The sequence below is a fragment of the Schistocerca serialis genome, chromosome 11, assembly GCF_023864345.2.
Source record: "Schistocerca serialis cubense isolate TAMUIC-IGC-003099 chromosome 11, iqSchSeri2.2, whole genome shotgun sequence".
Classification (NCBI taxonomy): Eukaryota; Metazoa; Arthropoda; class Insecta; order Orthoptera; family Acrididae; genus Schistocerca; species Schistocerca serialis.
The window spans coordinates 82,695,692-82,823,190 of NC_064648.1; the positions used below are offsets into that span (position 1 = coordinate 82,695,692).

General features: G+C 43.7%; 1 protein-coding gene across 2 annotated transcripts; it reads right to left on the reverse strand.

Moving 5' to 3' along the window:
• Positions 1–30,251: 30,251 nt before the first annotated feature.
• Positions 30,252–120,877, reverse strand: LOC126427155 (ankyrin-1-like). 2 transcript variants are annotated; one of them, XM_050089381.1, is made up of 4 exons: positions 120,783–120,877; positions 57,097–57,670; positions 53,048–53,194; positions 30,252–30,654 (listed from the first exon to the last, which is right to left on the reverse strand). In XM_050089381.1, exons 2-4 carry the CDS (start codon positions 57,657–57,659, stop codon positions 30,261–30,263), a joined length of 1,104 nt encoding a protein of 367 aa, XP_049945338.1. In that variant the 5' UTR covers positions 57,660–57,670; positions 120,783–120,877; the 3' UTR covers positions 30,252–30,260. The 2 variants fall into 2 exon arrangements, with proteins under 2 accessions (XP_049945338.1, XP_049945337.1); XM_050089380.1 differs by lacking the exon at positions 120,783–120,877 and adding an exon at positions 64,781–64,895.
• Positions 120,878–127,499: the final 6,622 nt, after the last annotated feature.

Consider the following 127,499-nt stretch of genomic DNA (forward strand, 5'->3'; position numbering starts at 1 on the left):
TCCATTTATTGTTTATTCAATCAATATGAAGAAGACGAACAAGGCTGAGACATACACGAGCACTGTAAGCAGACAGCCCTGCCTGACAGACCTGCGAGTTGCCACAGCACCTGTTTTTCTACAGTTGATATGTATTGTAGTACTTGCATTGCTCAGTAAATCGATCGCCAAATCTAAGTTGTGCACGAGTTGCCGTAGCTGTTTGTATCTGACACTCAGTAAACGTGTGGAAGTGGAGCGGAAGAACCGCGGCTGGGTCACGCGCTGCTACTGTGCGTGGCATCACGCGTGTGTACGCACAGACGGCTTGGGGGCTGCTCCCCCGTGCAGGTCCGCATTGACGGTGATGGCTAACAGATTCACGAATCGCTGGTTTTAATTTCGATACTAGGATTTTTACAACGAGTTTGTAATCGGCATTTAGGAGAGTTGCTGGGCGAAGATCTCCCACTCTATGACTACGTGTTTGCGTTGGTAGGAAAATAATCATTTTCTCCAAGAAATTCTGAATTTTGGTGGCAACAACAAATTCATTCATATTCTCTGTAAAATGGTTCCAATAACGTCCAAATACGTTTGATAAAATTGATTTGGGCACACGCCTACATCTACATCTACATGGATACTCTGCAAATCACACTTCAGTGCTTGGCAGAGGGTTCATCGAACCAACTTCACAATAGTTCCCTATTATTCCATCTCGAAAGCACAGCGGAGAAAACAAAGACGTATATCTTTCCGTGCGAATCCTGATGTCCCATATTTTATTGCAGTTATCATTTCTCCCTCTGTAGGAGAACAAAGTATTTCCGCAATCGGAGGAGAAAGTTGCCAACTGAAATTTCGTGAAAACATCCCGCCGCAATGAGAAACGCCTTTGCTTCAGTGATGTCCACCGCAAACCCTGTACCGTGTCAGTGACACCGTCTGCTGTATTTGTCGATAAGACAAAACGCGATGCCCTTCTTTGAGCTTTTTCGATGTACTCCTCCAATCCTATCTGGTATGGATGCCACACCGCGAGCCGGACTCCAAAAGAGGGCGGCCAAGCGTAGTGTAGACAATCTCTTTCCTACATGTGCTGTGTCTCCTGAGTTTTCCGCCAATAAATTGCAGTCTTTGTTGGCTTTCGTCACAATATTTCCTCTGTGTTCTTTCCAATTTCAGTTATTCGTAATTGTAATTCCTTGGTATTTAGTTCGGTTTACGGCTTTCAGCTTTGTTTGATTTATCGTGTAATCGAAGTGTAAGGGCGTCCTTTTACCACTCGTGTGGATGATATCACACTTTTCATTATGTAGCGTCAATTGCCAATTTTCGCACCATACACATGTCTTTTCTAAATCGTTTTCATCTTCTGATGTCTTTACTAGACGATAAACGACAGCATCACCTGCAAACAACCCAAGACAGCTGCTCCACCTGCCTTCTAAATCGTTGGTATAGATAAGCAACAACAGGGGGTCTGTGACACTAGTTTGCGGATCAGCATAAATAAGTTCTGTTTTACTCGATGACTTTCCGTCAGTTAGTACGAACTGTGACCTATCTGACCGAAAATAAGAAAATACAGTCGCATATCTGAGACGATATTCCATAATCACGCAAATTGATTTCAAGTTGCTTGTGAAGTAAAGCGTCAAAAGACTTTTGTAAATTTAGAAATACAGAATCAGTTTGAAATCACGTGACAATAGCACTCAACTCTTCGTGTGAGTAAAGGGATAGTTGTGTTTCACAAGAATGATGATATCTAAATCCATGTTGACTGTATGTCAATAGACCTGCTGATTAATTTTTGGATATTGTTTTATAAATTGTCTGAAGTCATCACTGTCAACTCGGATCTACGGGCATTCCATGTGTTTCGAGCTGAGTGAGGTTTGAGCCTGCAGTGACGGGGAAGACACTGCAGAAGGGTCAGTCGGGCTGTGAGCGAAAAGAAGAGTGGGCGTGTTCAGTTATGGCGGTCTCCGTTGTTAAGCGGTCGCCATTCTCATGCTCAATGCATGGGGATCTCTTTTCCATTCTGTGTTTTCCGTTTTCAAAGAGCTTCAGTGCGATATTTTCATCTGGAAATTTCCCTGCAGGCCTTGCCTAGCAACTCACCCTCTCTTGTGTTGTGTTTTGAAGCGCATTAGTTCTGCCTTGATCTGTTTACGTTGACAGTGTGGGTCGCTATCAGGAGCAGCAGAAGGCCTAGCGACACCTGAAGCAGTGTCTGTGAAGTTCGGCTGCAGTTTCTCATCACAAAGCTGCGTCACAACAGCAGCCGGTGAGGACCTTCCGTACAGCAGGCCTGGCGCAACTCGCCTCTGCACTGTGACTGGGTTTAAACTTTGCCGCTTGTGTTGACAAATTTCCGTGGTACCAGCGATTTCGGAACAGAGGTCCTGAAGAGGAAGAAACTAGTATTGAATTCCTAAAGAGAACGAGGTCCGTTTGTGAAGCTAATCTTAATTTTAGGCTCATTTCAAAGCCACAATCGTCCGTATACTCAGCAGGCAAAATTTCAGCTTGCGTTAGATAACCGGTTAGACTTCCTGAAACGTACTTTTCATCTATTCTACTCGCCACATTTTCAAAAATGTGCAAAATCATTTTGATCTTAACGTAGAATGTGCCATACGTCAGTTAAGCTAAAACAACTAATTAGTTGCTGTAGTTCTGCATATTTATTAAGTGTTATAATTTCGTCTGCAGATCCAGCAAATAATTAAAATCCCTACCACATATTATGCTACTATTTGAATTTGGAGGAGATTTGAGATATGCTGACCAAAATCATCCGATCGTGCACGTGTAAAGTTAGCCCCGATGGCGCGTCAATATTTATAATGAATGCCTCTCCGACAGAACATGCAATTGCTCCTTCGCTGGGCTAGAGTTGGAAATTTTTAACAGTAAGATTATGCTTTAAAAGAATAGCCGTTCCTCAGTTGATTACTGGGTCGATATTAATCATAGCTTCCAAGTCATGCAATGTTCCCATTCCTGTCGTTGAGACTTGCTGCAGAAATATGACGTCAAACGTGCCGTGTTGTATTAAATCATCTAGCGCACCATTTGTAACAGAGGTTGTTTTCGGATTAGTATATAGTGTTAGCACACGGTAGAGTGACATTACACAGGAGTAAAGTCCTGTGACAGAATTGCGAAATTGCTGGGAGAACGGGAGAAAGTATCTTTGTAATATTGTGACGTTAACTGACAGCTGGGTGCTGATGTCTTCGATCACGAGTAAATTTTAAACTCTTGAATAGAACTGGAACTCGAATCGCTAAACAGTATTACAGATTTTGTATGAGAAGTGGTCATCCTGATTTAGTTTAGGCTTGGCGCAAACTGCGACGCGACGCGACTGGGACGCGACACGCGCCTGCGCCAGGTCGCGCGGCATTGTGGTTGCGGCACAGTTTCTCGCGCCGCGCGTCGCGCTTGCCAAGCTAGCAGCGTGGGAAATTTTTGGCGGGGAGCGGAAAAGTAGCCCGGCCATGTGCTCACATCGGAGCGGCTCATATGAGCAGTGGTAGCACTGCCCATACGATAAATTTTGTCTTACTGTGTACTAAATTTTATTGCCATTGGGTAGCGTTTCGTTTTACGCCATTTAAACGATCCAGCTTTCTTTGTTAGTACGTTATACTTTTATGATATTTATATCTGCATAGTTCTGTTTCGTTTTGTTGTTTTGTTTTTCTTCTGTAAAGAAAAATGCATACTTCAGTAACTAATGAGCCATTGGCCGCTGCTGCCTGCATCTCGTGGTCGTGCGGCAGAGTTCTCGCTTCCCACGCCCGGGTTCCCGGGTTCGATTCCCGGCGGGGTCAGGGAATTTTTCTCTGCCTCGTGATGGCTGGGTGTTGTGTGCTGTCCTTAGGTTAGTTAGGTTTACGTAGTTCCAAGTTCTAGGGGACTGATGACCATAGATGTTAAGTCCCATAGTGCTCAGAGCCATTTGAACCATTTTGAACCATTGGCCGCTGGAATTGTATCATATGCTTCCGCGATGATTTCAGATCGCAAGAAGAGACAGAGAGTAGTGAATAAGGAAGCAAGGAATATTATAAAATCATGTGATTAGGAAGCAAGGCAGGAAAGTAAAACAAGGTAACCTTCTCACTGCCTAGTATGCTCGTGTATCTGTACGATCTGCTACAAAAATTTAGAAAGAGAGAATTTCCACAGGTGTGATCCGTTTGTGCTCCTGGTAAAAAGCGTCCAAGATCTGAAGCATAAAAGTCTCTCTGTGATTACTTAGATATGGATGTAATAATGTAATAGGACACACTGTACTACATGCATGTGAACAACATATTTCCACTGCAAGCTAGAAACAGTCGAAAAGCAGTCGCAAATAACAATGTTTTAATTGGTTCGCCGTGATGAGAAAAAGTATTTCAATTGTTGCATGCACATTATCAGCATTAATAAAAAAATTATACGACAGGCTACACATAGAAGAAAATGGTCGGTATTATTACGATAGTAGGAATGTTATGATTAGATATATTTAATTTGTTGAACTGTACTGTTGACAAAGGCAGATCTACTTTCATGACTGTTTTTCGAAGCCCAACTCACAAGGCACACATGGCTAGCTTGTGCATTCCTGTCGCGCGCATTATCCTCCGCTGCTGACAATACACTGACCATTGCGTTGTGCGACAGATCAATTGTTTATTTTTCTGAATAACGACTATTTTATTCGCGATCACGCATTGTCAGTTTGGCAAGCCGTAGGTGAGTAACCAGTATCTGGCATGTGCCTATCATTCCGCCTGAAGGATCGCTCGTCATTATCTTAATACTACTCCGATGAAGAGAAGCAATAAAATCCTTTGGTAAGTTTCCATTCCAGTGGCTCAGTGTTAAAAATACGATGGGTTACTAAAATTCCAACAGAATTGGCAATCTATTTTTCTGTCAATTGTTAACCTTTTCTCATTCGAAGAAGCATTACCGTTTGTGAGTAACGGCCACATTTCTCTTAGTGACTGGTTTAATTGTACGTCCTTTGTCACAGTGTAATTTGCCAAACTCATCTCACAGCAGCTATTGCGACAGAATTCCGAAACGGAGTGCCTCATTAAACAAGTAATTGGCAATCACAGAACAACAATAGCTTACGAAAAACCTCATAGTGTCGGTTTGCAGTAACATACAAGAAGTAATTTCATGTTTATTTTCATACTAGGAAGCTCTTGTTTCGCTAGCTGTCGATAACTCTTAAAAAATTAGTCACTGGAGTGAAATAAATAGAAAGGGAAGTATAAGTACTGATATATCGCCATAGATAAGAAAGTTCCGTGTGCTTAAGAGTTGACAAAACACTCTCCTCCTTGTGTGCTATCATTCGCCAAACTTTCGTTTCGATGTCTCGAGCTGTTTAGGAGATATGAGAGATGTTGCGAGTATTTCAATCTCGCGGGCGTGAGATCGGAAGTGAGCACGCTACATAGGTTCCATTTCCTCGAGATCGGAGGCAGATAGAGTCCTCCTCCCAAGTCTAAACAAAAATTCAGCATGTTAGCTAAATTTCATACGCAGCAACAAATGGTGTAATACTCACCAAACGCAAAATCATAGCGACCCTTAATTTTCGTTGGAAACTTTTTGAGTTTTGCGTAGTGTCTTACTAAAACGTGTACATCACAAATGGTTCAAATGGCTCTGAGCACTATGGGACTTAACATCTTAGGCCATCAGTCCCCTAGAACTTAGAACTACTTAAACCTAACTAACCTAAGGACATCACACACATCCATGCCCGAGGCAGGATTCGAACCTGCGACCGTAGCTTTCACGCGGTTCCAAACTGAAGCGCGTAGAACCGCACGGCCACACCGGCCGGCCGTGTACATCACAATAAGAATGGTCATTAGCGAGATGATGGACACTTCGCCACGAAGCTGATACATAACGATTTTGAGGAAGATAACAGGTTGCGCGCGCTTCGGTTCTGTCAGCGCAGAGCGTCGCCAGCCGGCGGGTGCGAGGTGTGGTGTGCGCGTCGCAATACGCGCTGCACCCGCGCGACCCGTGCGTGTCGCGCTGTAGTGTCGTGTCACGTGACACGCGCTGTACGCGTCTCACCTTGCCTAACGCTGCCACTCACGGCGCATTTATTGCTGCGCCGTCACGTATGCGACTTTAGTCGACTCGCATCGGCCATGCATTGCTCTACTGTAACACAATACATTCTGTGCAACCGCTATCTACATGTCTGAGGAGACTGTGCAGCCCTGATTCGTGCCCAAGTAATGATGAATTATCGTAGAGTACAGCACAGAACACGAAAAACATAAAGATACAGGAAACAGGGCGACAGCCTTCAAAAATTCCTCAACTTTGGAATCTGACTTGAGTCTGTGTGTTTATAAGCCACATCTGATAGTAACTACTGTGTTCAAAATGTATAAAGGAACATGGCTTAAAGGCTTCGTGTACTCATGACAAACTACTGTGGCTGTTCTTATAGCGTTCTGCTCATGTGTTCCAACAATACGTTTTTGTTTCTTTCTTTATTTCTTTTCTTGGTACTGTCACTACTCTCCAACACAATACTTGGAGTCATTTTACATTTCACAACACTTCTGCAGAAATAGCAACGGTTCAACTACGGAAAGAGAAACGTAAAGATATAGTGCATGAAGTATTCGGTAGATGGCATGCCAGTATGATCACCATTGAAAGGGCACTATTCCAGGAGTAAAGCCCTTTCATAAATGATGCCGCTGTAACGATTCGCAGTAACACATTTCAGGTATAAAGGCAATAAAGCTCTTCTCATACCAAAAAAAAAAAAAAAAAAAACTGTATCTATGTGTGTTGGATCCGTTACCGCTCTTAACTCATTTTGTCAAAATTTGGACTAAGGCTCTTTCAAAAATGATTCTTCAGTCAACTGTATCCCCTTACAGTAAACAAGACAAATCGTGACGTGACGCAGTTGTCAACAATACACGGCTCTCGTCATCGGCCCACGCCGTATCCCAGCAACGGTTTTGATCCGAAAGGCGAGCAAGGCGGCTGTTGCTGTCCCCGTCGCCAGCAGTCTCTCAAGAAACAGAGAAATGCGGCAACAGCACGGAGCAGCGGCAGCGGTCTGTGCCGAGTCACCGACCAGCGTCTGCTGTCTGCCAAAGCACGGCCACCGAAATGACTGCACCTTCCTGCGCATGCGTAACATTAATTCTCGACTCCTGCATGTCTAATAAATATGATCTTAGACGCAGCACATATATATTAAGAATAATATAATTTTACAAATCAGTCGAGCGGATTATTCGTACGAATCTATCTAAGGCAGTCACTGTAGGAAAAAGATTAATTTTATGTATCTTTTAACTACAGGAAGATCGGGCGTCTGCAGATTATAAATATTCCTACAAAGCTACCATGCCAAGTGCTTTCTTCGTTCGATCTATTGGATAATGCTCGACAACGTTAGCACATCGCCATGGTTTCTTGAGACACGCGTCCTCCATGGGCCTATCGTAAGGCATAATTTATTTTTACAAGATTTTCCACCAGCCTAGATATGAATTTCAGGCATTAAGTACTACTTTGGTTCAATTCTAGTGTCCTATCCCACCCGTCAACTTTGACTAGCGACGTCGTGACATCAGCGGTCTACGATGCGAAAGATGAAAGTGTCCCGTCATTAAATGTTATCTGCAGTTGTCTCAGTGCCTGAAGTAAACTGTAAATATGTCGCGAATTCCGAGGGTACGGTTAGGCAGCACCGCAACCTCAGCGCGCAACTTACACTGATGCCAGTGAATCAAGCAGCAATCGTATTTTTCATACTTGGTTCTCACAAAATATTTAGCTATTTATTTCCCAATAAGATATGATTTCCGAATGTGAGGTCGGGCAGGAATCGAAAGAACAGCATAATTGGTGCGAATGGAACGGTTAGCTCGCATATTTATAATCTTGATTCCCACGAATATTTGGCTGTATTTTTCCTCAAACTGCACGATTTATGAGGGTGAGGTTAGGCAGGAGACTATAAGAGGACAGCCAGGCCTATACAGGTAAATTGTAGGTCTCTACTGCACGGTGCGTTATTTTTGCTGACATTTCATTAAGTATCTACTGTTATTACATTTTAGGATTTTTTTGTTTTGTTTTTGTCTTTGTACTTGAGTTGTCTAGATCAAGTTTAGTTATGGATTCCAGAATTTCTTATTTTTCGGAGTACTACAGAATGCGACAGTAGCAACAGAAATACAGTGGCACAGAACAGCACTAACCAATTGCAAAAACGCTGAAAATAATGAAACTTGGACTCGATATGTTGAACTGAAATATGTAACTCCATTCTCGTGACCGGTTCGAACATTTGTCACTTTTGTGAATTTTCCTTATCCCTGCAGTGCTTCTTTTTGTAATTCTGTGCTTATTTCTCCTTATTTCCTGCTTATCACCTCTTTAAGTTTTCTATTTTTTTATAATTGAATTTGATCAACTATAGACAGCTTAGAACCTAAGACAATGGTACGTCGTTTCTCTTCTTCCCAGAATCTCTTTATGCATTGGCTGGTGGCCTGGCTCTGTTCATTTGACATCAGCCTCCTAGGTTGTGAGTTTTGTTGTCGGACAAGAAATTTTGCACTACTGACCTGTAGCCTGAAATTTTCTCTGTCTTGTCTGGTGTCTTCTGTGACGTTCGGTTTTGTCATATCCTTTCTTGGCTGTTCCAGCCACCTCGTGATGTTTTTTAATTTGGAAATACGAGATTAAAATTTTTCTCCAATAGCCTGTAGTCATTCGTACAATGACCGTAAAACTTTCATCTCCTCTTTCTTATTGTGTCTGCGACTGTTCCTGTATTTCCCTATAGCTCTTCATTTCTCCTCTTCGTCAAGCTATTAGTTTAGTTCTTTTGTGGCCCTGAAGTATTTCTGCATTTCCAGTTCTTCTCCTTCACCTCTTGTACTCGGTGTTAGGCATGTAGATCTGCATGGTGCATTCGGTGTAATTACTGTTGCGTGGTGTTAAATTTTTGCCTGGAATGATACTGATTTTTTATTATATCGGTTTCGGGTGAGTTTGTTTGCTAATTCAATTTTCCTCGATCTTTCTTTACTTGTGATGTTGTCTAACCATTTGATTGTATCCATTCTCCCACATAAGCTTATCAACTCTTTTGACGTTTCCATTTTGTGTTTGTATATATTTTTCTCTATTGTGTATATGTTCAACGTATTCCGTTTTCGCTTCCGACATTTGTAATCAGGTTGTAGCTCCAATTTTGTACAGTGTTTCTATCATTACCTTTTCATCTGTTTTGTCCTTAGAAATCACAGAAATATTGTCAGATATTTCAAGTCAGATCATGCTCTTTCTTGTTCTAGATGGATTCCTTCGACGTTTTCCTCTTGTAGTTCTCTGTCCCTCCCTGTCATGTCCTTGTCTGATGTCAGACTGAAGAGAATCGGTGAGAGCCCATGGCGCTGCCCAACCCTGTGTCAGTTGTGAAGGCTTCAAAAACTTCTCCTACGAATTCAACTTTTGAACTTGCGTCTGTAAGTGCCTGTTTGACTAATTGTCTGCTGATTTTCTCAGCGCCTACTTCTTCCTCTGTGAAGGACACTGTCTGACCGTTTACACAACCGTAGGCTTTTTTTGAACTCATTGAATATAACGACTGTGTTGTGGTTCTATATTGTTCTGATCCTGATGATTCTTTTCAAGTTAGAAATTTCCTCTGGGCAAAAACTATTTTTCCTCAATCCCGCTTGGTAAACGCCAGTTGTGCGTTCTGATTGGTCTTCTGTCTTACCCAATAGAGGTCCTACAATTAAGTTGGATACATGTGTGTGTCCGTCCTGTCTCCCTTCTTATGTGGCGGATGGATTATGGCTTCCTTCCAGTCGTCCCGTACTCCTCCTTTCTCCCAGCAACATTTCATAACCTCGTAAAAGGTTTCAGCTGCCCGCTCCCTCCTAGTTTTCACATCTCAGCCAATACCCCGTCTTCTCCTGGCGCCCTGTTGTTTTTCGGCTGGCCACTGTTTTGTTGAGTCTAATGCAGTTATATGGCTCTCAAGGCGGGATTTCCTTTAGAGGCTGTCTGAAAGACTGTCTTTGTGTTGGTTCCTCGCAGTTTAGAAGGTTGTTGAAGCATTTTGCTAGTAATACAGAGTTGTGTTGGTTGTTGGTAGTCAGTTTGCCTTTTGAATCTTTGAAGTACAACTGCTTGTACCCTGTTATTTCTGCTTTGAAAACATTTCAGAATTCCCTTGCGTTGTTCTGTCTGAATTCTGTATCTATCCGTTTCCCATATGTTCCTAATTATGTCATTTTGCCATTGTTGTGTTTGATTTTAAATTGTCCCTGCCAGAAACACCCACTTTCCCATAATAACGAGCACCAAAACATATACTGAGATTAGTGAACACAGGATTGTCGTAGCGAAACTGAGTGTTGTAACTCCCTGACGAAAGATTCGTAACCCAAAGACTGGAAACTTGCACAGGTCACACCAATACTTACGAAACGCAGTAGGAGTAATCCATCAGTTTACAGGGCCATATTACCAACGTCTATTTGCAGCAGGATTTTGGAACATATATCGTGTTCGAACATTATGAATTATCTCTAAGAGAACGGTCTATTAACACACAGTCAACACAACTGGCTTTTATTCACACGAGGTATTGAGTGGTGTTGACAAGGGATTTCCGATTGATTTCGTCTTTCTAGAGTTCCAGAAGACATCTGACACTGTATGTCACAAGCGGATTGTAGTCAAATTGCGTGGTTATGGAATATCGTCACAGGCTGGCCAGTGACTTGATTCGTGATTTCCTGTCACAGAGTTCACAATTCGTATTAATTGGCAATTGATCCTAAATAATGAAAACTGTGAGGTCATCCACATGAGTGCTAAACGGAATCGGTTAGACTTCGGTTAGACGATAAATCAGTCAAATCTAAAGGCCGGGCCGGCCGAAGTGGCCGTGCGGTTAAAGGCGCTGCAGTCTGGAACCGCAAGACCGCTACGGTCGCAGGTTCGAATCCTGCCTCGGGCATGGATGTTTGTGATGTCCTTAGGTTAGTTAGGTTTAACTAGTTCTAAGTTCTAGGGGACTAATGACCTCAGCAGTTGAATCCCATAGTGCTCAGAGCCATTTGAACCAAGCCATCTAAAGGCCGGAAATTGAACTAAATACCTAGAAATCACCGTTACGAACAACATAAATTGGAAAGAACGCATAGGAAATATTGTGGGGGAGGAGAACCAAAGACTGCGTTTTATTGGCTGAAGATGCAACAGATCTACTAGAGAGACTGCCTACACTACGGTCGTCCATCCTCTTCTAGAATACTGCTGTGCAGTGTGGGATCATTACCAGGTAGAATTAATGGACTTCATCGAGGATGTTCAGGGAAAAGCAGCACATTTTGTATTATCGAGAAATAGGGGAGGGAGTGTCACTGACATGATACACGATTTGGGGCGGCCATATTTAAAACAAAGGCATGTTTCGTTGCGGCAGAACCTTACAACGAAATTTCGAACACTAACTTTCTCCTCCAAATGCGAAAGTATTTTTTTTTCGCCGACATCCACAGGGAGAAACGATCATCATCATAAAATAAGGAAATCAGGTCTCGCTCGGAAAGATACATCTGTTTGTTTCTTCCGCATTCTGTTTCAGACTGGACTAATAGAGGATTATTGTGAAAAATGGTTCGGTGAACACTTTGCCAAGCACGTAAGTGTGATTTGCAAACTGTCCATGTAGATGTAAATTGCGAGTTTTCTACGAGTGATATTGTAGTGGACTGTAAAGGACATGCATGGTGCTTTCACTTGCACACGTGAACTGTGATAATTTGTTTGATGCATGTATGGTTCTTTATGTTGTTACTTTCTCTTTTGTTAGCTCAATTTATTTGCAATATAGCTTATAGCTGTGTAATTAATCGCATGAGCTGCAATCGAATTTTATTGTATGTATGTATATTATCTGTCTTTTTTGTGATACATTCATTGGTTTAGGATTGAATCTCATTGCCTTTAGATGTCGCCTCTAAGTAGCATCTGTGAGTCAGATATGGCGTCTATCAAAGCCATAGAGTAGAAAAATCTCTGTTGTGAGCATTGCGTGATGTGCATGTTGTCAACATTAAGGTGAAATTGTCGCATGATCTCGGGATGACTCGTTTTAAGACCAGTTCACAATGGCCGTCAGGTCTCGTCATGTGAAAACATCCCACAATGCATTTCAAGTGGCGGCATTCAGACAAGTCGTCAACAGACCGCCACGTCACGTCACGTCACGGCAGGTCAAGGTTTCCAGGGAATGAAGTGTCGACGGTATCATCATCTGCTATCAGCGTAAGTTAACTCGTTGTATAGTAGTGGAAATTGTGCTTTTGTAACTTTTTACTCTTCATTTTCTTATTGTGCTTTGATTTCGTGGCAAACTGTAAATGTTCGATGCCGACTTGGAGGTTTTTTGCACTGGATGTTCTCACACAAGCGATGTGAGATATCTGAAAGCGAAACATTATTTAGGTTTGGCAATAACAGAAGAGACGCGCACTCACCCATAACATAGAAATGTCGACGTTTTGAGGTGTTGCTTCACGTCTCAGCACTTCAGCAAACAAGACTGATCAAGAACATAAGTTATGAGGTTTGCTTTGGCCATTAATAACCTTAGTTCCTCAATTGAAATACTATACTCTGACACGGACTAAGCGAATTGACGTTACATGACGTGACAGACAGTGTGAATACACGCTGACGTGATGGTGCTGTGACGTGATGTCTGCTCATTTTGCTCGTCAATCCTGAGAGAACAATTTATTCCAGGTATCAAATGCAAGTTGTTATGGTGTCTGCAAAACGCCTGTACCTAATACACAGCACATACGATTGGAATCTGTCTGAACTAACGATTTGGCGACATTCAAAATTTATAGGACGTTTTACGCACAAACCTATGCCACCCCAAGAATACACAACCAATGTGACAACGTGTGTCGACAACAGAAAATAAATTCTGTGCATGTGAATCCTCACTCTATGGTCAAAGCGGAAGGTGAAATCGAGCACTAGAATATGTTCATTGTTTTTTTCTGTTTATATATCATTAAATGACGCGTCCTTGTGCCAATGCAACTCGCATCCTTAACACCAGTGCAGTACTGCCACGTTACCTTGGCTTCTCATCTCCCTAGAACAGAATTAGTAGAGACTGCGCGAATTCGATCTCCTGATATGTTGATCCGTTTCGCTGTTAACTTTGGCGTTCAGGCCATAGGCCTGACACTATAGTGGTCTGCAACATACTGGTTACAACGCAAAATATTTTAATTACAAACTTTAGCAATTTTCTGTACCGTGCTTATGTATGACACATGGACATGCTTCTCATTTAAACCAGTATATGATGTGGGTATTTCCTTCGCCATGATGTCATATTTTTGTGCTATAGCCATAATGTTTACACCTTGTGGTCACAGATAACTTTTCTTCCAAACATGTATTTATTTATAAATGTATTCACAGATAACATAGTTCTTCCAAAGATGTTTGATTTTATGTACCTACGATCTTCCTGTGAACATGGATTGTCCAACATAGACATGTTATTCATCTTTGGCCATGTCAACCAGTATCTTCCATAGTATAATTTCAGATCAGATTCATTACACATGTAACTACTGTACTGATGTTCATTCTGTGGCTCGACTGTTTAATGACTGGATAATATACTTGCTACCTGTCTGTCGTTGACTTAGACCATTAAGCACTTTCTTGATGCTGGAACATCCATTTTAGATCTTGACGATGCCTTCACATACACTATGTGGTCAAAAGTATCGCGATACCTGCCTGAAAATGACTTACAAGTTCGTGGCGCCCCCCATCAGCAATGCTGGAATGCAATGTGGTGTTCGATTTGTTATCATCCACAACTTTAAATGGATTAGACGCTTTCTCTTTAAAGTACTTTAATCACCACATGGGGTCGCAGTAACCTTGAAAATTAAATTTCAAATGGTCTTGGGAAATCGTAAATTAAAAAAACAGGAGAAAAGTTGTGCATAATTCGGGCTAAGCTTGCCAGCACTTAGTCAGTCGTATTCCACGCTAAACTGCAGCAGCGACAGAGATGTCCCTCAGACGCCGACTTCAGTTCTCCAGGCTGGAGTGAGAGCGGCACTGTTGCAGGGACGTCGCTGCTGAGGAAAGTGGAAGAGGAAAAGGGGTTCATCTCGGAATCCCAAAGTGGGAGGAGAGAAGATTAAAGAGAAAGGAAACAGAAATAAACGCGGAAACACTATCTAATACAACGTTTCTGGCGATTGGCAACCCAATTTGGCCCGACCCGATTCTGCCGAAAACCCGCAGAAATTGACAGGTATGTGGTATTAACGTCGGAGAAAAACGGTACATTGCCTCCTGTGCGGTAAACATTCGTCACAAGTAGTATTGCTGTGTTTGGGACAGAATTGAACATTTGGATTTGCAGCTTCAGATTGAATAACGTAACAGTTTCTGAGACAACCTGCTGGACGCCCAGTACTTGCCGCCTACCAGAGTGAAAACTTTCTGAGCCGAATTACCTCAATGAGTGTGCCGAATTACCTCTCTAAGTGTGCGTCATCATGGTTTGGTGCAACTTACAGAATCGCGACCTTCGGTTGTATGAATGAAACGGAGAATGTACTTTATACTCGAAATTGTGGAGAACATTCCCAGGTTCGCGCGAATGAAGCGAATCGGAAAATATACTTCACCGGAGAAATTTCTCAGCTTGAGTAAATGAGTGGAAGAAGCCGCTAAAAACAAAGAAAATGCTCCTATTTCGTATGAATAAAACTAGAGGGGCGAATCACGAACCGAGAACATTCTCCGTTTTTTGAAGTGTGCTCTGTAGCATACATCGAACTGATTAAGTTTTGATGACGTTAGCTTTTGCACACTTTTTGGTATTAAAGGCAGAGTTTATATTGCCTGGAAGGCAAGAAGGTATACGTACCCGAAGAAATACAGAAGAGAGGAACCGTAGAAACTTCTACGAGTTTTACAATAAAAACATTATTTGCATGGCGAATTTCCTTCGAAAAAATCATGAAAGAAGAGATGAGCGACCTTTCAAAAGAAGTGAAAATTAAAATGTTTTTGTTGCTATTTAGCAGACGCAAGTTTTCACACTGATGTACGAGAAGACTTTGGTATACACACAGCACCTGTGCCGCTGACGTTTCCGGATATTCATGTCTTCTCACACCGTAAATCTTACACTTCGTTAAGTTCGAAATATAGACGAATCAGAAAAATTAACAGCTGGTTGATTACAAAGCTAGCGATCGGTTTCTCGTAACGAACCCCACGGGCGATCGCTTGCATCCTTGACGCGCAAGCACACCATTCTGCGTCGTATTTAAACAAAATTATCTCTTCTTAGAGAACTCGGCCATAGTTCCGGTTTGGAGTCGATGAAAAATGATGTAATTTTAAGATTTCATTCACATAATGTGTTGACCTAACTTCAGTAACAGAAAAGCTTCCCACATGTCGTAAATTCAGTACGATCGCAGAAAATGCATTTTTCTAAATTGTCTTCAATCGTCTTAACAATTTGCTGCCGCACATAAAAGTGAAATCTAAACGTAGTGCAACTCTTCCCAAACACACTGACGCCAGTTTCATCTTTGTACACTGAACGCTTTGCCTGTTTGAGCGAGCTGAATGAAGTCTGACGTTATGCGTGCGTTCTGTGCGTTCTGTGCATACGACACACACAGAGAACCTTCTCAGGGAGGTGGGGAGGAAGTGGGAAGGAAACTCTCTCGCCACAGAATACGCTTCCGATTTTTCATTCATGCGAAACTGAAAACTTTCTGAGAGAATATTCTTTTGCTCTGATAATCTTCTCCGGAGAAGGATGTCTATATGTATACGACTCCTAATCCTCATGATTTCTCCCCATGAATGCGAAATCGAAGGGCGTACCCACGACATAAACTAGAGAAACTGTGGCGGGAGGGGGCAGTTCATGCTATTCGCAAAGAATTGGGAGTAGGCAAACCAGGCATCATTTCTTGATAGAGAAAACAGAAAATTGGTGACAAACTGCTTTCAATAAACATTTTCAACATAAGAATGCACTCCCGAAAGAATACAATAATTTAAGTTCTTGGATTGGACTCAGATGTTTCTGATACTTCCTTTTCTTAAATCTCGCCGTATTCTTTCACGCAGTTTCGGTGTTCGCTCAGCAGGAACAACGCAGCCAGTCTCCCTCGTCTGTCTCCATTCGGTTCTAAGCCAAGTCTTTGCTGTTCGTATGGTATTGAAGGACCGTTCCATAGTCACCGTTCCCGTGGAACTGTACTCAAAATATTTACTGCTTCTATAATGCTAGAGAAAAGGTTCTTGCCCTAGTGAAACAGAGCAGCGACCTATAAACCACTTAATTTAGAGTCAGAGACACACTTTCTCCTCAATCAGTTGTACTGCGGGTGCAGCTGAATGGCAATGGCAATAAAACCGTTAAGCTTTTAAAACAACTCGGTGTTTTTATGGAAGTTCACTGCGCTACTTTTGCCCATATTCAGGGGATGTAGCTTGTTCAGAGCAAACGCTGGAATACTTTCAGGGGAAACTGAATACTTAACGGAGACGCGAGTGATTCGATATACGGTAATACGGCCGAACGTCTTCAGCACTTCCTCTCATTTTACGTCGAACATTTTCTTTCGAATTTTTGCTTACAAGCGGAAGGTCAAAATTTAATTTCCACCTCCGGTCCCCCTGTAGGAACAGCCTGTGCTTCTACAAGTAATTCCACACTCATCGTGTCTCCTTCACTTAGGTCTGCACTCAGATGGTCGAGAACCCACGGCGTGTGTTCACCCACCGACTTACACTGCTGGACATCCACAACGGGTACCACAACTCTAGAGACCTCGCCACTACTATTCTGCGAAGATAAACTACACCAACGTTCCCTTTGAAAGGTGGATGACGGAATACCACTTTTTGTGACTTGGTAGATAATTACATCTGGCAAATTTTTTTAGAAATTAAATGCCATTATCTCACACACTCATTACAGATTCATACACGCCACGTAGTAATACGCTTATCTCCTGTTCTTCATCAGCAGCATAACGAGTACGGCCTGCCTGACACCATCAACTCTGCAGTCGACTGCCTTTCATCTGCAAACAGAACATCCCCTGCTCGAGAGCTGCCTTTCAGATGTAGGGATGTGTCTTTATTTCTTTAATTTGATAAAAATGATATCTACAAATTCCTGTACGGCATGTAGTTCATCTACACATATGGGTTACTGCTGCTACGATGGCAGCTTATCAACATTTAAGAGAGTCTGAACGTGGTGTTATAGTCGGCGCACCAGCGATGGGACACAGCAACTCCGAGGTAGCGATGAAGTGGGGATTTTCCTGGACGACCATTTCAATCGTGTACCTACAATATCAGGATACAGGAAAACATCAAATCTCCGACATCGCTGCGGACTAAAAAACATCCTGCAAGAACAGGAGCATCAACGACTGAAGAGAATCGTTCAACATGACAGAAGTGCAACCCTTCCACAAATTTCTGCAGATTGCAATGCTGGGCCATCAGCAGGTGTCGGCGTGCCAACCACTCACCGAAAAATCGTCGAAAAGGGGTTTCGGATCCGAAGGCCCACTCGTGTATCCTTGATGACTGCACAACACAAAGCTTTACGCCCGTCAACACCATCACTGGACTGTTGATGATTGGAAACACGTTGCCTGGTCGGACGAATCTCCTTCCACATTGTATTTAGTGGATGGACGTGTACGGATGTGGGTACAACCTCATGAATCTATGGACCCTGCATTTCAGCAGGGGACTGTTCAAGCTGGTGGAGGCGCTGTAATGGTGTAGCTGGCGTGATATGGGACCCGTGACACGTCTAGATACGACCCTGACAGGTGACAAGTACGTAACCATCCTGTCTGATCACCTGCGTCCATTCACGTCCGTTGTGCATAACGACGGACTTGGGCAATTCCAGCAGGACAATGCGACATCCCGCACGTCCAGAACTGCTACAGAGTGGCTCCAGGAACACACTTCTGATTTTAAACACTTCCACCGGCTGTCAAACTTGCAGCATACTGTTCAGAGGAGATCTCCACCCCCTCGTACTCTTACGGATTTATGGACAGCCCTGCAGGATTCATGGTGTCAGTTCCCTCCAGCACTACTTCAGATATTAGGCGAGTCCATACCACGCCGTGTTGTGGTACTTGTGCATAAAATATGTGGACTTGAACAGCAAATTTTAAGTGCGTCTTTAGGGTTACATCTACTCCTTTTCCAGAAACTGCTCCTCTAGCTTTAGACTTATCTAATACGACTGTAGGGCAAGAATTATTCGGATTGCGTTTATTACATGCTGCGTGACTAATCAATGTAACTGGAGATCCATAGTCAGTCACCGCGGTGAAATTACGTGAGTCAACTGATATGTTGATAATCGCACGATACACATTCTCTTGTGGCTGTTCTTTTCCCTGCAATAGCGTGTCTATTATGTCTTCCAGTGCGATAATACGTTCTGTTACTGTGTTCATATTGTAAAAATGTGCAAACTGATAAAATCCTGAACTTAAGTATTGATCTCCTTAACAAAATCAAAGTGGTCTGCGTGTGTTAATAGTCTGGAAATAATCCTGTTCGTGAAATGATCCCTGTCCGTTGATAATTTTCGTAGCAACTGATCCTGAAATGAAAATATCTCACCGCGTAATGTAATTGATTGGTAAGTACTAGCGCCTACTCGCTCATAAATTATTTTGCAGAAAGCTTCGTCCATTTCGTGCTCAGGTGAACGCCACGTCGAGTTACAAATGTTGTTTACATTGGTGCTCAGGTGTACTCAGAATATGTTACATTTCGTTTGAAAGAATTGTGCACAAGTTAAGAAAATGGTCCACTCCAGTATTGTGCACTAGCTATAAAGTCAACAATTGAGGCAAAAAAATTACATTCATGGCATTATCTTTTATCGTTATTCTGCTCAAAATCTCATGAGACTAATTGTGATTATATTGTCTTTTAGTCGCAGCAAGTATGTATCGAAGCAATGTCTTTTCGTGGTTTTCACACACGCAGCTGTTGGCCTGAGAGTACACAGCACGCTATGCAGCACATGTTGGAGTGTCTTCCGGCATTCGTGACGTAACAGCTCACCAGGTGAAAGCGTCGTATCGTGACTGTGTGGGGGGGGCGGCTGAGAGCAGACTTGGTGCACTCCGTACGTGTCAGCAACAAACCGAGTGACAACTCAGAGCGACACCGCTCACAGAAGGTACCTCCATGTCACTTTAACAAAATGTCTGTGAAGTCACCTAAAATCATGATAATCGATGCGGCATGTCGTGGTGTAGAAAACGTTAATAATACCTCCAACTTTCTCACAGTCCAGACAATAACTATACTTGAGTCCACGAATGTGCCGCTTTCACAAAGTACGTATATTCTGTTACGATACAGTGAAAGAAAATAAAGCTGAGACGTTTATACTGTGTGAGAGAAAAGGAACATTAAAATATAGTAATAATTACATGTACAATGCATTGTGAAAATATCGATAGGCAAACATTGTTATCAGTCTTCTTACATTTTACACGTGCATGAGTCGACCACTCGTGTTGTTATGCAAGAGTACAATGCTGATTTCTACACAGTGTATGTTTTTATATACTTGAGTACACTCGTCGAAGGATACAGCCTAAAGGGAAGGACAGGAAAGAAATGTGAACAATATTTTACTGCTGTAGAGGAAAAAAAGAAATTATCACATTTGTCTGTCATCTGTCAGTCGTAAAACATAAAGCAAATGAAAATGTATTCCGAAAACTTTAACTTATGCACACGCCAATTACTTATAATTACCCCAAATGCAAAATTTAAGTAGTATCAAGGCGAGTACTTAATGTCTGTCAACAAGTAAAGTCACCGTGCAGAATGAAAATAAATAGGAAATTCTCTCTTTCCGATGAAGTCGATTAGCTATAGGCGAAAAACAATGACAAATGATATTATCCTGTGAATGAGACGAAAATCGATTAGCTCAAGCCAAGTCACAAATCGATCAAAGCAAGTACATGGCATGGCTATAAGGGTCTTCAATCCTTCACGTTGCCGTTCACAAAATGATGAATTCTGCTAAATGACAGTGTTTATCTTCCTGTAACTTCATAGCCTTGTATTATCGTTTTGCAACGCCTTGTCACAGGCCGTTAGAAATAGCACTCGTCAGAGAAACGCAGCAAAACACAATCAACAAATCACGCACCAAGGCTAAAAACATGTAATCCGCAACAACTTCTAGCATCAATACGCCAAACTTCATATCTTAAATCATAAACGCCTGCATAATAGTCATAAAAAGTTCGCTATCCTCACTTCCTACACTCCTGGAAATTGAAATAAGAACACCGTGAATTCATTGTCCCAGGAAGGGGAAACTTTATTGGCACATTCCTGGGGTCAGATACATCACATGATCACACTGACAGAACCACAGGCACATAGACACAGGCAACAGAGCATGCACAATGTCGGCACTAGTACAGTGTATATCCACCTTTCCCAGCAATGCAGGCTGCTATTCTCCCATGGAGACGATCGTAGAGATGCTGGATGTAGTCCTGTGGAACGGCTTGCCATGCCATTTCCACCTGGCGCCTCAGTTGGACCAGCGTTCGTGCTGGACGTGCAGACCGCGTGAGACGACGCTTCATCCAGTCCCAAACATGCTCAATGGGGGACAGATCCGGAGATCTTGCTGGCCAGGGTAGTTGACTTACACCTTCTAGAGCAAGTTGGGTGGCACGGGATACATGCGGACGTGCATTGTCCTGTTGGAACAGCAAGTTCCCTTGCCGGTCTAGGAATGATAGAACGATGGGTTCGAAGACGGTTTGGATGTACCGTGCACTATTCTGTGGCCCCTCGACGATCACCAGTGGTGTACGGCCAGTGTAGGAGATCGCTCCCCACACCATGACGCCGGGTGTTGGCCCTGTGTGCCTCGGTCGTATGCAGTCCTGATTGTGGCGCTCACCTGCACGGCGCCAAACACGCATACGACCATCATTGGCACCAAGGCAGAAGCGACTCTCATCGCTGAAGACGACACGTGTCCATTCGTCCCTCCATTCACGCCTGTCGCGACACCACTGGAGGCGGGCTGCACGATGTTGGGGCGTGAGCGGAAGACGGCCTAACGGTGTGCGGGACCGTAGCCCAGCTTCATGGAGACGGTTGCGAATGGTCCTCGCCGATACCCCAGGAGCAACAGAGTCCCTAATTTGCTGGGAAGTGGCGGTGCGGTCCCCTACGGCACTGCGTAGGATTCTACGGTCTTGGCGTGCATCCGAGCGTCGCTGCGGTCCGGTCCCAGGTCGACGGGCACGTGCACCTTCCGCCGACCACTCGACAACATCGATGTACTGTGGAGACCTCACGCCCCACGTGTTGAGCAATTCGGCGGTACGTCCACCCGGCCTCCCGCATGCCCACTATACGCCCTCGCTCAAAGTCCGTCAACTGCACATACGGTTCACGTCCACGCTGTCGCGGCATGCTACCAGTGTTAAAGACTGCGATGGAGCTCCGGATGCCACGGCAAACTGGCTGACACTGACGGCGGCGGTGCACAAATGCTGCGCAGCTAGCGCCATTCGACGGCCAACACCGCGGTTCCTGGTGTGTCCGCTGTGCCGTGCGTGTGATCATTGCTTGTACAGCCGTCTCGCAGTGTCCGGAGCAAGTATGGTGGGTCTGACACACCGGTGTCAATGTGTTCTTTTTTCCATTTCCAGGAGTGTATTATTTCATCACATCTTCAATATAAAATTCCATAATTCATTGCTACACATACTTCATCTATAATTAATCCTTGTCTTCACTTCACATACGACATCTATAGTAAATTTCTTACAGTCACTGAAGAAACCCTGATTGTACCACCGTGTTAGAGTATCTCAGTGGAAGACGCTGAAATTAAATATCTCCTCCGACTGTTGAGAGTACGTGTTATGCCTGTGCAAATAAATGTACTCTACCCGTTTTCTCAGTACTATCTGGAATCCGTTACTGCATACTTCTGTACGTTATCCTGTAAGAGAAAATGCATTACGACGACCAAAATTCGATGTTATTGTTTCTCATGTTGCTTTTATCTTCTGTGATGCCTTTTCTTCTTCGAAAAACTCATTGCTGTCTTCTTTTACCTAACCTTTGCTTGTAAAATGATGTATTCTAAAGATCTGGGTAAGTTATGTTAGAACATGACGTGGTATATCCTCTAACGATCATTGTATCTGTAACATAAAAGTCATAAGGCAGTGAAAATAGAGGTACGAAATGGCTTGTACTTATAGTACTGTAACAGGAAAAATATTATTTTCGTCATTTACGTGCGAATGAAAGAAAACCCATAGAAACAGCTTGACTACTGTGTACAAACGGTTGATGTCATAAGAAAATGAAATACGTGTTGTCAGAACGTAATTGTTATATGTCGGTATGGTGGTGTCATTAAGGAGTAGGAAGTCAACCAATTATTTAGTGAACGGTTTTATATTGGTGATGTGATGAAGACCTCTCGAAGCTTTCGTTGTGAATGTTTCAAGATGTCCTACATTCGGAAATGGGATTCGTCGAGTCCGAAATAGTCCGTTATAAAGTAATACAAATTTCTGACACCTGTTCTTTGCTTTACCAGATAATCGATGTGCTCGAACTAAAACTGTTTGTCGAACTTGAGATATTCCAGTGTGATTTACCTTCTTTTGTAGCATTTCCTCTTCTCAGCTGCCTCTTTTGTATTAGCCATTGCAATGTCAATGAGTTCACGATGACGTAGACGCCGTGACTTGGGGAAAGAAACAAGTTCTTTTATTTTGTCTGGCGGATTTTTATTCTTCAAAACTAAATGTGGCGAGAGCAAAGTTGAATCAGTAGGAAGTGTATTAACGGTGTGCTGAAAAATCTGTCCCATTCAGTGTGTTTTTGGGACCGTCTGTTGGTGCTTCAAAGCTGTCAACCTTGTCTTTGATTACTCATCTGCATTGTCGGTAGCAAAAGACGTGTCAGTGGAAAATTGTGTACACCATCGTGTATTGTTGTGCGCGAAAAAAGCTCTAGTCTGTTAATTTCTCGTTCGTCCATTGAAAAGCTCGGCTGAAACTGTAATGCCGGTTGCTGGTGAGTCATTATACCTGGTTAACATTTTTAATTTTACATTCTGCTACCTCAGATGCTATGTCCTGATTCCTATATGAAATTCAGGAATAGAGCTGTTCTTTATCAGCAGGTTAACGACCATATTGTGGCTGCCACCATGTACTCTGCCATCGAGTGCGTTTTATCTGCAACGGGAAGATGCAGTAGTCGAAAGCTGGACTTGAGATGACGGAAAATGAGAATCTGTTTCGTTTGATAAGGAATTGCATCTGGTTAACATTTTCAACATTACATTCTGCCGCTTCAAATTCTATCTAGACGTTCGTATGTAAACAATAGTAACAGAATCGTTATGCAGTTCTTTATCATGGGGTTAACGAGCATTTCCTCGCTGCCACCGTTTACTCTGATGTCGACTGCGTTTTATTTGCAAAGTGAAGACGCCCTGCCCGGAAGCACGCTTTTAAACGTACACAAATCAGTACCTCCGTCTTTCTTTTGGTAAGAAATTACATCTGGTTAATTTTTTTTTTCCTATCCCGATTGGAGGGCGGCGCGTGGGTCTGCTCCTGAAACTGAAAGGTTGGACGAATGAAGGAAGTGAGTAGGAGCAGGAAAAGGTAAAACTCGTCGGTACTGCAAATAAGTAAAAGTGGTTTACTGGTGCATGGATATATACAGAGGCATGCCTAACTCTGTACGTGGGTGCGAAGCCTTAGACGCGTCGTAAGCAGAGCAGAGCAGAGCAGAGCGCCGACATGGAGCGCAGTGCCCCGGCCTCCTGCCCTTTGATCAAATGGGCTGAACGCGCAGCGGAGCGGAGCTCGCAGAGCCGAGCAGCACAGCGCCGGCCGGCTAGAGGCCGCTGTCGTCCGTGTCCGGCGTGCCGCCACCTTGGGAACTTGCACGTACGCCGTGGCAGCGTAGCTATCGATACCACAATTTTTACTACATTAAAAGTGTTAAAATTTCGTGATTGTAACGGAAAAGAAAAAGGTTGTTATCTAATGTCGTATTATCAAGACCTTGGTGAGTGTCTCTGCTGTTTCTTTGCGATAGTCTACCGTTAACTGAAGACCACGGCATGCGCCTCTTGCTGACACACTGGTGACGTCATAACACCACCGCCACACACGTTGGCCCCGTAATCGAGTCAGCCTGACATTATTGCCTCTCACCGGAACAGCAAGTCAACACTTTGAAGTCTGGAAACAAACAAACTGAAAGGCATTTACTAAAAAATATCTTAATACACAACTAAATTAAACTACAATTCTTTTACGAATAATCTGTATACGTAATTGGCTTTCGTGTGAAATGGCTCAAAGCATTCTGGCATGCACAGCGCAACATCACACACTGGACAACAGTCTGTTGTTTCTTTCCTTTCCCACACTCCATTTTCTTTTTTAGCTTTGCCACCAGACACTTAACACCATCTCCACGGCCACGCTTTGCTGTCAGTTGGAGGAAATTTTCTTCCAGAATGTCGCCCCGTTAGTCTGTCGCCTGCAGTCGAAGGGTCCGCCCATACTTGTTCCTTTCCGGCCACCGTGGCCAGTGTTTCTCCAGTTAACACACATGAGTTTATGTGGAGGATGTGGTTACCTGTGCAGCATTTTATACGTAACTGTTTACTATTCCCCAAATCAAAATTCTGTAGATAAGTAAGTCAGATATAGGACTTGCCAACATGTTTTGTATTATTTACAGTCTGTTACGTCATGTGAACGAATTGTTTTATTTTTTTTAATTATGTAGTGCTAATTACTAATTATTCTTACAAGTTTCAAATAATTCAAAATGTATTTCATGCTTTACTTCAATCCTGTAGGCTACATTTGTAAATAATTTCCGAACACCGGATTTTGCAAGATTCAGCTGCCACTCACTCACGTTACGGAAGAAACGTTTGCGGTTAACCCACGATTTGCACCGAGCAATGAAATCTATATTCACCGATGTTATGTGGAGGAGGTTACAATTTAATTTCCGTTATCCTCTGCGAATTATTTTGGAACGAGGTAGACCTTTTTTTGCTTTCACAATTGCAGTGTCACGGTCGGTAAAGCTGACAGGGGCTTGCGTAGTAATCCTGCACAGTCACTCACACCCCGCTGTGGTGTGGAGTCTGTCAGGCCTCGAAGCCGACACTGGCGAGGCGTGCGTGCAGTGAGTGCGTGTGGCGGCGCGCCGCTCAGCTGCGGCTCCCGTGTCCAGACCTGCAGTCAGATTGTGCAGGGCGCCACAGAAGGGTGTCGCGCCTTTTGACTCTATCGCCCTTAAAATACAATTGAAATGTCCTGCGCTGACGAAGTCGCCTTTTGCCTGTCTCAGAAAATACGGGACTCGATCGCTGAAAAATCTTTCCCTTGGAGCTCTCTTGTTTGATGTGGAGGGAGTGCAGAGGTTTAGAGAGGTGACCACATTCACAACGCCTGTCACAGTTCGTGCTCCCGGCTCTTTTTCTACATCCTTTAGTTACTGTGTTCGTGAAGAGTTACTCACCGCAAAATCTGCATTACGAAACTCTGCACTTGGCCGGTGGCCACCCGAGCGAGAAGCAGAAGGCGTACTTCTGCGCATGCGCGGGCGTAGCGAATCCCTCTGCTGATTCTGTGATGCTGGCACCCTTTCTGCCTCCAGACGGCTGTCGCGCTGGACCTGCACCGTACGTTTTTGACAGTTCCGTCACTCTCTTAATAGTAACTGGTTACAGAACAGAGGAGCGTTCCGTTCACACAGCTAGGCCAACAAATTTAATTAGAATCAATGTTCATGTACACCGCATGGTACAGTAACTGTCACAATGTATCTGTGAAAATATATCATTTCAGAGGTTCCAAATACGTAAATGAAGTCTAAATACAAAGATTAACAATCTTCAGGGCCAACATTTTAATCAGAGTCATTTGTTTTGCAGACATATGACATATACAAATTAGACTGAAATCGGCCAGCTCTCTCGCAGGCGAATTGTTTGACGTACTGAGCAGCCCCTAATTCGCATCGTGTAGCGTGTGTTTCACATATACATATTTACCAAAAGATGTGGGAAATCCTGATTAAAAAAAATAGTCCGATCGTGCATATGTAACGTCAGTCCCGGATGGCGCGTAAATATTTAAGCGGAATGTCTCGGCGACAGAACATGCAATTGCACGTCTGCTGGGATAAAGTTGGACGTTTTCAGGTGTAAACCCATCCCTTAAAAGAACTGCCGTTGCGTTGTTTATTTCTGCATCGATAGTAATGACAGCTTGAAAGCCAGCTGATGTTCCTACAGCTGCCGTTGAGACTTGCTGCAAAAATAATACATCAGACGTGACATCTTGTATTAAATCATCTGGCGCACTAATTGTAACAGAGGTTGTTATCGAAATAATGTTTAGTGTTAGTACATCGTGGGCTGCCATTAGATAGATGTAGCGTGCTGTGACGTAACTGCGAAATTGCTACGAGAGTGGGAAAAAATATCTTTGTAATACTGGGACATTAAATGGCAGCTGGACGCTGGTGTCTGCGATCATCACCGACTTTGAAATTGTTGAGTACAACTGTAGCTCTAATCGCTAAACAGTATTACACATTTTATGCCGGAAGTGATCGTCCTGACTTAGTTTCGGCCCCCCTGTCGTGTGGCCGGTCTTTTCTCCGCCACCGTGGTCGGAACGCCCCTACCGCCTGCTCCCGCCCCGCTGCTGCTTCTGCGCATGCGCGGCCCTCTGCCGGATTCGCTGCCCGCATTCTGTGTCGCGCCCCCACCTGCGAGTTTCCCCTCGGCGACTGCGCCGGCCGTTTGCGCGGGCAGTCTGACGACGGGAATTCTGAAGCGCGAATGACGCCACCTGTTGCTGTTTGCAAGTGAATAGCAGTGTTGTAAGCGTTTTTGCCTAAGAGACGAGACCGAATGTTTACACAGGCTTTAGTTACGTAGAGAGTAATGCAACATGTTACAGTTATGTTGCTCTTTCCGGAAATAACTGTTTCTTTGGCGTCATTTTTATCGATGAAATTCGGATCTCGGAAATTCCTTTGTTATCTCGTGATCTGGCGTGCAAGACGCGTACTTAAATGAAAACAAGTGCCATGAAGTAGTCGCTGTGAAACCGGCCTTGAAACGCATTTGGTCGGTACACACCTGTCTGAAGCGTATTTAACAATGTTCTTCCACTCCTTCCACTAATACCCGCGCTGTTGGTGCTGCAGAGGAAAGGAAAGGAAAGCTGAAGCCTGTTTCTCGTCGCTCTTGCTGAGCACAATAATATTCTCAACTTATTTTCTATTTCTCTTTACGGACGTATTCAGTGACACTGTAACGCTCTTGTCATAGCTGATTCCCTGTTCTATCCTAACAGATTCGAAAAGTTCAGGTCTATTTGTCACTTGCAAGCCTAAGATGCTGTCTTCACGACCCGTTTCTCAGATTAATGGCCCGAGGTAGTTTTTGAGTGAAGCACTTGGATCAGTTTCTCACGTTTCCCTGGCCCTGCGAACAGTCTCAGCCACCTATGTCGCCCACTGCAGAGGTGGCAGGTTAAAGGTTCCACCTAAAACTATAACATGGCGAGGAAATGCACCCCAGATGTTCTCCTGGTTTCTTACTTTCCATTCAGAGCTCTTAATAGACGAGTAGTCCAAAGATATTTCTAGCATCGCGACTGCAACAGGAAAAGGCCGGAACAGCTGTGGCACTCAAACTGTCCTCCGCCACACACCAGAATGTATCTGAGAAATTATCATTTCAGACTTTCCAAATCGGTAAATTATTTCAGAAAGGCGTTATCTTGTGAAATTTGGAGCAGTTTTGACACAATGCGGGATGCGTTACATTTTATCTTCATTTGCGCAATAGACACGACAGCAGATCTGGTGCAGTTATTGTTTACAAGTTTGAAGATAAGGATTTACAGTATTCAGGACCAATATTTTAATTTCAGTTATCTGTTTTGCAAACAAATGGTATGTATAAATTACATTGAAAACCACCTGCTCTCTCGCAGGCGAATTGCTCACTGTACTGGCTAGCCTGGATTTCGCATCGTGTAGCATGTGCTTCGCATACTTCCGTTCAAAATTTAATTTTTACACATTTCTGTCGCACTGGACTGAGATTTACGTATTTCGATATCAAAATAAATTTTAGCAATTTCTCAGATACCAACCACACACTTACAAGCACTAGTTTAAGTAAATGCGAACACGTTTGAAAATATATGACGTCCGTTTCGACAGCGGATGTCTGCCGTGAGTGCTATTGTGTTTGACGATGCGAAAAACGCAGGTGGAGTTCTGGGCTGTTTTCCGTCTGCTGACGCGTGCCATACCGTTCCAAAGTGCCGTAATAGCAGAGTGCAACAGGTGAATGGCGTAAGGCGCGATCCGAATTTTGGGGAGTCACCGTTTTTTTAGGACGCTCTAGCGCGGTCACCACTCGCCGTCAGAAAATCACTGCTGATTGCTGCATGTTGTAGAAGAGTTTGTCCAATTTAATTTTGTGTTGGGTTTTCAACTTTGAGAAACACGTAGTCTTTGTGAAATAAATGAAAATCTGAGAAAAGTCGGAAAATTTTGAGCTATCGTTGTGAAGCCGACATACTACAGGGCAGGAAGGACGAAATTTGGATTTAGGAGCCCAAAACGTATGATTCTGGAATCGCTGAGAAAAGCTCCATCGCAGTTTGTTACCAATTGGTATTTTTGGTCATTGCACGCAGGGTGGCTCTGGATAGTTATTCCTAGGTATTTTACGGTAGGTAACTTACGGTTTCCACCAATTTGTGATCAGCAGTGTAATTGTACAGTAGTGGATTTCTTTCCCTGTGTATGCAGAGTATATTACATTTATTTATGTTGAGGATCAACTGGCAGAGCCTGAAATATTCATCAATGCCGTGGAGGTCACTCAGCAAGTCAATACTGTCTCCTGGCGCCGCTGCTTCCTCATAGAGAATGTTAAGGAGCTTCCGTGTGTAACGCCGCCACATGAGGGCCACAGAAGCTCTCGTTCAGAATGCAGTCTGCCACTTTGGTCACACATGCACGCACGGGGATGCCAAGTCTTAATTGTATCACAGCAGAGAATGGAATGAATGTTCCAAATGTGGTCTGCTTCCAACGCGTGTACAGAGACGCAAAACTGTACTTTGGGAAAGTGCCGTATAATTCCAGTGATGGCTGCATGTCCCACGTGATTGAGTATAATTCCCTGAGAGATGGTAGTTTGTTCTGTAAGAGCAGCAAGTGAGGTGTGTGGGAGAGGAATGATTTTAGGTGGTTCTCCAATTCCCTTTATTTGAAGGTGAGCTGGGAAGACTGTTGCAGATGGTGTGAGCATGATGTGGTGTGAGCACTGCTAAAAATGTGACATTACAGTTAAACATGAAAATTGCTTGTGCGGTGCACGCACTGAAGTGAATTCAGTGTGAAATCTGAAGTGAAGATACATTCTAACTAAACAGCTTATATGGTAGTAATTTGAGTAAGGTGCAGTTTCCGGGGATGTAATGTAGCAACATAGACACTGCTAGCAAATGGTTTGGAGTAATTATGTAATGTAGGAGACTGGTGCAAAGAACTAACATTAACGAACAACAACCGGTATTCTCGCATTTGTCTCTTGGGAGAGATTAGGTGTTTACATTTCGAAATACAGGCGGTTGTGAGAGACGTCGGCTGTATTCTTGTAAGCTGTTTGAATATTGTATGTGGGACGAGAAACGCAAGACAGAGAGGGAGAGAGAAGTGGAGTTTATGAATGATGGAGTATTTGTCAATTGTTCCTGAGCTTTTGCAGAAATTGCTTGTGAAATTTTTTACAGAGTGAATTCTGAAAAGGAAGCTTTGTCACGTTGGTTTACAGATATCTCCTGTTGTTGCAGTAGTTGTGGTGTTACTGGAGTAATTGTGTGGACTGCAAAAGGTAGAAATGAATAGAGAAAGCGATCTTTTTTTCAGTTTTTTATTTTAATATTATGTAGAATGAAGTAAGTACATGATGTCATTTCCTCTACTGACACGTATTAACGCTGTGTTAGCATCTCGACGAGCTGCTGATGGTCGCACAGCCTGGCCATGTCCAGGGGGGTGCTCCCGTCATCATCAGCCCTCGCCCCCCTGTCGGCTCCGGCCTGCAGCAACGCAGCCGCCGCTTCTGCGTGGCCATTCTGTGCCGCCCAGTGCAGCGGCGTCCACCCCCACTGATCCCTGCCGCTGGGGTCGGACGCCGCAGAGAGCAGCAGCCGCACCACAGCCGCGTCGCCCCTCTCTGCAGCGAAGTGCAGGGCGGTGAACCCGAACACCTCGTCCCTCGCCGCCACGTCCGCCCCAGCCGCGAGCAACAGCCGCACCTCCTCCACCGCCCCCACCTTAGCCGCCTTTATCAGCCTCCTGCCTCGCTCCTCCTCAGAAGGGCTCCTGCACAAAACATCGACACACTTACTCTCTACTATCGAGACACACACACACACACACACCAAATGAAAGAAACTGTCACGGCCGCAAAACTGCCAACAATTCTGAATACACTTCCACAAATCTAGAAATCTCGCTTCTGCGATACAGGTTAACCAGCGTATTACAGACAGATCCACAGCACTAGCCCATAATCAAAAACTTCAGCCATCTGCCATTAAAAATAGGTGCACTCCATCTCCTAACAAATTCATTTGGCACATTTCCTCAATTCACTCCACAGATCCGCCTCCTTTCACCTCGGCATGCAGTTGCTACCCAATCCTTCATCTACATTCAAACACACCCCTAAAACTACCTTCTCTGGGTACCAATTCCTTCTGTCACTTAGGAAGAAAACACTAGAAACCATACACATCTGTAAGTACTGAAATAATACTTCCTCACCAGACAGCTAAGTGATTCAGACCAATAACATGGAAATTTTCTGGCATACCGACAAAAAATATAAAAGTCACTGCTTCGTACACAATAAGTTGGTCGACATATTTGAAATACAACAAGGGCACCAGGTCGACTTTCCCTGACACACACACACACACACACACACACACACACACACACACACACACACACACACACTACCCGCTGCATAATAATCGTCACATGTGCTCATATAATCATGCATGCAACAAGAGATACATCCACTGGAACATTCATTTCCATCTACTTACACACTTTGCAAGCCACCATATGGTCTGTGGCAGAGGGTATCCTGCACAACTACTATACTCAGTAATGTTAACTTTGTGTAACTTTTTGCAATTTTTGAAAATTCTGCACAGAAACTAAGTTACACACCGCGTGAGGCAGTATAGTTAAAAAGGTCTTCGGAACTGAAAACGTATACCAACTATGTTGCTCTTGAATAAAATTTTTGTTTCAGTAGTAGTAGGAACACTTAAACCGTAACTTTAGACAAGTCTCAAAAAAGTACTATATTTCCTGTATCTAATGCTATGCATAAATTAGATCATGCCAGAAAGAAATCAGGTGTCTGTAAGAAATAGAAACAGACAGTGTTGATTCATTATCGCATGTTCACTTACAAATATCAAAATACTTGTACAGATCTGGCATTGCTGAACTTGAACCAATGTCGCGAGAACCTCTCCCCACAGCTGATGCAAGTTAAAGGCTAATCCCAAGCGAGAGGGCCAGTAAGAAGCTCCAAAGACAATTGAAATACTAACTAGAAACTACAGAGGTAATAAAACTGGTGCATTTAGTACAAAATAATCAATGTAGGTGGAGCAGCAACCGTATGAAACAAAAGTAATAACTGGTACATATAAAAAGTTCTCGACTGACTGCAGTCATCTGCTTTTTCCGTTCCGCTCCCAAACAGAGCGAGGAAGAAACGACTGCCTGTGTGCCTCTGTACGAGCAACAATGCCTCTCACCCTATGTTCGCGTCCATTGTGTCAAGTGTACATTTGCCAGAACTAGAACTGTTCTGCCATCAGCCTCAAAAAACAGTTCTCTAAATTTTCTCAACAGAGTTCGTCGAAAAGAACGTCGCCTCCCCTCCAGTGATTCCGATTTGAGTTCCTGAAGCTTCTGCACAATACCTCTGCGCCACTCGAAACTACCGGCAGCAAATCTAGCAGCCCAGCTGTCAGTCCTTTAGCTGTCTTCCGTTAATTCTACCTGTTGCCAATACCAAACACTCGAGCAGTACTCGAGAATAGGTCGCACCAGCGGCCTACGTGTAGCCTCATCTACAGGTCAACCACACTTTCCTAAAATTCTCCCAACAAACTAAAGTCGACCTCCCGCCTTCCCTACCACATTCCTCTCACGCTTGTTCCATTTCATTTCATATCGCTTTGCGAACTTTCGCTCAGACATTTAAGCGACGCCTCTGTGTCTAGCGGAACACCTCTACTGCTGTACTTCAACATTACGTGTCTGTTTTTCCTACTCACCTGCATCAACTTACGATTCTCTACATTTACAGATGGCTGCCATTCGTCACACCAACTAGAAATTTTGTCCAACTCGCCTTGTGACCTACGCTCACTCAACGACGACATCTTACTGCACACTAGGGGACAATCAGCAAACAGCTGCAGATACCTGTCCACCAGACCATTTATGTATACAGACAGTAACAGCGGCCCCACCACCTTTTTCTGGAGAACTCCTGCCTCTCGCGAACGCTCGCCACTGAGGACAACATACTGGGTTCTGTCACGTAAGAGCTGAGGTCCACTCACATACATGGGAACCTATTCCACATGTTTCTATACCCTGTTCTGTGGACATGTACGAATATGTTATTCAGAGGTGATCGATTAGCGCACCACATCACAGGAAAATCTGCACAATGCAAAGAATTGCGATCTTTGGGGTAAAAATTGCTCAGTCACCTCTATTGCAATCACGGATTGTATTAAACAGTCGGAAGAGAAAGAACTGGGTGCTAATGTTGCCTATCACAATAAAAGGATTGTAGTTTACACAAAAGACAGCCTTGCCGCTATTGGACGCATCAGAAAGGCACCCGAAAATAAACCACACGGTTTGCCAGAATCGCCCAGAAAGTGCACTAAGAAATTTGGGGAATAAATCCATCATTGCAAGCAGCTTCTCAAAATAGGTAATTTGATCAACCATAGGGACTTTTGTATGGCTGACATTACACAAATTAGTTGTTGCCGTAAAAACAGAAAAAATTATTTTCCTTCGAAGAAAGCTGTTTAGTGTAAGACACTGCATGAAATGCGATTTACTTGCAACAGACCTCTAAGTAAAGAAAAGGTCTCTAGAGAGAAGTCATTACTGACTGTCGATGCAAATACTTGATACAAGTCAGGAAATTAACAGAACTCTTTTATGTCGACGAAACTTGGGTGGTGAACCAACGACATTCCTCTTAGAAGACGATGACAGGGTCGTGACGTTGGCACCAAAATGGACGATATGATAGTGCAAGCAACAGCGGTGAATGTTGAATCCAATACTTGGTTTATTTATTGGTCTACATCAATGTCGTCTTCACCAAGATATTTCCCATTACATATTATACATTTATTCCAGTGCTTCTTCCAATGCTTAAAACTATTCTGGAACAATCCTTACAGTAGCATTTAGTTCTCTCAGAGGTGCAGTTTGAATCTCATCTCTTATGTAAAAGACAGCTCTTTAAGGTTTGTCTTTATTTTTGAGAACAAAATGTCACACATGGAGCGAACGTGTGGTCGAGGCCATCACTATAGTATTGTTTCTAGCCAAACATGCACAAGCACGCAACGAACTGTGAGCAGGTGCGTTATCGCAGTGCAGAAACGGTGAACTGTTCCGCCATAAAACCGGACTTCTTTCCGCGTTGCTTCATACCATCGGGGTTGAGCTGGTGAGAAGTACTGCATGCTGGCTGTTTCATCTTGGGACATGGAGTCGTGGTGCACTGTACTGTTAAAACCGAAGATTACTGTCAGAAACGTAACATTCACATTTCAGTGGTCTTGGCCATCTGTCACCGAGACGATCGAGTGTTGGTTTACGCATCGTTTGATTTAACTCTCAGCTCGTATTCTATTATGACCTTCTCGTCATTCTCATCTTCTTCGAAAGGTTTATACCAGTCGTAAACACGTATTTCACTCTTAGTATACTCACCAAAAGCAGTATATAATATTTCAAAAACCACGATGCATTTTAATCCGTTCTCATAGCAAATTTTAATACAAATGCGCTAATCCGTTTTACAGTAAACAAATAATCGTTGATACTCTTAAAATACCAGTAACCTTTCTAACACCTGACAACACACTAAATAACCGATACGCATAACGTTGTACACACAATGACAAAAAGGAAGTAGGAATCTGAGAAATAAAACGCGTGAAATGACAAGTTTCCCGTATCACAAGAATGGTTGCGTTTCAATCCACCCAATCAAGGGGAACTTTGACCTCTTAGAGCAAACACAATGGAAGAGCAAGTCTTCAATTTTCCAGTATAATTACACCACATTTCGTTTATAATCGCTTCGGAATATATCCATCCATTTTGGAGGAAATTGTAGACGAAGATGCATTTAGATGAACAGGCATTCGGTTCTGACATATATTTGTAATAGATGTAGCAATCCTGGCTTTTGATTTCTGTTCCTGTGTTGATGTAATTTACTCCACAATGTCGTGCTTCGGGTGAGGTCTATCGACTGTTGTCTCGCAGTGGTGCCAACTCATTTACCTAAAAATGAACGCTGCCCGGATGGGTCTGCACAGTGCGTCGCCACCGATTTAAGGCGCGCGCCGCGGAAACGCCGGCACGGCATTTCGGAACCGAGGCGCATAGGAAAAGCAGGCAGGCCATTCCGGCCCCAAGCGGGTAAAAAACTCGCAGACGCCCTCGCGCGCCTTGACGTCACGGAGAGGAGGCTGCAGCGCCGAGCATTCAGTTTCGAGACAGCCACGAGCAAGGCTCGCTGTAACTGCGCCGTGGCAACATTGCATCAATAGTGCTCGAACGACGACGGACGTTACGTATCACGTGTTTCCCAAGGATGAGCACTTGCGACGTGAATGGATGATTCGATGCAAACGCAAGGACAAAGTGAATGTGAAAACTGCACGTGTGTGGTCAGCTCACTATCGGCCACAAGATTATGAACGGGATTTGAGAAATGAGCTTCTAGGGTTACCTTCAAGAAAGACGTTATTACCAGCAGCAATCCTCTGCATAAACATTCCGAACTGGCGTGGACAAGAAATTGTGGAAAGCGGTGATGCAAACGAAAGGGTAAAACGTCTTCACATACATAACACTTACAATAATTGAAACTGAAAAATTACCATAATAAAAACGAATTCACATAAATGCAACGCTTTTTGACGCATTACTATATCGCTTTACGGGAGTGAATGACTCGTTAGGTTGTACAGGCAATAAATAATCAGCGTATTTCCCGTAATTTGTTTAGATTTACTTCTGTAAGGATAGCTGACGCTGATCAGATGACTTCGTAGCGTAGTGGTATGGTTTCTGACTCCCATCTTGGAGGTTAAGCGTTCATATACTTGTATTTTCTATTACATTTTTATTTTTATATTTTATCAAACTAAGCTATTGTAGCCGCTTATGCTACTGATATTTCATCGCTTTTGTCAATTGATCTGATTTTTAGTGAGAAATTAATGCAGTTGAGTAGTACTTAGGAAAAAATTTTACGAGTAGTAGGCATACTCGGTAAATAATTTTAGGAATAATAAAACTAAAATTAAATTCATTCCTTAGAGATCCGGAAGTCGTGCACAACGCTGTGGAGCAACATGTTTGCAAAAGCGAGCTTTGACGCCTTTAGAAACTGTGTCACCGAAATAAAAGATAGTCGACGGAACCACATGTACAGACTGCGTTCATGAACCCACTGAAGTAGTGAATAATGATTTTGAAATTAAGGAACTAAGGGCCGAGATTGAACTTTTAAAAAAACTGAATGCACAGAAAGAAGCGGCACTAAAAAATGTGATGCAGCCTTACGAAGTAAAACAAAAGATCTCCGACGTGTTCTTTCGTTGAAGCGGGCAGAAAAGTCATCTGACGTGAAAGAAAAAGTCAAATTGCACAAAAGTGTAAAAAGTGTATTGTCAAATTGTTTTACACCGGCGCAAATAAGATGCATATTAAACGAAAATAAAAGGGTAAAGTGGAATTCAGAGGACATTGCCCATGCATTAATTTTAAGAGCTCTGTCACCTAAAGCATACACTTATTTGCGAAAGCGAAAAATTCGTTTGCCGTGCAGGGCAACCCTTCAGAAATGGACAAAGGAATTTAAATGCAGACTTGGTATTCTTGAAGATATCCTGTGTTTATTGAAAGCCAAGTCACACACTTTTACTACTCGAGAGAGACTAGCTGTTCTGACATTTCACGGAATCAATGTTGACGGCCGCATATGTTACGATTCGTCTGAAGACGTAGTAGTCGGACCACATTCCAATGTACAAGTTTGCATGATACGTGGCTTGTGTAAGCAGTGGAAACAACCAGTTTACTGTGATTTTGACACTGTGATGACCAGTAATTTGCTTCAGAGCATCATTAAGGCAGTTGAGGAATCAGGAATCGGTGTTGTTGCTGTGACGTGTGACATGGGCGGAAAAAATATAAAAGTTTGGAAGGAACTGTGTCGATACACAGAACTTATTTCGTAAATCAAGCAGACGACACCACGAGTGTATAGGTTTTCTTCGATGTACCACATCAGTTAAAGTTATTACGGAACCGTTTCTTGGATACAGGCATTACGCTACCTGATGGGTCCAAAATATCTCGGGCAGCTCTACAGGAACTTTTAAAGCATCAGAAGAGTGACTTAACGATAACACACCACATTACTGAAGCGCTCTTAAACGTAACTCGACAAGCAAGGCAGAATGTACAGACGGCAGCGCGACTATTTTCACGACAAACAGCTCAGGCTTTGAAGTATATTCTCCATAAAGACGTTGAAAGTAATTTTATTGAACTCGTTAACGACGTCTTTGATGTCTTGAACTCTAGAGTTCCAAAATATGAATGCTCATCCCTGCGTAGTGGGTTTGGAATCAATCTCTCAATTTGAGAAAATACTTTGAACAGATTCTTAGATATCTGTCCAGCAATGCGCGTTGGTGACAAAGAAAGAATGTTGCCTTTCCAAAAAGGTTTTATAACTTCAATGAAATCTCTCTCTTTGGTCTTTTCGAAAGTATGAAAAGTGTGTAAGTTAGCTATATATTAACTTGTAGACTGAATCAAGATTGCTTGGAAAACTTTTTCTCTAGAACACGAGAATTAGGTATATTTTTTAACAATCCTACAGCTATTTAAGTAAGGAACAGGGTAAGTCTCCTTATACTGACAGGTAATGCAAGTGATATCTCTCTCTCTCTCTCTCTCTCTCTCTCTCTCTCTGGGAACACGCCAGTTACTAAAGAATTAAACACAGAGTCTTCCCAGTGTGACGTCGACCCGGATCCTGCATCCCTAAGTTTCATTACCAGTGAGCTCTGTGTAAATGTTGTTGAAGCGCCACTATGAGAAATCCCAGAAACTGTGAATGTGGAAGAAAATTTAGTGACATGTAGTAACAATGGGGGACGACTCTGTAACCTCAAATGTTCTTCCAGATGCGGTAAAATACATTGAAGGCTATATTGCATCTAAGTGCCACAACATTGATAAATCACTAGGCTTTCCAGCAGCGAAAAGTGAAGGAGATCATGCTGCAGACTGGATATCAATTACATCTCGTGGTTGTCTTTACACTCCAACGCCAGCATGGAAAAACAAGTGTGTTGCAGTTTGAAGAAGAATTTGCTGCTTTTCACGGAAATGGACTGTGTAAACAAAAAAATGTCGTGAAGTCTCTGTGGTCTATTACAAAACAAAAGTTCCCTGAAGTTCATGAAGCACTTATTACTCCTTACATAAAAACGAGAATATTTGTCAGGATTAGGCATCTCAATCAAGAAGCAAAGTTGGAAGCAATGAAGAAATGTTGGTTGGTTGGTTGGTTGTTTGAGGTGAAAGGGACCAAACAGCAAGGTCATCAGTCCCTCGTTTCAAATAGACTCCATTCTGCTAACGGGACATCTCAGAAAAGGCAGAACAATAAAACGGAAAAAGGGGAAACGTAAAAGGGCAGTCACGTTGTCATTAGTAAAAACAAACGAGGGAAGTTGGCAAGAGAACGAACCCAACACTATGCTGAAGCAGCATAGGCAAGACCACCGGTGACTTAAAAGGGACAACCGCTATAATGCAGAAAGTACGTATGGGAATAGAAAAACTAACCAAGCCTTAAAAAGAAGGGGTAAAAACAGAGTAAAAGGGAAATAAAAGAGGATTCCAGGCAGGGAGGTGAATCGGGAATCTCTGAACACCGCCTACAGTGGGAGACACCCAAACACTCACCGCCCTGCCCCAACACCAGAGGGAGATTAAAAACTTTAAAACTGAGAATAAAAACCACTCTCCCGGAGGAAACCTAGAACCAGAGAGACCATCCGGGAATGGTCAACCAACATCAAAGGTAAAGTGTGGGGGAGTCTGTACTTAGCACGCAGAGCCAAAAGAAGGGGGCATTCAACCAAAATGTGGGCCACTGACTGGAAGGCTCCACAACCACATAGCGGGGGTGGCTCATCACGCAAAAGGAAACCATGGGTCAGCCTGGTATGGCCAATGCGGAGACGACACAGTGTGGTCGAGTCCTTGCGGGAGAGGCGAAAGGAAGAACCCCATGGGCCTGGATGCACCTTAATGGCACGAAGTTTATTAGACAGCGGAGTAGCCTCCCAAGAACTGGCCCATGACTGTGCAAAGAGGGATTTGATGTGAAGCCGTAAATCCGCTGCAGGAGGGGTTACAGAAAACGGGGGGTAAGTAACTGCTCCCCCAGCCAAACGATCAGCGAGCTCATTACCCGGGATACCCACATGGCCCGGGACCCATAGGAAGTCAATGGAACAAGCAGCACGGTGAAGATCAGCGAGGTGGTCATGGATGGCAGAGACCAAGGGATGGCGCGAAAAACACCGGTCAATAGCAATAAGGCCACTCATCGAGTCCGTACATAACAAAACGCGGTTGTGTTGGGATTGTTTAATAAAGGTAAGGGCCCGGGAAATGGCCATCAATTCCGCAGTAAACACCCCACATGAGGGTGGCAGCAGATGATTTTCCGTTCCAACAAAGGACGTGAAGGCATACCCAACATGATCAGCAGATTTAGAGCCATCAGTGTAAAAAACAACAGCATCCCGAAACTCCGATAAAATTTGGCGGAAAAAGGAACGGAACACCACAGGGGAGATGGAATCTTTCGGACCGCGGCGGAGATCCATCCGAATTCGAGGCCGAGGAACTAACCAAGGAGGGGTGGAGGGGAGGGAGCGAGGAAGACAGGACAAAGAAGGAAGCCGAAAATCACGGTTAAGAGACGCAAGGCGCAGCCCAACCGGTAAACCCGCCCGAGGGCGGGAGTCAGGCGGGCGACGTCCATGGTCTGGGAATAGGATAGAATAGGAAGGATGAGCGGGAGAAGAACGGATAGTAAGGGCATAAGACACCAGAAGCTGGGACCGCCGAACAGAAAGGGGGGGGATCCCAGCTTCAACCAGGAGACTATCAACAGGGCTAGTAGGGAAGGCACCGGTGGCCAAACGGATACCACGATGGTGGACTGGATCCAGCACGTGCAGCGTGGAAGGAGCAGGTGAACCATATACTTGACAACCATAGTCCAAACGTGACAGAACTAGAGCACGATAAAGACGGAGGAGGAGGGAACGGTCCGCACCCCAAGAGGAGTGGGCAAGGAAGCGAAGGACATTGAGTTTACGGAAACATCCTACCTTCAGGAGTCTGACATGGGGCAGCCAAGTGAGCTTGTTGTGGAAAAGAAGACCCAGGAAACGAAACTGTGGAACCACAGGCAATTGTTGTGCAGCAAGATAGAGCTCTGGATCAGGGTGGACCGTAGTACGGCGACAGAAGTGGACCACCCGCGATTTTAAAGGAGAGAATTGAAACCCGTGTGAGTGGGTCCATGCAGAGGCACGCCGTATAGCCACCTGGAGCTGCCGTTCTGCAGATGCCATCGAGGAGGAACTAACCCAAATGCAGAAATCATCCACATACAGGGCAGGAGCGACCAAGGGACCGACAGAGGCCACAAGTCCATCGATAGCAATGAGGAAAAGAAGGACACTCAAGACAGAACCCTGTGGGATGCCCGTCTCCTGGGTCCGTGGAGAACTAAAAGCAGTACCAACTCTAACTCTGAATGACCGATGGATCAGGAACTGGCGGATAAAAATCGGGAGTGGGCCCCGAAGACCCCACTGATGAAGGGTTAGTAAGATGTGATGGCGCCAGGCCGTGTCATAGGCCTTGCGAAGGCCAAAAAACACTGCAACCAAATGGCGGCGCTGGGAAAAAGCCTGCCGAACTGCGGATTCCAAGCGAAGTAAATGATCGATTGGAGATCGTCCCTCTCTAAAGCCACACTGGTATGGGGACAATAGATCCCGAGATTCGAGGACCCAAGTGAGCCGACGGGCTACCAGCCGTTCAAGTAACTTACAGCCAACATTGGTCAAACTAATTGGCCGATAGCTGTCAACAGATAGGGGGTTCTGACCAGGCTTAAGGACAGGAAACACAATGCTATCCCTCCACTGAGAAGGGAAGTCACCCTGGAGCCAGATACGGTTAAACACCCGAAGAAGATGGTGCCGTTGTGGAGCACTGAGATGTTGAAGCAGCTGGTTATGAATGGAATCGGGGCCAGGGGCCGTATCATGAGAAGAAGATAGAGCAGAAAGAAATTCCCATTCAGTGAAAGGTTCGTTGTAAGATTCTGACGCACAAGTGGTGAAACATAAGGCGACAGCTTCAGCCTGCTGTTTTTGATGAAGGAAAGCAGCTGGATAGGAGGCAGACGCCGATGCCACGGCAAAATGGGTCGCAAGATGTTCTGCGAGAACTAATGGGTCCGTACAAATGCCATCTGGGAGGTGAAGGCCTGGGAGGGTGGACTGCCGATGGCAACCTTGGAGAGAGCGAAGTGTAGCCCATACCCGCGACAGAGGGACAGTGGAACCAAGGGAAGAAACGAATCGTTCCCAACATATCCGCTTGCTCTGTTTGATTAAATAACGGGCTTTAGCGCGAAGGCGCTTAAAGGTAGAAAGGCTGGCTACAGATGGGTGCCTCTTGAAGTGTTGCAAAGCTCGACGGCGATCACGGATGGCAATGGCAATGGCCGTACTCCACCACGGGACTGGCCGACGACGAAATTGGCCAGATGAGCGCGGGACAGCAAGGGTAGCAGCGCGAACAATCGCGTCAGACACGTCACGTACGACGTCATCAATACAACCCGACAAAGAGGGAGAAAACTCGACCTGTGCAGTGTATAGAGGCCAATCGGCGCGGTGGAAAGACCAACGAGGTAACCTATCCATCGGGGAGCGGGAAGGGAGCGTGATAACGGGAAATGGTCACTATCACAAAGGTCGTCGTGTGGCGACCAGTGTAATGAAGGGAGGAGAGAGGGAGAAGAAAGAGAAAGATCAATGGCAGAAAAGGTACCATGACCAGCACTGAAATGAGTAGGGGAGCCATCATTAAGAAGGCACAGGTCGTGGTCTGCAATAAATTGGTCGATAAGAAGACCTCATCTAGATGGAAAGGCACTGCCCCACAAAGGATGATGAGCATTAAAATCCCCAAGGAGGAGGAAGGGAGGAGGAAGTTGCTGAAGAAGGGTGGTTAAGGCAGCAGGTGTAAAAGGCCTGTCAGGTGGGAGATAAAGATTGCATACTGTGACTGCAGAGTCTAAGTGGACCCTAACAGCAACCGCTTCCAATGTAGTTTGGAGAGGAATCCACGTGCTAGCAATGTCTGTACGGACCAACGTACAAACGCCACCAGAAGCCCGCAAGGGTCCGACCCGATTTCGACAGAAAACACGGAACCCACGGAGGGTCGGTGAGTGAGCATCAGTAAAATGAGATTCCTGGAGAACCACACAAGCTGCTGAGTAGGACGAAAGAAGGGATTTCAATTCCGGAAGGTGACGATAATAGCCATTACAATTCCATTGGAGAACCACAGAACGATGGTTTAAATGAGGGCTGAACACGCTAAATCCAGTCATACCGCCGGGTCCCCACCCGTCACCGACAAGGAGGGGGCGACGTCCATAAAAGACAGGTCAGAATCCGGTTGCGAAGTCGGGGAAGGGACCTCCGGTGATACCAGAGGCTCTTTGTCCCGGGACTTATGTTTCTTCTTCTTTTCAGGCTGAGATCGAGGAGGGCTGTGTGGCATAATGGAGCCAGCTGCAGCAAGATCAGGAACAGAAAGAGACCGGGCGACCTGGGGGCCGATAGACCGCGGCTCTCGCGGTCGCCGCGCTGCAGCAGACCTCTGACCTGGAAGGTGCCGGGAAGGGGCATCCCGGGAGAGGCGCCCTTGACCGGCAGACGCCGAAGGAGTGGGACACTTCTCCGGCTGGGGAGGGGGAGCAGCGCCCAGAGGAGAGGGTGTGGGAGCCGCAGGGGAGGGGGGAAGGAGAGGGGTCCGGGATGGGGGTAAGGAAGGGGGAGGAAGGGATGAAGATGTAACCAAGGCGTAACTAGATGTCATGGACACAGGGTGCAATCGTGCATATTTCTTACGGGCCTCTGTGTAGCTTAAACGATCAAGGGACTTATACTCCTGTATCTTTTTTTCTTTCTTATAGACTGGGCAATCTGCTGAATGTGGAGAATGACTACCATGACAATTTACACATACAGGAGGGGGAACACAGGGACTCCCCTCATGGAGTGGACGTCCACAGTCACCACAGAGAGGGTCCTGGGAACAGCGAGAAGACATGTGGCCAAAACGCAAGCACTTAAAACACCGCATAGGAGGTGGGATGTACGGCTTCACATCACAGCGATAGACCATAATCTTAACTTTCTCAGGAAGGGTATCCCCTTCAAAGGCCAGGATAAAGGCACCAGTATCAATACAATTATCCTTAGGACCCCTCTGAACACGCCGAACAAAGTGAACACCCCGCCGTCCGAGATTGTCCCGAAGTTCCTCATCAGTTTGAAGGATGAGGTCTCTGTGAAAAATCACACCTTGTACCATATTTAGAGACTGGTGAGGGGTAATGGACACGGGAATTGTGCCAAGATGGGTACAGGCACGAAGGGCCGCAGATTGGGCAGCCGAAGCAGTTTTTATCAGCAACGAACCCGACCGCATCTTGCTCAGGGAGTCCACTTCGCCGAACTTGTCTTCAATGTGTTCCACAAAGAACAAAGGTTTGACACTGGTGAAAGTATCTCCATCAGTCCTAGTGCAAACTAGATAATGGGGGAAAGGTTTTGCCCCTAGACGACGGGCCTGACCCTCCTCCCAGGGGGTAGCCACGGAAGGGAAGGCCGAAGGAGCAAGAGAAGCAGCACTTGAGGAATCAGTACCACGCAGAGAGACGGCCGCAGAAGAGCGGCCAGAGTTTTGGACCCGTATGCGTTTCATCTGCATAGCGTCCGCCCTGATACCACCCACTCCGATCAGGGGCTCTCCTCACGGGCGCCACCCAGCCACAGCAAGGGCCGTCTGGCACGGCGGCCATTGCCGGGAGTTCCGATGCTCCAGGATGACGAGCAACCACTCCAAGGCATGCATGAGGAGGTCACAGCTCAGGTATCAGAAGTGTGATCCCTGTGTGTTCAGGGGGCTCAACCAAAAGGGTACATAGCGACCCCACCACACGGGCTGGCTACCGTGCTGGCTATGCACCCTAGCATCAGACAACGACGTAAAAGAAAAGGTGGAATGTACTAGGAGGGCGCACGTCGGAGACACTAGGTAAGGTGCTCTTCCCCAAATGGCTCACACTACGGAAGAGAAATTTTGGAATGGAGGTCAAACCCCAGAGGGGGACCAAGGAATGCCAAAAAGGAGGAGATGATTACGCAACAAAGCCGGAGTGTAAAACCAACAGAACCAGGAGGATAGCGCAGGCCAACATAAGCAAGGACACCAGTAGAGGGAGAGGAGAGGGCGAGGGGAAAGGGGTATGGAGGGGAAAGGAGGGGAAAGGAGGGGAAGGGAAAGGAAATGCAGCCCTGGAGAGAAAGAAGGCTGCAATGGCTCGGGGCCCCGTGCTCGCCACGCACGTATCCACGAAAGAGTTGTGGACCCCCTGGGGGGATGAAGAAATGTGCCGCAAAGACGAAGCAGTTATGGATTGCATCGTTGTCTGATAAACGGCAGTAGAAACAGACTACATTCATATCTACTTCTTCATCAAACGAGAGTTATTTTTCAACTTAATTATCATATATTTGCTCTTAATGTGTACAAAACCTGTCGTGCCCCTTGTTTTGACTTGTACAGATGCGTATCGAACGAAAGCAAAAGTAAAGTGAACGAGTAACATGGCACCGAGTCTGTGGTGCGGCGCACTTGCCGTCTAAGCACACGGCTGCGCCGCGCCAGGGTCCTCGTCGTGACGTCACGGCGCTCCACCCAATAGCAAGCGTTTTCGCTTGAGTGCCCCCCCGTGACCCCCCCCCCCCCCCCTGTTCTGGAATATCGCGTAGAAGCAGCTCGTGACGTAGCTGGGTAGGAAGGGTGGGCACTCTCTAGCTCGCTCGCTCACGAGATTTCAGACACACGGTACTCCGCTGTAAACAAAACACGGCCAGGCTAGGCTACGCCACTGTACCAGACCCCTCCACTGTTTACTTGTCTGGACTGCCGAACTACCAAGCAACTGTGTCGTCTATATGCAGGTCATTTCTGGTACAATTTACGTTGCGTGCAGACGTGTACACTAATGAGGCGAAGTTAGACTACTACTTTTATATGGCGAATGTCAAATTCTGTCGAAACTGGAATGTCTGTCCTTCCCATTGTTCATCGCGCCGGACCCTTGCATGCTTTATTAGGTCAGTAGTGCGAATAGGCAGCTTCGACGTCTCACAGAGGACGAGGGAGAAGGCTGCAGCCGACAGGGCACTGGAGGAAGCTGCTCTGGCTGCGACGCCTATCAGTTGGCACAGTGGCACCAGACGTGCAGCCAAGGAATGAGGGGTCGGCAGACCAGAGTCACTCCCACCTCGCATTTACATTAATGCCACCCTTACCATCTGACACTCCACAGGGAACTCTTGAGGACGTGATTCCGAACGTGGCTTAAAATATTGTCTTTCTGCAGTGCAGTGCAGGCAGACGATACTGAAAATCATCATAAGTACCAGGCTCTTATTATGAATGCATCAATTGGCACGATACGAAATTACACTGTGGGACCTCACTTCATCCACGGGGTGATTAAACGGAAATACATATGCACATATTCGTACTAACATTCAGCCTGTTCTCGTAGTTCCGTGGACAAGCGACAATGTATGTGGATCGAACACGGCTGCTGTCCAGACCCTCCCCTGGTCCAAAGCGACCAATGAATAGAAAGTTTCCCGGCCGTTGTGTGGGACGGATTGCTGCAGTACCAAGGCCAGCCAGGTACCCTGACCTGACTCAAATGGATTTCTTTCTACGGGGAGCACTGAAAGATGCAGTCTGACATGAACCCCAGGTGTGTCAAGATGATGCGCGCCAGACCACACAACGACGTATCATCCAATGTAGCTTGTCCAGTACATCTCTCTCTCTCTCTCTCTCTCTCTCTCTCTCTCTCTCAAACAGCCATTCCAAACGTGTCTAGCAGTCGATGGTGTGCAATTTGACCATATTGTACATTAAAATGTGAGAACACACTTCACTAAGGAAAGTATTTAGTTTGTGGATGACAAGGCATCAGTTATTTTGAATAAATGTTTAGCTTATTTAAAATCTACTCCATCTACGTACAATTTCGAGTAGTTTCTAATTTCTAACTGACAGCAGGTCTTTTGCACTGTAGAACCATCCGGGTGCTTCCAGGCAGAGACAGGCTGAGGTGACAGGTCATGGGATAGCGATATCTACGCATACAGATGGCAGCAGTATCGCGTACGCAAGGTATAAAAGGGCAGCGTGTTGGCTCCGCTGTCACCTGTTCTGAGGTGACTCCTGGCAAAGGGTTTCTGATGTCTTGATGGCCGCACGACGGGTTTTAACAGACTTCGATTGCGGAATGATGGAACTTGTTTATGACTTGATATTTTTAAAATTTACAGTATCCGATGTATCGATATTTAGTAAAATACCGTTATCTACTCCCCATGTATCGAGGAAAGTATGGATATATCAGCGCAAAATCATCAACGTGCCTGCCTATAAGAATATGGGCTGCACGTTGTAAGTACACTGCCGGTTTTAGAGCTGTACGTTGGAGTATTGACTTATTATTGGATACTCTGTACATCAACAAGCTATCCCCCTCAGAGCAAGAACTGAAAGGAAAACGACGGATGTTCACGCCTCCCTATAACCACCGTGCTAGCTACGGTAACTGCTTGTAGGTGACACACTGAAAGGTATCTCATGGGTCCATCGTTCGGTATCGTCACGTATCCGATTTGTCCGCAACACTTCACGTCGACTTTGCTATTTTTTCATTTCTGCAAACGCCAGCAACCCTGCAGCTGTAGCGCCAGAACTGGGTCGTGAATCTAAACGTTTGCCGTTTCTGTTGGTAGCGCTGGGCGCCAATTACGTCAGCAGTTCCCTCAGTTCATTGCAGCGACCAGTCTTGTCATTTAGATTTTTGTTCATTTTCAACGCCTGATTTTGAAGAATGTCGATGTGAAGAAAGAGCACACTAGTTTCGATAAAAATTGTGTAACGCAACTGGTGTCCTGTTTCTTCGCATTTGAAATCATCTTATTCCATTCAAACCGCCCCTCCCCCCAGGGCAATGGGTCTCACATATACTTGCCTCACATAGTCAAAATTGAACACTGGACCTGATGAAAGTTCAAAAAGCAACAACACTCCTTGACAGAGCGAAAGTAAAATTACGCCTCAGTACAAATTGAAAAAAGCAACTTCAATATTTTCCGAAAACTGTGAAAAAATCTAAATTAGAGAGACTGTCTTTAGTTCACGTTGCGAGAAGACGTATTTCTAGTGATGCAGTATGTTGTCTGAATAATACACTACTGGCCATTAAAATTGCTAAACCACGAAGATGAAGTGCTACAGACGCGAAATTTAACCGACAGGAAGAAGATGCTGTGACATGTAAATGATTAGATTTTCAGAGCATTCACACAAGGTTGGCGCCGGTGGAGACAACTACAACGTGCTGACATGAGGAAAGTTTCCAACCGATTTCTCATACACAAACAGCAGTTGACTGGCATTGCCTGGTGAAACGTTGAGATGCCCCGTATAAGGAGGAGAAATGCGTACCATCACGTTTCAGACTTTGATAAAGGTCGGATTTTAGGCTATCGCGATTGCAGTTTATCGTATCGCGACATTGCTGCTCGCGTTGGTCGAGATCCAATGACTGTTAGCAGAGTATGGAATCGGTGGGTTCAGGAGGGTGATACGGAACGCCGTATTGGATCCCGACGGCTTCGTATCACTAGCAGTCGAGGTGACACGCATCCTATCCGCATGGCTGTAACAGATCGTGCAGCCACGTCTCGATCCCTGCGCCAACAGATGGGGACGTTTGCAAGACAACGACCATCTGCACGAACAGTTCGACGTCGTTTCCAGCAGCACGGACTATCAGCTCCGAGACATGGCTGCTGTTACCCTTGAAGCTGCATAACAAAATGGCTCTGAGCACTATGCGACTTAACTTCTGAGGTCATCAGTCGCCTAGAACTTACAACTAAGTATACCTAACTAACCTAAGGACATCACACACATCCATGCCCGAGGCAGCATTCGAACCTGCGACCGTAGCAGTCGCTCGGCTCCAGACTGTAGCGCCTAGAACTGCACGGCCACACCGGCCGGCGCTGTGTCACAGACAGGACCACCTGCGATGGTGTACTCAACGATGAACCTGGGTGCTCGAATGGCAAAACATTTTTTCGGATGAATCCAGGTTCTGTTTACAGTATCATGATCGTCGCATCAGTGTTTTGCGACATCGCAGTGAACGTACATTGCAAGCATGTATTCGTTATCGCCATACTCGTGTATCACCCGGTGTGATGGTACGGGGTGCCACTGGTTACACGTCTGTCACCTCTTGTTCGCATTGACGGCACTTTCAACAGTGGACGTTACATTTCAGACCCGTGGCTCTACCCTTCATTCAATCCACGCGAAGCCCTACATTTCAGCAGGATAATGCATGGCCGCATGTTGCAGGTCTTGTACAGGCCTTTCTGGATATAGAAAATGTTCGACTGCTGCCCTGGCCAGAACATTCTCCAGATCTCTCACCAATTAAAAACGTCTGGTCAATGGTGGCCGAGCAACTGGCTCTTCACAATACACCAGTCACTACTCTTGATGAACTGTGGTATCGTGTTGAAGCTGTACGGGCAGCTGTATCTTTACACGCCATCCAAACTCTGACTCAATGTCCAGGCGTATCAAGGCCGTTATTACGGCCAGAGGTGGTTGTCCTGGCTACTGATTTCTCTGGATCTATGCACCCAAATTGAGTGAAAATGTAATCACATGTCAGTTCTAGTATAATATATTTGTCCAATGAATACCCGTTTATTATCTGCATTTCTTCTTGGTGTAACAATTTTAATGACCAGTAGTGTATCTTATAACAGAAATCGTAGGGTCAGTATTGCCTCATATATTCCTAGACATCTACAAAATCCATACTGATATTCCCCGACATCAGATTCTTTGAGTTTTTTCCATTATTCTGCAAGGATCTCATGTTAATAATTTGCAACCCAATGATTAGTGAATTTCATTAGTGCTCACACCTGTCAGCAACTGTTTTCTTTGGAACTGAAATCTCATATTATTCTTGAAATGTGAGGGTATTTCGCCTCCTTCATACATCTTGCACACTAGATGGGAGATTTGTGCCATACCAGATGGGATAGTTTTGCCATACCTCGCTCTCCCAAAACTGTCAGTCACTCTGTACATCAACAAGCTATCCCCCTCAGAGCAAGAACTGAATGGAAAACGACGGATGTTCAGGCCTCCCTATAACCACCGTGCTAGCTACGGTAACTGCTTGTAGGTGACACACTGAAAGGTATCTCGTGGGTCCATCGTTCGGTATCGTCACGTATCCGATTTGTCCGCAACACTTCACGTCTACTACCAGGTTCTTGAGGTCATCGGTCCCCAGACTTCCACACTACTTATACTAACACACACACACACACACACACACACACACTAACACACACACACACTAACACACACACACACTAACACACACACACACTAACACACACACACACTAACACACACACACACACTAACACACACACACACACTAACACACACACACACACACACTAACACACACACACACACTAACACACACACACACACACACACACACTAACACACACACACACACTAACACACACACACACTAACACACACACACACTAACACACACACACAATAACACACACACACACTAACACACACACACACTAACACACACACACACACTAACACACACACAAAAACCTTCTAGACAGTCCTCCTTAGCCATTTTGCACTTCTTGTCAATACTTTTTTAAACATTCGTATTTCCTTTTTCCTGCTTTATTTGCTGAACTTTTATAGTTTCTTCTTTTAACAGTTGAACTCAGTATCTCCTGCGTTAACCAAGGATTTCTATTTGGCCCTGTTTTTTACCTATTTGATCTTTTTCTACCTCCTCTGAAAGCTATCAATTCATCCCCCAAAACTTTATTCTTTGTTTTTCATTGTCCTAGTTTGTTATTGTGTGTGCTGTAAGTCCATTGCTTCCTCCTCTAACAGTAAGTTTCTCACTTTTCTCATTGTAACATAACCTGTTGTGTTTGCATCCCAAACATTTCCCCACTTCTTACCTTTCCAAGTCTTGCATCTCATCCTGGCATTCTATTTTTTCTGCTTTGTTTCACATTCTCTACGGAGCATACTGATATTGATATTAGCATGTGCTGCATAATTAATACTATTATCCTGGACACTAAGTATAAAATTCGACACTATTGATGATGTTTTCAGTGTGCATGTAGCACTTGTAGGTGTCTGTCATCTTATATTGAGTGTTTTTAAAATTTTTTTACTTGTAGGTATGTACTTCCTCTGCCAAATTACGCGTTATTCCCCGCATGATTTGTATGCACGAAAATTTAAGAATTTCTGTTTGTTGCCTGCTCCTGATATAATTTCAACACTAATTACATTGTGGGACCTTACTTCTTCCACGGGGTGATTAAATGGAAATACGTATGTACATATTTTTAGTAACAATCAGCCTGTTCTTCTAGAGGTAGTTCCGTGGACAAGCGACAGTGTATGTGGATCGAACAATGCCGCTGCCCAGACTCTTCGCCTGCTGTAAATCGACCAATGAATGGAAAGTTTCCCGGCTGTTGGATGGGACGGAATGCTGCAGTACAAAGGCCAGCCAGGTACCCTGATCTGACTCAACAGCGGAAGGTGCACGTGCCCGTCGACCTGGGACCGGACCACAGCGACGCACGGATGCACGCCAAGACCGTAGGATCCTACGCAGTGCCGTAGGGGACCGCACCGCCACTTTCCAGCAAATTAGGGACACTGTTGCTCCAGGGGTATCGGCGAGGACCATTCGCAACCGTCTCCATGAAGCTGGGCTACGGTCCCGCACACCGTTAGGCCGTCTTCCGCTCACGCCCCAACATCGTGCAGCCCGCCTCCAGTGGTGTCGCGACAGGCGTGAATGGAGGGACGAATGGAGACGTGTCGTCTTCAGCGATGAGAGTCGCTTCTGCCTTGGTGCCAATGATGGTCGTATGCGTGTTTGGCGCCGTGCAGGTGAGCGCTACAATCAGGACTGCATACGACCGAGGCACACAGGGCCAACACCCGGCATCATGGTGTGGGGAGCGATCTCCTACACTGGCCGTACACCACTGGTGATCGTCGAGGGGACACTGAATAGTGCACGGTACATCCAAACCGTCATCGAACCCATCGTTCTACCATTCCTAGACCGTCAAGGGTACTTGCTGTTCCATCAGGACAATGCACGTCCGCATGTATCCCGTGCCACCCAACGTGCTCTAGAAGGTGTAAGTCAACTACCCTGGCCAGCAAGATCTCCGGATCCGTCCCCCATTGAGCATGTTTGGGACTGGATGAAGCGTCGTCTCACGCGGTCTGCACGTCCAGCACGAACGCTGGTCCAACTGAGGCGCCAGGTGGAAATGGCATGGCAAGCCGTTCCACAGGACTACATCCAGCATCTCTCTACGATCGTCTCCATGGGAGAATAGCAGCCTGCATTGCTGCGAAAGGTGGATATACACTGTACTAGTGCCGACATTGTGCATGGTCTGTTGCCTGTGTCTATGTGCCTGTGGTTCTGTCAGTGTGATCATGTGATGTATCTGACCCCAGGAATGTGTCAATAAAGTTTCCCCTTCCTGGGACAATGAATTCACGGTGTTCTTATTTCAATTTCCAGGAGTGTATATAATTTTATATATATATATATATATATATATATATATATATATATATATATATATTTTTTTTTTCAGTAGGACCAACTATCTTTGCCCACGTCGGTTGCTCATTTCTAAAAATAAAAGTTCACTATGCCATGGAATTATGCAAAACTTCTCCTCGGTGAACCAAAACCACTACTCATCACACCTGGTGACCTCCATCATCCATCAGTTGCAGGAATTTGTTTACAACTGACGATCCATACAGTGCTGTACTCATCTCCACTCAGCCACATCCAGTGGATTTCCCACTTCTCCAGAGCAGGTACCTCAACCATTAGACCAGCTGAGTGCATTTGCTGGCTTAACTGGAATTTCCATTGTGGATGATGTTTATTACCCATGGTTTGCAAACACTACCACCAGAGATTCTCATGTACATCCTCTGCAGTAGGATAACATCCACCCATTCGATTTCCCTTTTGCTGCTCTTCCCACATGTCCCCTGGGATAAACTCTAGTGGAAGTGTCGATGAGACACTGAGTCAGAAGTGGCGGTGTGCTCAGGCAGCCTACTGTTCAAGGAGACTGCCTGCAATAAGCAGCAAATCTGGGTTCCTGTTCCAGTGCGGCACAGATTTCCAATAGTCACTACAGATGTAACTGACCAGAGAACCATTTAAGGAATATTCGAATTACATTTTAAGACATACGCAAAACAAGCTGTAGCTTCATTACTGTACTAAATATTAACTTTTTGTCATTATTACTTCTATTTCTGTTTACCTTATTTTCGCCATTTCTTCTTCAGTGTCTTCAATAACTTATACCTCCAAATATTCACATAGATTTTGTTGAGGGGAATTGTCTGAAAAGTCCCATTTCCACACCTATTTCGTTCAGAATCAATTTGTAAGATACACAATCATCACTAAAAACAAAATCTAGATTTAACACAATATATAAAGAGTCTTTGGGAACGGGTATGATTTGTATGCGACACTTCCTACGTAACTACAGTTGAGTGACTGAATTGAACGTAATTGTCACGGCAGATACAGAAAACAACAAATCTTCTGCATATGTGCTCAATCTTCAAAATATCATAGCCATAAAAACATAAAAAGGAGTAATGTTTAATGGCAACTGTAACCTCTAGGCAAAAACTGAAGGAATTTGTATCTTATTTTATTTACTATATCGGCTGGTTAATGCCAAAATAAGCAGTACAGTGAGGGTAAGACTTGGGCACATGTGGTAACACAACTCACCGGAAGCGAGAGACGGCTGCGTCATCAGGTGGAGGGGTGTGTCGGGCAGACGTGGGAGGCGCAGCTGCAGCAGGAGTCTGGCTGTGGCCACTGTGGGGTTGACGGTCAGAGTTGGGGGTGGGCCCGCCCCCTGTGGCGGTCGGCGAGCTGCACAGTGAAACACTGTGTGGGTGGGCGTGTTCACACAGGGGCTCACTGCAGGCGGTACAGCTGAGGGATTGTCCACCAGGGCAACAGAACACTCAGTGCCAACAACACCAGCCCGTCACTTAACGTGACTGTACCACCAATTGACTGGTCTTTTTCTGCACTACTTCTGCTATATTCCCCACTGGCGTAGCTTAAGATGAAAACAACAAATTGTTCACAATGAAGCATAAACCAAATCCCAAACATAAGGGCAGGGCCACAATATTGCTGCCCTGACAGAACAACTATCAGACAGAATTTAGAAGCAGTTAAAGTCAACTGGCTGCTACTTTTGGTTGTGAGGTAATCTGAAAACTGATATATGGATGCTGAATTATATCACTGGCGGAAGAGAGAGAGAGAGAGAGAGAGAGAGAGAGAGAGAGAGAGAGAGATAGGGAAACAAACTGATTAGTTGGGGCATCAACTTACTGTTGAAACTATATGGTCATGGATATGCAGGGGTTGTTTGATGTGGAGCCTGAGGGAATGAAGAAGATGGACAAGAATTACAAGAGCTATGCTATAAAATTTATGGAGAGTATATTCAAAATTTGCATTTCAATAAAGCAAATAGGACTAAATGTCCAACGTATTCATAATTCGATTCCTGGAAAAGACAGCAGTGGTGATGTGTTTCTTAAACAATTTTCTTGGTGAGCAGTTTGCAGTACAGACCACCATTAAAAGAAAAAAAATGGGTTAGGCCGTGTATGCAATTTTATCTGATGGACAATGGTTCCAACTTGTGAAGTAACCTGTAGTCTATTGAATATGGATTTTAAAAAAGTTGAAAAGGAAACGAAATAGACTTGTATGGAGTAAATGTATCCAAGAGACAGAGGCACCAAATGATAGCTGGATGAAAACGTCACATCAATACTGACGTTGTGGGTGATATGTCGTACACCTGCTGTATTCCAGTAGCAGGAAATCTGATAGGCATCCCTGGACGACCTCTGGTAACGCCACGGAAAACTTCAAACAAGGCAGGAGGGCAGAGATTGTTTGTTTGTTTAGTGAAAGGGAATGCACAGAAAATATTCAGGGCGATAGCTGAACAGAGACGAGAAGGAAATGTGATTGTAAGGCACAGCATTGAGTGTGACAATGTTATTGTGCTCGCTGGAGTATTCTCTTCTTGTTTGCCTCCAGTGTGCATGACTAGCCCCAGTGCTCATAGCTCCTGCTTTACTCGATATCTCAGGGAGTCATACCCTGCTCTTTGGGGCTAGTCACCCAGGGGTAGCGTCTTTTTTAGTAATCAGGAAAGTCCTCAGTCCCGGGTTCAAACCTCTCAATCGCTTAAATTTTGAATAAGAATAATCAGCATTGGTGTCTGAAGACTTGCAGCATAAGGTGTCACCCTCTTACGGCCAACAGCCTTTCCAAAGAGGGCGGAGGGGCCCACAGAGGTTCAGGGCACTCTTTCCCTTGAGGCTGGAAACTGCTCCTAAATGAGGACGAATTGGCAATGACCAACAACATGAGCATACAGAAGGTCAAGTAAACCACTGCATAAAGATACGTAATGTGCATCAACATGACATGTGTCATGTGATTCAATAAGAGCCATAACGGTCTTTCCATTGGCAAAAGACTAGTCCCACATTCAAACCTCCAGGCGAGGAGGCCCAAGGGGGAGGTGACCACGAGAAAAAGGTTGAGTAACCAAAATTGTATGATTTGGGAGCTGGAAAGTGAGGAGTTCGAATGTGGTTGAGAAGCCAGAAAATAAGAAAAGGGAAATGCTGAGGACATATGTTGCTATAGTGGGTGTCAGTGATGTGGGAATGGGAAAGGGGAAAAGATTTCTGTCCACATGAGAATAGGGTAGTAGCAACAGCAGCAGATAACAGGAGTAGGATTCAGTATCAATAGAAAGGCAGGGCAGAAAGTGAGATACTGTGACCGGATGAGTATAGATGTTCTCGTGAGAATCGACAGCAAACCAACAACATCCATAGTTCAGGTATACATGATGACGTCGCAAGTTGAAGGTGGAGAGAGAGAAAGTAAGAGGATATTGAACAGGTAATTTGGTACATATGTAATAGTCATGGAGGTATTGAAACGCAACCGTACGGGAAGGAGTAGAAGAGAGGGTTACATGAAAATATGTGCTTGATAATAGGAATAGGAGAGAAGAAAGGCTAGTTAAGTTCTACAGTAAATTTATCCTAGTAATAGCTGGTATAGTCTAGTCAAGAATCTTGAGACAATGGGTATACTTGGAAAAGGACCGAAATATGGGAGGTTTAAAGTCACACTATATTATTGTCAGGCAAACATTTTGAAATCAGATACTGGACTGTAAAGCATACCCAGGAGTACATATAGACTCATAACAATTTAGCAGTGATGAAGAGTAGGCTGAATTTTACGAGACTCGTCAGGAGCAATCGATGTACAAAGAAGCGGAATACAGTAGTGCTAAGGAAACAAGAGATGAGATTTATGTTCTCTGAGACTACAGATACTGCGATAATAAGCAGCTCAATAGGTAGTTCAGTCGAAGAGGAATGGGTATCTAACAACGACAGTAACAGAAGTTGGAAAGAAAAACGTAGGTACAAAGAAGCTAACTGCGAAGAAACCATGGAAAATATAAGAAATCCTTCAGTTGATCAATCAAAGAAAGAAGTTCAAAAATATTCAGGAAAATTCAGTAATAGAAAAATATGTCACTTAAGGATGAAATGAATAGGAAGTGCAGAGAAGCTAAGGTGAAATGGCTGCACGAAAAATGTGAAGAAATCAAAGAAGAAATGATTCTTGGGACGACTGATGCAGCATATAGGAAAGTCAAAGCAATCTTTCACGGAATTAAAAGCAAGCGTGGTAACATTGAGAGCACAATGAGAATTCCAGTGTTAAATACAGAGGCGAGATCGGATAGTTGGAAAGAGTACACTGAAGGCCTCTCTGATTGGAACAACTTGTCCGATGGCGTGACAGAAGAACAAGCAGGAGTCGGTACGGAAAATATTGGTGATTAGAATCAGAATTTAAAACCGCTTTGAAAAATTTAAAATCAAAGAAGGCATAAGGTATAGACAACATTCAATCAGAAGTTCTAAAATCATTGGGGGAGGTGGCAAAAGGTCTATTCTCACTGGTATGTAGAATGTATAAGTCTGGCAATATACAATCTGACTTTATATTTCTCTCAATCATCACGATTTGGAAGACTGCAAGAGCAGAGAAGTGTGAGAACTATCGCACAATCAGGTTAACAGCTGAAGCATCCACGTTGCTGATAAGGATAATACACAGGAGAATGGAAAAGAAAATTGAAGTTCCATGACGTTCATAGGATTTGTGGTCCTGGAGAAAGCGTTCGGCAATATCAAATGTTGCAAGATGTTTGAAATTCTGAGAAAATACGGGTAAGCCATAGGAGAAGTCGTGTAATTTGCAATATGTACAAGAGGCAAGAAGGTAAAATAAGAGTGGAAGATCAAGAACGAAGCACTCAGGTTAGGAAGGGTGTCAGACAGAGATGTAATCTTTCGCTCTACCGTTCAATCTATATACCGAAGAAGCGATGACGGAAATAATGGAAAGATTGAAGAGTGGAATTAAAATTCAGGGTGAAATGATATAAGTTTTGCTGATGACTGATTCTCTCGGTGACAGTGAAGAAGAATTACAGGGTTTGCTGAATAGAATGAACAGTCTAATAAGTACAGAATATGGAATCGGAGTAAATCAGAGAAAGGCGAAATTGATAAGAAGCAGAAGAAGTGAAAACAGCGAGAGACTTAGCATCGTGGCTGACGATCAGTAAGTAGATGACGAACAAAGCAAGGGCGACGTCAAATTCACACTAGCACTGGCAAAAAGGGAATCGTGCTTACCTGGCTTCTGCTGGTGGCTCACCGAGCATTCTGCTGACTTCAATCACCTCTTGCGGGTGCTCGAGCACAGCGTCCGCCCAGCCCCGCGTGGCCATCACCTGCAGGTGGTCCTTTATGAAGGCGACGGCAGCCCTGGTGGCGTCCGGGCACGAGTGCCTCACTGCCGTGACGGCCGTCGCCGCTGCGGTCTCGACGGCCAACTGCGAGATCAGCTGCCGCTCGCAGGCAGCCTTCAGGCCCGACAAGCCGTACTTGTCGGCCGCTGAGAGCAGCTGGGGGGCCGTGTCGGGCAGCTGGGGGGCCCGCAGGGTATACGCGTAGGCCACCAGGAGCCTCAGCACCGGGCCCTCCACGTCGTCGACGCTCACCTGGCCGCAGCTGGCCTCCAGCGTGTCGTGCGCGAACATCGCTTCGAACACGGGGCTCGCAGCTGCCAGCACCGCCCTGTGAGCCGCCACCCTCGTCTCGCCCACCACCAGCGTCACCAGGGAGCCGTCACCCCCGTCTAGCAGGGCGGCCAGGGCCTCGGTTGTGGTGTTCTGAACCTCCGTAACTGCCGACATGGTGGGTGGTCCTGAAACACAGTGCCACTGAGCAGCCCTTACACTGCACCCTCAACACTTGTACGAGGCGCATGCAGACCTGTATGAAACAACAGCTGTTAAAGGGTTGTACACCCTAAATCAATTGCAACGTCACCAGTTTCCTTCAAATGACAAGGGTCCGTACTGCTTCGTGATCACCTAAGGTTTGTAACTACCAGCGTCGTACTATGATAAACTGCTTTCACCTTCTAAAAATGTTATCGTTCTCAGTCAAAAGATGGTTTATATATGACATAGCAAAAAAAATGGCAAAGCAACAAACTTCTTTCAGCACTAAAGTTACAGGACTTATATTTAAATCCAAGCTCGTGGCACCTCTGAGAAAAATTTTCTTCCTCCTTATCTCAGGTTCCACATATCAGTCACACATCAGAAGCAATGTACATGTAATGCAGAAATCATTTTCCTCGGTGAATGTCTCAGGGTAGGCACGATTAAACTTGACCGGCCCCCTTGACCGAGCGGTTCTAGGCACTTCAATCCGGAACCGCGCGCCTGCTACGGTCGCAGGTTCGAATCCTGCCTCGGGTATGGATGTGTGTGATGTTCTTAGGTTAGTTAGGTTTTAGTAGTTCTAGGTTCTATTGGACTGATGACCTCCGACGTTAAGTCTCATAGTGCTCAGAGCCATTTGAACCGTTCTGAACCACTGTAAGAGTCTAAATTCATTAGTATGTTTAACTCTCCTTTTAACAGACTGATATCTGTGTCTTCTTTCTTAAGAAAAAGATTCAGCGCCCACCTCCATCGTAAACAATGCTGCATAATACAATCATAAATCATGTCGCCATTTTATCCGAATTTTGCAAGCTATGGTCTACCCAGGTATTTCCAGGTTGAGCAGTTTAGAAATGAAACTCGTTGCTCCATTTCCAGAACGTGTGTTGTGGAACTTTCGCACAAATATATATTTGTATCTCCTTTTGGCGTGGACGTGTTTGAATAGCATCTTTGCTCCACAGAACGTTCGGATACTTATTAGATGACATGCGTCATGGCTAAACCAAAGTAAGCTCTGTCACAGCTCCGACATCACTCTTCACTCTCCTGGTCGTATGAGGGGCAAACGACGGAGTCAGTGAAATAGTTCCACACCCTACAGTGTAAACTGGTTTCCGAAATTCAGACAAGTGGGGTTCACGAGAACGGCGTCCACTTTTTTCGAAACGTGCCGACTTATCTCCATTCCACCAGCGTAAGACGTCTGCCGGACCGTTACGGTGCCAGCAGGGCGCCTAAGAATTCGTCCCAAGGCTTCTGTCGCGCCCGCTCGACGTGGATCGAGACGCCGAGGCAGTGCTGTACGGAGTGTAGCGCCGGAGGTCACCTCAGGGTCGCAGGCCAACACGTGCACTGCAGGCTTCTGGAAGCCACCCGACCAACCCGAGTCTTCCTTCCCCATCCCTCATTAGTTAATTGTACATTTGCTTCCGTTTTACATCGCTTTGTGGTTTTCTCGCCTCCCCATTCCAAGTATGCACTCAATGTTATAGGCTCAAAACTTTGGACACTGGCGTTGTAATCGCATAATGAACGACTTTTTACTGTTGTTTACAGGTATTATTGCCGTATTTTCCTACATCCAAGTGGTGCTGCATGTAAATAAACGAAGCGGTAAAAGCTGTAAAGCCGTTTACATTTCCATACAGTCTTCGAGCATCGATATGTTCCTCGTCTAAGAATCAGACGTCATTGTCTTATAAATGTTTAACGTATCCTGAGATCAGTGGTGTAGTATTCTACTTTATTGTGACACTCACAATGCGACTGTAGTTTACACTGAGCTTTCGCAGATTCTTTCACTCAAACGGTTTTCTAGGTAATCACAGATTTGCCAAGATACTGAGCGGGATCGTGTCTGAATTATTAGTAGACAGAGAGCCATGGTCCCGATCACCTTCAGCATATTTTGGAGACACTATCTTCGTGCGTGTCTGCGCCATGTAACCGGCAGAGAAACGTGTGTGAAATGCAAGTAGTGGACTGGATATGCAGGGCGCGGCGGTGAGACACTCTGGGCTCTCATTCGGGAGGACAGTGGTTCGACCACACACTGTGCAGTGGTCTGCAGACGAAGGGCGAATGAGTGGACGTGGCTGCTTGTCATTTGTGTCTTCTGGACCGGTTTTCTGTTTGCTGTCCACCTACACAGGTTTTTCTTCATAGAGTGTCTCTCAATAGGAGTGCCGTGATGGTGCCCTAGAAGAGGCATGATCTTTAAGGTAGCCCTACCGGTCTTCATTACCGAATGTTCCACAAATTGCAACAGGTATTTAGCTGTCTGTGTCTCATTTCCCAGGAAAACCATGAGGAAGTGGTCTCACTTCGTCCATCATTAAAGTTGTTTACAAGCTTTCCAATGAGTACGACGTGCATTAAACTACTTTTCAATATTTATATAATTTCCAATGGTGGTGATGTTTTCTTCTGCAGTGCAATTTCCGTGTGTGGGTCACACAAGTCAGAAACGATTTCACGGTGCCATCAATTTGGAATCATTACAGTCGTCTCATCAGTATGAATTGCAAACTTCTTTATTCTTTTTCCATCCAAATTCGAAATTAATCAGCAAAAGCACTCTACGCCCTCTCTAAGGTTTTTTATTAATGAGTAAACATTTGGCTGAGCTTTTGATATTAATAGATCACTTTCTTCCACCCCTCAGAGGCGTTTTCGATGTGATGGGGCCTTCCACTGTAATTCCACATGTCTGATGGCATCTGGTCTTTATCAACCAACTGGTCCAGAAATAGTCAAATAATCGACGAAACTAGTTTTTCAGACAGTATTTTCTGAATAGACAGCCAACCATGATCCAATATTTCTAAGACAATATATCGTACTCTGAATAGATTGTTAGATAACAATGTCTTTCTTCGTTTCGTTAAGAGGGGACTTCTTTCCACGTCGTTGATTAAAATGAAAATTGCAACTCGTAATCTCTGGTTCAGGAAATAAGTTCCAGCTGATTGGAATGGACATTAGCAATTTCCAGAGTCATTATGAGAGAAGCAGGGTTCCATCCGAGCACATTTTTATTTGTTAAGTAATAGTAAATATTTGGACTATGTAGTATGTCTCAAATAGTGAGGTGCATTCTGACTCCTACCATGTACACAATTGTCTTTCATGATTCAAACCAACTGTTAGTGGTTAAATTGTGCTCTGTGCGAAATTTTGCCAGGCAGCTTCCCCTTTCATTCCCTTACTTCACTTCTTTTCTCCTCCAACTTTTTTTCCGCTTCGTATTCTGCCTATCGATTTCGAGTGCCCCATCACAAGTTTTCATCTCGCTTAACGATCTGACCAATTTCTTCTCTCTCAAAAAGCATTTCCTTAATCTCTTCGTCATTTTCGGAACCAGTTCGCGTGCAAGCCAGTACTTCTGCAACTGGTTTGGCTGTGTGTATGTCCTGGCTGTGGTAACGACTTCTCTGTCCAGCTCAGATATCAATAAGATGTTAGTGTTTTCGGCCGAGAACGATATTAAACAAATTTCCAGTGACGTCAGGGAGAAATCTAGGGAGGAGTTATTCTCAAACACACGCATTTCTTGCTACCAGATGCTGAGACGAAGACAGGCATTGTGAAGAATCTAGCCACACCAAGATCGAGGACCCTGATTAAAATACATAAGCATAATCATCGTCCAACGGGGGCATTCGATCTGTAACGCTACACTTTTTTCTCGGCCAATTTCTGTTGGGAAAATGCGGAATTTGTGAGACATCGTGGAATATTCCACTTCAGCCCCTACAGTTTCATGAAATTCCAACAGCTGACACCACCGTATGTAGCCTCCAAAGTGGCGTCCGTAAAGGAGGTGCGACCCAAGCAGAGAGCTGTCACTGAGTTTCTTTCGGATGAAAACCAGAGCGTCGAAGATGTTCATACCCGCTTGCAGAATGTCTGAGGAGATTTGGCAGTGAACAGAAGCACCGCGAGTCGTAGTGCGAGGTGTCTGTCAGCGTCAGAAGAGCTTACTGGTGATCCACGCCTGGCCTAGCAGCGCCATCGTCGCAGCAAGGTTGTGCACATCTGGCCGACCTCCACGTGTCGGTCAGCTGCAAGACGGCTGTGACTGCTGCGATGTGGGGACGTGCTCTCATTCAGGGTGACCGGTGGATCACTCAGAGCTGAACAACCCGCATCTCGCACCTTCCGACTTCCGTCTATTTGGTCCAATGAAGGATGTACTCCACGGCAAGCAGTACACAGATGATGGGCAGGTCACTGATGCAGCAAGACGTGAGTGGCTAATCAACTGTTTATTCACTCGGTCAGCTTTATCAGTTTAATGAAACAACCAGATGAAACTGGTCATGTCAGCTATATGAACACTTTTTCAACCACTCTCTGGGTTTGCAATGTAGCTAATTATTACGAATTGTCATCTTACATCGAAAGCGTAGCTTACCACGGAGCTGGGAGGAGAGCACAATTTTGGTTCTCACGCTGGCACAGCTGATTTCGAGTGAATAACTTCAGTACTTTCGGAGATATAAATTTTTACCTAAAGGACGACTGTGATGGATTCATCTATAGTATCAATTGAAACTACAACCAGAAGTACAGGTCCATAAAATCTAATTGTCTGGAATTTTCTTTCTTTTCATTACCACAGATTTCTGACTAAATAGAAAGTACTTTGGAAAATTATTATTTCATTGTGTTATGGTTATGTAAGTGTTTTGCTGGGTCTGAGGACATACGTTGAAATTATATGGAAATTAAGTAAATCTATGTGTGAGAACGTTTCTTGTACAATAGTGGAATTTGTGACGTATGCCCGACTTACTTTGGTTTTGTAAAAGGCAGCCAGAAGGGTCGTTGAGTATTAAATCTGTAAGTAATTTATGTTGCGGAATGGAATCTAATTTTGTCTTCATTAAATTTTATTTAGTTTTGGAATTACGTGATTTCCAGTCTAAATTACCTGCAGTAATCTGATTGTCATTAAAAATACCTTAAGTATACAAGTGCTCGAAATGATCTGATTGGCTGTTTAATATATTAGCCAATAGGAATGAAGCATATCCCGTGCGTATCAGTATGGCTTTGTGCCTCCGATCTAGGAGCTGATGAAGTCGTTCGGGAGCCATCTTCTGGTAAACGCCTATGTTAAATCGCGCTGATCAAATTTATTCCAAAATAACGAAATTTGCGCGTTTTATTGCTTCTCTTACCGTTGACAAAGAGCGACTACAGTACTGAATATTCTGTGAGAGCTTGAGATTTGTGAGTGATTTATTTTAGGAGATATTCGAATATGAACATTTTATTTCGTACACAAACACTGCGCGGCGTGTTTCGTGCTGATTACGAGACATTATATGCATTATAGTAATGTTTCTATACTGAGTCTGGGTGAGTGATTTCACTGACTTTTGTTTTCAAGTCTTTTTGGAATGCCGCAATTGTTAAATCAGCCCAGAATTTTGCCATTCTGCATGCTTTTCGAGGAGCTAAGGACTGCACTGAGTGCAGGTGATTTCTGGAGGAGACAATATTCCATAAAAACACATTTAGAAACTGAACCAACGTCAAATCCTGACTCTGCGAATACATCTTAACTCCATTCGTATGGCTCTCGCACAGATCACGAAGACAAGTTTAGACTGATCACTGCACACACAGAGGCACTTTAATGATTCTTCACACACCCCTGAACGTGAATGGACCATGAGTAACTCTTAGTAAGTGATACGATGGATGTACCCACTGCCATGCACTTCACAGTCGTTACAAGGGAGTAGATAAGTGAGACTCAGTTTGGGAGGAGGAAGAATCACACTATCTTTTAAGGGACTGTAACTGATTGGTTCCTCCAGTAAATGTAAGGGCCTTGCTGCTCTCACACGTAGACAACTCGGGTAATACATAACGAGTCCGTAATTATGAGCAATACATCATCCATCTGCGGTAACTATAGACTTTGCATTACTGTACTGAAACTTCCTGCAGAGCTGAAAGGAACATTTAGAACTTAACGGTCGTTACTGGAAGAAACCCATAGTGTGTGGCTTTTTCAGTCCTTATTACGACCATGTGCTCCCTCTGAACGTCATCACGTCATCAGCGCACACAAATGTAACTGTGAGGCTACATAAATGGTCGGCTGTCAATCGGTTTTTTTTTTTTCGCTGTATGCAGACATCGTAAAGTGATCAATGGGCAGACTTACTCACAACAGAGTCAGTGCCCATACTGACACATACGATGAGTTTCTTTATGCACTTAGTCGGGGAACTGCGATTGTGCAACACTATTGCATTGTAAGTAACATATGAGACACTTCACCCGGCTAAAAACCAGGACGCCCTTCCTGCTGAAAAAGACACACGCGAGATTCTCCTGTCCTCCGGCAAAGTGGCTCTGCTTCTCCACTCTAACCACCAACCTCCGAAAACCATGCAGTCCTTAAAGGACTGCTTAAAACCTGTTCGTGGCTCAAAGTCAGATCCCTTATCAGTGAAGAGCCGTCGAATGACTAATCAGTTGAGTGGAAAAAGCTAGTCAAGAGGTATCGATTATATTTATCAAATCACCCACCAAATGTCTGAAGTATGGCAAGCTGCAATCATTCTGGAGTGTTATACATGTGAGAAACAGATTTCCTCTGGAAAAAATTAACAGCAGCTACTGCACCTTACAAACACATTTTCTTTTGCGAACTTCCAGCATGCTGCAGTACCTTAGGGCAACAACTACTATTCATCAGTACATAAAAAAACAGCCCAAGTTGCAAATTTTTACTTCTTATTGAATCGATGACCAGTTTCGAGCCGAGACCCATTTTGAAAACGTCATAACATAATCGGATGCTGTTTTTGACTTATGATGATTTGAAAATGGGTCTCGGCCCGAAATTAGTCATCGAATGAATAAAAAGTAAAAATTTTCTACTCCGACTTGTTTCCCTTTCTACTGACTTTTTTTGCCACTGAGTTCTTGGTCGTAAGCTTGTATAATAAATCCATCTGAAAAACCTACACAAGGCAAAATTCTAACTTCAATAAAAGTCGAACTGAAGAATTGTTAATCTCACAAACTAAGAATCAAAAGTAGTCTTTCCTCACCTGGGTTCCGCGAGTTCCGGAATCTGTACAGAAAAATGGAGTAGACAGCAACATGAACATCATTTCCGCCCTTTTTATTGCTCACGAAAGCCACACATTGCATGATGTACCACCACACAGCGAGACCTTCAGAGGTGGTTGTCCAGATTGTAATACCTCTAATACCCAGTAGCACGTCCTCTTGCATTGATGCATGCCTGTATTCGTCGTGGCATACTATCCACAAGTTGATCAAGGCACTGTTGGTCCAGATTGTCCCACCCCTCAATGGCGATTCGGCGTAGATCCGTCAGAGTGGTTGGTGGGTTATGTCGTCCGTAAAGAGCCCTTTTCAGTCTGTCCCAGGCATGTTTTGTAGGGTTCATGTCAGGAGAATGTGTTCGCCACTAGTCGAGCAATGTCATTATCCTGATGGAAGTCATTCACAATATCTGCACGATGGGGGCGCGAATTGTCGTCCATCAAGACGAATGCCTCGCCAGTATGCTGCCGATACGGTTGCACTATCGGTCGGAGGATGGCATTCACGTATCTTGCAGCAGTGACGGCGCCTTCCGTGACCACCAGCGGCGTACGTCGTTCAGACTGACCGGGTTGCCTCCAAACACGTCTCGGGCAATAGTCTGGTTAAAGGCATATGCGACACTCACAGTGAAGAGAACGTGATGCCAATCCTGAGCGGTCCATTCGGCATGTTGTTGGGCACATCTGTACCGCGCTGCACGGTGTCGTGGTTGCGAAGATGGACGTCGGGAGTGAAGTTGCGCATCATGCAGTCTATTGCGCACAGTGAGTCTTAACACAACGTTCTGTGGCTGCACGAAATTGCATTGTTCAACATAGTGGCGTTGCTGTCCGAGCTATTGCGACGCATAATCCGTAGGCAGCGGTCACCCACTGCGGCCTGAGCGAGGCACATCATCGACAGTTCCTGTCTCTCTGCATCTCGTCTATGTCCGAACAACATCGCTTTGGTTCACTCCGAGATGCCTGGACGCTTCCCTTGTTGAGAGCCCTTCCTGGCACAAAGGGACAATGCGGACGCGATCGAACCGCGGTATTTACCGTCTAGGCATGGCTGAACTACATAGAACACGAGCCATGTACCCCATTCCAGGTGGAATGGCTGGAACTGATTGGCTGTTGGACCCGCTCAGTCTAATAGGCGCTGCCCATGCATCGTTGTTTACATTTTTGGGTGGGTTTGGTGACGTCTGTGAACAGTTAAAAGGGACTGTGTCTGTGATAGAATATCCACAGTCATCGTCTATCTTTAGGAGTTCTGGGAACCAGGCTGATGCCAAACTTTTGGTGTGTGTGTGTGTGTGTGTGTGTGTGTGTGTGTGTGTGTGTGTGTGTCGGGGTTTTTGTAGTTACACTCACTGCACGAGAGGGCTCCCATGAAAAGTGAGTCATGTTAGGGCAATGAAACGATGTTGAAACATTTGTGAGGTTGTGAGGACATGGGGAAGAGTACCAGTAAACAAACCATTAAAAATCGCAGTTTAATTTCCACATGAGAGGGTAAACGTTGTTAATTGCGTTCAGTGTTTACATTCCACGTTACGAACTTCCGTCAGTGTGAAGACCACCTGCATCCACGACAGCCTGGAACCGCCCTAGAGGTACCATCCCACGGCCGTTCACGGCGCTTCGCGAACGGCGGGCCGCGGGATGTCCGGCTGCCGCGACACAGCTCGCGCACTGCGTGGGAGTCACATCGCGGCCAGCATTCTCAGCCACGGCAGCAGCAACTTCTTCAACAGTCTGGGGGGGCAATCGGCTGTCGGCCTTTCTCAGGAGCAGTTCCCAAGTCGCCATTACTTGAACCACTTTGGTCAACAACGGTGCGGAGAGAAGACCTCTCTGTATTCCGTTTATGCGAAGAGGAGCACCACTACTCCTGAAGCATCGATAAAACATCTTCCCGTGCTCACCTTGTGCAGAGCCATGTTTAATTCATTATGGGGAACGGATCGAGATAGAGATGAGATATAGCAAGGTGTTTTAGATGAAAGTTGTAGGTGCCAAAAAGGGTCGACCATTGCTACTAATTGACACAACCTTGAACGTGATTTTCAAGGTGATTTGGAGGTCAAAGTGGTTTAGAATGGGAAGCCAAGTTTTTCATTCAAAATTTAAAGGAGCAGCAAATTCCAGGAATAAAATGGCACATAATTCAAGGTCGTGGCTAGGTTCAATGAAGATAAAATAATCATGTTTTTCGTTCTAGTATGGATTAATTCACAATACGGAAGATGCAGCAAAATTCAATGTTAGATACAAACTGGAAGGCGCATAAAGTATCATGTATCATTACCAATAATGAAGGTCTTACAGATAATTATAGGTCATTCTCAAGTTGTGTTTTGTTTCATGGAAATTCCAATTAGTGACGTTGGATATGGAAACTAAGAGATTTGGCCTTTATGTCTCAGCTGACGTGTTTATTGGAAAAAATAAATGAATCATGAAGTATAAATGTGATTTGGACGTTTGGGAGACAGAACATGTATAAATAAACCTGAGATCACTGGTTTGCAAGTCGCTGAGCGAGTCCCTCGCCTGTCTTCCCTCAGCATAGCTCTTCTGATTTGTATCTAACATTGTATTCTACTGTATCCCTCCTATATTCAGAGTTCATCCATGCTAGATTTGAAGACGTATTTGCTTGTTCGACCTGCACTGAACCTTGCCATGACCAATAATTTATCATTTTCCGCGTAAAATCTTTCTAATCTTAACTCCAATATTAGGATCTCATTTTAAAAAATCACTTTAACCACAAAATGACGTTCAAAGTTATGGCCATTGGTAGCAATGCGTGGCCCCCTTTGACACATATAACTTGTATCTAAAACACCTAGCTATATCTAGTCTCTATCCCGAGTTCCCCCCCCCCCCCCCCCCCCCCTATGAACCATTGACCTTGCCGTTGGTGGGGAGGCTTGCGTACCTCAGCGATACAGATAGCCGTACTGTAGGTGCAACCACAACGGAGGGGTATCTGTTGAGAGGCCAGACAAACGTGTGGTTCCTGAAGAGGGGCAGCAGCCTTTGGTAGCTGCAGGGGCAACAGTCTGGATGATTGACTGATCTGGCCTTCTCACGCTAACCAAAACGGCCTTGCTCTTGTGGTACTGTGAACGGCTGAAAGCAAGGGAAACAACAGCTGTAATTTGTCCCGAGGGCATGCAGCTATACTGTATGGGTAAATGATGGCGTCCTCTTGGGTAAAATATTCCGGAGGTACAATAGTACCCCATTCCGATCTCCGGGAGGGAACGACTCGAGAGGACGGCGTTATCGGGAGAAAGAAAACTGGCCTTCTATGGATCGGAGCGTGGAATGTCAGATCCCTCAATCGGGCAGGTAGGTTAGAAAATTTAAAAAGGGAAATGGATGGGTTAAAGATATAGTGGGAATCCGTGAAGTTCGGTGGCAGGAGGAACAAGACTTTTGGTCAGGTGATTACAGGGTTATAAATACAAAATCAAACAGGGGTAATGCAGGAATAGGTTTAATAATGAATAAAAAAATAGGAGTGCGGGTTAGCTACTACAAACAGCATAGTGAACGCATAATTGTGGCCAAGATAGACACAAAGCCCATGCCTACTACAGTAGTACAAGTTTATATGCCAACTAGCTCTGCACATGATGACGAAATTGATCAATTGTATGATGAGATCAAAGAAATTATTCAGGTAGTGAAGGGAGACGAAAATTTAATAGTCAAGGGGTGACTGGAATTCGAGAGTAGGAAAAGAGAGAGAAGGAAACATAGCAGGTGAATATGGATTGGGGGTAAGAAATGAAAGAGGAATCCGTCTGGTAGAATTTTGCACAGAGCATAACTTAAATATAGCTAACACTTGGTTCAGGAATCATGAAAGAACGCTGTATACATGGAAGAACCCTGGAGATACTAGAAGGTTCCAGAAAGATTATATAATGGTAAGACAGAGATTTAGGAACCAGGTTTCAAATTGTAAGACATTTCCAGGGGCACATGTGGACTGACCACAATCTATTGGTTATGAACTGTAGATTAAAACTGAAGAAACTGCAAAAAGGTGGGAGTTTAAGGAGATAGGACCTGGAAAAACTGAAAGAATCAGAGACTGTACAGAGTTTCAGGGAGAGCATAAGGGAACAATTGACAAGAATGGGGGAAATTAATACAGTAGAAGAAGAATGGGGAGCTTTGAGGGATGAAATAGTGAAGGCAGCAGAGGATCAAGTAGGTAAAAAGACGAGGTCTAGTAGAAATCCGTGGGTAACAGAAGAGATACAGAATCTGATTGATGAAAGGAGAAAATATAAAAATGCAGTAAATGAAGCAGGCAAAAAGGAATACAAACGTCTCAAAAATGAGATCGACAGGAAGCGCAAAATGGCTAAACAGGGATGCCTAGAGGAAAAATTTAAGGATGTAGAGGCTTATCTCACTAGGGTAAGATAGATACTGCCTACAGGAAAATTAAAGAGAGCTTTGGAGAAAAGAGCCACCTGTATGAATATCAAGAGCTCTGATGGAAAACCAGTTCTAAGCAAAGAAGGGAAAGCAGAAAGGTGGAAGGAGTATATAGAGGGTCTATACAGGGGCAATGTTCTGGAGGACAATATTATGGAAAGGGAAGAGGATGTAGATGAAGCTAAAATGGGGGATATGATACTACGCGAAGAGTTTGACAGAGCACTGTAAAACAAGGCCCTGGGAGTAGACAACATTCCATTAGAACTACTGACAGCCTTGGGAGAGCCATTCCTGACAAAACTCTACCATCTGGTGAGCAAGATGTATGAAACAGGCGATATACCCTCAGACTTCAAGAAGAATATAATAATTCCAATCCCAAAGAAAGCAGGAGTTGACAGATGTGAAAATTACCGAACTATCAGTTTAGTAAGTCACAGCTGAAAAATACTAACGCGAATTCTTTACAGACGAATGGAAAAACTGGTACAAGCCGACCTCGGGGAAGATCAGTTTGGATTCCGTAGAAATGCTGTAACACGTGAGGCAATACTGACCCTATGACGTATCTTAGAACAAAGATTAAGGAAAGGCAAATCTACGTTTCTAGCATTTGTAGATTTAGAGAAAGCTTTTGACAATGTTTAGTGGAATACTCTCTTTCAAGTTCTGAAGGTGGCAGGGGTAAAATACGGGGAGCGAAAGGCTATTTACAATTTGTATAGAAAGCAGATGGCAGTTATAAGAGTCGAGGGTCATGAAAGGGAAGCAGTAGTTGGGAAGGGAGTGAGACAGGGTTGTAGCCTCTCCCCGATGTTATTCAATCTGTATATTGACCAAGCAGTAAAGGAAACAAAAGAAAAGTTCGGAGTAGGCATTAAAATCCATGGAGAAGAAATAAAAACTTTGAGGTTCGCCGATGACACTGTGATTCTGTCAGAGACAGCAAAGGACTTGGAAGAGCAGTTGAACGGAATGGACAGTGTCTCGAGAGGAGGAGAACATTAACAAAAGCGAAACGAGGATAATGGAATGCAGTCGAATTAAGTCGGGTGATGCTGAGGGAATCAGATTAGGAAATGAGACACTTAAAGTAGTAAGGAGTTTTGCTATTTGGGGAGCAAAATAACTGATGATGGTCGAAGTATAGAGGATATAAAATGTAGACTAGCAATAGCAAGGAAAGCGTTACCGAAGAAGAGAAATTTGTTAACATCGAGTATAGCTTTAAGTGTGAGGAAGTCGTTTCTGAAAGTATTTGTATGGAGTGTGGCCATGTACGGAAGTGAAACATGGACGGTAAATAGACAAGAAGAGAATAGAAGCTTTCGAAATGTGGTGCTACAGAAGAATGCTGAAGATTAGATGGGTAGATCACATAACTAATGAGGAGGTGTTGAATAGGATTGGGGAGAAGAGAAGTTTGTGGCACAACTTGACTAGAAGAAGGGATCGGTTGGTAGGACATCTTCTGAGGCATCAAAGGATCACCAATTTAGTACCGGAGGGCAGTGTGGAGGGTAAAAATGGTAGAGGGAGACCAAGATATGAATACACTAAGCAGATTCAGAAGGATGTGGGTTGCAGTAAGTACTGGGAGATGAAGCTTGTACAGGATAGGTAGCATCGAGAGCTGCATCAAACCAGTCTCAGGACTGAAGACCACAACAACAACAATCTGACTCCCTTCGGGGCTGTATTTTCAGCAAAACAGAAATACGTATTCTTTTATTATTTTCTGACTGAGAAAGGAGATTCCAGTTTTCAGAACATCCTTCATTCCCATTTTCACCCCATTCCGGGTTGAAATTTGGGGCAATACCTTCCTAGACGACGCGTACAGTGTAAGGTCCGCACCCCCTGGAGACTTCGAGTTCCTCACCTTATCTGACCTGACCTCGTCTAGGAGGGAAGAGGCGAGGAGCGTCCCACAAAGCGTATCCTACAGCGACTCTTGTTCACGGTCGGTGCAGCAGTGTCCGCAATCTGTGGTTAGCGTCCAAGGTTCGATTCCCGACAGAGTCGCTAATTTCCTTCTCTCGGGATCTGGGTGTTTGCGCCGCCCCCATAACTTCAGCTCATCTCCACCGCCGAGCAGATCGGCCGAGTCGCGTGAAACGGGACGGCTTTCTCCTACCGGCCGAGCAACCCCGGGTGCAAATCTCCCGGCCAACACCGCCACCTCAGTCTGTTTCCATGGTTCTGCAGCTCAGTCGGTAAAAACTAAACCCTTGTAGGACCACTCTAATGTGTGTGTGTGTCCGCGCCAGTCGACAATCAACTTTTACGATATCTATACTGGAATGCAAAATTTATACAATTACTGTTGTCAAATTACGCCAACATGTAAACTTCTGTATCATTTTAACAGGCTGAAGGAAACGTTCTTCTGCCGGAAAACTTCCTGTGGTGTACACATTTTTTACGCCCCCAATGTTTTCCGACTCAGCGTGAAACATCGCTTTCAAACGATATGAAGCACACAAAATGCACGGTCATGAATGTAACTGTTTACCCTCAAGTGCATGATCGTAATACGTTACAGTGCTCTTTTCCAACACACTTCTCGTGTATCAATCAGATGTAAACATAAAGCACCACAAAATTAATATCGTGATGGGGCACGTAGTGTAACTAAGTAGCCACCTACAGATCCAAACCTGAGACGACTTTGCGGAATGTGGTGGTGGGTACTTTGTTCACCGAAGCCGTTCTTCGCTGCGCCGTGACGTCAGTGTTGCTGCTGCCGCCGTCATCGCCCGCCCCCATCTGTTCACTCCTGGATCGAGACGTGGCTGCACGATCCGTTACAGCTATGCGGATAAGATGCCTGTCATCTCGACTGCTAGTGATACGAGGCCGTTGGGATCCAGCACGGCGTTCCGCATTACCCTCCTGAACCCACAGATTCCATTTTCTGGTAACAGTCATTGGATCTCGACCAACGCGAGGAGAAATGTTGCGATACGATAAACCGCAATCGCGACAGGCTACAATCCGACCATTATCAAAATCGGAACCGTGATGGTACGCATTTCTCCTCCTTACACGAGGCATCATAACAACGTTTCACCAGACAACGCCGGTCAAGTGCTGCTTGTTTATGAGAAATCGGTTGGAAACTTTCCTCATGTCAGCACGTTGTAGGTGTCGCCACCGGCGCCAACCTTGTGTGAATGCTCTGGAAAGCTTATCATTTGCATATTATAGCATATTCTTCCTGTCGGTTAAATTTCGCTTCTGTAGCACGTCATCTTCGTGGTGTAGCAATTTTAATGGCCAGTAGTGTACAGAGGTATCAAAGAAGGGGGTGTTAATAGTGGCAAAATCACCAGATGAGGTATGTAGAGCAAGATTATTTTTCAAGTACCTGTTTTTTAATCTACATGTGACCCTTACAAGTGCTTGTTAGTCAAATAACGAGGTCAGTACACTTGTTTCATTGTAACTTTATCTTTCGCAGTATAAACCTGTGTGCAACAGAATGTTTCCTTCTTCCTGAAAAAGGAAATTAGTTTTGTCTGTTACAACCTTGTTCTGGGCGGCTATTTAATTGTAATACTAGTCTCTACTTTGCCGCTCTTTATACTGAATTCAAGGTATTACTACCGGCAACAACTGCAAAATAAAGCTTACTCACTTCACAGAACAGTACGTGTGTCACTGGATACGCGATGTTCTGTGCCTGCAGGTCCGAGCGCATTTAGACGAGCCTCGAAATAAAACACGACGCTGTCTTCAGCTTTAGGAATAACTTCCGACAGCTCAGGGACATTACACAGCTGAGTGTACCTGGCGTGAACATGACAGCGACTAAATTCTTAGACCCAAATCCTACACGTTAGATCGCATGCATTACGACAATTCCAAGCGTAAGAACTAGGAAAACGAAATAAAAGGTAACTGTCATCATAAAACAGGAAAACGGGACTATGACATACGACATATTTCTTTTAACGATAGCTTACTCATGACCATTTATGCTTCTGCTCTCGCTCTCTCTCTCTCTCTCTCTCTCTCTCTCTCTCTCTCTCTCTCTCTCACACACACACACACACACACACACACACACACACACACACACACTCACCATTAATAAACTAATTATACAACAGTCTACACAAATGAAGTAGTGGTCGGTATTATTTCGAAAGTACGAGTATCGTCAAAGTCTGTGGTGATTTGATGTATTTAACTTGTTGAACTGTATTGCCAATGAAGGCAGATCTAATTACATGGCGATGTCTTTCGAACGACGTGATCCCTTCCTCTCTCAAGGCACACACGGCCAGCTGCCGTATTCCTGTCGCGCGCATTATTCTCAGCTCACTGACCACTGTGTTGTGTCGCCTATCAACTGTTTACTTTTCTCAGTAACAACCGTTTTATTCGCGAATCAAATTTTGTCAGTTTGCAAGCCGTAAGTCAGTAACCAGTATACGGCGTGTGCGTCTCGTATTGCCCGGAGGCTACGCTCGTCATTGTTTTAATACTCCTCAGATGAAGAAAAGGAATTAAATCCTTTGGTAAGTTTCCATTCCAGTCGCTCAGTGTTAAAAATACGATGGGTTATGGGATTCAATCACAATTCCAACAGCATTGGCGGTTTATTTTTGTGTGAATTGTTAACCTTTTCTCATTCGATGAAGCATCACTGTTTGTGAGTAACGGCCACATTTCACTTGTTGACCAGTTTAATTGTACTTCTTGCCAAAACACACTATAATTTTAACATTCATTTTTGGAACAGCTACTGTGACAGAATTCTGAAACAGAGTGTCTGATTAAACAAGTAATTGGCGACCAGAGAGCTCAATAGCTTACGAAGAACCTCATTTTGTCGATTTGTGGTATAGTTCAATTCTTTTATCTTGGCGGCTCGTGCACGCCTGCCCAGACGCGGCGGAGTGCTGAGTTGCCAGTTGCACGCACCAAGAGAAGCAGCGCCATAGTATAGTTAGTTCGCAAACTTACGTTTAGGGGGGAGCGCGCAGTTCACGAAGTAAAGCCACCAAGGCTGCTACAGAGACGTGCTCCCCGCATTCCGTGCTGTGCGCGATTTTGTCATCACTGCACTGCTCGCCTGCGCAGATACATGTTGTTCCGACTGCTTTGACACACTTATTCGATTTCACATAAACTATCTGGCCCAAAAATTTGATTTTAACACATATTCACTGATAATTTCCCCCCATAAATGACTTAATTTTGTTTCGATGTTCAACGCAGTTATTGTACAGCATTAAGTGTAGTAAACCATTGCACGAAATTTTGAAGAGTTTGCAGAGATAAAAGTCCATAGCGTATACTTCCCATATGGTCGATTTTAGTTGCCACTAGAAATTTCAGATAATTACATTCAAACGAATGAAATTCATGAAGACACTTCGATATTGTTTTTAAATAAAGAAAACATTAAACACCGCACAAGGTTTGAACTCAGAACCTGTTGCTTAGCAGCCAAGCACCTTCACCATTACGCTAACGCAGCTCGTCATTCAACATAATTCCTGGAGGACTTTAAAGTATCACGTAAAATAGCGACAAACACTGTTGGTATGACTATGAATTATTCACGTTTCGTCGAAGTACAATAGGAAATAGCCGGCCCTGGTTGTCGAGCGGTTATAGGCGCTACAGCCTGGAACCGCGCGACCGCTACGGTCGCAGGTTCGAATCCTGCCTCAGGCATGGATGTGTGAGATGTCCTTAGGTTAGTTAGGTTTAAGTAGTTCTAAGTTCTAGGGGACTGATGGCCTCAGAAGTTAAGACCCATAGTGCTCAGAACCATTTGAACCATTTTGAACAATAGGTAATAAACAATTACCGCTGTTCTTTATTGCGAAAAAGCGGTTAGTGAGAATTTCCTTGCTATTGCCTTAATTAGGAGGCTTACTGCTTGGTTTAATTAATAGAATATCAAGCAATTGGTATAAAGAATTCTTTTCCCAAACTTTCTATAAAAGAAAGTCTGCTATCAAGACATTGCTTTTGTTCAATTACTTTAGTCTGCTATCAAGACATTGCCTCTGTTCAATTACTTTATTTATGAGTGAACGTTTCTAAAACTGAAGACACTCGTCCGTGCTCTGAACTGCAGTCTAGCTCTGGCAAGGTCGTTCTCTGTTCATTGGCTGGCTGTTTTATGACGTCAGATGCGCAGATCGAACCTAAACTCGGCCGCCATCGTAAGTGACGCGCACTTTTTTTAGCATAAGAGAAGAAATTTCCTGTTTATTTTCATACTAGGAAAGTCTTGTTCCGCTAGCTGCGATAACTTTTACAGATTTACAGTCGTTGGAATCTATAAACTAAAATAGAAAGCACAACTTCAGATAAATCGCCACAGATAAGAAAGTTCGATGTGTTTACAAACCGGTAAAGGTAAAGTAATCTCCTCCTTGTGTGCCATCATTCGCCAATACTTCGTTTCCATGTCTGTAGCGGTTTAAGAGATATGAGGCACGTTCTAAATATTTCATTCCCGTGGGCGCGAGATAGTGAAATTGCCTTCACGAAGAATATTCCAGTCATTGCCAAGTCTTCTTAAGTCTACAAACGTTATAAAAACAGGTTTGTCTTTGCTTAATTTTATCTTCTAAGAGGAGTCATAGGGTCACTACTGTCACGTCCCTACAATTTTCTGCAGCACAAACTCATCTTTTCCGAGGTCAACGACTTGGAGTTTGTCCAAGCTTCTGTAGATATTACGTATCAGTATTTTGCCACCATGACTTATTAAACTGATACCATTTTGGTAATATTCACCCCTGTCAGCACCTACTTTGTTTGGAATCTGAGTTATTACATTCTAGCGATTACAGAGAGACGCCCCAACGTCTTCTCCGAAAACTGTTTCACTGACGGTGTTAGTCCTAGTTCCGCTTTAACCATCGGAGGAATATCAGAATGGCGGATATCGAAAGATGCGACCATGTGATAGAAAAGCAACTGGAATCACACAGGAGAGAACGCCACTGCGCATTTTCCGACAACTGTCTCGAACCGCTAATTCGAGAACCCACACAGAATGGGAATTGACTAGACTACAGACACAGGGATTAATGATCACGATTTCAACGTAGGGGCGATGGTTACTGAAGCCAATACATCCTTCACGAAGTCTAGGAGAATATTTACGATGTAAAGAGTAGCTAAGCAGATGTTAGTAAATTAAGACAATGTGCATCATTTATTTTCGATATGATGGACGTGAAGGAATTATGGGCAAAGTGTAAAATGACCAGATGGATAGAAAGTAATGTGAGCTCAATGGCTACCGTCCTTGAGGTTTTGGGTTACGTAATTATTGTAATTACCTAAAAACTGTAATTACTGAAGCCGGCCGGAGTGGTGGAGGGGTTCTAGGCGCTACAGTCTGGAACCGCGCAAGTTCGAATCCTGCCCCGGGCATGGATGTGTGTGATGTCCTTAGGTTGGTAAGGTTTAAGTAGTTCTAAGTTCTAGGGGACTGATGACCTCAGAAGTTAAATCACATGGTGCTCAGAGCCATTTGAACCATTTTTGTAATTACTGAAAAAATGTGAAGTCACTTTAAAGCAAAGTCAACAGTTAGCAAGCTACTAAAGCTACGTTAAGATTTAATTGAAACAAAAATAGCTCTTTTAAGCAATGACACAGCTATATCCAAATTTCACTATCGTTTATGACGAACATGCTTCGTCGAGGAACTTTGATTCTGATACGACATTCTACATCTAGCAGTACAACATGAGTCCTGGGCTGGAGTGCGATCCAAAACTAAAAAGAACAGCTACTTCCGGCCACTCTACGGTGTGTGGCGGAGGGTACTTGGGGCAGGAAGGCCATTCTGCGCTCCGTCGCCGCGTCAGCCTCGCTGCCGCACACTCCTCTCCCCCACAGCAACAGGTACTTTTTTCCGCGGGTGTGGCCGCACTGCGCCAGCTGCCCGGGGAAGTCCCGGCCTCTGTGGAGCCTGGGCTGGCCGCGGCGGGCGGCCGCTCCCCGGTGGCAGACCGCTCTCTCTCTCTCTCTCTCTCTCTCTCTCGCAGTGGCTGTGTGTCTCCTCAGTGTTTCAGCCTCGCAGGCAGAGTATTTGCCTCCGCGCCTATCAGCAAAGCGTCAACCACACCCGCGTATTCTGGCTGTTGAGACGTTTACGCCCCACATGAGGTTGCCAACGTGGAAGCTTCACTCTTGCCAGCTGAGGTATCCGCCGACGCCTTATGAGAAATTTCAACATGTCTACTAGATACGCAAGCTTCATCCATCGTGCTTCACAAAACTAAAGTGTCAGCAAGTTTTACAATAGTATAAGCAACCAGGCAGTGGTAACGATTCACTTTAAGTTATCTCCTTTATACAGAACATGTGCAAGCGTAACATCTGACACAGTAATGAAAAACTTACGAAATCGCCATTTATTCTGATTTTTTCCGATACACAAGTTGTTAGGGCTTGACAAACATATCCCTATTTACAACGGTAGGTTCGTGTAGACGGGAAACAGTTTTACATTTATTGGGTACTGTATTCGAATTTCGCGAATCCGGACTGACCGCCGCTGTTTGCGAAACACGAAAATTTGGGCCGGTTCTGAACTGTAACCCGAATGCCGCACAAACTTCCACAGCTCACGTCAATCCGGGTTCGTAAAACGCGAAACCATTTGGTAATGTTTACCACAGCTGTAATCGTGAGAAGAGTGTGTCTGCATCTCTCAAGGGCACTGAAGTGTGATCCGGAGATGGGATTAACACGTACATTGCAAACATGGGGTTGAATTTATTGCAGAACTACGTATCACTGTATTTCGATTTAGAATCTCGTTGAGTACACTGGAATACGCAATTGGAATTATCGTGCATTGACGGAGACTAATCGGTTACGATTTCCCACAATACTGTTGTCACAGCGTAAACATGCGACTGGAGCTATGGCTTGGCCCACTTTAAAAGTATGCTCTCTTCTTCATCAGCGGTAGGTTTAGCTTCCGTTTTGTTTTGCAAAGACGTAGTTATATTTCTTGCACGAAAGGACGTTTCTAAGGGAACCTGTAGTTTTCTTTCATTTCTATTCCGAGCTCAGCAGCGAACTGCAATAGCGAGTGACGTCGGCACGAGAGCTTCCTGCAGCACATTCCTGTCTTCTGGTATCACGAGATCTCAAAACGACGTTGTCCTTATGTGTGAAACACAGCCGATATCGGTAATTTCGAAATTTGTCTGTGCCCGTACCTCTTCAAACTGATGTCCGCATATAACTACCAAAACCAGTTATGTTTTTGTGAAAAAAGCTAACGCACTCCAGAGAACAAGACGGGCTGCATGTCGTGCAGAAATAAATGGCCGCCGATATGCGGCAGTCTGTGTCGGCAGCCTTTAGTGGCCACCGCGAATACGGCAGGACGCTGCTTTCAGCTGTAGGGACAATCTGTGTGTGTCTCACGCCGCCCTGCACGGCGTGTGGAGCAGCCACCAACGACGCTCTTAAAGCCAACTCCAGAAAATAACCTGCTTATATGTGAGCAGTAATGAAGAGGAGATGAGGTTATTGCAACATTTTCAACATTTCGCGGCCCTGTCAGCAACTATATAAATATTAATTTGAAATTAACAACAGCCCCAGTTGCAATGTTTACCTAGGTTTCAGTTGGGATAACTCAACCTACTTCAGAATAAAAGGAACTACGATTTGTCCATACTGGGCAACGTCAGAAACTAAAAACTATAATACAGAAATACGTCGCCACGTTGTAACAACTTATCCGGGAAACAGCCACGGCCCCACTCCGCGACCGCAGTACGGCAGCAACGGACGTTGTGCTGGTACTGTCCACAGCCTCGAGAGCGCATGCGCGACACTGTGTGTTAACACTCGTACCAACGTGTACTCCTAAACTTAAAATTTTATGAACAACCGCGTGCGGCTAACGAAATTGACGTACACGTTGTCCTGTAAGGAGCACAGATATAGCGACTGTCTTAACATTTGTAATAATTTGTTGGACGTCAAAAGTGAAGGGACCAATGCGTTTACTATTTTAAGCCAACCTAGCATATTTGAGCTAAACATCGAACTTGACCGCATGGTGGATAACTACGGGTTTGAAATACCGGATGATCCCAGCTATTCGGCAAAACGGGAGTGCTAAAACATGTTTATTACTCCCTACGATTATGGCGGATGGAATAACGGTTGAACACCTTCCTTCAAACAAGTTTTTGCTTCGCAGCTGCAGCTGGTTGTTAACAAGGTTATTTTTTGTCATGTAGTACGTGAACTTCGCAATGCAAGAGCTGAGTATTATTCGGAGGGTTGAGTGTGTGAGCCGTTTGCACCAAGTGTTCAGCGAATGTCGAACCACGCTTGTCATCCGCAACTTTAGTAGGGATAGGCTCCTTGTATCTCGTTAGTAAGGCTCTTCCTGTTTGGCCGATGTCAAATTTCGAACAATTGCCACATGCAATCTTGTAAACTCCGGATAATGACAATTTAGGCTTTTTTAAAGTGTGAATCAGGTTCTTCTCCAGCCTACTATTAGTAGGCAAAATGGTCTAACTCCGGGTTCTTTAGAAGACGACCTATTTAATATGAAACTTTATCTATGAAGGGACTAACTTCTGGCATGATACCTAATGTGCAACTTTTAGTTCCATTATTATTTACTTTCCTGTCTTAGAGCCGTCTCTTCATTTCAAGCTCGTAACCGTTATTTGGCGCAGTTGTTTCAAGGGTTGCCAGTTCGTGTTCCAAGGCTTCTGCGGATAGGGGAATGGATATCGTTCTATGTATACTAGAGTGAAAAAGTGCCATTTTATGCGCCAGCGGGTGTGCAGAACCGGCAGGTATGACATTCTCAGAAAATTTATGCTTCGTGGAGATGAAGATGTCATATTCAATCTGATCATCTACTATAGATAACGTAAGATATAAGTAGTTTAACATCCTACTGGGTGACTTGTTTTCAAGAGTAAAAATAATTTTCTCGTGGAGATCGTTAAACACTACCAGTATCTGATCTATGTCTTCTTGGAACGAGTCAATTAGCATGAGAATATCATCCACGTATCTTGCATTAACTTTATTTTCTCCGCGATCTCTAAATTACTAAAAAAAATTGAGATTCTATCACATTCATAAATATATCGGAAAGAATCCCTGCTAGAGGACTACCCATTGCTAACACGTACGGTTGTGAGTAAATTTTGTCATTAAAACAAAAATGACTATTTCAAAACAATGCGCAGGAGATTCATGAGCTCATAACTTTCAATATCTGGGAATTTCTTATGGAAACGTAAGTTCCGTTCCGGAATATTTAAAGTCTGATCTACAAGTACGTTGGTAGAGAGGCTGGAAAAATGAAAGGGAGCCAGCTTTGACGTGGCATTTCAGATTACATTGTTGTTGTTGTTGTTGTTATCTTCAGTCCTGAGAATAGTTTGATGCAGCTCTCCATGCTACTGTGTCCTGTGCAAGCTTCTTCATCTCCCAGTACCTACTGCAACCTACATCCTTCTGAATCTGCTTGGTGTATTCATCTCTTGGTCTCCCCCTACGATTTTTACCCTCCGCGCTGCCCTCCAATACTAAATTGGTGATCCCTTGATGCCTCAGAACATGTCCTACCAACCGATCCCTTCTTCTGGTCAAGTTGTGCCACAAACTTCTCTTCTCCTCAATCCTATTCAATACTTCCTCATTAGTTATGTGATCTACCCATCTAATCTTCAGCATTCTTGGGTAGCACCACATTTCAAAAGCTTCTATTCTCTTCTTGTCCAAACTAATTACCGTCCATGTTTCACTTCCATACATGGCTACACTCCATACAAACACTTTCAGAAATGACTTCCAGACACTTAAATCTATACTCGATGTTAACAAATTCCTCTTCTTCAGAAACGCTTTCCTTGCCATTGCCAGTCTACATTTTATATCCTCTCTACTTCGACCATCATCAGTTATTTTGCTCCCCAAATAGCAAAACTCCTTTACTGCTTTAAGTGTCTCATTTCCTAATCTAATACCCTCAACATCACCCGACTTAATTCGACTACATTCCATTATCCTCGTTTAGCTTTTGTTGATGTTCATCTTATATCCTCCCTTCAAGACACCATCCATTCCATTCAACTGCTCTCCCAAGTCCTTTGCTGTCTCTGACAGAATTACAATGTCATCGGCGAACCTCAAAGTTTTTATTTCTTCTCCATGGATTTTAATACCTACTCCGAATTTTTCTTTTGTTTCCTTTACTGCTTGCTCAATATACAGATTGAATAACATCGGGGATAGGCTACAACCCTGTCTTACTCCCTTCCCAACCACTGCTTCCCTTTCATGTCCCTCAACTCTTATAACTGCCACATGGTTTCTGTACAAATTGTAAATAGCCTTTCACTCCCTGTATTTTACCCCTGCCACCTTTAGAATTTGAAAGAGAGTATTCCAGTCATCGTTGTCAAAAGCTTTCTCTAAGTCTACAAATGCTAGAAATGTAGGTTTGCCTTTCCTTAATCTTTCTTCTAAGATAAGTCGTAAGGTCAGTATTGCCTCACGTGTTCCAGTATTTCTACGGAATCCAAACTGATCTTCCCCGAGGTCGGCTTCTACTAGTTTTTCCATTTGTCTGTAAAGAATTCGTGTTAGTATTTTGCAGCTGTGGCTTATTAAACTAATTGTTCGGTAATTTTCACATCTGTCAGCACCTGCTTTCTTTGGGATTGGAACTATTATATTCTTCTTGAAGTCTGAGGGTATTTCGCCTGTTTCATACATCTTGCTCACCAGATGGTAGAGTTTTGTCAGGACTGGCTCTCCCAAGGCCGTCAGTAGTTCTAATGGAATGTTGTCTACTCCCGGGGCCTTGTTTCGACTCAGGTCTTTCAGTGCTCTGTCAAACTCTTTACGCAGTATCATATCTCCCATTTCATCTTGATCTACATCCTCTTCCATTTCCATAATATTGTCCTCAAGTACATCGCCCTTGTATAGACCCTCTATATAATCCTTCCACCTTCCTGCTTTCCCTTCTTTGCTTAGAGCTGTGTTTCCATCTGAGCTCTTGATGTTCATACAAGTGGTTCTCTTATCTCCAAAGGTCTCTTTAATTTTCCTGTAGGCAGTATCTATCTTACCCCTAGTGAGATAAGCCTCTACATCCTTACGTTTGTCCTCTAGCCATCCCTGCTTAGCCATTTTGCACTTCCTGTCGATCTTATTTTTGAGACATTTGCAGTCCTTTTTGCCTGCTTCATTTACTGCATTTTTATATTTTCTCCTTTCATCAATTAAATTCAATATTTCTTCTGTTACCCAAGGGTTTCTACTAGCCCTCGTCTTTTTACCTACTTGATCCTCTGCTGCCTTCACTACTTCATCCCTCAAAGTTACCCATTCTTCTTCTACTGTATTTCTTTCCCCCATTCCTGTCAATTGTTCCCTTATGCTCTCCCTCAAACTCTGTACAACCTCTGGTTCATTCAGTTTATCCAGGTCCCATCTCCTTAAATTCCCACCTTTTTGCAGTTTCTTGAATTTTAATCTACAGCTCATAACCTATAGATTGTGGTCAGAGTCCACATCTGCCCCTGGAATGTCTTACAATTTAAAACCTGGTTCCTAAATCTCTGTCTTACCATTATATAATCTATCTGATACCTTTTAGTATCTCCAGGGTTCTTCGATGTATACAACCTTCTTTCATGATTCTTAAACCAAGTGTTGGCTATGATTAAGTTGTGCTCTGTGCAAAATTCTACCAGGCGGCTTCCTCTTTCATTTCTTAGCCCCAATCCATATTCACCTACTACGTTTCCTTCTCTCCATTTTCCTACACTCGAATTCCAGTCACCCATGACTATTAAATTTTCGTCTCGCTTCATTATCTGAATAATTTCTTTTTTTCATCATACATTTCTTCAATTTCCTCGTCATCTGCAGAGCTAGTTGGCATATAAACTTCTACTACTGTAGTAGGTGTGGGCTTAGTATCTATCTTGGCCACAATTATGCGTTCACTATGCTGTTTGTAGTAGCTAACCTGCACTCCTATTTTTTTATTCATTATTAAACCTACTCCTGCATTACCCCTATTTGATTTTGTATTTATAACCCTGTATTCGCCTGACCAGAAGTCTTGTTCCCACCTGCCACCGAACTTCACTAATTCCCACTATACCTAACTTTAACCTATCCATTTCTCTTTTTAAATTTTCTAACCTACCTGCCCGATTAAGGGATCTGACATTCCACGCTCCGATTCGTAGAACGCCAGTTTTCTTTCTCGTGATAACGACATCCTCTTGAGTAGTCCCCGTCCGGAGATCCGAATGGAGGACTATTTTACCTCCGGAATATTTTACCCAAGAGGACGCCATCATCATTTAATCATACAGTAAAGCTGCATGCCCTCGGGAAAAATTACGGCCGTAGTTTACCCTTGCTTTCAGCCGTTCGCAGTACCAGCACAGCAAGGCCGTTTTGGTTATTGTTACAAGGCCAGGTCAGTCAATCATCCAGACTGTTGCTCATGTAACTACTGAAAAGGCTGCTGTCCCTCTTCAGGAACCACACGTTTGTCAGGCCTCTCAACAGATACCCCTCCGTTGTGGTTGCACCTACGGTACGGCTATCTGTATCGCTGAGGCACGCAAGCCTCCCCACCAACGGCAAGGTCCATGGTTCATGGGGGGGGGGGGGGGGGGGCATTATTAAGTTTATGTACTAATTTCACAGTTTTTGACGGAGTAATTTTTCCCGAAAACGAAGTTGTCCTTAATTTTGTAACGTAAACAGATAGCCAGCTTATGGTACGTACTATTTGTACTGTCTACGATAGGACGTATCGGATGGAAGTTTTTGTGAACTTTGAATTGACTCGTTAGTATGGGCGCCATTATTAATACTTTTCACCGGTCTATAACGTAATGCTTTGATTGAGCGACAGACAATTCATTTTCTAAGATTTCACAGAATTCTTAGCCTAACCGCGTTTGAACATTCTTTGGCGTTTTGGTACACTCCAAACCTAATTTAAGGCCTGCTATGAAATTGTCTACTATGTGTGGTTCTTTAATCGCAGGTGCGATATTGAATTTCAGCGCTTTGGACAGTAACTGGGTCTTAGCTGTTGAAAACATTAGAGAAGTTTTATTAATAAAACGTTCACAGAACGTGGGTGTGAAACCTGTATTATTGGAACATCCTTGTTGGTTACCTCTGGTAACACCCTTGGACAAATTTGACAGTTTTTTCGCATGCCTTGCAGCGATTTCTTCTTTCTGTTTACCAATGGAATCATTAGCCAGTGCCCAAAAATCATCTATTCGATAATTTTAAGACTTCGAATAGTGCATCGATATTTCAAGATACACCTAATAAGCTTTCTTGTTTAACCAACCTTTCTTTGTATACAATTCCGCAATTCTGTTATTGAGGATCTGAGCTATGAATTTCTTTTTGAAAGTAGGCGATTTGTAATATAATTTTTCTACATAATTCGGAGTACTAGCGTGGCCATTTCATTTATTAACAAGTGTAAACAGAATAACGTGACCCCGAATTTTGCTAGCGGATATTCCATGCCGCAAAACACAATCGTTGTTTCCGTTGAACGGACAGCACGGCTCTTATCAGAGACCCATCTGAGAAGAAATTCGCATGTTCTAGGTCAAAATGCGAGTAGATTTTTGTTTTGTAGAACATCTTCACCCCCCCCCCCCCCCCCCCCGGAGACAAAACGCGACGTTGTTAAGGCGGTAATGAACGGAAGAATTTCGAAACACTGACTACCTCTAACAGGAAAGAGAGGTAGTGAGCCCCACACAGCGTATCCCAGACCGACTCGTGTTCACGGTCGGTGCAGCAGAGTCCGCAGTCCGTGTTTAGCGTCCCAGATTCGATTCCCGGCCGAGTCGCTAATTTCCTTCTCTCGGGGTCTGGGTGTTTGCGCCGCCCCCGTAACTTCGGGTCATCTCCACCGCCGAGCAGATCGGCCAAGCTGAAGGAAACGTTCTTCTGTCTTAAAACTTCCTGTGGCGTACACATTTTTTACGCGCCAATGTTTTCCGGCTCAGCGTGAAACATCGCTTTCAAACGATATGAAGCATACAAAATGCACCGTCATGAATGTACCTGTATACCCTCATGTGCATAACCGTAATACGTTATGGTGCTCTTTTCCAACACTTGTCGTGTATCAATCAAATCTAAAGCTAAAGCACCACAAAATTAGTATCGTGATGGGGCATGCAGTAAAACTAAGTAACCACGTACAGACCCAAACTTGAGACGACTTTGCGGAATGTGGTGGTGGGTACTTTGTTCACCGAAGCCGTTCTTCGCTGCGACGTGACGCCGGTCTCGCTGCTCGCTGCTATCCCCAGCCCCCCCCCCCCCCCCCCCCACCAGTGTGCTCGCAGCAGCCGGTTTCCACCAGCCTCGCCGCGTGACGTCACCCGCTGACCCTGGACTGGCGCTCGCAGTTATCTGCACTGCGCGGACGCCCGCTTTCTGCCCACAAGCGGCTGTTCCGCTGGGCCAGCGCGTCTCCTCGAAGCTTCCAGGCTTGCAGCGAAATAACGAGAACAATCGAGAAACTGCGGCCAATGAAGACGCCTTACCGAGGATCACCCTACCCACGCGCCATTCGTGGGCGGAAGAGGAACCTAAATTTTTCCGTCTGTTCCCTTGTGCTGCGCCGAGTACGATGGCCGGAACTTATTCTGTGGCGGCTGTTTTTTGCAGTAACCCTTATATATTTGCGCTGGTCACTTTCAACAGTTCCCAGTAAGTGGCTGTTGTCTGCGCTCTGATTCGTTGATGCAGAAGAGACTGACCGGTCGCTGTATTCGGTTTTATACTACCGGAGCACTGGTGCCACATTTTGTGGCTTTGTATTGAACCAAGAGCAAGGAAAAAATCCCTCTAAATCTCGTAGTTACAGGTACGAATTCTTACAATATAACCGCGCAGAATATCGCTGTATGACGTCATCCCCGCAAGCTGCACTTACTTTAGGTTCAAATACCAAGTTTAATTTCTGACGCTTCAAACTAAGCACAGTAAGAAACTAACTACAGTAAGGTCCGCACTGTGGATCACCACACAAAAACTGTCAAGAGTTGACGCCATCGTTGTTTTCTTTAGTCCTGTCTGAAATATTTCGGTCGAGAAAAGTCACGTTAATAAATCTTTGCGTGAGTTTATAAAAAACTGCACCGTTCATCACGTAATGAATATATTTTTAAAGCACCTACATGAAAGAGGCTACAAAGATGGTACTAATTCTCTTTTAGCCAATTTAGAGACTAACCGTCCACAGATATAATTTTCATGTTTTATGTCCATCTAGGTGGTAACGATTATTCGCATATTTTTATGTAAATAAGTAAAAAAGAGGAAATAATTTGTACACGCGGTAAGTATAAAGAAATACGCAATGCTAATTTCTGTACGAGAAAAAGAAAGATAAACAGCTGTTTGAAACTCATAGATAAGGAGACAAAAATCCCTGACTTGCCGGCCGTCCTGTTTCCTTGGAGTTGGCAAAATTTACACGACAGAAGAAAGAAGGCATGGAGGTCGGGGGCATATTTAGATAAACAGTAAGGAGAACGGTATTTGCTATCAGCAGATTTGCCCAAGTATTAAGCATTTTAATCGTCAATAAACGAGAGACGGAATTATTCGTGAGTGGTAGCGAAAATTCATTGTATCAGCTGTGCAACTCAGAGACAAGCAAAGGTCCTGCAGTGCTTTAGAGAACGTTACTACACCTACTGTGGCATTTCGTAACTTGTAATCGCAGTTTTACGTACGGAAAGGAACGACGCTTCAGTGATACTGTAAGTGAACTAAGGGTAGATAGGGCGTGAATTACAAGTTAATGAACAGCAACACTGACAGGTCACCATACACTAGGTATTTACGCGTTAGAAAGCACTTGTGTATAAATTTCTCAGCATTATTTTGAAAGAAGAATAAAGCCATTGATGCAGTGGTTTTCCGTACTTGGCTCTCCACATAACGAACTTCTACATCCAATTTTAGAATTCAAACACTTACACTCGACCTATTAACGATACCTGCGTCTTTGTATACGTCAGTTACACGCGGAACTGCATCGGTTACGTGTACGTACATAATTAGCTTGTGTACCACAGAGGAGTAATATGGGTTCAATAGAAGCAGGCGTATACTGATCACTTACGTACATTATCTTTCATTGCTTAAGGAAAGATTCCCGACAGTAAGCTACACAGTGTATGTACTGGGATTAAAGTCAGCACGTGAAGTGTAACCAAGCGTGTTCAGAAAGTACCAGATTCTGTGAATTAAAATTAGGGGCAGCAGTGATTAATTGTAAGGGCACAGAAGTACTTTGATGGTTAACATTTCGCACGTGTTCTTGGAGGCACATTACGTGTACAGATATTATGTACGTTATTGAAATTATTCGTAAATGCAATATTGTCAAGCAGATTGACTAAGAATTTAAAGAATTCCTGGCCTTGTGTAAAATGAGCAAGGGGATCGAGACCATGAGTTGGGCTGCTCAGTACCGCACTGGTGTAGAAACTAAAGACGACAGGTAAAAGGCGGGACAGAGGGCTACCATCAACGATTCACTCGTTTCCAGAATTCACATTTTTTCGCAGTATTAGATGTACGAATATGACTGCATGCCATTACGAATTCAGCGCCTTGCCAAAATGCGGACAAGGCAAGACTTTTCATGTGTTGGAACATGCGAGGTATTTGACCAAATGTGGCAGCTGCAAAAAACCATGTAAGGGGGTGGGGGGTGGGCTGAACGAGATTTTTGTACGCAGTCCACACAAGTCAACAGCAGCCAAAAGCCACGAACTCTGAACACCGCAGCAAAGTGTGTGGAAGACAGTGCGTCGGCGGTTACACTTCAAACCGTACCGTCTGGATCCCTTACAACAAGTAAAAGCGGACTGTTACGGCCGGCGCCTTCAGATTTGCGCCACATTGCAGGGATTGAGGATGGAAATTTCGCCCTCACGCTGATATTCAGCGACAAAGCAACTAACACTTTTCTGAAAAAGTTTATCTCCGCAATGTGAGAGTGTGCCGTACTGAAAATCCTCACCAAATTTCGGTGCATGAACGCGATTCGCCGAGGGTTAATGTATCCTGTGCAGTGACAGGCGAAACTGAATGGGCCGTTTTAATACTGTGACACAACTGTGGCGGATACATCTTATCTCGATATGTTGCAGTTGTTTCGACTACTCATTCCTTCAGGGAGCATCGATGTTTGTTGCTACCTAAACGACGAAATTTCGCATCGCTGGATTGGCCGTAGGCGGTTAACGCAAGTACTGATCAGCTTGCAAAAGCACTTAACAATGGATGTTTGAAAATCTGAAACTGGTCACGGGTTTGTGTAATTAAGCTGTGTGTGTCGTAATTGCGGTTGTCTGCTATATTCAAGTCATAATGTTTATAATTCTACTACAGCCCTGTTTCTCTTAATGTTTATTTTCGAAAATCTAGCGATTAAAATAGGGTTTCATTTCACTGTGGCTGACTCAAATGAACTTGAAATATTAGCAGAAGGCCACTCGATCACTGATTACACAAAATAGAGGCCATACTGGATGTTGCCGAGAACTCGCGTGACAGGTATGCACGATGATCTTCAGAGCCATTTTCTTTGTTTTTAGACCACTCGGCCAATGGGCTTGCGAAAATTTGAAAGGGCGGGAAACACAGGAACGTAACAGTGAGACGCAGTACAAAAAACGGTGGGCGGGAGAGAGCGCGGTCTGCACTCGTCCGGGGAGTGGCGGCTGCCGCTGTCTGCCGTGCTCACGTGTCAAGGGGCGTGCGCGGCTGCACAGGTGTGGACCTGCCTCCACACCAGGGACAAGCGGTGCCCGGCACTGAACCTGCCGATTCCAACTGTGCGTCACCAAAACGGACATACAACACTCTCCGAAAGCTAACATGCGTGAAATACGTGCCACACAAAAATTGTTACTGTAACATTCCATTTCTTTGGCTCCGCTGACTGACAACCATACTGTAACCTGACAACCTGTCCCAGAACTCTGGCCGAGCAACGGATCACTTTTCCACCACAACACTTTACAGAAAATAATATAGCAGCCACGCGTTCTGTTGTATCCGTGAGTGTGTGTGACGTCACGCAGCACACCATTACGCCACGGGTCAATGTCGGCCGCTATCAGCAGCTGCGAGCTGCTCCAGTTTAGGCAGCCGCCTGTACTGGAAATACGGGTACTTGCACAGCGTTGATCCTTTGAGAAAAGTGAAACACACGACGGAAGTCTGAGAAAACTGTAGATTTTTTTAACTCATTAACTACTGAATGGTGTATCACCAAATGGACCACCAAGGTGACAGTGAAATTTTCGCGAACCGTTTTTTTTTTTTCTACATCTGAGACACTGAAGTACCGGGTGTTCATAAGTAAAATGCAGCTACTGACCGAAGTCCACTGTGGTCTGTGAGTATGGTAAGGCAGCGAAACACTGTAGACATGCTAATGCGTTAACGCGAAACCAGTTGGCGCCGGAGGAAATCAATTCCACTGTTGGTTAGCAGGTGCGAATCTGTCACTGTGCAACACCTCGCTGAAGTCTCCGGTGCTCATACTGAACAAGTTCTGCAAGTGGCGGTTAACAATATCGACATTCTGCCTTTCTCACTTGTTTGTCTCTTCCTGTCCACATTCCGTTCCCAATCCATTACATATGGGAACATTTCTTTCCAGTGTAAATCGGTTCCGCAAGGGCGCATTAGCATACCAAGTTTCGCTGCCATACAGCAGTTACAGCCCACGATGGACCTCTGAGTGGCTGCTCAACTTCAGATTACAAGCACACAGTGGTACAGCGAATGACGGACATTTGCCACGCTGGACATTTGCCACACTTGCCCCTTCGCCAGGTAGCTTGACTAGCGATCCCTCAGGTTAGGGACGCCCTTCCTCATACTACTTCTGTCCGCTTTCAAACCGGCGTCTTCCCATCTTACTCGATGCAACCAGTACGTAAGGGACCTCCTTCATCGACATCTCGGGGAAATACAGAGCTTCTCCGAAATCGAAACATTTATAACATTTGGGAAACGAAAGCAATACCGACGACTAAGTCAGTATGTGATTAGTTGTGCCAAGTATAAATACAGATCCCTCTGTCTGTACGGTAGCTTCCTTTCACGCTTACTTATTGAGATAGAAACAGTCCATCGCCAAGGGAACAACAAGAACGGAAAGATGTAAAAGAGTGCGAATGTACGCTAATCATTTTTTTTTTGTCGCTGCATTTGTGCCTACTTTAATTACTAAAACTGCATGCCCAAAAGACAATAAGGAAAGAAGAAATGGGTATGTGAACGTTTGAAAAGAAGAACGACATACTCCATATTAATTTACTCTCTAAAATCCGATATCTCTTGCGGCGAAACATTAGTTAATAAAGTGTAGCGGGACAATGTTCAAAACATGACTGAAAATACGCTACTAAATAGAGATAAGAACTTCTATGATTGACAAGTCATCTAAAGTCTACGTACATATTTAAAAATGTTAGAGATAAGTAACTGTGGTAATACAGAATGCTATGCTTGTAACGTACGTTGTTCTACATTGTTTAGCTCTGGTATTTACAGAGTCACAGAGAAAACATCCTAGGTTTTGGAGGGAAAAACCGTAATTGTAATGATCTACACTAGAACAGAAACAAGAAGCACAACGTAAGGAAAAATAATGTAATGCCTGTTCCAACTCACAAGTGACATTGAAGCAGATAGTTCCTGTCACTTAGGGTGGTCAGCGGTTATATTCGACAACCTGAATAAATTAATAACTGGCTCCTTTTACCGACCCCCTGTCTCATATGAAACAGTTGCTGGACAGTTCAAAGACAACTTGAGCCTCATCACAAATAGGTAAGCTACTCATACAATTATAGTTGGTAGCGACTTCAATCTACCTTCCATATGTTGTCAAAAGTACATTTTCAGACCCTATACAAAACAATTTCTGTAATTGTTCTACATGGTCTCTTCAAATTATTTTGAACAATTAGTTAACGAGTCCATTCATATTGGAAATGGTTACGAAAACACACTTGAACTCTTAGCCACAAATAATCCCGAGCATCACGACGGATACAGGGATTAGTGAACAAAGTCGTAGCGAGGATCAATTCCGTAAAAAAGAAATTCACCAAAACTAAAGACGAAATATATCTATTTATAAAAGCTGCTAAAAATTCGGTAGACTTCTTTCTAAGAGACACTCCCCAATCCTTCCAAACTATGTAAGTGAAGACCATATGAGGCTTAAAGTTCAAAGAAATGTTATCAACAGCACTCGAGAGATTCGTACCAAATAAATTAATAAGAGACGGAACTGATACCCCATAAATGTGGCGGAAACTCCTAAGAGATTCTGGTCCTGTGTTAAGTAAATCAGCAGAAAGGCTCAGTTAGTAGCTTTACTACGCGGCGGGTGAGGAGGGGAGGGGGGGGGGGGGGACGACACAACGGACCCAGCCCTTCGGAGCAGCTAAAATCGTGGCAAATGTCCGCACACCGGTACAGCACGGTTACTCCTGCACGCAGGTTACCCTCAGCCACGTGTCAGGGCGATACCTCGCCACCGTCTCCACGTTGAGTCACGTTTACTGCCAGCCCAAGTACCATGTGAGACACCACAGTGTGAAATTTTATGCAACTATAACATTTTACTGGTGGACAGAACACCTAATGAATTGAAAGCACCCGGAAACACTGTGCACATTCCCAAGTCAGGAGTGACCTTACTCCCTTATTACTGGATATCTATGTGTGACCCAAAGAGCCGATTCCACACACTCGCGATTAAGTGGAGGCCTTCTTAGGAAACTGTTTTGGCTGCCGCTACTGCTCATCCGTGAACGCCACAGTTTTCTACAATTCAGCAAACCTTATCTCGCTACACACGACACGTTTCGAACAGGTCTTTAATACGGCGTGCATGAATTGCGTTGTATATTTTGTGATAGGCGAGTATAAATACGAAAGCCACCACACATAGTTCCACGTCACGAAAGCGAAGGGCATTTAGAGCACCGATTCCGGGTTACTTATTATACATAAAATTCGCGCAACTTTTATCAAATCATCCTGTCCCTCACGTGTGACGACAGTCACTTTTCCCTGACGTCACGCGTTCTTTGCTGGCAGTGGATGAGGGAAGCACACTGAACAGTCGTGCTGATCTACCTGTTTGCGAAGTTAAAATTGTCAATTTCGTAGTTTTGATAGTGAAATTTGCGTTTTAGGACGATGTGCAGTCTACCTGATACACGACATTTCTGAACTTTTCAAGGCAGGTCATATTCAGTACTTTGTCACGCCCAAGTGTCGGTAAATGTGACGTCAGTGGCCACCCACGATTCCGAAACTGTGACTTACCATCAATAACGGGTAAGGTTTCTGTAACAGTATCTGGCTAAACGATATAATGTTTGCTGTATGTTTCTGTCAAACATAATTAGCAAATGCCCCCACAAATGTTATAATTTTGACGTGATTCAGCCCTCTGACGGAAACTAACAACAAATCTACCTCGACTCTCGCAACTGTTGCACTGGAAATGGCACAAATTAAATCTAGATTCTGCCGCCGTTACAGGCTGCACATAGAAATTTACACTGCACTTTAATCGTGTAATTTGAACGTCAAATAAAGAAGCTGGTAAGTGACGCCGTCAGAATCACCGACATTCATCCCTCCCTCACATAATATACGACTGAAGCGCAGGCCGCACAGAACACGGCGCGTCTCACAGATCGCTGACGCGTTGCTTTGTCGACACACCGGGCTCTCTCATCAGACAAATAGTAACACGAGAACAGCCCAACAAAGCGATGCAGCGTTGTACAGTGCTAAAAAAATTTCATCAGCAAATCACAAACGAGGAGACGTGACAGAGCGATAAAAAATACGAAATGTTTATTTCCTGAAGCACAAACATTACGATATATTCTCAAGAATTCGCCAAGTACTACGCAAATGGTCGCCTGTTTGTAATGAGGGTGTTGGGGAAAGCTGCAGATTGCTCGTTGACCACAACCTTAATTCCATAAAATTGTGGAAATACGGAAATGAACGCGAGTGCTGCGTCTCACCGCCACAAGCGTGTCGGCGTGACGCCACGAGTTGTGATTCGCGAACGGATTTCAGGATCTGCAACGCCCACGCACGAAACAGCTTCCTACGTCTCATTACTTTGCAGACGAGTTTACGTGTGTAACATCTGACGTTAAGCATGTAAGCGAGATAAAGTTTAGAAACGGTTTGAAATTGTTCTTAATGTGTGTTCGAAAGCAAGTGCTCATTCTGAAATACTGGGTGAATACAGTGTGGCTAATTTGCGCTCCTTTTTAAAGAAAAGCCTGTTTATCGCGCGTCTACATTTTTGACACGCTATGTCTACTGATGTGATCTGATTTTTGCAGATACCCTACGGGGTGTGGGGATACTGTCTGCAAACTGCGTCGCGAATAGCTAGGTACCGATAAACTAAAACGATACGTCTGATGTCTAAGTTGACTCCATGAACAGCGACAACGTGGCCGGGGGAGGGGGGGGGGGGGTAGCGAAAAAATCTCTCCAATTTTTGTAGTCTTGCGTGCAGTTTCTTGGAAGTCGGTAACTGCCCTCATTCTGAAATACTGTCTGAACAACGTCCGCGTGTTTCAGCGCCCTTAGTCACGTTACCTCGCGACGAGCAATGTTTCCAACTGCGGTACCTCTCTTACTGTGTGACAACCGCAATTTAAGAGTATACCTCTGAATGAGTACATCTTGACAACATGTTAGATGTCTGAATTCGGCCACATTACGCGAAACATTAAAAAATAAATTTCTGCCACGCCTGCAAGCCGCTACACGCCTTGTCGCACTAAAACTCACTTACTACAAAGTTCTGCGTTTGATGGTTTTCGTAAACTTCCGTCCTACGAACATAATCAAGAAAGCGAGGTTTTCATTTTAAATGCCTGTTGTACGTTAATTCCGTGGAAATCTACACTAACCGACTGAATGTGGCGTTATTTTCCATTCGTTACATGTTATTCTCGCTCAAGTTTTCATAGTCTGGAGCAAGGCCATAAGGAACGACCAATAAATCACTGAACACTCAAAACGGTAATTTAACACACTGTTAGCCACCCCTTTGTTCGTAGCGGTCGTAATTTTTCAAAGTAAGACAAAGTATTAGACAAGAGCAGTAAGTGAGTTATGCGACAAACCACACAGAAGGGTGCAGAACACCCGCCGCTCCCATAAATTCCTGCCTTAACTTTCTGTGGTATTCCCCTGGCCACGCAAGATACACAAGCTCCGTCTGGGCAGGCAGGACAACGTGGCACGCCGCTTCCCTCCAGGCTGCTGCGTCACAACTGGGCCGCACAGACAGCCGGCTGCCCCCTCCCCCCCCCCCCCCCCCAGCGCTGACGTCACGGGGCGGCGTTGCCAGCTCGCGCGGCAGGCGAGGGAACGGCTGCAGCAGGGCGTCTACGTCTGTGTCGGCACTGCCGGACCGCCTGCGTCCCACCCACGCCACAGTCAGTTATCTCGAACCGCGCTATAGAGCTCGCAACACACACCCCCTTTGCCTGGCGCCCCAAAAACCGGATTTCGTCAACCGATTTCCCAGCACCGCTTTTGGTCAACGCAAAGTTGGAACAAAGACGCTGCATTTTGGTCACGGGATGAGGAGAGGTGTGAACACAACATCTTCCGTCATCGTGCTGAGTGCCAGTGACTTACGCGCGAGCTTCGCGATTCGTATCGATCATTTGCTACACCAGAAATGACGGACGAATGTGACAAGTTTTCGTTAAAGAAGGTTACAGGGATATCAATGCTGAGATCATCGGTGCCTGGGCTCACGTACTACTTACTCTAACTTAAAATAAGTTACACTGAGCACGACACACATTTACCCTCAACGTGTGGACCAACTGAAATCATTCTGTGATTTCGTTGATACTGGATGCGGCAAAGTTCTGGGTAGTATTAAAACTAGATGGTTGTCATTGTTGCCAGGAGTTATGAAAGTTACTGAACCTTTGAAATCTTGTTTTCTATCTCAGAATAGGTGTCCCACGTTGCTGAAACAAATTTTCGAAAACCAACAGTCACTTCTATGGCTTCATTTCACACAATGCCCATTGAAAATGTTTTTAAATTCAATCCAAAAATTGGAAATAACCACGGTTTCAGCTTGCTTCAAGAAATAATAAATACCATTTTAATTAACTTGGAAAACGAAGGTACTTTCACTCAGTCAAAATACGAGCCTTTTACCAATTCTAAGACACTTCGACACTTTTGTGACTTGTTTGGAAAAGTAGAGTTCTCCACTTCAACCTCTGAAATCATTTCATTGGAGAACACAAAAAAAAAACTGTTTCTTGGGCTGAACTTTTAAATTTTCTGATAATTCTTAAGGCAGTAGACTCATGTGCAACGTTTCAGACGAGAAGGATGCGTGAACAACATTGTATCCCAGAAACTTGAGGAATTGCAAAAAGCTAATTTGGAAACAGATGAGAGACTATGCGATGTATTCAATACACTTAAAAGTACAGGTATTTCATCTAAAAATATAGACACGCTTGTGAGTTTTGCTCCTGCTGTACCAGACAAATGTTGTTGTGGAAAGAATATTTTCAATTGTGAGTTCCCTTTGGAGGGTGGAATCTGTAGTGCCAGAACCACTTCATTCCCCACAGGTGTTAGTGTGTCTCATATTAGAGGCCAACACCGAACATAAAATTCTTTGACAAGTACAGAGTAGAGGTGTTCTTATTCGGTAACTGTACTGTCTAATTATGGAATTTATAGTGAATTCTTGCAACGGGCCTTTGTCCTCAGAAGTTGACTGTCGAAAGTAGTTGCTCTCTGTCCCAGTGTACTTAAAACCAGAATAAGCAAGCATTCTTCAAAACTATATAATGTATGGATGGTCAGTGTCCGCATCAAGTAAATCCTACCCCATATTTAGCAGATTGTGTTCCGCATTTGGGGGCTGCATTCGAGAGAGACGTACCATATGTCAAAGTTTAAGCACCATTTAATATTTTCGTGTGTTTTAATTCAGACATAAATGTCGAGTGGCTCTTTACATACCACCTCATAGAGCCACTCTGCTTCCTAGTCAAGCTCCCTCAAATCATTCAGTTCTTATCTTCCCTTAATAGCGATCAATCAACAAAATTGTAATATGTTGTCTTGTGTATCCAGTACGAGGATATTTCATTCCTTAGCTCATACAACAGCCTGACAGGTGGTGGTTCAAATGGTTCAAATGGCTTTGAGCACTATGGGACGCAACTGCTGAGGTCATCAGTCCCCTAGAACTTAGAACTAGTTAAACCGAACTAACCTAAGGACATCACAAACATCCATGCCCGAGGTACGATTCGAACCTGCGACCGTAGCGGCCTTGCGGTTCCAGACTGCAGCGCCTTTAACCGCACGGCCACTTCGGCCGGCTGACAGGTGGTGGTTTTCTCGGCTATTTTTCCAGTACTTGAACGAATTTCAGCCACAATCTAAGTTTGTGTGTCTGGTGCGTGCTCAGTGAAACGAAAACGAAAATAACCTCTGTTTGCCTGGTGGCTGTTGGTATTTGAAGTCAGGAACATGTTTCATTCTGAACACCGACATTGCCATTAAATCTGAATTTTGCGGAGAACAGGTTGCCTTCATAATGGCGAGACCCTTTTGCACAGGATTTCGGTCACCCAGGGATCTTATGTTGATGCTGTGACATTGTTAGGGTGTACTAACATGTAAATTTTATTTTCTACAGATCTCACACAATTACTTCATTGTGGTTGATCAGCGTTGTTGCTTGCTTTATGAAACAGTGTCGTCTTTGATGTCTGTTTTGAATTTTGTGTGAAGTGTGTTTATGGTACTTTGGGAGCTTTTCGTTGCAATCCTTTTCATTGGGGAGTTTTTTAAATGTAATTAATGTTCGTGTGACGATTTTTCGCTGGGAATTGCGTGTGAAGCTCATTTTCATTCTACTAGGTTGCATGTGATGAATACTCATGTTTAGCCAGTGTGACGAACTTGGTAAAAATTTAGCATTTTATTTAAGTGTGTTTCAGTTAGTGTTTTTTCTGTATAAAATTTTCATTTGCGTTATTCGAAAATAGTTTACGTGTAGTCGCTGCAAAAGCAGTACGAGGTGAGGAGTCAGCAGACGAAATGCCCAAAAAAGAGACTGCGACGGTACAGAGACGTGTGGGAGATAGATTCTCCCCACTTTTAGCCACGAAAATGTGCAAAATGAAACAGCAGGTTCCTCCGATGCGAGACAAATGAGTGAGCCAGACTTCAGTGGTGCAGCGGAGATGTTTAGATTTAGGATGTGCACAGCCTGTTCCACTCACAGCTAGCAGTGTTTCGGGTCGAGTGCACAATTTACTAAGTGTGAGTGCGGGCGAGGCTGAAGCAACGATAAGTGAACAGAGGGCAGCAGTGCATGTAGCTCTGAGCAGAACATGATTGGCCAATTTGGCCACGCTGATAAAAAGAATAGCGAAGAGTTAAAGGCAGACTGCAGACTTGCTGGCGTCAAAGGAGGAGCTAAACTGAGATTTAGTTGCCGAATATGGTACCTTAACGAATACAGTAGAATCACTGAGCTCAGAAATTGATGATATGGAAGAAACGTTCAGAACTTAGCAATCAAAATCAAGGACGACACTGCGCAATTTGAAGAAGCTAAGGTCATCGGTCTCTAGACTTAAACACTACTTAAACTAATGTAAACTGACTTATGCTAAGAACAACACACACACGCATGCCCGTGGGGGCGCTCGAACCTCCGGCGGGTAGGGCCGCGAAATCCGTGACACTGCGCCTCAAACCTCGCGGCACTTGGAGATGCAGGAAACAGGTTAAGTGGGACAGAAGGAGAACAGGAAAGGGTGAGCGGGAAAGGCGGGTTGCCAGGAGGCTAGAACAGGAGCATGGGGGATGTGACTGATGGTGATCATAGGGAATTCTTTAATCTACTAAAACGAATGCTCATGTTCACTGGCAACATACAGGGTGGCGCACGAAATGTGTTACCATTTTGTTTTTGAATATGAACTTTACTGTCAATACGATCTGAAAGGAACATATACTATAATGAAGAGTCGTCCATGGAGATTTGTTCTAACTCATCACATACTCAATATGTCCACCATTTCGTTTCTGACCTTCCTTCAAACGAATACTGAAGTTAGTGATTACCTACGGCACATGTCTTTCGCAATTTCAGTGCAAGCTTGAGAAATAAGTTTTCTGACCTCCATTAAATCAAGTGGACGTTTCGGGGAAATTTTTTCCTTTAGGTACCCCCAAAGAAGAAAGTCACGTGGAATGAGGTCTGGACTATGAGTTTTTACACGAGCTTTTGGACATGCAGATCATTTCACTCAGGATTCCAGGTCGCTTCAATGACGGACAAAATTGGCTCCCCAATGGCGGACATATTGAGCATGTGCTCAGTTAGAACAAATCTCCATGGACGGCTCCTCATTGTAGTATATGTTCTTTCAGATTGTATTGACAAAGTTTATATTCAAAAACAAAGTGGTAACATATTTCGTGCGCCACCCTGTATGTACGCCAAGTACGGACATTATCGAGACACTTGGCAGCGAACAAACAGCAGGAGTTTTGCAACTGGAAAGTACAGTTAAGGAAACGCTCGATGTTGCAAATACAGTACATGCACAGAAGCCTTAGGCAAATCGTAACAAATACCTACAGGCAGTCCACTTAAACTGGAATCTAACATTTTATAGCAATCCACAGTACTTGCGAGCTGAAATGAGAAACAACATTAGGTAATTTGGAAAGAGAAAATGGGAGCTCAACTTGGAATCGACCGAAGTACACATAGGAACAACTGAGGATGAATAGGCCGGCTCGAGAAAGTGCAGAAGAAATCTGCAGCAGAAACCCTGCGTCTGTGATGTAACGAAAACTAAGAGGCACTGCGATGAAAAAAGAAAAGAAAATGAGAACGAGAATTGCCCGAAACTACGGAAGACGCTGTGATAATACGATGATAAACAGCATCTTCTACATTTGCATCTGCATCTACATCTACATCTATATGCTCTGCAAACGACCGTGGCAGAGAGTGCGTCCCACAGTACCAGTTGTCAGGGTTTCTTCCTGTTCCATTCACGTATGGAGCGCGGGAAGAATGACTGAATGCCTTTGTACGCATAGTACTTATTTTAATCTTATCCTCACGATCCCTATGTGAGCGGTACGTAGAGGGTTGTAAGTATATCCCTAGCATTACCATCTAAAGGCGGTTCTTGAAACTTTGTTAATAGACTTTCTCGGGATAGTTTGGGTCTGTCAGTCTGGAAATTCAGTTACTTGCGTACTTCGGTTACACTCCTACGGTGAAACAAATCCATGACAATTCGTGCTGCCCTTCTCTGTATACGTTCAGTATCCCTTGTTAGTCTTATTTGGTGCGGGTCCCACACACTTGAGCAACATTCTAGAACCGGTGGTACGAGTGGTTTGTAAGCAAAGTCCTTTGTAGGCTGACTTATCTCCGCCAGTATTCTTCCAGTAAACCGAAGTCTGTCACCAGCTTTACCCACAACTAAGCGTATGTCGTCATTCCATTTCATACCAGGTACTTTTTATGTGTCGGCCGATTCCAACAGTGACTCGTTGATATTATAGTCATAGAATACCATTTTTTTTGTTTTGTGGAGGCACAGTATTAGATTTATGAACATTTAAATCAAGTTGCCGTTTTTCCACCGCTTTGAATTCTTATCAAGATCTGACTGAATATTTATGCAGCTTCTTGCAGACAATACATTACAGATAACCGGATCATCTGAAAAACTCTGAGGTTACTATTATTATTAATACACTACTGGCCATTAAAATTGCTACACCACGAAGATGACGTGCTACAGATGCGAAATTTAACCAACAGGAAGATGCTGTGATATTCAAACAATTAGCTTTTCAGAGCATTCACACGAGGTTGGCGCCGGTGGCGACACCTACAACGTGCTGACATGAGGAAAGTTTCCAACCGATTTCTCGTACACAAAAAGCAGTTGACCGGCGTTCCCTGGTGAAATGTTGTTCTGATGCCTCGTGTAAGGAGGAGAAATGCGTACCATCACGTTTCCGACTTTGATAAAGGTCGGATTGTAGCCTATCGCGATTGCGGTTTATCCTATCGCGACATTGCTGCTCGCGTTGGTCGAAATCCAACGACTGTTAGCAGAAAATGGAATCGGTGGGTTCAGGAGGGTAGTACGGAATGCCGTGCTGGATCCCAACGGCCTCGTATCACTAGCAGTCGAGATGACAGGCATCTTATCCGCATGGCTGTAAAGGATAGTGCAGCCACGTCTCGATCCCTGAGTCAACAGATGGGGACGTTTGCAAGACAACAACCATCTGCACCAACAGTTCGACGACGTTTGCAGCAGCACGGACTATCAGCTCGAAGACAATGGCTGCGGTTACCCTTGATGCTGCATCACAGACAGGAACATTTAAATCAAGTACTCAACGACGAACCTGGATGCACAAATGGCAAAACATTTTTCCGATGAATCCAGGTTGTGTTTACAGCATCCGTGTTTGGCGACATGGCAGTGAACGCACATTGAAAGCGTGTATTCGTCATCGCCATACTGTCGTATCACCCGGCGTGATGGTATGGGGTGCCATCGGTTACACGTCTGTCACCCCGTGTTCGCATTGACGGCACTTTGAACAGTGGACATTACATTTCAGATGTGTTACGACCCGTGGCTCTACCGTTCATTCGATCCCTGTGAAACCCTACATTTCAGCATGATACTGCACGACCGCATGTTTCAGGTGCTGTACGGGCCTTTCTGCATACAGAAAATGTTCGACTGCTGCACTGGCCAGCACATTCTCCAGATCTGTCACCAATTGAAAACGTCTGGTCAATGGTGGCCGAGGAACTGGCTCGTCACAATACGCCAGTCACTACTCTTGATGAACTGTGGTATGGTGTTGAAGCTGCATGGGCAGCTGTACCTGTACACGCCATCCAAGCTCTGTTTGATGCAATGCCCAGGCGTATCAAGGCCGTTATTACGGCCAGAGTTGGTTGTTCTGGGTACTAATTTCTCAGAATCTATGCACCCAAATTGCGTGAAAATATAAGCACATAGCAGTTCTAGTATAATATATTTGTCCAATGAATAACCGTTTATCATCTGCATTTCTTCTTGGTGTAGCAATTTTAATGGCCGGTAGTGTATTTCGTCTTCCAGAGTGTGATCTTGCAGCTGTGTTAAGGGCAACCTACAGTTCAGAGGAGTTTCTGCAAACGTGACGTTATTTTGACGCCGTAAGTTTTGCATTCATGTGGACCGGGCTGTGGATAAGGGAGAGATTATAATGTTGGCAAGAATTAGCTCAGAAACTTACTGAAAAAGGTGTGCCAACTGCATTTGCTAATACGCCTTCATAAACACCAGAAGTGAGACCAAAAACTGATTTACAAGCAAAAAGAATCTTAAGCCAGCCTGCACAGATTCCAATATTCTGCTCATTCAAGTTTTTCAAGAAAATAAAATTTTTAAAACATCTGAAAACTGATGTGTGGAGTTGGTCCGTAGTCAGAAAAAAAAGGGGGGGGGGGTGGCAGCCATTCTAACAAGTGAGGTAAACCATCAGCTCACTTACCTTGTGTCCAGTAAGTAAAGCCGTTTCGAAACAACACAGCTAGCATCTCTCGAAAACACGTCAATATCTGTAGCATTTGGTGTAATGAAATCAAGAAAAGCGTAATATAAGTGGTTGAAGAGGTACTTTAATGGGAGATTTTCGTCTGGGAAAGAAGTGGCCAAGAAAAATTAGCCCGTAAATTGTATTTTGTACACTTCAAAATGGCTCTGAGCACTATGGGACCGAATATCCGTGGTCACCAGTCCCCTAGAACTTAGAACTACTGAAACCTAACGAACCTAAGGGTTCCTGCCCGAGTCAGGATTCGAACCTGCGACCGTAGCGGTCACGCCGTTCCAGACTGAAGCGCCTAAACCGCACGGCCACACCGGCCAGCACACTTCACATATGGCTAAATTTTATGTATAGCTGAGACTACGTTACATTTTTGTTCTGTTGCAGGAGTGTCAGTTATATGCTTTTTATTTTGAATGGCGCAATTTGCTTTGCCGGATGATCAACGTGTGAATAGTTATTAGCATTTGCAATGCAAGTTTGCAATGACAACCCAGAAAACACACACACACACATACACACACACACACACACACACAGAGAGAGAGAGAGAGAGAGAGAGAGAGAGAGAGAGAGAGAGAGAGAACTACTATATGTACACATTATCGAATATTTAAGAACATACTGCAATTAACTCAATAAAGAAGTCCCAGAAACTTTACAAACGTGAAGGCGAGAAAATATCTTCGAGATGGTAGGACGCGAGACACCTCCGTAGCCACCGTCTGCTCTGTAACTCAACGCTTACAACCGCTGCCTCACAATCAACCGCTAGATCAGCCCCCGCACCGTAAACTGAATGTAATGAAGGCTTTAGCAGCCGATACTTCCTTACATGACGTCTGATTATAACACATCAGAAAGAAAGTGTCGTGTTTTAAAAAATCTTCCATGTACACTTGCCCTGAAACGGTGCTGTTTCATAATACGGAATTTAGGACCTCATATCCAGTAGCAGCCATGACAAATGACTACTTTTTGATGCATAAATAATTATAACAGTCACGTGCAAATGTCGTCAACTCACGGAGTGACAGTGTGACAAGTTTCTTTTTTTAACCAGTCTTGGCGGCCCACATCAAGCCTGATCTTCTGCCATTTCCTTTGTCTCCGCAGGAACACAGCCGACCAAGCGAGCAGAACCGTTGTTCCAGCTCCCAGTACTGGAAACGCTGTCCAATGCTCCGTACTGCATGCCTGGACTGCACACTTGCGAAGGGCGTTTCTGTTTTCCAATGCCTATGTACCCTAAAATGTATCACAGAGTTTCGTGGTGTGCAATTCAATAAATAATGACTCCGAAATGCACCACTTACGCTTCGCGGAAACTGAATATAACCTGGCATCTACTACGACTGCTGTTTCCCACCAAACACAAAACGATACAACTGAAGTCATGAGAAAAGTTACTGACGTCTAACCTTAAATGACGGGAAAATCCTCCGTACAACTTCGTTTGCATTACGTAGCTAAAAATGAAATTTCCATCCAGATGGCAAATTTACTACTGTCTGTTCATTTGCATACTGATGAGTGAACCATCATTTGAATTCTGGGTTCCATATAACACTTTACAGCTTTGCATCAGAAGATCACATGATCAGAGACACCTAAAGAGTGAATAGTAAAGATATTGTTTTCCGACGCAGACTGAAAGCACATTTAACAGCACATGACTATTCTTGCTGCACGAATTTCGTGAAAGGAAACACGGAACAGTACTCTACGAGATGTGTCCACACTAACAGTAAGAAAATACCGCACCTGTTGTTACTACTGCCCATCTTCTTTGACCGACGACGAAAATGCCGGATAAACCACTAACCAAAATGCAGTATGCGTAAAATGCGTGTAGTAACAAGACTATTTAGGTTGTTTCCATCAGAACACATTCATACACTTCACCAAATCACAAACTGCCCTTTCAGTCTCAGCTGCAGAAACGTGTCAGCACACTCTACCTTCCAAGCAACAATGTGGGAGGGAAACAAACGTCAGTACTGTGTTCTACCTCTGTACTGAGAGTAGAGAGAGAGTCACGTGAAACTATGGCACAGGGCAAAGCCAGTGTGTGGCATCGCTAGGACACTCGGTGGGGAGTCTTGTTTTACGGTACGTGGTTGTGCCCTAGCAGTTTAAGATTTTAATTTGGAAGGCGTGATATATACGGCAAAGTGCGTTGAATGTATTGCAAATCTGGACATCGGACTATAGTCCGTTCATCACAATAAACTTCATGTAAACATTACACTATGTACTCTTCCGCGTTTGCTGGAACCTCTTTGGATTTAGTTTCAGGTGGAGCAGATGCCAAGCGGTCACCAGTGCAATCAAGTACGATGATGAGGTTTCGTTTTATGCTGTGCGTATCGACTTGTGCTGTAATACGGGGCAACAGCTTTACCGGCGCATTTGGCTTTGAAAGCGCTGGCCGGGCAAGTGGTCCAGCTAACGTGCACTGGTGTGAGCAGTGGCAGTTCAGACGTAAACAGAGACGAGCAGAGGACGACACAGCTTTGGATGTGAATTTTTAAACAGAAGGAAATAATACATGGTAAAACTCGGGTGATTTTCTCCTCAGGTGACCGGACGGAAAGTATAACACGCCATCGATATTAGCGAACATAGTATTTTAATTAAAAGCAGGAGTGATGAAAATCCGTGACTAACGAGGGTAATTTTTCTACATGAGCTATGTGTGGCGTAAAAGCGCACTGTAGTAGCGTAATGTAGTAAAATACGTAAGCCACTGAAGGTATCGGAGTCAGTTGTCTGGTAATCTCTGAACTCCTACCACATCGCACACCGCTGAACACACTTCAGTACAGCTACGTTGATAACGAGTCTATCAGAGACAGAACCCCAAGCCACAAAAAAGTCCACATTTCCTCCTCCTCCTTCTCTTTCGTGACGTGCTGTTCTGCAGTTCTCCAACGTTTGGCAGTGGCGTGTCAGAAAGCTTCGCGCTTTAGTTGCAGTACGTTTGACAGCTTAATGTCTTATTTCTCGCGACAAATACCTTAACTTGGCTCCATATCAATTCTGTCCGGTTCAGACTGCAGTGTTACGACCACAACTCTAAAAATAATCCATTTGTACAGCGTGCTCGACGTCGTCAAAATTGTCTTCCATGTTTCTGCGCCATTTATCACTTTGGCTCATGTTAGATCACATCTGTCCTACAAAACAATGGGCATATGCGAAGAGCGTACTTGACTTTACAATTTTTCTCCAAGAAACTTATTTATATAACGTTTTATCTTCAACCATCTTTTACAATCTTTTATAAAATTTCGGTAATTGAGAATTTATACTTGCCATGAAAACCAGAAATTTTCGTGTGATATTTAATTGTGAACTACAAGATCTGCATTTTTCTTAAAATTGGTGACTCATGAGTTAATTGCCATATATGGCGCAAAACCATATCAACCAAAGCCACTAAAAACAAACGCAAAATATAACTATTTACAACAGCAGATAAAAATTCTGCTTGATGCTTTCCTAAGAGTGTCTCCATTCCTTCGAAGCTAAGTAAGTGTAGAGAAGATATGGCTCAAATTCACAGATACAGTATCGACAGCAATAGATTCATACCGCCTAAGTTAAGAGACGGGACTGATCCACCATGGTACACAAAACACGTTAGATCACTGTTGCATTAGCAACAAAAACGCATGCCAAATTCAGAGGAACGCAAAAGCTCGGGGACTGGCTAAGTTTCACGGAAGCTCGAAATTTAGTGCGGACGTCTATGCGAGATGCTTTTAATAGTTTCCACAATGAAATATTGTCTCAAAATATGGTAGAAAACCCAAAGAGACTCTGGTCGTATGTAAAGTACACCAGTGGCAAAAAACAGTCAACACCGTCACTGCGCGATAGCGATGGAGAAGTTACCGATGGTGGCGCCACTGAAGCGGAGTTACTAAATACAGTTTTCCGTAATTCCCTCACGAAAGAAGACGTCGTGCATATTCCAGAATTCGAAACCAGAACAGTTGTTAGCGTGAGTGATAAAAGTAGATTTGTGTTGCGAAACAACTCAAACCACTTTACTAAGGCAAGTCTTCAGGTCCAGATGATATTGCAATCAGGTTCCTTTCAGAGTATGCAGACAACACCGCCTTTCTTATGAATCATATACAACCGCTCACTTGACGAAGGGTCTGTTCCTGAAGACTGGAAAGTAGCACAGGTCAAACCAGTATTCAAGAAAGGAAATAGGAGTAACCCATTTAATTACAGACCCAAATCAATGACCTCAATTTGCAGTACGATTTTGGAGCACATACTGTACTTTAACATTATGAATCACTTTGAAGAAAATGACTTACTGATACATAACCTACACGGCTTCAGAAAATATCGTTCTTTATTCCCATGAAGTAATGAGTCCTGTCGACAAGAAATCTCATATCGATTCGATATTCTTAGATTTCCATAAGGTTTTCGATACCGTTCCTCACAAGCAACTATTAATCAAATTGCGTGCATATGGAGTATCGTCTCAGTTGTGCGATTGGATTCGTGATTTCCTCTCCGAGAGAGGTCACAGTTCGTGGTGATAGACGGTAAATCATCAAGTAGAACAGAAGTGATATCAGGCGTTCCGCAAGGTAGTGTCATAGGTCCTTTGCTGTTCCTGATTTACATACATGATCTAGGAGATATCTGAGCAGCCCCCTTAGATTGTCTGCAGATGACGCTGTAATTTACAGTCTAGTAAAGTCATCAGACGATCAATTCCAACTACAAAATGACCTAGAGAGAATTTCTGTATGGTAAGAAAAGTGGCAATTGGCACTAAGCAAAGAAAAGTGCGAGGTCATCCACATGGGTACTAAAAGAAATCCGAGTAATTTTGGGTATACCATAAATCGCACAAATCTTAGGGCTGTCAATTCGAATAAATACATAGGAATTACAATTACGATCAACTTAAATTGGGAAGACTACATAGATAATATTGTGGGGAAGGCGAAACAAAGACTGCGCTTTGTTGGCAGAACACTAAAGAGACAGCCTACATCACACTTGTCCATCCTCTGCTGGAATATTGCTGCGCGGTATGGGATCCTTACCAGGTAGGATTGACGGAGGACATCGAAAAAGTTCAAGGAAGGGCAGCTCATTTCGTGTTATCGCGAAATAGGGGTGAGAGTGTAACTGATATGATACGCGAGTTGGGCTGAGAGTCACTGAATCAAAGGCAGTCTTGATTGAGGAGAGATCTATTTACGAAATTTCAATCTCCAACTTTCTCTCCCGAATGTGTAAATATTTTGTCGACACCCAACTACGTAGGAAGAAATGATCATGATATTAAAATAAGAGAAATCAGAGCTCGAACGGAAAGATATGGGTGTTCCTTTTTCCCACGCGCCATTCGAGAGTGGAATGGTAGAGAAGTAGTATGAAAATGGTTCGATGAACCCTCTGCCCAGCACTTGAGTGTGAATTGCGGAGTAACCATATAGATGTATACGTAGATGTGATGAGTTTCATATTTATATGCTTTAGGTATTCAAACCGAACAAAGAAAATTACGCACCACGTGGAGTGTAGAACCACCGCCCGCCGGCACACACGATGGTCAGTCTACGACCCTATCTATCACGCCACGCATACAGTTAACACCTCCCTTATTTCTGATACATAGTCCTACTCGAAAAAGTCAAAAGCTGATTTTTGTCTGTAATCTTGTGAAGAACATTAACTACTTGTTTCTCGCCATTAACGGTGTTCCACGCGCGTGTTTCACTACGAAGCAGGAAGCAGTTTCGTCCATTTTCGCGGTACGTATGAACAGCGAGACAATCAGAGCACAAGTACTGGTTACAGAGACACTGACTGTACACAATTTAAGATAAAAGTTACGTAGGTAAAGTACGATTAAGATAGACGTTGATGGCTGTTAATACGTCAGAATGTCTGAAAGGTTCTTCCGCACTGACATACTTATATAAGCTACCGAGCACTTAAGTTGGACCTACTTCCAAGAGCGGAACACCACCAGTTTAAGAGAGCTACCTACGGCTGCTGACCAATCATCCCGCTTGCTTTTGTTTACATCTGGTTTGCTCTTATGATGAAGTACATGCTACATACGAACCCCGTAGCCCCACCCTTTATTTCTCATTCACGTTCATTGCCTTACCTGTCTCACAGCCATACCACCTTACTCCACACCAACCTAGACCTCTCGCTGTGCTACGGAGTACTGAAATCTTGTTCCCAACAAATAAGTAGGAGTCTCAGCCAGATATGTATTTTTCCTGATAGACTGAAATACGCTGTTGTTCAAAAACTGCGTAAAAACGAGGGGTCGACAGAAGCGTCCGATCCCACGCGTCGGCTTTGACCTGTGACGTAAGGGTGTTGTGTGGGACGTCACGACGGCGCGGAGTTTGGTTTGTGAGTGTGGTGTGTTTGTAGATGTCGTCTTGTTGTGGTTTGTTGTGCTCCCTGGTGGTGTGTTCAGGGTTTTCGTTCGTGTGGTGTAATGGGCTCAGTTTGCTTTTGATCATTATCCAGAATTGTTCGAGTGTCGGCTGTGTTTGTGGTGGAATTCGTTTCAGTGAGTTAACGATTTTGTGTGAAAGTTAATTTAATGTTCGCTGTACATCGTTTGGTAATTTTAGTAAAATTAATCGGTTGTTGTTTTTGTTCAGGAATGGATATGACGGATAAAATTAACAGTGCACAGGTCAAGGGAAGTGTTCGATCCCAATGTGTGGCTGCGTATGTTGGTATTGGTATCGGGAGATGTTTTTCGAGCTATATAGGCCAAGGAAAGTGTCTGATCCTAATTTACGGGATAGGGAGCGCAGTTGAGCTATATAGGTCAAGGGAAGTGTCCGATTCCAGATGATATTGTGTTTAGTGGTATTTGGAGAGTTTTGTGTTGTTTTGTATTGGGGCGGGTGTCTAAATTAGTTTATATTTAGTTTGCCTCCACCCAAAAACACCCCATTTCCCGCGCTTGTCCCGTTAGTCTCATTAGGCTTTTTGTGGAAAGTGTGTGTGTGTTTGTTTTTCGATGTATTTTCGTCCTCATCATGTGTACGTAACGACTTTATATGCGCCATATTGGAATCGTGGTTTATGGTCGTTTCCGCCATATTTGTGACGTCAAAGCAGATGGGCGGGATCGGACGCTTGCGTGTTTCCAAAATGGAGATAGGTCTGATGCTAACAACTACCAGCCAGTCTCACTTCTGATAGCTTTATTCAAAAGTCTTGAAAAAGTAATGTACTCAGGAGTAGCATCATGTACCTGTAAAAATGAAGTACTAACAAAATGTCAATTTGGTTTTCAGAAAGGCTTTTTAAGAGAAAATGCTATAAATATGCTTTCACTGATCAAATATTAAATGCACTGAATAACCAAACATCACCCATTAGGATATTTTGTCACCTCTCAAAGGCTTTTGATGGTGTGAATCATGAATTTCTTCTACACAAGCTTAAGTACTGTGGCATGAGTGGGACAGCGCACAAATGGTTTAATTCATATTAAACTGGAAGAACGCAGAAGGCTGAAATTAGCACTACAGATTGTCTGCAAAAATCAGCAGAGTCCTTTAACTGAGGAGGTATCAAGAATGGTGTCCCACAGAGTTCAGTCTTGGGTCCCTTACTGTTCTCAATATATATTAATGCATGCAAAGGTAGTTCTTTTTGCTAATGATACAAGTACAGTAATCACACTCAAGGAAATTGTAAATAATGTCTTTCACAAAATTATTAAGTGGTTCTCTGCAAATGGACTCTCATTAAATTTTGAGAAAAAAGTGTATGCAATTCTGTGCAGTAAATGGCGTAACAACATTGATAAATATTGTAAGTAGGCTGTTTATGTTTTCTTTATGTAAGTTTGCTGTTTATGTTTTTTATTGGCAACGTTACATAGCACTCTGTATGAAAATCACTGGCTGTGCTGTGTGCAGTATGTGGCTAGTTTGCATTGTTGTCTGCCATTGTTGTCATGAACTGCTATAGCTGGATGCGAACAGCGCGTAGCGCTGGGCAGTTGGAGGTGAGCCGCCAGCAGTGGTGGATGTGAGGAGAGAGATGGCGGAGTTTTGAAAAATGTCATGAACTGCTGTATATATTATGAATCTTGAGGTAAATACATTGTTTGTTCTCTATTAGAATCTTTCATTTGCTAAGACTATCAGTAGTTAGTGCCTTCAGTAGTTTGAATCTTTTATTTAGCTGGCAGTAGTGGCACTCGCTGTATTGCAGTAGTTCGAGCAACGAATATTTTTGTGAGGTAAGTGATTTGTGAAAGGTATAGTTTAATGTTTGTCAGGGCCATTCTTTTGCAGGGATTTTTGATAGTCAGATTGCGTTGCGCTAAAATTATTGTGTGTCAGGTTAAGCACAGTCAGGACACCTGGAGAACAAGCCATTACGGTGTGCCTTTCATCGCTAATGCGACACGCTCGTTACTTAAAAATTGTGTGCCAGGTTAAGCACAGTCATGTATAAATTGTTCTAAGTGGACATTTCATATGTACAATTGTTCTAAGGGGACGTTTCATATGGCGACCCTGCCAGGATTCGAACCTGGAATCTTCTGATTTTTTCTTGTAGTTTGTGTATTTAGTGTAGCTTTTGTTTATTGCTAGCACGTAATTGTAGAGAGAATCTCCTTTGTAGTTGCAGTCTTTCATTGTTGTAATGTAAAACAGTTGTGGCATGCATGTAGATTTGCAACAAGTATTTCGCAGCTGCGCTTGTAATTAACTACATATTATTTTCAGTGCTATGTTAATGTGTTCTCTTATTTTTGCTATTCAAATTGTGCTTTTCTGTGTTATCGTGTGAAATATTGTCACAATAATGGCGTGTGAAAAACGTAACACTCGGCTCCAAAGTAAACTGAGAAACGACAGTGAAGACGAAAGCAATGTGTTAGCGCCACTGTGTAATGAGTTAACTAATGTTCAAAGTAGTAATTTGGTAACTGTGCATAGGGAAATGGAGCGGGCGTCAAACAATGGCGTAGACAGTCAAACAGGTAGTGAACAGGGAAGCATTATCGATCGATCGGTCGGCAACAGCTCGCCTCAGGAATCCGAAATGACAGGACACAATTTTACTAATACTGTAGATTCAGGTTTTGCGTCCTCACCGTTTTCTCAAATAAGTCAAAACACATTTTCTGCTTGTCAAAATGTGAATGTTGCCGGTGCTAATGCACTGCCGAAAAGCGTAGAGGAACAGATTCCAGACACTAATGCATTGTTATTACAACTAATGCAACAAATGGAACAAAATCAGAGACAAAGACAGCAAAAGCTGCAAAAGTTAGACACAATGGAACAACACCAGAGACAAACACAGCAACAGTTAGACACAGTGGAACAAAATCTTAAAAAGTTAGACACAATGGAACAAAATCAGAGACAAACACAGCAAAAGCTCCTAAAGTTAGACACCACACTCGAACAAACACGTGAAGATTTAACTGCTGAGTTACATAACATTGAATCGAAGTGTCAGAAAGTGTGTAATGACGTAAAAACACAAATTTGTGAGCATTTTCAGCCTATTTTTTCGCGGCATGAAAATGCATTACAGAATCACGAAGCAGCCATAAAAGAGCTGCAAACCATTGTTCATGAAAATCATGAGACCTTGTGGGCTAAAATTGACTCCGTTGCATCTACCGATTCGGTTACGCAACTGGCAAAAACTCAGGAAAACTTAAAGAACACAGTAGATTCGATTTCAACACAAATGGACACTCTGAAACTTGGTTCAGAAAAACACACTGAGGAAATGTGTTCAGTATCGGAGAAAGTAGCTGAACTTTCGGATCAGGTCACTAACTTATCTACAAAGGTAGATGATGATCTGAATGACACAAGACCCGTAGCCTTCACTGACACAGAAGAGTATGAACAAATAAGAAAATTCAAACAAAATCAGAATCAAATTAATACGCAATACAAAAGAGAAATGCGGGAAGTACAAGATCAGCTGACACAGGTAATACAAGAATTACGTATTTCAGAGGACACTCGCGCCCCAATAAGGGAAGAGGGACATAGAAATACGGAACAGCCACAAAATAATAACACAGGGCATTTCGGTAATTATGAAAGGAATTGGCAAGGTGCACCGAATTTTGAGATGGAACCGCCGACACGACGTAACAATGACCGATATGTGACTCGCCGACATGATGATTTTGACTATAAGCTGTTCATTACTACACGTAAATTCAAAACATTTAAGAATTCTGGCAACGACATTCATCCACAAGCATGGCTCCATCAATTCTCTCATTGTTTTCCTCCCAACTGGTCATTGGAGCACAGATTAGAATTTATGTGTGGCTACTTGGAGAATGAACCAGCTGTAAGAATGCGATCGGTCATTCACGATTGCCACAGTGAAGGAGAATTTTACCATGCCTTCCTCTCAGCATATTGGTCTCAGGCCACACAAGACCGCGTAAAACATAGCATCATAATGATGAAACACTTCGAGCAATCTGAATTTTCCAGTCTTGTGAAATATTTTGAAGACATGTTGCACAAGAATCAGTACCTGTCAAACCCATACAGCCCCTCAGAACTCATCCGCATTTGCTTAATCAAACTGCCCGAACATTTGAGACATATTATTTTAGCAGGACGTTGCAAAGACGACATTGAAGCTTTTCAGGGACTGTTACAAGAATTGGAAATTGACACAGACAGTCGCGGGATGCGAAAACGGGAAAACAATCACTACAGGGCACATCCGTCACAATTCCGTGACGACAGAAATAATAACTGGACACGACAAGTCTATTCTTACAACGCAAATCGTGACCAAAACAGACACCACCCGTATGACAACCGTTGGCAGAGTAGTAATAATTACAGGGAAAGATCACCTCTCCGCAGTAATGACTATCACAGAGACAATCAGAGAAACAGACAATATGGGAACCAAAATAACTATTATCAAGGGAGACAGAATAACTTTAGACGCAACGGTCCAGCGCGTAGTTACGATTCAAGGAGAAATTCTCCACCATGTGACCGACAAGAAAGAAACTATGGAAACTACCGACATGATGACAGACGATATGATCGTAACGACAGACCTGAACTGCATCAGAACTGGCGAGTTTTAAACAGAGCTGGGCCCTCTGGGCAAGGCGAATTTGTGGAAGTTAGGCCTCCCAATCCCAGTAACGGCGCGCGCCAACAAAGAAACAGACAATGACTCGCACCACAGGCAGCCACCTGCGCCCGCTGGCTCAGGGAAAAATAACATTGACGCTAACCTTGAGCAAAGTTCCAGTATTCTTTACGGACGAATACCGCATGATAATTGCATTCAAGTTGAAACTATGCATACTGAGAAGAGTAAAGGTTTACACCACATTTCTCATGTAAAACCATTTATTGACAGATAATCTGCTTTTTAACTTAGTCTTTGCAATTTTCACTTCACGCTACTTGTACAATTTGTCACACTGAGAAACTGTTAACATGCAACATTTTGGTTTGCTTACGAGTGGATTCTGGATTTGAGGTGCTTTATGTGAAATGCCAGATGACACAGTGGTTAGTTTATGTGACAGCTACACGATTATATCACGATGTTACTAATGAGTGACAATTTACAATGTTGCTTTTGCGGTGTATCTGTTTTATATCTGCACAGTTTTTTCTGAATTCTTCTATAAAGTGAGACATGTTTTAGTGGTGACTTTTGTGCTATTGCAACAAGGAGACAGCCTTTTCCGTAGGACAACAATACGTTACAGCACAGTACTTTCCTCATCACGGCAATAAGCGTAATAACTAAGTTATCTATACGCAAAGCATTTCACTTTGTTTATCATGAGGTAAGTACATTGACTTCTGCAGAACTTAGCTTTCGGAGGACAATGACTACGACACTTCCCAGAGATTATCTTACAGCAAGACGCACATTTAGCGCTACAGGACACGTATTTAAGTGATTAATTTTGTACTTAAAACATTTATTTTTAAAGATTTTTGAATTACAAAGAAAGTTTTTCGCAATACATTTCATTCCATTGCTGTAATCTGTAACACCTGAGGGTATAATTACAATAATCCTCAGGGGGGTACACGCCTACTTTGTGTACCATGTGTTTGGCAAGCACAAGGAGCCCTAGCTAATATGGTATTTGCTTATACAATTTAACACATCGGTACCATGTTCCTCTAACACATAAATTACACAGCTATCTGATCATTTAACTGAGAGAGACAAACTTTTTTATTACGTCAGTGACAGATATTTACGTGATTACACCGTTGGATTATTTCACACTTAAGAAATTGTATTTTGTCTGTACTGTGTGAACTCTTCATATTTTTTCGGAACCATTGTGATACTGTTGAGAGCTTTGAATGATGTATTTGGTATGAGATCATGATTTTTAAAGTACGTTTGAGGTAGATGACACTACTGAAATGAGCAGAGAATTTTCTTTAGGTTTTGAAACAATTGCAGAAAGCTACGACGTTTTTGAGATTTGACTGAGGTGTTATGGTGTTATTTTTACGACGACGATGTGTATTATGCTGTTGAGGTATGTTTATGTCAATAAGATGATGCTACCATATATGAGGAAGGTGATTACCTGTTTATATGTATATGAATAATGAATAGTGGTTAGGGACGCAGACTTGTGAAAAAGGATGTTGGAAACAAAGAATCGTACTTTAAGAGTTATGAAATGTGTGTGTAAATGCGTGAATGTATCACAATGCCGACGAAAATTTTTTGGACACTGTCATATCAATAGCATTTTGTTTCTACACATTTGCAACGCTAATTCTTGACCTGTGAAATTTTGTATATGAGACTGTCACTGTAGCGGAAACTGCTGTCATAAATATTTCCGTAAGAAAGTTAAGTGACCACCTGCACATAATGCGACGTGGGCACCCAGGTGTGTCAAACACCTGGAGAACAAGCCTTTTCAGACGCTCAGGTAGAAAAGAAAGCCATTAGGGTGTGCCAGAGGCACAGGTGGAAGAGAAGGACAAAGAGAGGCCTAGACCCCTGTTAATGACATTCCTTTGTAGAGGGCATCGCTAATGCGACACCCTCATTACTTAAAAACATATGATTACTCGCACTTTGTGCTAATTACTGAAATGCTTATGAATTGATGGGAAATATTCGTACATCTGCACACCTGATTATGACAAGTGTCTTTTTACGAGAGTTGAGAGCAATTAACTTATGAAACGAAATGCCACATGACTATTGAATGATATTTTTATGCTTTGCTTTTCGTAGTTGCTTATTTCATTTGATATCTGGTTTCCAGCTGTGTTACAGCATTGCTTTGATAAAATAAAATGCATTTGCTAATGTGAACTCTTTCTGTCAACAGATCTATTAAATAATTATTTTATGATCCACATTCTTTAAAAAAGGAGCACTTGGAAAGGAAAGAACAATAAGAAGGAACTAGTAACTGGACACATAGTTTTCTTTTCAAGTACATGGTAATATTTTTTTTACAATAAGTTGTTATGGTGCACCACTTTAATTACATAGACATTAAGATGTGAATATGCTTTTCCCTTGTCTGGATTGTTGTTTTTACTGTAATATTTTTTCTGCTTGAGCTATGTCATGTTTAGGTATAAGTTGCTGCTGTTTGCCAGGCATAGTGTTACTGAATTGGACTTTGTGTTACTCTTCTAAGCTAGTTTTTCTTGTTTCCTGCACAGTGCCTTATATTAGTTGTAATATTGCACTTGCTTTGCTAATTTATGCTGCTAGCTTTGCCAATTTGCATTTTTTGTCATTTCTGTTTGTGTTGATTTGTTGTCATGCTGCATTGCCTCGTCCCTTGGTATATATATCTGAGCTCAGTAGATTTAAGTTAGCTTAAGAGGGGGTAGACTATATAAGAAACTGACTATGGAGAATAGGCAAAGAATGCATTGCGAAGAATGATTTGGGCCCAAATGAGTATGGTACAATCAGAAATAATTATTTTGAAAGAAATATGAATAGAATACAGGAACGAGGTATAGGTAGGATTTTCTTGGAAATAAATGATGAGGTAAGCAATGTGTGAACATATAAATACAGAAAGCATGCTTATATAGAATTTTTTTGGTGGAAACAAAGGTTGAAATAAGATGAAAGATGTACGGAATGAAGTTGTGGGGTGGACTGCAGTACCAAATGTTACACTGAAAACAAACCCTGTTCTTTCCTTTTGTGTTATCCCACTATGTGTTTGTGTACCCTTGTGTATTTGTTTTCTTCCTGTCTCTGTGTAGTTTCATAGAATTTTTTTTCTTTTAATAGTAAGCTACATTCACTGTGATGAGGCATACTGTTATCCTCAAATATAATTGGCATTAATACTCTGTTATTTTCTTTGTAAAGATGTTTAGACATTATTTATTCTGTTTTAATGCTCATGTGTGAAGTTGATGTTTCGCAAGTTATTCTGATCTTTTATGTATGTACTCATGTTATAATTCCTGTAACACTGATGTATATGTTTATTTCTATTCTTTTGTAAAGCCCTATTACTACCAATATTATCTGTATTGTTATGTTTTTAATGATGTTTTTTGTACCTTTGTTATTGTATTCTTATGTTATATAACTGTAATTGACGCCAGTTAATCCAATTAAGCAACTTGTACGCATTCATTTCACTGCACACATTCTGTTGGTCATAGTATATGGACAATATGTGAGAAGTAGGGACTGATAGTGTTTGCACGTGTGTTAATAATTCCGCAAGGGACTGGATAACAGCATTGCTGGTTCTAAGGACAATTCCACAAACTTTGTGAGTGCACAAGTGGGGGTATATGGACTTGCTATCTTCTCTGCAAGACTCTTCGATGGTGATTGTGCACCTGCACAGTCGCAGCAGATGGCTGCTGGCCGTCTCTACACGGACTACAGAGGGTCTGCACCTCTGGTGGCCCACCAATACCACAATCTCTACCAGGACTACAGTGGGCCTGTCCGCACTCTCTACAAGGACTACAGTGGGTCTGCATCTCTGGTGGCCCACCAATACCACAATCTCTACCAGGACTACAGTGGGCCTGTCCACACTCTCTACAAGGACTACAGTGGGTCTGCATCTCTGGTGGCCCACCAATACCACAATCTCTACCAGGACTACAGTCGGTCTGCTCTGTGATGACCTACCTACCAATATTCTTCAACACGTCGACTGACTCTGCTGTGGGTTTGCTCCGTTGTGGCCCATTACCTGTCAGCATTTCAAGAGTCAGCACTGTCTTTCTGTTGGAAGGACAACACTACTTCTTCAAGACTGCATGGACATCCACTACTTCCGTGTGCATTGTCTTTATTGCTCAGACTTTGATAAAAGAAACGGCAGTTTTACTGTGGTGAATGATCAGGACTGTCTTTATTGACTGTGAGAAAATTTTAGCTTTTGACCAACATTGTATTAATCAGTGTGTGCATTTGATATCTTTGTGATTGTAATTATGAAAAATTTTTTCAAATCTGTATTGGCCAGTGCCCAACACCCTTTGTAAAATTTTTTGTGGGGAGCATGGGGGCTATGTAAGTAGGCTGTTTATGTTTTCTTTATGTAAGTTTGCTGTTTATGTTTTTTATTGGCAACGTTACATAGCACTCTGTATGAAAATCACTGGCTGTGCTGTGTGCAGTATGTGGCTAGTTTGCATTGTTGTCTGCCATTGTTGTCATGAACTGCTATAGCTGGATGCGAACAGCGCGTAGCGCTGGGCAGTTGGAGGTGAGCCGCCAGCAGTGGTGGATGTGAGGAGAGAGATGGCGGAGTTTTGAAAAATGTCATGAACTGCTGTATATATTATGAATCTTGAGGTAAATACATTGTTTGTTCTCTATTAGAATCTTTCATTTGCTAAGACTATCAGTAGTTAGTGCCTTCAGTAGTTTGAATCTTTTATTTAGCTGGCAGTAGTGGCACTCGCTGTATTGCAGTAGTTCGAGCAACGAAGATTTTTGTGAGGTAAGTGATTTGTGAAAGGTATAGTTTAATGTTTGTCAGGGCCATTCTTTTGCAGGGATTTTTGATAGTCAGATTGCGTTGCGCTAAAATTATTGTGTGTCAGGTTAAGCACAGTCAGGACACCTGGAGAACAAGCCATTACGGTGTGCCTTTCATCGCTAATGCGACACGCTCGTTACTTAAAAATTGTGTGCCAGGTTAAGCACAGTCATGTATAAATTGTTCTAAGTGGACATTTCATATGTACAATTGTTCTAAGGGGACGTTTCAACACCATTGATAAATATAGGCTATGAAAGCAAGTCTATTGCTAAGGCAGAGTATTAAAAATTTCTGGATGTGTACACTGATGAGAAATTGAATTTGAAGAAACATCAATGATCTGCTGAAATGATTAGGTTGAGCTACTTATGCTACTGGGTTTATTGCAAAATATTGGTGATGAACATCATTAAATGAGCCTACTATGCCTATTTTCATTCACTGCTTACACATGGTATCGTATTTGGGGGGAATTCGTCACTAAGAGGAAAAGTATTCATAGCATCAGGCTAACAGCTGGAGCCCACCGAAGATGACCTTGCGGACATTTATTTAATGAACTTGAGATATTCACAGTACCTTCGCAGTACATACATTCATTTATGACATTTGTCAATGACTCGCCCCAATTCAAAAATAACAGCAAAATGCATAGCTACAACACTAGAAGAAACGAAGATCTTCACTACTCTGGATTAAATCTCACTTTGTCACAAAAAGGTGTGAATTATGCTGCCACAAAAATATTTGGTCATTTGCCAAATAGCATTAAAAATCCGGCAGATATCTAAAGAACATTTAAAAGAAAATAAAAGTATTCCTGAATGACAGCTCCTACTGAATATATGAATCTTTAGACATGAAGTATTAACTATAAAAATATTTACTATTTTGTATAAAGAAAACTTATGTTAAAGTGACACATCCCACATCATTACGAAATGTATTAATGCTCTATGCAACAAGGATCAATGTATGTATGTATGCATGTACGTATGTATGTATGCAGACCAATTTGTCAACACAATCCATATTTCAGGGAGGTGAGGAGGTGGCTATCGTATCAGCCCTTCTTTGTGGAAGTTTGTCTACAACCACCCGCGTTGCTATATTTCATTTACTTCCACAAAAGACGATGAAATTACTCTTAACGTATTAATGTCAAGAGATCCGCTTGCTGTGATATAAACTGTGTATTCCTTTCTCTACGCAACAGCAACACACTTTATACTGTAGGCACCTACAGATGTAACAATGCGTTCTTCTTAAAGCCACAACAGTTTAATAATTCTTTATTTGTCGTAGTAAAGTATTACTCAGGAGCACCCGTTTGGTTTGACAAGAACATGTATGTGAATCTTCAGTTTCTCCCAGCTTATTTTTTGATGGAACAGTCCACAGGTGAAATGCCTGTTCGTAGTGTCCAACGTGCACGCTATGAACCGGAAGTACAGCTATGGACTGTTCCATCAAGAATATATATAATAGTTGAGTTTTGCAGTGAGATTTGTAACTGATACTCTGTATTTTGATATCGTTCTGAGCAATGACAAACACTTGTCAGAAAGGATTCTGAGGATGGCTGGTTTTACTGCAAAAATGTTTGAGTACTGGTCCTTTACGTGGGATACTGCTTCACTCGTCTGGATACCCCTTTATCAGAAAACCGACTACTTTTTTGGTAAGTGTACGGCACAGTCACTGCCTGGAGATGCACGATTATTAACAGAAGTGAAGACTAAGCCCCTAACGCCGGGAATTTTGACAACTTTTCTAGCAAGAGGATCAATTTTAGGTCAACGTAAGAATTCATTCATTTCTGCACTTACACATATAGAACAAAGACGAAATGGACGATAAAATTATCTGTCTTACTGACTACCCAACAGACTACCTTGTCACCTAAAACATTTCTCTAGAAAAGTGAAGATATCGAAATTAAATGGAACAGCGTTCTGTACTAAAGCACATTTGTGTGACTTAACGTGCTGACGATTGCTAATGCAGGACTCGGGGAAAGACGCAAACAGATTAGTTGTACTAAATTCGGCAGTTTTCGTGGAGCCGACTGCTTCGGGAAATATCTGATTCAATGCTCCACTATGGAACTGTCAAAATGCGTCTCGCTTGGTTTGATTTCAAGCCATTAGGAGTAGGATCAGACTGTCCCTAGGTCTACGCAGTATCCTGACATAAAGTAATTCCTCAACAGTCGAAGTTGCCATAGCATCTTATCTACTTGCACAAGCAGTGTTCCGTCATTCTGTTCTGTTATTCCTAACAAGCAGAATAATCCTTTTATGGATCACATGTGTACAAATACGAACCTACATTTCGGGAAAAAAAAATTCAACAAAATGGTGCGAATACGAGTAGAAATCTCGTCCGAGCCTATGCTTTTCACTCATACCTAAAGTCCGTAGAACAGCAGAATTAATAGGCATGTCGGTAGGACTTTAAAATATCAAGATTTGTAATACGAAATTCGTTAGTATTTTGAGAGCGTAATAAACGAACGTGGTTTGTTTTATACGCGATAGTCTCCATAGTGAACCTAAATGAAACCTTACAGCTACCATGACTTTGCAGAAACAAACCAAAAGAAAATAATTAAATACTGTGGGAACGCATGAAAACGGTCGTCCTTACCATATTAAGGGTGTGGGTGTAGCAGAAGAAATTCTCGGCGCAGAAACAGCAGCACGAAATCCCAACGCAGAACATCACACTGGACGCGACTCGCTACAAACGCGACTGATGCCTGAAGCGGCAGGGCTGTGGCACGCAGTCAGTGCTGCCAACGGCTGCGAGGCCGGCAAGTACCAACTGCAGTCTGCTACGGGGGCCTCACACAGGTGGCAGCGCTCCCAGGGACCCCACGCAGAACATGCGAACGTAATACGAAGACTGTCGCCCATAATTTTGTTATTGCTGATAAATTCAAAAAAATAAAGTAATTAAATTTCATCATTTTTTCACTTGCTATTGGCTTTTCTTCATAGGTAAGACAGACTCTTCGGTTAATTTGGCGCAGCGTACAAACCATGCTTACAGGTGTATGAAAATCTAGAATTTTCCAAATCTATAAAAACTCTGGTAAAAACTGAGATAATTGACAATAAAATTAGATTTTTTATCTAAACATAAAGTTTAAAATGTAACAGCTTACTCATTTTTTCATAAATTAAGTAAACTCTAGAGCTTCATACAGCTGTAAGTGTGGTTTGTATGCTGCGCCAAATTCATAGTAGAATCTCTCTTACTTATGAAGAAAAGTATACCTATAGCAACAAATGCAGCCAATAGTGGGTGAAAAATGTTGAAATTCCACATGTAAAAAGAAAATTATTTTGTTGTGTTTTTGAACTTCCACTGCCATGAGTGTGATTTCTGAATAAAATGTCTTGTGGAGCCTCTCCTGTTACAAGTCGGGCCGTTTGACGTCCTACCCCCTTAAAGGCAGCACAGCTGTTCATGTGCCCAGTATGTGCGGCGTTCCTTGTAAATGTGGCAGCATTTACATGCGTCAAACAATTCACAGTTGCAGAGCGTTGTACTGAGCATAAGATATTAAACAAAGGGAGCTTGTCAAGTTGACCATAACTGACCTTTACTTGGAAAACGGACATGAACTACAGTTCGAAAACACGAGAGCCCTAGCTCACGCGTCAACATACTGAGATCCCGTTATAAAAGAGATGAATGAGATTAGCCGGCCGGGTGGCCGAGTGGTTCTAGGCGCTTCAGTCTGGAGCCGCGCGACCGCTACGGTCGCAGGTTCGAATCCTGCCTCCGGCATGGATGTTTGTGATGTCCTTAGGTTAGTTAGGTTTACGTAGTTCTCAGTTCTAGGGGACTGATGACCTCAGAAATTAAGTCCCGTAGTGCTCAGAGCCATTTGAACCATTTTTTGAATGAGATTAGAGTGGCCAGCAAGAGTTTTAAAAGAGACGAGGGGAACATAGTTGTCAGGCGTGGGGGCGGGCACTGTATGTTGAAAGGAAACAACGGTGGACGCTCGACGTTTTCAGAGAGACGGGAGCGGCAGCCTCAAACGTGGCGCCGGCCCCTCGTTCCAGATGACGTCATTCGTTCCCGCGGCGGGCCAGCGCTGCTACACTATGTGACCAAAAGTATCCGGACACCCCCAAAAACATACGTTTCTCATATTAGGTGCAGTGTGCTGCTACCTACTGCCAGCTACTCCATATCAGCGGAACTCACGAACTTCGAATATGGTCAGGTGACAGATGTCACTTGTGTCATACGTCTGCACGCGAGATTTCCACTTTCCTAAACATCGCTAAGTCCAATGTTTTCGAACGCAAAGGGACGCGTACAGCACATAAGCGTACAGATCGACCTCGTCTGTTGGCTGACAGAGACCACGGACAGTTGAAGAGGGTCGTGATGTGTAATAGGCAGACATCTGTCCAGACAATCACACAGGAGTTCCAAACTGCACCAGGATCCACTGCAAGTACTATGACAGTTAGGTCAGAGGTGATAAAAATTGGATTTCACGGTCGAGCGGCTACTCACAAGCCACACATCACGTCGGTAAATGCCAAACGACGCCTCGCTTCGTGTGAGAAGCGTAAACATTTGACGATTGATCAGTGGAAAAACGTTGTGTGGAGTAACGAATCACAGTACATAATCTGGCAATCTGATGGCAGGGAGTGGGTATGGAAAATGCCCGGTAAACATCATTTGTCAGAGTGTGCAGTGCCAACAGTAAAATTCGGAGGCGGTGGTGTTATGGTGTGATCGGGCCTTTCCTGGCGGGAGGGGAGGCTTGCACCCCTTGTTGTTTTGCGTGGTACTCTCACAGCAAAGGCCTGCACTGATGATTTAAGCACCTCTTTGCTTCTTACTATTGAAGAGCAATTCGGGGATGGCGATTGCACCTTTCACCACCATCGAGCACCTGTTCATAATGCACGGTCTGTGGCGGAGTGGTTCACGACGGTAACATTCGTGCAATGGTCTAGCCTACACGGAGTCCTGACCTGAATCCTATACAACACCTTTGGGATGTTGTGGATCGCTGACGTCGTTCCAGGCCTCACCGACCGACGTCACTACCTTTCCTCAGCGCAGAACTCCGTGAAGAATAGGCTGCATTCCGCAAGAAACCTTCCAGCACCTGATTGAACGTATGCCTGCGAGAGTGAAAGCTGCCATCAAGGCTAAGGGTGGACCAACACCATTTTGAATTCCAGTATTAGCGATGGCTAGTGCCAAGAACTTGTAAGTCATTTTCAGCCAGGTATCTTGATACTTTTGATCCCATAATCTAGTCAACCGCCTCTTAACAGCCAATCACACAGAGATGCGGAATTACCTATAGAAATGTCCATCACAGAAAAGTAACTCAGCAACTCAGAAACTATTGGATTAGAGCAGGTGGTTTCTTGCACTGGAAACGATGAGACAACTAGCTGTTAATTAAGTACTGGTCAAACAAAATGTAGAATGATAATGAGACTGCATGGTAGGCTAAAAATGATTGATGAAAACCAGTTAGCAGTTCATTACCACAGCACCAGCACTGGTGGTAGACATCCAAACAGTTGTCTGTACGTTGTCAGTTTGGATGCTCCATACTCAAAGGGCTGATTTCATGTATCAGGGTTTGACTTGCAATTGCAGACAAGAATATGTGATTTTGACCACTACCAGTATCCCCTGTTTTTCTGTTTCATTTTTTTAATGAAGCACTACCTGTATTATTATTGAGCTTATAGAAAACAGGAGATTATACAAAAATGCAACTGATGAACAAAGAAAAGCTGAATACAGAAGACTAAGGAATTTAGTTAATAGAGAATCTAGGAAAGCAAAAGAAAATTTGAAACTTCCTGGCAGATTAAAACTGTGTGCCGCACTGAGACTCGAACTCGGGACCTTTGCCTTTCAAGGGCAAGTGCTCTACCATCTGAGCTACCCAAGCACGGCTCACGATCCGTCCTCGCAGCTTTACTTCTGAGTGTACCTCGTCTCCTACCTTCTAAACTTTACAGAAGCTCTCCTGCGAACCTTGCAGAACTAGCACTCCTGAAAGAAAGGATATTGCGGAGATATGGCTTAGCCACAGCCTGGGGGACGTTTCTGGAATGAAATTTTCACTCTACAGAAATGTGCAGGGAAGTGAAAGAAAATATGCAAAACGGAAGAAACTGATTTAGCCTACAGAAAGGCAAAACAGTTTTTTAACAAACGTAAAACAACACTCTTAGGCACAATAGAAAATAAAGAGGGGAAATTGCTGTTTGGTGAAGACTTAGTGAAGAGATGGAAAGAATACATAGAGGAGTTGTACGCCGGAACACCTCTTTCCAAGGAAGTAATAGGAAGAGAAGAGCAAGAAGATGAAGATGACAAGGGAGAAGCCATTCTGCAAGAAGAATTTTACAGAGCTCTAAAAGAACAACGAGACAGCAAAGCAATGGGTATTGATGACATCCCTGCAGAACTAATAAAGAACGTTGGTGACAGCACGAAAATGATGCTGCTTAAACTTATTAGGTCCATCTATAACACAGGAGAGATACCGACAGACTTCCAGAAATGTATCATTGTTCCTATCGAAACGGAACTTGTTGTACCATTCCAATGTTTTATTAAATTGCTAGCACGCAGAAATTATTTGCAAGAGTTTCTTCTCTTGCAGGTAATACCTCAGCTGGTGTCCAAAAGGAGAGAATGGACTAAACAGGGTTATTTATTGAATTTTTTTCTGTTGTGTACCACGTTTCCCATTTTCCTTTCCTTTGTGCAGCTTGGACGGTATAAATGAGTGAGTGTGTGAACTAGCAGAAAGCCTTAGGCACAGATTGTAACACTGCACGAATGGTCGTTCTGGGGTAGGGTAGTACCAAACCCAAAAGCGTGAACAAGTTTAGCAGAGACCAAGTTTGCAGGTCAGGGCAAAGATGACACGTAGGCGCGTGTATTGGCTCTATCGGGTTGGCGAGCCACCCCCAACACGTTTGTAAGCGGAACGGTTAGGCGAATTCAGTTGGAAGAGCACTTGTTCCTGGGTCGTGGTGCTGGACAGACATGGAGACGCAGCTCACGTCTTGGTAATGTTAACATAGGTATTAGATTGTTCGAAATCTGCTCTGTAATGAAGTCCAGATGTTGAAATCAGGTGCGAAATTACCACTGAACACCATAAGGGAATTGATTTTCTTAATTTACTCGAATATCAGTAGGCCTTGCGTTAGTGCCTTGTTCAGGCAACGCACCATGTGCCTTAAGCTCACGATCACGTTATTGCTCTGGGCTTAACGGAAATTCACTCATTCAATGTATTTTAATCTGCTCTTCCATTTACAGTAATGTTTTGGGGATTTTTATTTATTTTCCATATGTTTTCTTTGTGAATTTGCTTTCGCGCCACGTGGTCGGTTGGAGCAACCGCCGCATCGATAAATTGTAGTTTCGGTCTGAAAATATATTGTACACGATGAATAATCATACGATAGTGAGCAAGGGTAAAATAGGGAAGGGATAATCGTGTGTGTCCATATTTTTCTGCGTTCTGTTGCCTACTGAAACTTGGCCATGTGGGTTGAACAGCATTGCAGTGATGTTTCTTGTGCACCCCCATAATGATCTGATTTGTTGGCGATGTTGTGCGTTAAGTAAAATACTCGTGCCACTAGGAAAAGTATCGGATTTTAATGCCCACTGATTTTACTACGTCCATCATAAAAAATAGGTGGCAGTGAGTACCCCAGTCGAATTCTGGGCCATGAAAGCAAATAAAAGCTATATACTGCCTATTAAGCCCTGTATAGGTGCCTTCTGTAGTGGTTTAAAAAAATGCGTTATCCGTTGCGTTCCAATTTTTACAGGATCATTAAAACCTTCTGCTAGAAATTATTAATACCCAGCAATAACTCGCAGGGGCCAGTAATTTCGTGGTCCACACGAATTTAAGAAACCATTTACTGCAGACGGTAGCTTGCAGGAGCGGTTGGACGGGTCAAAGCGATGGTAACCTACCTACTTAGGTAGACTTTTACCACCACCAGTACTGGAAGGTTACGTTGCACTATACCAAAGAAGACAGTAGCTACAAAATGTGAACAGTACCGAACTCTAAGTCTAATACCACATGCATCGAAAATTCTCATAAAATTAGTTCTGAAGAGAATTGAAGAGAAGGTGGAGGACATGCTGAGTGAAGATCAGTTTGGTATCAGAAGGGGATTGGGAACAACAGAGGCGATTCTGGCACTAAGACTCTTTATCGAAAGGCAATGACAGAAAAATAAACCAACTTATATTGCATCTGTAGACCCGGTGAAACGTACCCTTAGAAAAAATTATAAACGACTGTGCTTAAACTGACACAGAATATTTTTAGCGCAACGCAATCTGACTTTCAATAATCCCTACAAAAGAATGGCCCTGACTAACATTAACCTATACGTTTCACAAATCACTTACCTCACCAAAAATCTTCGTTACTCGAACTACTGCAATACAGCGAGCGCCACTACTGCCAGCTAAATAAAAGATTCAAACTATGGAAGGCACTAACTACTGATAGGGATAGTTAGCAAATGAAAGATTTTAATAGAGAACAAACAATGTATTTACCTTAATATCATCAAAAGTCATAATATATGTAATTTCAAAACTCCGCCATTTCCTTCCACACATCCACCACTGCTGGCGGCTCACCTGTAACTGCGCAATGCTACGCGCTGTTAACATCCAGCTGCGGGGAGACAACAATGCAAACCAGCCACAGACTGAACACAGCACAGCCAGTGATTTTCATACAGAGCGATACGTGGCATTACCAATATAAAAATCTAAACAGCCTACTTACATAGCCCCCATGCTCCCCACAAAAAAATTTTACAAATTGTTTTGGGCACTGGGCAATACATATTTGTTAAAATTTTTCATAATCGTAATTACAATAACAAAGAAATCAAATGCACACACTTATTGATACAATGTTGGTCAAAAGCTAAAATTTTCTCACAGTCCACAAAGACAGTCCAGATTGTTCATCACAGTAAAATTTCAGTGTTTTTTTTTTTTTCAAAGTCTGAGCAGTAAAAGACAATGCACACGGAAGTAGTGGATTTCCATGCAGTCTTGAAGAAGTAGTGTTGTCCTTCCAACTGAAAGACAGTGCTGACAGGTAATGGGCCACAACAGAGCAAACCCACAGCAGAGTCAATCGACGTTTTGAAGAGGATTGGTAGGTAGGTCATCACAGAGCAGACCCACTGGAGCCCTGGTAGAGATTACGGTACTGGTGGGCCACCAGAGGGGCAGACCCACTGCAGTCCTTGTAGAAATAATGGTAATGGTGGGCCATCAAAGGTGTAGACC

What these genes read in the sequence shown, in the direction of transcription:
- LOC126427155 (XM_050089380.1), bottom strand. Translation starts at nt 64,883, where the DNA reads ATGCAATGTGTGGCTTTCGTGAGCAATAAAAAGGGCGGAAATGATGTT. An exon ending in GAGCCACCAGCAGAAGCCAG is followed by an intron (nt 53,195 to 57,096) that starts GTAAGCACGATT and finishes TTCACTGTGCAG; the next exon opens with CTCGCCGACCGCCACAGGGG. An exon ending in GCAGCCGTCTCTCGCTTCCG is followed by an intron (nt 30,655 to 53,047) that starts GTGAGTTGTGTT and finishes TGTTTTGTGCAG; the next exon opens with GAGCCCTTCTGAGGAGGAGC.